This window comes from Siniperca chuatsi, linkage group LG18 (assembly GCF_020085105.1).
Source record: "Siniperca chuatsi isolate FFG_IHB_CAS linkage group LG18, ASM2008510v1, whole genome shotgun sequence".
NCBI lineage: Eukaryota > Metazoa > Chordata > Actinopteri > Centrarchiformes > Sinipercidae > Siniperca > Siniperca chuatsi.
In genome coordinates this window covers 12,063,802-12,207,980 of record NC_058059.1, presented here as the reverse complement: position 1 = coordinate 12,207,980, position 144,179 = coordinate 12,063,802, and the positions used below count along the sequence as shown (strand labels likewise).

The window sequence follows — 144,179 nt, the reverse complement described above, 5'->3', positions numbered from 1 at the left end:
TGACTGTAGTGTGTGTGCAATCCCTTGTGCCCATCTTGGCCTCCCTCCAGTTCAACTCAGCTGAGTTCTCGTACAAGGAGGAGATAATTGCTCCAGTGATCACTGTATGAGATAGATTTAGTGTTGCTAAGAACCAACAAATGTCAAAACACCCCTGATTCTTACAACCCGTCAGTTGTTCCTCTTATGCTCTCAACTGAGAGCCTTGTGGTCAGCTCATTAAGGGATTTAACACATGTGATTAAACAGCATATGTGTGAGTGTTTTGGGACTGTGAAGGGGAATCTTTTCTATGTATGAGTATGATCGCGAAGAAGTACAATTACTCTCTCTGTTGCTCCCTTTCTCTGGCTCTCTTTCCCTCCTGTCTCTGTTCTCTGTCTCCTTCACCTCATCACCTCTCAGTGTCTCACCACTGTGAGGGAAGGAAGCCATGAAGAGCATCACAGCCTGATTTGTTTAACGTACCAACTTCTTCTATGAGTGTGTGTGTGTGTGTGTGTGTGTGTGTGTGTGTGTGTGTGTGTGTGTGTGTGTACATGTGGGAGACAATGAATCAGTCAAAGAGGAAAAGAGAAGAGAGATGAGACTAGATATGTTTAATAGCACAGCATATTTGACATGAGCTCTGGGTGAAGAGGCGGGAAGGCTGGATGAGGTCCATGGCAGATATATTGCACGCATACACAAACACGCATACACACACTTATCCCTGGAGTGTGCCCCTCCTTGTCAGCCAAGTGGTGCTACGCTTTGATCTTGACACTGTGGGTCAACCCAAGCCCCCATCTCTCTCATTTCTTTTTTCTCTGTCTCTCTTACACTTTCTCTTTCTCTCTCTCTTTCTCTCTCTCTCACTCTCTCTCTCTTTCGCTTTCTCTCTCTCTCTCTCTCTCTCTGGCTCTATCTCCCTCCCTCCAGCCGTCTGGATGGCTGGCCCAACAGCCTTGGGGTGTTTAGGCTCTGGAGGGATCCCAATTTCCTCTTCTAATCATGACATCATCCTGCCTCAATAGGTTAAAGATGTGGCCAGGATATTCTCTGCTTCCTTGTTCTGCAGCCTCCCATCAAATTACGCACATTACATGTTGCCAGCCGTGCTAAACAGACTCTATTAGACTCTATTTTCTAAAAAACAGCAGGAGCAAATGTGGAAGGAATGCATGCAAATGCTGTTTGGTTGAGGGTTAAAATCATGTGTAGCTGGCCTCCAAATGTGAACATATTTAGAGCATTTGTGCATTTTGTTAGTGATGCAGAGTACATAAGTTTCAGTGCAGCTCATATCCAGGTCACGAGGTAATCCAATAGTGCCATTCATCAGTAGTTTGGAGATTGTGTCCCAGCCTCGGACTTGATTAAAGGCTAAGGCTGATTAGAGGTGAAGAGTAGCCGTGGCCTGCCTGGCCTGTCAATAGCTGTTAACTTCACCTCCACCAGCTTGACTAATCACACCAAGAGTGGCTCATCTGGCCCACTCTCTGCTGAACTGTGGGCTGTAGCTCTTCTCTTCTCTTTTCTCCTCTCCTCTCGTCTCCTCTCCTCTGTTTTGTTTCACCTCTTTGCTACAACACTTTACTGCATTAAGTGAGTAATGAGAGAAGCCCAGATTAAAATCAAACTTTTCATTTTCTGCCAGGCAGACAGCTGTGCTCAGCCATCAAGCACATAATGAAACAATGTTACTGGAACAATTCATGCCAATATCAGTATTGCCATCACGAGGGTAGCTCTGGTCATAGCAATTGTTCAAACCGACTACAAACTTTTGAAAACCTTTTTATGTGTGTGTCTCTCTGTGAGAGAGAGAACTTTTTTTGTAATGTGATATAAAACATAGCACAGCAGAGAATAGTTCAGTTTAAACAGTAACGTTTTATAGCAGCTTTTACAATACTGAAGGAATCTGCTGTAACATATCATAAGTAACAGTATATAAGGAATTTATAAGTTACCTAAAATGTTCTTTTTATGCATTTGGGGCCTTTACCTGCCTACCATTAAAGAATCCTGCCAAATGCTTTTGATAGCTCTTATCTTACAAATGTATCTGTGCTGCAGCTTTGGACTCACCTATGAATAAATATTGATATTCATGTTTGTAACATATGGGATTTTCCATTCTGTATTGCATTCTTGGCATACACATGTGCTCTTAAATGCGCATATCTGTTTATAACAGGGAGGCAGCAAACAGACCCAGACTTTTGACCAGAGGGTCAGTGGTATGAATAATTTTATTACTGAATAGGAAATGCTTTTGGGGAAAGTGAAGTGAATGCTATTCCTTATCTAAACAAATCCCAGGGCACTTAAAGGGTAAATCTGAATTATACTGGGCAAAAAATTGCTGCTTCACTGTTCTTTTGTATTTTCCATCTGTTTCCAACCAATGTTGCTTGTCATGGCTGAATCGAAATAGAAAAGGTTCTGTAGTGTCTTTGCCAACGCTTACAAGCTGTAAAAAGATGAAAAAAGTTTCATGCTGCTGCTGTTTGATTATCAGCTCATTGAGATTCAACATCATACCTACTGCCTCATACGCCACCTGCACTCCATTTAACCTGGTTTCTATGGCACACTGGACCTACCAAATGGAGTGCAGCCATGAAAAACACCTGCAGTGGCAACACTGATTTGGGTGCAGCCAAAGGTGTAACACACTTAAATATTTAAAGTCATTGACAGAATCACATGTGTGAATATGTGCAAGAGACATTGCGGGCATATTTATTTATTATTTAATTGTTTAAGTGGGCTCAGGGGGCAACAGAGGCAACCACTTCTCAAGAAATGATAACTGCCAATACTACAAAGAATAGCTGTAATATTTTCTTTCTGACAGTCCTGCTGTCATAAGTTTTGTAACTAGGAGTTAGTTGAAATTGTTGAGTATGGTCGAGACCTGCTCTATAGGAAAAGATTTTTAATGAAATGTAGGGGACGAAAGTTTGGGAGCTAGATGCACTTCTAGAGCCTGCTGACACAGCAGTCTCCCTCTGGTTGCTTTTGCTTTTCAATATGAATCCAAAGATTCCTGGGATTTGGGATCACTTTTCAATTTTATATCAAATTAAAGAGGATAAACAGCAGCCTGTCCTCTCACTGCAGCTGCAAACACGCAGGCTTTATAGCAGTAAGACCTCCTGTACCCTCTAACTAACTGTCCAATGGAATGGCTCCATCATTGCGAGCATTCCCATCCACCTGTTACTGCACCAGCTAATGATAAGGTCTCATGGTCTCAACTTAGGGAAAGGTTCATTCCGCACTCCTTGCCCAGAAACCCGAGCCCTGAATTTTAAGTCCTCAGAGGGAGGCTTTCAACCCAAAGCAGGCCAAAAAGGATCTACAGCTCTTAAACAGATTTCAAGCTCTGAGGAGGCCCCGACATCATTGCCAACCCTCAACACTTCCACTTCCCACTGGCCTCTCTTGCAGTCAACATGCCCAACTGTTCAATATATAAGGCAGTTGGTAAATTATGGATAATTCAAATTGCAACAACATGCATGCTGGCCACTAACAGGAAGAGAGTATTTATCACACCTGTCCTTTCCACTGGAACTGATATCAACGTTCTCAAATTTTATGTAATCATCAGTAGTTTACATGAGGTTTTAGTTTACATAATCACTGATTTTATTTGGTCATTTTTCTTTTTGCACATTGTGTTTGTCTCTATTCACCTGACATAATTCAATTTTGACAATGTTTTAAAGAACATAACTGTGACAATGTGACACTCTTTTATTTACATAGTGGCAATAAATACTTTACGGCTCTTAATTACAGGCAATTTGCAAACCATCTTGGAATTATTTTCGGACCATTATCCATAATTTAAATCTAATTAGTTTAGCTTCAGTGGTGACCACTGTGTGAGTGCTGTACTTGATGTGTGATTTAATTCTTTATTCTTTTACTGTCAATATTGTTTTAAATGAACAACTCTTAGGTTTACAACAGGGAAGGTTCAGAGGAAACTCCTGACAGTTTTGAAGATGCCTTGAGAATCCATGGAAAGTTAGCACTTTAACATTTACTGTAGTAGGCTGGCTAGCACACAGTCAGAGTGTGTTTTACATTAGGGAATAAGTGCGTGATACTGTGCTTGAACCTGGCAAGTAGTAACCTTTATGGTGGTATGAGAGTCGTTGAAGTCAAACTCACACAGCCGTTTTTCATTCTTTAAACTTTTTCATCTTTCAGTCAAGCTTGCTCTCTGGAGATTATGCTTTTCTCACCATTGTGATGAAGGAACACCGCTGGGATCCATCGGAAAAATACAGCAACGCTGATCAAGCAAATAAGGTCACCTGACATTTGTAAAAGAGACATTATACTGTCAGTTCTCTGAAAGCATTCCAGTCCAGCAAACAGCATACCTTGAGTTTGATGACCAGTTAGCATGTGTACTCACGCACTTACGAGCATATCTCCTCTTTTATTTGCAAAATGAGAAAGGTGGGAGAGGTGGGGAATTGGATTCCTCCAACCCTGCTGTTCCTAGTCAGTGCGGCTGTAGACAGCTGGGCGCCCACTACAGTTAAGATCAGAGGCCTTGATAACCTGGGCCCTGATTTATGGAGAGCAAGCAGCCTCTGCAATCACCTAATGAGGTAGAGAACGCAGAGTGTTTACATGTTTATTAGATAGCCAAAACCAGCTGGGGACACTATTTTCCTCCACCTCTCTTTCTCCCTCTCTCTCTGTCTCAGCATTCAAAATGTTCTGTCTCCACTGCATTAATCTCCACTGCAAGGGACTATTATGAAATGAATGAATTATCTATCTATCTATCTATCTATCTATCTATCTATCTATCTATCTATCTATCTATCTATCTATCTATCTATCTATCTATCTATCTATCTATCTATCTATCTATCTATCTATCTATCTATCTATCTATCTATCTATCTATCTATCTATCTATCTATGTGTCTGTATGTCTGTCTGTCTATGTGTCTATCTATCAATCTACTGTATCATACTACAGTAAGTTCTGAACAACAACTTAGTTTTGATAAGTTGGATGCTTTGTGCCATTTCATTTTTTTTTAAATCTTCATTCACAGACTGTTGTTGGAGAGCATCTGTGCCCCATTTCTGATACTCGCTCAGATTTTTATATATAACACTGATCTGAAAACGAAGAAAGGTCAGTTTATGCCGAAATTAAGGGAAAACAAACACCCCTTTTTATACCGTTGCCGGTAAATAGTGGCCAGTTAATAGAGATACACCCATGAGCATATAACAATGAATATTTGCTTTCTTCCTAATCAGTCAAGCACAAGTATTTTATGATCCCCAGCAGACTCTATTGTCTGCTTGCACAACCAAACTGCACCACATGCTTTGCCGTTCTCATTACAGGAGGTCATGGAAAGTGTCCTCAGTAGGGGCTCATCTACCTCAGGGCCTTTTCTCAGCTGGAGGAGACTCCATGGCACTGCAGTTTCTTGGCTTCATACACTGCAACTTAACAGTTTTATCTAAACCTATCTTTGTGCTGGTAATTCAGTTGGTGTGTTTGCGTATGCTTGCAACATTTGCGTGCGTCCTTATATAGACAATTTCAGTACCCAGTGCTCACTGGAAATTAGATCTTATAATCTCTGCTGCTGGCTAGTCTCTTAAAACTAAAAGGAGGAACAAGTGGTGGTGAAGGCGGGTACTTGTGTGGCTTGTGTATGCACACGCAGATGTCTCTCTTTCAACAGTGTTCTCTAGGTTACAGTGATAAATGATCAAATAACACATATGTACACACACACGCAAACACAAGCACAAAATAACACACTTTCCCATCAGCTTCTCTGGAATCCCTCCGCACCTGGGAAAAACTCTCTGCTGTCCAAAAAAGTTAATGCACAACAGACCGCTTTCTCTCTCTCTCACCCTCTCTTTCTACTTTTGGGCTTGTAAAACCTTCGCAAATCAAATTCGCTTTTCATCAGAGTTTTGTAATTGTTGTTTTTGTTAGAGGAACAGTGGTTCTGAGGGCTTTCAGAGCTTGTCTTTCAACTAGACCTGATCTCTGCTGCTGCTTGGTTCTTGTTATCCACTGCTGTGTACTAGTGCTGAGCAGATTGTGTCAGAATCTATGCCAGATCTAAAGGAGGTTTACAGGTCTCTTGACTGTTATTTAAGAATAGGGTGACCTGTAAGATTACAGTGACAGTTCACTGCTTAGGCTTTTGTCATACTCAAACCTGTTGTCGGCTTCCTCTCATCATTCATCCAGTTGCCTTGATGTTCCGACATTTTCCTAGAAAACAGGTATATACAGGGCCCAATCAAACATTCTGTGACTAGAGAATTAACTTCAGCTCCCCTACCTCTGGACATGTACTGTATACCTACATGAAAAAGACCTGCACAAAGATGCATTTAATGAATATAAAACACACTAATGTCCTTGCACAAACACAGGCACACACTTTGTTGCTGACGGCTTGAAATGTGAACCTTCAACTGACACCTAAGCAGAACAGCTGAATTCCTTTAGGGATTCACAAACACACTTTAAGCAGCAACAGATTTACACACCTACTGGTTTGACACAGCTATAGTAACATGCATGCAATGCTAGAGGAACTCGATCATCAAAGTCTGTCGTCTCAACTTCTATCTTCCCTCGCTTCCTTTGCCCTTAAATGCCGACCGGCCGGCGCTCCTAACCAGCCCCGACCTCAACAAATCACTCATTTTTATACAATTACCTCCCGCTCCCTTCCTGCGCATGGCTGGGCGCAAGTGTCGCCCGTCTGCCTGCCATTGTGTGCTAATTTTAGGCCCATTATTCGCTGTAACAAATGTGCAATGGGCAGAGTCACTTTCACATTAATAGTTTGCACCCAGAGGGGAAGTCTTCCCCCTCATCATGGATCAAAGGTCTCTTCTATTGTATCTAACTTCCTGTTTCCCTTTTTAGCCACTGTGTGTTGTTTTTTCTCACTCTCTCAACCTGGACCAAACTACACGGGCAGTTCAGGGCTTCAAATTGGACACTGCTGTGAGTGACAAGCATGAGGAGATGCCCTTTGACCCTCTCGGTGATGGTGGGAGAGCCGACAGGGGATTTGTGGAACTAGGAATAGATGAGCCGAGATGCGTAAAGTGAAAGCTCACGCTCTTGATATCATGTGTCCACAGAGAAATCTGGATTCCATTGTTGTACTGTCAGCAGAGGTGCCCGAATTTGATACCTTCACCTTACTCCGGTTCAACTCCCACAGATGGTAAATGACAGAGCAGCATCGTGACCCCAAAATAAGCCTTTTCAGAGTAGAATGGGCAACTGTGTGCTGTCGACAGTGCTCTGATAATCTTACGCCATCACAACACAAATGACGTAAACGTAAAGGCAATGCAGTTGGCATTACCTTTACGTTTACGTTTACGTAATTTTTCACTCAAAAGGTTTCTGCCTTATATATCACCTCCAAGGAGTTACTACTTTGAATGACTGATTTAACTATGTGTCACAGGAAGCTGTACAGTGTAGCAGACTGGGAAGACCCTCATGTCACAAAGCTAAACAAATCTCATCTCACCATTGTACTGTGAACAACTGACCCAACACATGACTCCTATGAATCACATGGACACATCTGTAGGGAAGATAAAGGGCAATAAATAATCAGGCAGGTAAAAGTCACTATTAGGGCCAGAGTCAAGAAACACACTTAGATGTAAAGGATAATTCCAGTTTATTCATCTTTGATCATATTTATATAGTTTTAGCCATCATTCCTATTCATAATAATAACAGGACAGGGTACACAAGCAGTCAGATGATCAAGTCATGGGTCATTTGCTTCAGCATTGTCACCATCCATCTGCACTAAACAATGCTTACATTTTATCCTGTCTCAAACCTGAGACATACATTTGTGCCAGAAATGAATGAATTTATGTCTTAATTAACAACTTCTTAGTAATCTGTTTACAGCATGCTCTTTCAAGTGATTCTCTTGTCCTACCTTTTATTTTGGTCTGATGAGTATATACAAAAAAGGATACTGTAAGCTTGGCTAATAGATGTTATCAAGAGGGCCTCACTCATCAGTACCAGTTTACACTAGTTTCGCTAGGCTTTATCCTCTAAAAGATGCCAATTATTGGAAACTGTGAATGCACACACTTTCTGCAAACATGTTTCACACTCACAGCCATTTGTATCCATATGAGTTTGCAGATGTGCTCTGCACAACACACAGCTAAGCAATCATGCTTTCTGATTTTGTGATAAACAAATATCAGAATAGGAGAAGGAGTAAGAAGTTCCAACATGGCTGAGTGAGGAGGCATTTCTCCGAGCCCAGTGATCCTGTAATTAGGGCCACACAGAAGGTGAAAGGGATTGCTGATTGCTGAGGGGGTGACCTCTTGGGTGATGGGGGATGGAGGGACATAGAAGCTTTGGCCAGTACTGCAGCTATGGGAGTGCGTCATCCTCCGCCATGTGACGTGTCCATGTTAATGCAGAATGTCCCCTGTGGGACAACAAAGGCACTGAGCCCTGCAGACTTAAAGAATGAGTGGTTTGCTCATGATACTTTAGGTCAAACATTCTCCTCCCGGCTGATGATTTCACAGAAACTGTGTAGAGAGCCACAGCTAACTCTCGGCTAGTGGGAATTTAAGGTATATTACAGACGAAAAAAATATTGAATTATATTATTAGTGTTGTATACATATGAAACTTAAAACAGAATATAAAACAGTTTGCATTTCTCCTTCCTTGCTACAGTAGCATCTGAAGAGAAAAAACAGAACTAAACTAAAAGGACTAAAAGTAGCAAACTGTTTAGTTGACTGTAATGCAGAGATTAATTGTTGTTTCGAATTCTTATTTTATTTCACATTAAAAGTTCCCAAACATCATAATTTTCATTACTATTTTGTCATCATTTTACATTTGAAATATTAGTTGCTACTTGAGTGCAATTTGTTGCTTGCTATTTTCTAACTGCCAGATAATGGAGAGAGAAAATAAAAGGCCAAGAACAGAAACAGAGAGAGCAGGAGCCTGGTCTGACAACAGACTGCAGCTGCATTGCCCACATTTCCTATATTTTTAAATGATTTTAGCCATTCCTGTGCCTGCACCTATGAAGGTAGCAAAGGTGTACGAGTAACTAGCTAAGGTATATGTTGGAATGGAGTATGATTATCAAGGAATGTTCAAATATGTTAGTTGTATTCCAGCCATTAAAACAACAGAATTTTATAATGGTAGCCTGATAAAGATTATGCCAATCATGACAGCTTGTTTGTGTTTCCATGATTTTGATAGGCACCTCACACTACAATCTGGTGTTCTACAGGTGTAATGTGACTACTGCAACACAGCTCTTCACCGGACACTATAAGCATCTTCTGACTGATTTTATTTTATAAATTATAAAGAGTGCTTTGTGTGGATACGTGCATGTGTGGATGGACAGGGGATCCCCAGGAATTCATCATTCATAGTATAGGCAATTTGTCAGTTACCACTACACCGCTTAAAATGAAGATTTTGACAAATAATTCACTCCTTAAATTAGCTACTAAGCTATATAGCTAAATAAGCTATATTGAATCCACCTAGATTAAACCCATTCATGCGTTGTAGTTGTCTTCATGCTGGACATTGCCTGCTTCTTCAGCCTTGGTGCCAAGGCCAGCATGTCTTTCTCTGTTACTCCCAAATGATAAGTTCTTATAGCCACACTTGGCTTTGCCTGGAACGAGCACAGACAAATTGACTTTATCCTCTTTTGTAAAGTTCAGGGGTCTGACAGACGGACAGACACACACAGATGGGGAAGAACAGAATAGAATCTCTGAGCATCTGTATGTCACAGAGTCATGAGGCATCTCATGGCATGTTTAGAGAGTACAGAGCGGGGTTGAGGGGCCGTGGGGGTTAGTGCTGTGTGGAATGGAGCAAGGGGGGCAGGTCATTGTGCCTTCAGGCAGGTGGGGGTGGGCTCAGGAGTTAATTGGTAGTTGTGGTTTGATGCTGAACGGTGGTGACAAGTCTGTGTGGCCAGACCCAGTGAGCCCCTGCTGCATATTCAATGTGTCGCAGGGCATATCAGCAACTGTCACAGTTCACCAAGCCAGAGAGATAGAAATAGAGAAAGGGGCAGTAAAGGGAGCAGAGAGAAAGATGGGTAGGAGGAAGAAGTGAAGACAAATGAAGAGAAAGTAAAGATAGATTCGCTTTTCTTTATTCCTTTACCAGTTCATATTCTTACCATTTGATGTTGAAAGTGTCCAACTAGCTGTCTAACACTGTATGCTAGCATTTGGTTTATCATAAGTCTGAATTGTTAACTTGCCTGGTGAGTTAAGCTGGATAGTAAGTGGGAGAGGGGGAGAGTTGGGGCCAGAATGAGGTTCCATGGAAGCATGACGCTGGAGTGACTCAGTGAAGCCCTGGTCCTAATTGTGGCCCAGGGAAACTATTGTAGCCAGGGTGCAGGTCACCCCGGGCCCCAGGAAGGTTACACTGGCCCTCTTAAACCTGTTGTTGCCTGGCGCTCACATAAAAATTACACCTCGTAAATATGTACAGCTAGGGAGTGTGTGAGGCAGGATGGGGTCAGTTACTTTTCGGAACTCTGCCCTTTAAACTTGCAGTCACCTTGTCCTGCTGCCGACTGCCTGTTAGGTTGTTCTCTCACAGCCTGCGTGGCAGTATGGGAGACAAGCAGCTGTGTATTTACTGGCTTGTCTTTTTGCTAGGTCGTTTTTTTTGGCACCAAATTACATCTCTTGTGTGCATATCTGCTCCTTGTACGTGCTTTAATGTGTTTCTGTATTAGTAAAAACCTTCTTTTGACTCTCAGCTATTATTTTTGTACATATAATTTCTCTCTCATAGACACTTATTAAGTAAAAATACTGTTGATGGCTCTGATACTGTTAATATTGTCTGCCTCTAATGTTGGTGAATTTATTCCGGTGGCTATATTATTCTTCTCCTGCAATTCTGTATCACCTGAGGCAATATATATATATATATATATATATACAAGGAGACTGTCCTCCCAAGAAAAACGACATTTGTTTACCTTCAACTGACAAAGACCTCTAGTGACCATAGTCATTTTTTTAATTTACACTTTTACATTTATACTTTATAGACATACAAAAAGGAAACAAATAATCAAACACACAAACAACAATAACAATAACAACAAAAAGTACAGAATGGTACAATAACACATTATACAACAACACATAACATGGGAAGGGGGTATACAGTACAGTGCCTCACAATTAATTAATCATTTCATTATCAGAGTGTGTACTTGGCCTCTGAAGGGGAACCAAGGTTTCTCACATAGGGCTGCTCAGTACACAATGCTGAAACTCATTTCCAAACTTGATCCCAATTAATTCAGTACTGTATTTAGTGTTGCTGATCATATCAGCTATTCGTAAGTAACCATGTTTCTAGTGAGAAACATTTTAGATTATCTTCCAATTTAACAAAATCTCTTTTTTTTTACCTTAGCTGTGCTGCCCTGTACCCTAGCAAGCAAACAACAGGACAAGGAGAAAGATTTATATTCCTTATTTCTGAAATCGAATTAACACTTCTGTCCAAAAAGACCACAATCAAAGTTCCCACTTGTCCACAACCATGCCAGCAGAGCTTGGGTCTATTTTTTTAAGTCTGGAGAGAGTGATATATGCTCTATGAAGGATTTTTGATTGCATAACTCTGAATCTGACTGGATTGGAAATTACTCCACATTCTTTCCCACTCTGCAGAAGTAATTGAAACCCCTAATTCTTGTTCCCATTGGGACTGAGTGTGAATGTTGAGATTCGAGAAGGAGACAATACCTCTGTCTGATGCTAAAGACCTGAATTGTTTTTCTGTCTCATAATTATAGTCAAAGTATTCTTTGGGAAGTTTTGAGAAAATTGGGTTAAGTATTTGTGTTCAAGTTATATCTGCTTCTAAGCTCCTCAAAGGATAAAATCTCCCCATTTGTGAAATTTCTGTAATATTATGTTGCTGCCATACATGGTTTGATAGTTGATTCCCTGCAGCTTTAAAGGTTGTATTGTGCCATATTGGACAGGATGCTAAAGCAGTTCTTGTGATTCCATTGTGATTGAATTTTACCTGACCTTTCTAAGGTCTTCCTTTATAGAATGCAATAAAGATTGAAAGAACAAGTGTTCTAATCATTACATCCAAATATTTCATCACCTCTGATTTCCAAATGAAAGAAGCTGGCCCAAGATCAGTAATGTATGTACAGTAATTTAAAAGTATGGCTTCACTTTTGGTCCAATTTATTTTAATGATTTGATAATTTCTAAGACTTTTGGTATCGAGTGTGATGGATTGGACAAGGTCCACAAAATATCATCTGCATACATATTTAGTTTGAAACCATGATCACCGATTAAAACACCTGTAATATCTTTGTCCATTCTGATTGCACATGCTAATGGTTCTAAAGCTATAAGATATGGAGTACAAGTAATGGAGACAAGGGACAGCCTTGTCTGGTGGAGCGGTAAAGCTGAAAAGTTGCTTTGCTCTTAACTGATGAAACGGGTTCATGATACAGTGCTCTAATCCACTGTAAGCACCTTGGGCCAAAACCGTATCTGTAAAGAGTATGAAACAGGTATGGCCACTCTATTCAGTCAAATGCTTTTTCCGCATCCAGTGATACTGCTACCACTGGATGTTGGAGAGAGCTGGCCATATGCATAATTTGAAGAAGCCGCTTCATATTATTGGATAAAAGCCGCCTTGGGATAAAGCCTACTTGATCCAGGTGAATTAGAGTGGATAGAACGTTTTCTAAATGTTTTGCTAATATTTTTGCAAAAACTTTGTAATCATTATTAAGCAAACTTAAAGGCCTCTTTCAAATGGTCTTTCCCATGTTTGGGCAACAATGATATGGTAGCTGTCTGCATTGTTGGTGGCATAGATTGCTTCTATATAACATCATTGTATAAACAAAGTAACAGTGGGGTGATTTATTTTCAAAACATAAAATTCCATTGTGTAACCATCTCCTCCTGGTGACTTACCATTTGATAAGCATTTAATAGTGTTGTGAATCTCTACCTCTGAGATGGGGGCCTCAAGTGTTTCATTTTCTCATTCATTTAACGTTGACAAGGGTAGATTCATAAAGAAATGATCTAACTCTTGCTGTTCTGTGTGATAACATCATGAAGATTTTTATTGTTTTTCAAACCTTAACTCAGTACTTTTTAACCCAAATCATGCTTTTTCCCTAATCCTAACCAAGTCGTATTTGTGCCTAAACCTAAGTAAACCATGGCGTTGTCGGATGATAAAAGATTTATTTTTCCTGCAGTATGCTGTATTTGGTTTTGGAGGGCACTGACAAATGATGTCATCCTGCTGATAGGGGCATCATGTTCAGAAAAGGTCTAAATGTGTTCTCAAGGGCAATATTTTGTCAATTAGTTTGGACTTGTTGTATATTGTATGATTTTTTTTAATAACTGAGCAAATCAAATTTAGTTTTTTGAGAAAACTTACCATGGCCATGGGTACATTAAAAGAGTACTCCACCAATTTAGTATTGCACCCCTATAACATTGTTGGACTCGAGATGGAAAATTTTTTAAAAAAGTAAAAAATCAATGCAGCAAAACTAGAGGCTAGAGATAGAGATAGAGTCAAAACCTGGCAACTACATTACCCAGAATGCAACTCGACCACCAACAGTTCTGTCGGAGATTCGGGTGTGTTATGGTAGTAGTAGCTAAAGTAGCCTCGAGCTGCTAGCCCCAAACAGAGATAAGGATTTATACAACTTTGCTCACATGTGCAGTAGCACTCCCCAAGACCTGTAAAGAGACTTTGATGTCTAAATTGCTCGGGTTCCCCTTTAAGTACTTAAGTTATCTTATTGTGCATTTCATAAAAGAAAGTTTCTTGTGAGGGATAAAATTAATACAAATAAACAATTTATTTTAAAAACCCAGAAAAAAAGCTATACAGTCAATTATATTACATCATGGCATTTCTCCACATGTATGGAACAGACCAATGTAAAATAAAATAGCCAGACAACATCCTCTTCTAATTTCTTTTCCAGTGTAAAAAAAAAGACTGTAAGGTTCATTGTGTGTTCTGGTCAGAATTCAGTCACATTTGCAGAGCACAGGGCAACTTCACATAAATATTCTCTGGTCTGGTCTGTAGGGCAGGTCTAGCTAGGGTACTTACTGTGTGCATGAGGTGTACTACTGTATGTGCATATGTGTAGAACATGCCTGTTCTAATAAGGCCTCTTTTGTCATTAAGGTGAGTAATGGGGATACAGGCAATAGAGAGCCCAGAGGAAGGCATCAAAACCTTTGTCAGTCTGATATTGTTTTACAACGTATTTATTCAGCTTCAGCCTCATTACTCTCTCTCTCTCGCTCTCTCTCTCTCTCTCTCTCTCTCTCTCTCTCTCTCTCTCTCTATTCTCTCCGTTCTTTGCCAATTTTTTCCTTCTTTGGTTCCCAGGGACCTATGTGGGAACAATAGATGTACAATTAACGTAGGCCAGGCACGGGAGAGCGAGTGTTTGATGTTCCTGTTGAGTGGCCTCCTTGCTAAGGGTAGGAAAGCAATGTTTGGCTGTGCTCATGCTTTACTGTGTGTTTTCCTTTTTTCTGAAGCATATTAGCTCCCAGATTATTAAAATTCAGGCCATAAATAAGCTGATGGCAGCTGCAATATGCCAGAAATAATGTTTACAAAGCCAAGGCCCTCATTATCTCCCTAAGGCCTAAAGTGGGAAGACAAGGAGTGGGAGAAAAAAAGAAAAATGCATTTAGCCTCCTTTATGCACACTTTTCTTCTTCACTCTCATTTCCTCAAATGCTACTTCCTCTCTCAATTAGTATGAGGAGCAAGACAGAGCAAGATATAGTCATGCTAATACCCAACTAATGGTAACAGTAGCAATGGAAATTAACTCCACTAGCTCCACTTTTAGTGATGAAAACAAAAAGTAAATATATACTAGTTTTTTTGATAGTGCAGTGGAAACTTGTACTGAGTGTATCTCAGCACGCTTTGGGAAAAAGCCAGGGAAACATGCTGGACAGGTTGCAAGGCCATCACAGGGCCAACACATACAGTGATTTTCATCCTGCACATACGGCCAATATAGTATCCAAGTATCCCTAAGAATTACATAGATATTGGATGATTCTGCACCTCACAACTTATATCCAATGCCAACATTCAGTGCCAATGCAGGAAGTAGTGTGCCCTTTATGTAGCAAGACAGAAAATAAGTGTGGATTTTTCCCTATATGTAACTAAGTTAGTTAGTTGTCCAACTCTAACTATACATTAACTATAGTTTATTTCCCATATTACCACAGTCTTTCCCTACCTTGACCATGCTGTACTTATTACATTTTTTTGAACAACAAAACAATCTACCTGTCTGCTACCTGTCCTCAATTTCCCTTGTCACACTTGTCTTTGCTGGGCTCAGATGTTTGGAGGTTCTCCAGAGACATCATCGCGAAAGAGCAAAACATCCATTGGAGTAGTGCAGCCAAATAAAACCCATAGACATGAGGAGTACAGCCAATTCATCTTTAAATGTGGTCACGATGAAAAAGGACATTCAGTTGCATGCATGCTTTGTGAATGCACATTGGCCATTCATGGGGGAAAAAAATATTGGGGAGCCATGAATTGGTTTAGGTTGGCTGCCCTGGCAACCAGAGAAGTGAGCAGTAACATTTACATGGCAATAGAGGACAAGTTCATATGAACTCTGCCATGAACAGTGTCACAGGTTCAAGGCTTCAATGCTTCCAGCTTCAATGCTTCCAGTAATTTCAGGTGAAAAATAATGGCGATAAGCACTGCCAAATTATTGTCTGATTCGTGGCTCTGTTTCACACACTGCTACATTAACTTAGCTTCAGAAATACAAAGTGATATTTTTTATTTTATTTAGTGATTAATTTAAAACTGTTGAAATCTAGCAGCTCTTCCTTGATGGTGTGTGCCATAGCTTGAGCTGCTGCAACAATGAGAAGATGCAATTTGGGCAGAAAACACGATGCCTGTGTGTATGTGTGTACTATTTGTTGTGTGTGTACTATTTGTGTGTGTGTGTGTGTGTGTGTGTTAGTAATAAGAACAAACACTCATGCACACAAACTGATAGCAAACACACTCTTATACACTTACACACACACAAATCAAGAAACAAACATAATATATGCACTTTTGGCACAGTGGTGGCAGGTGCTTGTTCTAAATTTTGTCATAATGTCAATGTCTCTGATCAGTGGAGCTGCTGATGGAGGCCCATGAAGGTCAGAGTTTGTTTTCATAAAAGATGGGGGGAGCAGACAGACAGCGTGTCACATAAAAGCTTGTTGCTTTGTTGGGAAAGCAGCCAGGAGTGAATAGTGAAGTGTGAAGTACTAAGGAGGGTGTTGAGTCTTCTCAGAGTCTTCAAAGCATAAACAAATGTGAAACCGCACAGATGCTCACACTCTCTTTTAAAAGCACACAGGCACCAACAGTAGGTGCATTAAATAGGAACATTTTGGTGATGCACTGAATAAGCAACCTTATCTATATATAAAATATGTTGATTCAACACTAATTTACTTTGCCAAATACGTACAGGACTTTGACACTGGAGACCGAGGTTTGTATCAGGGCAAAATTTTGACATTTTGGGAAATAGACAGAGTTATGAGAAGATTGACACCACCCTCTAAACTATTTGTAAAATATGTGGCTATAGCCAGCAGCTAGTTAGCTTAGCTTAGCACTAAGACTGGAAATGGAGGGAAACAGCTAGCCTGGCTCTGTTCAAAGGTAACAAAATCCACATAACAGCACCACTAAAGCTCACTAATTAACACTTTATATCTGGTTTGCTTAATCCATATAAAACAAATCCAACTAGCTGAAACCCCAGGAAGTTACTGTGCCTGGCCAAGAAATAGTTCCGTAAAATGGCGCATTGACGTTTTTACACTTTGGCTTTTGTACGGATTAAATGAACAAGATATAATGTGTTAATTAGTGAGCTTTAGAGGTGCTGTTAGATGGATCTTGTTACCATTGGACAGAGCTAGGCTAGCTGTTTTGGCATGTTAATTGTGTGCTAAGATAAGTTAAGCTAAACTAACCAGCTCCTGGCTGAGGCTTCATATATTTAACATACATATAGAGAGTGGTATAAATCTTCTCATCTTACTCTCTACCAGAAAGCAAATAAGCTTATTTCCCAAAATGTTGAACTATTCCTTCAAGGTTAGGGAAAGATCGTGATTTGGGTCATATTTTGGAAACACACAGAACTTTTTTAATATTCAACCAAGACCACAATCTTTTCCCAACCTTAAACAAATGCTACGAGTTGACAAAATGTACAGCACTGTAGCCAGGCTGACAGAGAATCACAGCTCTATTGAACCATGTATTCCTATAGCCCTCAGTAGTAATGACTTCATGAGCTTCTTTAATGATAATATTTTAACTATTAGGGAAAAAATTCATCAAGTCCTGCCTTTAACCGGTGCCGACTTGTCTTCAAACACAGTAACCTTGGAAACAGCTGTAAAGCCTGATGTGTGTTTTGGCTGCTTTGCTCCTGTCAACCTTCTTCAGCTGACTTCAACGATTAATTCATCTAAGCCATCAACCTGTCTCTTAGACCCCATTCCAACTAGACTGCTTAAATACGTTTTACCCTTAATTAGCACTTCTTTACTGGATATGATCAATCTGTCTTTACTAACAGGCTATGTCCCACAATCCTTTAAAGTAGCTGTAATTAAACCGCTTCTTAAAAAGCCCACTCTTAATCCTGGGGTTTTAGCCAACTATAGACCTATATCTAACCTTCCCTTTCTTTCTAAGATCCTTGAGAAAGCAGTCGCCATTCAGATGTGTGACTTTCTAAATAATAATAGTTTATTTGAGGATTTTCAGTCAGGGTTTAGAGTGCATCATAGCACAGAGACAGCACTGGTGAAAGTTACAAATTACCTTTTAATTGCATCAGACAAAGGACTTGTCTCTGCACTTGTCTTGTTAGATCTTAGTGCAGCTTTCGACACCATTGACCATCACATCCTATTACAGAGACTAGAACATGTAATTGGCATTAAAGGAACCACACTAAGCTGGTTTAAATCCTATCTATCAGATCGATCTCAGTTTGTACATGTTAACGGTGAGTCCTCCATGCATGCCAAAGTTAGTCACGGAGTTCCACAAGGTTCTGTGCTTGGACCAATTCTATTCACCTTATATATGCTTCCTCTAGGCAGTATTATTAGGAAGCATTCCATAAACTTTCATTGCTACGCAGATGATACCAAATTATATCTATCGATCAAGCCAGGTGACTCTAAACCAGTTAACTAAACTTCAGGCATGCCTTAAGGACATAAAGGCCTGGATGACCTGCAACTTTCTGATGTTAAACTCTGACAAAACTGAAGTTATTGTACTTGGTCCCAAACACCTCCAAGACAAATTATCTAAAGATATAGTTACTCTAGATCTCATTGCCCTGGCCTCCAGCAGCACCGTAAGGAACCTCGGAGTTATCTTTGATCAGGATTTATCCTTTAACTCCCACATGAAACAAACTTCAAGGACTGCCTTTTTTCACCTACGTAATATTGCAAAAATCAGGCACATCCTGTCTCAAAATTATGCCGAAAAATTAGTGCATGCATTTGTTACTTGACTACTGCAATTCCTTATTATCCAGCTGCCCGAATAAGTGCCTTAAGACTCTCCAGTTGATCCAGAATGCTGCGGCACGTGTACTGACAAAAACTAGGAAAAGAGATCGTATCTCTGCAATACTAGCTTCTCTGCACTGGCTCCCTGTAAAATTTAGAATAGATTATAAAATCCTTCTCCTCACCTACAAAGCTCTTAATGGTCTGGCACCATCGTATCTTAAAGATCTCATAATACCATATTATCTGACTAGAACACTGCGCTCCCAGGTTGCAGGGTTACTTGTGGCTCCTAGAGTCTCCAAAAGTAGAATGGGAGCCAGAGCCTTCAGTTATCAAGCTCCTCTTCTGTGGAATCAGGTCCCAGTTTGGGTTCGGGAGGCAGACACCATCTCCACATTTAAGAGTAGGCTAAAGACTTTCTTCTTTGATAAAGCTTATAGGGCTGGCTTGGGTGAGTCCTGAACCATCCCTTAGTTATGCTGCTATGGGCCTAGACTGCTGGGAGACTTCACATGATGTGCCTCTTTCCTCTCTCCTTCTCTCCCTCTCTATCTGTATGCACTTTTATCCCATTACTGCATGTTACTAACTCAACATCTTCTCTCTCCCGTAGTTTTGTGCTTTCTCATTTCTCTCCTCTCTCCTTCAGTCTCTTTCAGCTGGTATTTCTGCCTCCAGAGCTGCAGAGTCTGGATCTGTGGTTGTGGGCTACCTGCTGCCCCCGTGTTCCTGCTCGACAACTGCTACTACAGTTGTTGTTGTTGGCTCTCTTACTAATACTGACATTATTTTTCCTATAGCTGTTATTCCTATTATTATTAATTTATTAATATTAACACTACAATTACTATTCTACTATATTAAAAAAACAAAAAAAATTCTACGTGGTCTTTGCATTGTGCCTCCCTAACCCTATCCCCTTCCCCCAAACCCCTCCTCTCTCTCTCTCTCTCTCTCTCTCTCTCTCTCTCTCTCTCTCTCAAAACCTAACACGGCAGCGGCGGATGGCCGCCCACCATTGAGTCTGGTTCTGTCCAAGGTTTCTGCCTGTTAAAAGGAAGTTTTTTCTTGCCACTGTCGCCAAATGCTTGCTCATGGTGGGATTTGTTGGGTCTCTGTAATTAATATCATAAAGAGTACGGTCTAGACCTGCTCTATAGGAAAAGCGCAATGAGATAACTTATGAATTGATGCTATATAAATAAAATTCAATTGAATTGAACTGAACCATAAAACATGAATCATGCTTTAGTTTCTAGGAGCAGATATTGTAGGAGAACAAAGGCAATACAGTGATATACTTAACAATGCTAACCAGTGATGACAAAGATGAGAGGGACTACTTTTAAAGAAATTATTTTAAAAAACTCACCAAAGCCCATAAAGAGTGGAAGTTCATGGATTGAGGTGGAAGGAGTAACATTTTTTTTCTACTATAGTGTTTTTCTTCCTTATTCTTCTGCTGTGGTCCATGTCTTTAAGTGTGTCTAAGATTTTCCATTTGGCTGTCACTTTAGATCTGCTTCTTATTTTCTAAGAACTCATCTACTCTTCTTGGCAGCTAATGGAAGTGGCGTGGAGGTGGGGCATTAAGATGGCATATAGGCAGTGTGGCCAAAGCATCAGCATGGAGGAAAACCTTCCTGTGATGGCTTTCAGTATCACAGGTAAAGGTGGGGAGGTTGGCACGGTGAAAGATAAAATAATATCTCTAAATTTGGGTCACTGTAGCCATTTAGGTCACAATGTAGCAAAGTTATTGAAGTCTTTGAGTACACAAACAATAACATTTGAGCATCAAATGAAAGCCAGCTACAGAATGGTTTAACTGAAGTTTTTCTGTGACAAGGTTTTCTCATTCATGTCAGTGTTTTGTAGTAAGGAAGCAGAGGTATCAGAGATAAAGCTGTTTGCTCCTGTAAAACAAACAAACTCGATAAAAATGTTTCTGATAGAAGGAAAACAGGACTGAGGAGTGGTGAAATTTATCGGTGGCGCCTTAACAAATTGGCGAGATGGAAAAACTTCAATATACTCTGCATAGGATTTAATGAAACGGATACTACTCATGCAATTGCTGCCAGCTGCAGAGCTCCATTTGCAGCTGAGAGGGAGAGAGGATAAATCAGAAGTCAAATGCCAATACGCCATCGGCCAAATCTCTCAACCTGATGAAACGCAAGAATAATCAGATTTGGAGACGCTTTTTGGGAGTGGAAGTTCTTGGGGAGTGGGAGTGTTGGGTGACGATATGAGCAGAACGGACAGAACAAGGAGCGCTTTTTCCTGACTGACTGACAGTCCCAAATAAGGCTCTTGGTCTCGTCCCCAGACATGATCCCGGCAGCTTAGAGAAAAAACACAGAGGAGGAGAAATGTTCTTTGTGGAGGACTGAGGATGTGTTGGTTGATTTGTGGGTCAGATGAGGGTAGCGAAATTGTGAGGTTGACGGCAATTTTTGTTATATAATGTTTTCATGTGCTTCTGTGTTTGTGTTTTGTACACAAGGTCAACTGAATGTGTGTTTGTCTACGCACATTTATGTTCTTCTTCTGTAGCACTTTTACTTACATGCATAATTATAGTAATTGCATAGTAGTGCATTTGTTATTGTACGTGTGTGTGCCTGCAAACACATATGTGCAGTATTTCTCTGTATATGGTTGTCCATGGTGACAAAAGTGTGTATCTGTGTTACGTGTCGCAGGTATTTCATCTCCTTGCTAACCAGTTAACACGTAGACAGAAAAGCCTGAAAACAACAGCAACATAGCTGCTTCTCTGTCAAGCTGAACATGAGACACCTCGGCTGTCGTTGCATTTGCACGCTCTGCATTCGCACTCTTATCACACACTTGCCATCACTTGGTCAGCTGCTGACTGTTTGCATACATTTTACAATGACATGCATTTATCTGTAAAGACTTAATGAAACGTGAGATTCCTCCTGAATGGGGTATGTAATAGTTCAGGACATGATTCATCCATCATAGGCTAGGCATGTTTAGACAGGAGAGTTTGTTACACCAGTCATAATATTCTCTGAATTCAATACAGTCAGAAATAAGATCAGAATCAGAATCAGAAATACTTTATTGATTCTGATTCTGATTCTTTCTGAAGATGTTAACTCATGCAAATTATTATGCAATATCTGCCATGATTGACTAGCAAATATTTTCCAGTAATAACAAAAAGCAGTAAAAAAAAGAAAAAGAAAAGCTCACACAGAAACTTTTTAGCTATATACAGAAGGTTGTGTCCATCACAATATGTTCTATTGTTATATGTAACTGTGTGTAAAATATCTTCCCTTCTACCAAACTTGTTAGTATTTGCTGGAATAAACTGATTTACATCTGCTCATTTTTATCGGCAAGAACAAGACCAGTTTTACCTACAGTGAAAATGAACAGACAAAACTCCCCCCAAAAAGAACTAACAACTAACATATACATTAACATAATTAATTAATATTAGTTTTGTTAAAGAAAGCATATTAGACTCATAAACTGCATTAAGCAGATTTACATGAAGGTCTGGAAAGCATGTCTTTGAGTAGGTTAAATAAAACAGTTTATGATAAACGGCCACTATAGTTTTTCCACTTTTCATTAAAATAATAATTTCCAACTAAACAAATTTAAACCTGAACTATAGGGGAGACCACAGGTGTTAAACTCTGGGCAATTCTATTCCACATCCAATATATATTTTCTGGGTTAGTAATGAATGATATTCTTGACCAGTTTTGGTTGCACCGACCATTGACTGTCACATAATGGCTCCAACTTTGGACTATTGTTGTGAAATATGAAAACCACAGCAAACCACTTTAAATTAAGCAAATGCTTAATTCATTTTTTTTTGTCTTGTATGTTTCCCTGGAGTTAATTTTTCTGCTGAAGTTGATTGAAGGCTGCTAATCCTCATGTAATCTTCTGATAGCTTTGTAGTGATTGCTCTGCTATTTCCAGCGGGCAGGCACTGGAAACGAGCTCGCCATTTAAAACTGTGGTAATGCACACTGTCCACACAGTGCCAATGTCAAACTGAGGAGCGGCTTTCAGATTATGTCAACAGGCCAGCTGTTTGTGTGACTCTTACTGATCCATACTATTCAGCTTTCTGAATGAGAGAGCAGCAGTAGCTGTAAAGAGAGCGAGAGGGCGGGGGACAGCAGGCTACTGTAATGTGGAAAACACCGGTGTATTTGCAATAAGGGAGTTCAATTTGCTGGAATGATTTTCTTGTCTTTCAGCCTCAAGTCTCAGTAGCACTTTGATGTTGAATATTTTGTTCTGGTGTTTGGAGCTGCAAAGTGTAGCGTGTGTCTGTTTGTGTGTGTGTGTGTGTGTGTGTGTCTGTCTGTGTGTGGGAGCGTGTCAGCCATACAGTATCATGCTGCAGCAGCGCCAGGTAGGCAGCAAGCACACACAGCACTGTGTTTCCGTGGAGCAGAGACAGAGAGACTGCAGGCCTGAATCCGATAGAGTAAGATCATTTAAACTTACCCCCTTTACCACCTAAAGTTTTCTGCAAAATTTTCTTTTTATGTTTTGAAAGACTTTCCAAAATAACCTGTATAGCTTAGAATAATCAGAAGTGATTTGTTGCATGCAGACGAATGCAAATAGGCCCTTTTTGCATCGGCATTCCCTAATTATTACATTTTAAACGCATTTCTGAAATGCAGTAAATTGATTTTAATATTTTGCCTAATTTTGAACCACATGTGTGGCTTGTAGTGTAGGAGTAAAAACATGTTTTTTGACATTGCAAATTAACGTCGTAGTAGCCTATGTTTCCAAGGAAACAATCCAAGACAAGTAAATGTACAGAAAATGACCTATCTTTTCTAATCATTTTTATTTGACTGGCAAAAATGTTGCACGTAAAGGAAGCTCAGAGCTGAATATAAAGAATATCAGTATCCTTTCAAATTAAGCTAAAAGTATAGAATAGAAGAGAATACAATAAAAGCGATTTTCTTAACTATACAAGTGTCGACATTTATATTTTTAACTGTGAAATATTATTATTATTGTTATTTTTATTCTTATTATTGGTGTTGCTATTATATACAGTATCCTGTCCAAATGTGAGTGAAAGTGCCATATATCCTGCAGTTCCCTAGCGCCATACAGTGGCGGGAAAACATTTTCAATGCGGATCCATTTTGGTCTCTACACCGCCCAGGAGTGATTTATGCTCCCCATGTGTGTCACTTTTTTTTTTTTTTTTTTTTACAAGCCGAGGTATTATTCCTTTTTTACCACTTAAAGCCCATTGATAACTCTAAAAATATGAACCCTTCCAATTATATTTCATACAGAACGTTATTTTAGTTTTCTGATTGTTGATTTGAATTGTTAGACAATTCTAAAATATTGCCTGCTGTCTTACAATTGAATAAGTTGTTATCCTCCGACTTTAAAGGAGATATAGCCTATCTTGTCAAAACCAAAATAAACTTTTGTTAGAGTCAACTTTGATGTTAAGAATCAAAAGCGTTTTAGCACAAAATCCGTTTCAGGAGGAAAAGCCTAATAGCCTAATTGGGTCTATCAAGTAAAATTGATACAATAACATCCCCTCGCTCGGTTCAAAGAATGCCCAAAGAAAACTGTGACACTTTTTTTTGGTCTAATGACCCCTGCAATTTTCTTCCACCCGGACTCATTTACCGACAAGGGGAGGAAATATTACATGGGAGCATTTTAGGATGGTTTTGCTTTGAAACAGTTTCTCCAAGTCGCTCCTGAAGGGAGTTTGAAAACATGTCGGCTCTAATTAGCGCTTCAGACATCACACACGAGTCCAGGAGTTTGTCCTGTTTTCGATTTTGACAACAGAATAGACTTTAAAAAATTAAAAAATATATATAATTTTGCAAAATAAATCCGTTTATAAAGAGTGAATCATTTCTGTACACGATTTCAAACGTTACATCACAAGACAGGATATATTTTAATATTGCTTTTTCTTTATATCACATTATATTTATTTATGGTGGTTTGAAAATAAATATAAATTGTTGTTGAATAAATACATATTGGTTTCTAGTTTATTAAAATAATCAAATGTCCTCTCTATATTTCTACTCCTAAACATTATCTGAATTTATTTTAAATCATCTAAAAATATAATATATTTGATGCAGTTTAACATGAACGCAACACGGGGTAAAAAGCAATAGCCTATATAGCCTTGCGTTAAGGGTACAAAATGACGGAGTGTCACCATGAAATATTTCCCCGCTGATCATTGGAAATAAGAGAGAGAGACCAAATCAGCATCGTTCTTTATTTCTGGCTTGTCTTTAAGCTATTTCCCAGTTTTCTTTCTTTCTTTCTTGTAAACAATTTCACACACCATGCTCAGCCCACAGTCAAATATCATCAACATTCTAAATATTATTATTCATCCAAATTATTTTAAATTAAAACTCTTTAAAAAGCAGGAGTGATAGCGCTATAGTTATTTATATTAAAAAACAGTTTTCTGATTAATATGGAGGCAGATTTAACATCATTTAATTCTCAGCAAAACAGAATATTTCCATATGTCAATACCAGTTCTGGCTTTGCTTGAAACAAATAAAATCATGATTTCTGCTCTATTTTGCACTTGTTGTTCACCCTCACGCATAACAATATAAGAAGAAGAAATATGATTATGCGTCATGGCCATTTCAATCACATTACATCAGTGATGATACTAGTATCATAGCAATCATTTACCCCAGTTGCCTATTAATCACCTTCCATTAGCGTCTTTTACCGAGCTTTCAGAAAGGGGTTCCAGGATCCAAGTCCATGTTTGAGGATAAATGAGTCATCAAGCCAACCGCAAAAATACAATAACTAACTGCCTTTTGTTCCCGTGTGTCACTCCAGCATACTTTTTCATTTGGGTTCAGAACACGAAACACAGGCATCGATTAAAATGTGTTTTCCCACCATCAGGATTGGAGACGGGACAGTGTCCCATGGGATCCCAAAGGTTGGTGTGGGTAGGGGGAAGGAAAGGAGAGAAGGGAGACTCATGTGCAACACTTTAAAAGAGGAGGGTTCTCCATCTTGCTTTGTCAGGGGGCCTGCTGACATGGGGAAACATCTGCTGTATAGAAATAGAGACTGATGACTCAAATTATATGCAGTCAGAGGGTCTGCCAGCTTAGATGGGGAATGTAATGGCAGAGAATATGGATAGACAGCATCCGTTCGACCCCATGCCCCAAAAGGTGTGGACTCAAAGCTTATAAACTGTAACCTTTTACTCATTCATATGCTGGTAAAACCGGTCCGGCACATCAGGCTGTTTGTGTGTGTGAAGATGAAAGTTCAAAAGATAAGCTAGTATATGTTCACCCCAAGTTGATCCACACATGTCAAAGTGTACCTCACCTTGCGTGCTTACTGGGACGACCACAACAAAACACACATCAGCAGGGTTGTTTGTTGTCTGTCTCTAATAATCAGCCTCTCTGCCATTTGATCTGGCAGCTGAGAACTCTGTCTCTGTCTGCTGCATGTTCCTTGTTGTGTTGGTCCACTTGAGTGAAAATGGAATTTTTAGGGGCACGTTTCACCTCTTTCTTTACTCTGCAGCAGCAGCTCGCTGATGCTTTTATGATTAGGACGACTAAATTAGAACCAGAGGAAGCAAAGCAGGAGAAAGACAGAGAAAAACAGCTTGAGTGGCCAAGCGATGATCACATCTGCCTGCTACCTTTTCTAGTATTGATACACAGAGCCAGTAAACCCTTGTTTCAATACGATGAATGTTGTCATTGTTATTGTAATGATAATCGCCATAAACAGGGCTCATTGCACGAGGAAGAACACTGTTCCTTGATAGCACGTCAATTGTTGTGATCATCAAGGCAGACAGGCACAACATTGGGTCTAAGAATGTTTCATGAAATTTCTCCACCATAACAGTGTTGATTTACATGCAATTGTGAATCCTCCATGTGGATAACAAAAGGAAGCTGAAAAGCAGGGAAAGGGGAACGTGTGCTTATGTTCTCGGTTTCAGTCATGCCAGTAAGCTGATTTTTCTTACCATAAGAGGCAGATCTTGAGAATATGCAAGGATAGAAAGCTAATGGATCATTATTATGTGTTCCTCACTCCCCTATCTATCTAATGACCGCAGGGCTTTGCGATTCTGGCTTTGATTTGGAGCCCATTCTCCAATGTGACTTGAGTGGACTAGCTGAGCTAAGACACAATTTTCAGGAGATTGCAGAGCAAGTGCCTCTGGCAAGACCTTTTTATTTACATGGCACTTGGCTTTCTCTATCTGTCTCTCCTGCTTGGGAGAAAGAGAGCAAGAGGTTTTTCTAATTGTTATTGAATGGGTTTTAAAGGATGAAAATCACTATGAGATGCAGGTCAAAACAAATATTAATATTAAAATGAGTCTGTATACATTTTTTAATGGTCCTTGAAAAGAAGAGAGTTTATATTTTGTGTGGTGTTTACAGTCTGGTGACTTCTGAATATGTTCAGTTTCTTCCCCAAAATGCCCTCGCATATCAGTAAAAACAGAATGATCCAGTGCTGTTTTTAATGATGCTCAATTGGTTGAAATATGATTATATGTATAGCAGAAGGACATGGGAGGAAATCAATTCTTACTGTGCATGGAGACATATTTACTCCAATTTTCCCAGAAATTGTGCAAATAAAAGAAAAAAAATGTAAAGAGGAAAAAACAACAAAAAACACATGTCTAGAACAGTCTTCTATCTGAATAGCTTACAGAGATTTGGTGGATTTTGTTTCAGTGTCACTATGTTTACATGAGGACACTGACCTGGTTAAATGGCACTGCTATTTGTTTGTGTGTGTTTGTCCCCAAAAGACTCTAAGTTCAGGTTTTAGTCTGTGGACATTTCCAACAACAACTTCTCCATTATACATTTTATAAAAATTGCTCTCATAGCCATTGACCCCCTACAGCTATTTATTTGTTTGTCCATATGTGTCTTTGTGCATGCTTGTTTATGTCAGTGAGTGTCCTAAACGACAGAGTGCATTCAAAGTTCATTGATTCATTTGATTGGTCACAAGTTCATAAAAAAAAAAGGGAAAGTAGTAACATGAATGTTATATTGAACCTACAGTCATAAGTGTTGCATATGTTTAAACTATTCTAATATGCAAATGCACAGTTCATCTGTTGACTAACAACTCTCCCTTGTGGGCATGGAGGACATTGCATGAGTAAGAAAAAGAAAAGTTAGAAAATAACCTTCTCCTTTTGTCGCTGCTTCAAAGCATGCTGGCTCTCTCTTCTACACAAGTTCCATCACAGATTTTCCCTTTAAACCTCACAGTTTCCATAGATTTCGATGTTTTCACAGTTTTCACTGCCTCACTAAACTGCTGTTTCAGTTTCAGATGTGGTCCCTTCCGAATCTTCCAGAGTATGTGTGGTGCAACTCAGATAGGCACATACAGTATGGCCGATCTCAGAAGTATCTTTTTACAAAGTAAAATAAACTGTATCAAAACATTACTAAATATATTTAATGTGCCATTTTCAAATATGAAAAAAAAAAAAGACATTCCTTATTTCGAAATATATAGTTACAGCAGAGTTGAAAAATAGCTGTGTGAAGATCTGTAAAACACGGCTAGAAGTGCAGCGAAAATGACATCATTGAACTTTTGTTTGTTATGTTTAAGTACAATCATAAGCTATGATCACAAGCAATACAAAACAATAGGCTGTTGCTTAACAAAACACAGCAGTTGCTTGGCGACACAAACAGGAGTGTATAATTACCAGTGTGAGTGGCAGTTTCCCATCGTGCGTACATTGAAATTCACTGTGATTCAGTCACAGGTGTGCTGTTGTTGGGTGTTTTACAGCTGCCTCAAACATGTCTCAGCCAATCACAGCTGCAGACTGGAAGCTCCTCTTAATAATTAGATCAAATAATTAATGAAATTATGAAACAATGAGCCTGGAAAGGCAGTGTTTTACATCTCAGAGGCGTTGATAGGCCTCATCACGATGCCAAGCGGGGGTTGAAGTGTCCGATGGCTTATTGGTTTTAAGAATCAGTAGAAACACTCTATGAGCTTTAGTATTGAAAAAGATATGGCCAAATGTTTAATAAACGTTTTATTCTGAATCAATAATTATATTTTATTCTGAAAACAATAAGCAATAACAATAGCAATATGTTGTATTTCACAAATAGCAAGCCTGTATGTAGTGATTTTGTTTTAGCATATTAATATTTATGTCTTATAAGTAACAACAGAGTTTGATACGTCAGTGATGTGATGATCAATGATAAAGCTTACTTATGTGGAAAATGTGACTAAGCCAAATCATATGCTAAAGCCACACACACACCAGTTTGCTAATTGTTTGCCTACCATCTAAGAACAGGCTTAGGCTGACAGAAATGCTTGTATGCATTGTTTTCCCTTGAAAAGCAGAATTGTTTCAAATACTTTACAGTGCAGACTAGCGTGGTTTCTGTGCCTTATTAACTAAGATTAATTAGTAATGTAATCACCACAAAATCTTTAAAAGTACTGAGTATAAGCATCGCCTCTTCAGCAGACAGAGGTACCAAATCATCTTGTAGTATATGCAGTGGAAAGCATAGCTGAATTTCATGTGTCCTTTATCATTTACTATTCATCAATTCCACTGCTTGTCACCTTTACTGACTAAACATCTGATTTCTTCAGTTAATCAGCTTAATGAAATCATGTGTATGATTAAAAAAAATCCATAATACCTTGTTTATACCAATAATCAATCAATTGTTGTTTCAGGACTACTTTCAAGTCCCATTTGATCTTTCAACTTTAATCATTACATTTCTAATTGGAGCTTTAATTGGTGGAGCTAAACATTTCTAAACACTATAATGAGGCAGTGAAGAATTTAAGAGATTCTTTGTTTGCAAACAGTAGCAGATGATCTTTCAAAAGAAAGAAACTTGAAGCGGAAGCTGAGTAAACAAAACTAATTAAATTAATTAGGCATTCAAATGTGTCTATGTGTGTAACTATTATGAGTTATTATTATCCAGTGCACTTCAGACCAGTAGACTCCTTATTGCATATCTGTGTCACTGATTACAATTCAATAAATCCAGTTCATACATAATGAGTACATAAAGCACATGTTCATCTACATTGAGAAACATGTACCTGATTCACAAAATTAGTGCTAAATTCCAGCCCTTGGTTTTCTTCTAGGTCTACATTCCCCACTCAGTCCCCCGGATTGCTTGTGGCATACAGTCATCAAGGGGATTAATGTCCTTCAAACTTTATATCCGACATAAATGACAGATTGTTTTCTCTCTTGTGTTTTGATGTGTGCAAGAGAGGGGGCGCACAGGGCCTGCTTTGAAGTCAGTAGAGCTTTTATCTTCCTCTATTTACATTAGCTAAAGTGTTAAGTGGAGTTCTCGTTTGGCTTGAAGGATGTAATACCCTGCAATGAGAGATTTACAGGAAGGGGAATTGCAAACTCTGTGTGCTCCTTTCGGGGGCCCCTTCTAACAAAAACTATTTATGCAAATGCAGAGGCTGTAGATGGAAAGTACTCCCAGACAAAATCAGATGTTTTCCAACAGGCTGCCGTGCTGAGTTGGCAGATGTTCTGTCACTTCAGCAGGGACCCTTTAAACAAAAGCTGTTGATGGCTCTCTATGTTGAGTGTAAGCTGTGCCAAGAGCTGCATTTCCTTGGAGCCATCTGGAATATGGCTGAGGATTTTCTTGGCTGGAGCTGGCCTAGCACAGGAGCACTGGGAAAGTGAGGGCACTAATTGAAACGAATACTAATGACCTAATAATAGCAACTGACCTTTTCTATTGACGTGAGGGGAAGAGCTGTCGATATTTGCACATTTTTCTCCCATCATTAAAATATAGATGCACTAGGACAAAATGAATTCCACCTTTATTATATTGGGCTGTTGGCAAAATTCTATATGCGAAAAAACTTCACCAAATAAAATCACCTTGTGTAGATTTAAAGGTGTAAGTTGGAAAATATGTTTTTTGTGATATATGTGAATTGACCCCTTAAAGAGCAATAATAATATGGTATAATCAAATAACAATATGTGGATGAAATCATTGAACAGTTGTCAAAATGTAAATGCATGAGAGTCAATTTATAATGTCCCTAAGGATGTTGACTTAAGGATGGAGGCTGATTCATGTTGTGTGCAGCTGAAATAAATAAATAAATTGGGATCATTCAGCCTCTGCTAACCACCACACTTCTATTATACACGTTTGCTATAACATTTTCTGCAGACAGAAACTTAGTATACAGTATATCAAATTAACATAAATCATAAATCCTTTAAAAAAATGTGTGTACAGATGCAGACACTTAAGGTGTACAAAAAAACTATAGTGCAACTGTAGTGGCACATGAAATAATATAGGCTCTGATGAAAAGTGATGCAAACGTAATGGATGTATCTAAATGATGATGTCAAGTTGAGCAATCAAACTTGTGACTCAAGTCCACACCTCCCAAACTAGTTTCCACATGGTTCTAAGAAACTCCAGCTGAAAGTATCTATCTACTTTACAGTATGTATCTGCCCCAATGACTCAATTAGCATGCCAAACCTGGTGAGAAAGCCATTTGTAAACTAGTCACATTAGGGATCACATCAAATTAAAGCCTATAACCTCCCAAACTCATGGTTCTCACATTCGGATGGTGATGACCTGTAACCTCTACCACCCACAGCTCTCGCAGAGCCCTGAACCCTTGCTGACCTGGCTGGCATATCAGGGGTCAAGCAGATATAGGACCTACCACGTTGTACCCCCCCATATGACCACTGGCTACAGGCTGCCATGACAGACACCAGACAGACAGCAAGGTATCCAAGAAGTGTGTGTGTGTGTGTGTGTGTGTGTGTGTTGTATGTCCCTCTCTCTTTCCAAAAGTTCAGAAAAATCAGCAGTGTTTACCGCCATCTACAAAGCAGTGTGAAGCTACAGCCCCCAGCTGCCTCCACTTCAGAGGGAGAGGGCATGTCAAAACAGCACAAGGTTCTGCCCTGCCAAAGTCACGCCTGCAAGTGGAGCACTCTCACAGGTCATCTGGAGTGACAGAATGGTTACGGCCCTGATCCTTCACGCACTTCTGCTCTCTTTGGGCTGTTGTTCTGAGGCCCAGGAGATGGTCAATTCTGTAAAGATCTGCATTCACAGCAACATTTGAATTACATCAAATGTCAATCAAATGTTACTGTGTTTTGTGAAGTAAATGAAGTATACCTAATGAACAGCCATTTTGGTGAGCTTTGAAGTGTCCCTCTCTTCAAATGAAATCATTTTGCATTATTTCCAACTAGTGTAACTGTGAGTCAGGCAGCACTTTGGCCTTATGTTGTTTTGAATTGGTTGTGTCTTTTTGGGTATAAAATGTCATTGACTTCTAATTGTGTTTGCGCTAATGCTATGTCAAGCCAGACCCTGGCCTCCAGTCTGTTGGCCATTTGGCTGCAGCAATGCACTTGGAAAGCAAGATAACAGGTGAATGGCCATGGTCTAATAGGCCATCTGTGGAAAACACATTGCAGTCAATTAAGAGTCCACTGCCTCCAGTTGTGATGGCCATTAGACAGCCCCACAACCACAAGTGACTCTTCAGTGGCTTTTTCTCTTCAGCTATCCGCTCCTTTTCATTCATGGTGTCCTCGAGCTGCCCAGTCCCTCAAACACTGACTTTTTGTCTAGTTTTGTTGTCCACTAGGCTTTTCTAGGTCTATTAAAATGCAGTTTTCCACTCAAGGATTTTATGTGACCTTAATGGTCAAATAGAACCTCCTCACTTCCTCTCTCATCCTTACATATTCTAACTCCCTCACTACATCACTACATCACAAAAAAGGAGCAAAGCTCTTACCTCCCCTCAAGAGGACATCCTTTAGAATCATTACATACACACAATAAGCTAACTTAAAAGTTCATTTGTTTGACAAAGCACCTACTATTTTTCATATCTAATCCTTCACATGCCAAACCCGCTAACACACACACACACACACACACACACACACACACACACACACACACACACACACACACACACGCACCTTAACAGGCAGTTGACTCTATAATTGGTACTGCCCCTCATTTTGGACTAATTTCAAAATCATGCAATAGCTGAGACAGACAGCACGCCTAAGAGTTTATGAAATCAAACATGCTGCTGTGACCTGGAGCTTCCAGCAGGCTTCAGTCCTGATGTTGGCTTCATTGTGAGTACAGTACTAGAATGATGTGGCACTCCTTCTTTTGTGGCTCAGCGTCATTTCCTTAGCCAGTTTTTTTTATATACTGACCTACAGTGGTGTGAAAAAGTGTTTGCCCCTTCCCGATTTCTTATTTTTTTGCATGTTTGTCACACTTAAATGTTTCAGATCATCAAACAAATTTAAATATTAGTCAAAGATAACACAAGTAAACACACGAGTAAACACTCCACGCTGTGGAGGAATTTTGGCCCACTCATCTTTGCAGAATTGTTGGAATTCAGCCACACTGGAGGGTTTTCGAGCATGAACTGCCTTTTTAATCTCATGCCACAGCATCTCAATAGGATTCAGGTCAGGACTTTGACTAGGTCCCTCCAAAGTCTTTCATTCATTTTGTTCTTCGCCATTCAGAGGTGGACTTGCTGGTGTGTTTTGGATGGAGGTCACGAACAGATGGCTGGACATTCTCCTTCAGGAGTTTTTGGTAGACAGCAGAATTCATGGTTCCATTTATTAATTACAACAATTCTGCAAAGATGAGTGGGCCAAAATTCCTCCACAGCGCTGTAAAAGACTCATTGCAAGTTATCACAAACGCTTGATTGCAGTTGTTGCTGCTAAGGGTGGCCCAACCAGTTATTAAGGTTTAGGGGGCAATCACTTTTTCACACAGGGCCATGGAGGTTTGGATTTTGTTTTCCCTTAATAATAACAACCTTCATTTAAAAACTGCATTTTGTGTTTACTAGTGTTATCTTTGACTAATATTTAAATTTGTTTGATGATCTGAAACATTTAAGTGTGGCAAACATGCAAAAAAACAAGAAATCAGGAAGGGGGCAAACACTTTTTCACACCACTGTATGTCAGCTTATACAGGTAAGTTCAGGGAAGGCACTTTTTTAATGTGATAAAAGTTGATTTACTTTATTCCCCTTTGTCACTGTGCTTTCTAAAGGTATTTAATTAACTCTTGCTGTATGTTTCCATGAGTGAGCTGAACACAGGTTATAAAACTAGACTATCTTGTTGAACAGGAAGGACAACAGTTGGGTGTCCACAGTATCAATCATTATTTTAATTTGCTTCAATGAACTAGTCAGTAAACATTGCTCTTCTTCAAAGGTCAGGATACCATCTCATCTCCACATCCAGCCTTATTCACAATAGCAGAAGTAATGCTTATTGTTATGCAAAGTCTTAGATGTAATCTCTTTGGATGTTGTAATATGGAAGGCAGATGTTGGAAAACAATGATTCACACCTCTTGACAGCACAGTGTAATAAAGGGCTTATCTTCTCCTCTTCACACAGCTTGTTATATGGCACTGTTAAATTATGATTGTTCCTACTGCACGCTGTATATTTGCCCCTGAAACTTAGCTAAAAATTGAGATATTAATCAGAGGCAAGTACCTCAAAATTGTCCTAAAGTGCATTACTTGAGTAAATACATTTTGTTATATTCCACTGATTATCAGTGACCAAAATGAAATAAGAATATAACACAGTATGTGATTCACAGTCTTTTGAAAGTGAAAGAGAACACTGAACACAACATCATTTTCAAGAGTTTTAATAATTTACTAAAAAAAGAGTGTAAAAGTAACAGATCTCTCCCACTAAAGTGGATCTGTTTGATATTCAAAGTGATGACAGATGTAACAAATTTTTGCAAACTTGCCCTTGTCTGTACATTTGTGTACACTTACTTGGCAATTTAACCTCTTGGCGGTAATTAAATGAGTTTTGAACTGTATACTGTATATCAAAAAAGCTCAAGGCAAAAAAATACTTTTGATATGAATTACTTGAAAGTAAACCAACCAGCATGAAACGTACAGCTTTAAGAAATTCCAAAAAACACAGCTGAAAAGTGTATATACAAACATGCTAGGAATCTAACAAAGAGCAGACTGAGTGAAACTGAAGAGACAGGCCTTTCTAATGGTTTGCTTGACATCATTTTGGAGAGCCAATGAAATAAAGCATCATTCTTAAATATTTAATAACCTTGCAATGTTCAAATACCATGGTCTTCTATTGCCTATTTCAAGTTTTTTAGCAGAAGAGGAACACTTTATAAATATAGAGTATACTGTATCTCCTGCATCAATTAGTTTAATTTAAACTCATTAAATAAAAAGGTAAAATGTTCAATATCTGTAGAAAAAAAAAAAACTAAAATGCATTTTCTTTGATAAATGTTCATACTGTGTCCACTTCTAAAGAGATGGTTGTGTCCATCACCCTTATCATTAAGTGCCTGCTTGGAAGAGGTAATATATATTTATGTATATACATATATATATATCAAATTCTATGACATGATATAATTTGTATAAATATGGCATCTTTACAATTGCATTAAAATGACAATTTCTATTTCAGATCCCAAGACAATTAACAGTCAATTGGGAAAAAGGCCTTGTTTAAGTTTCTCATTTTCTTGTTTTAAATATTAAAAATAAGTCTCAATTCTTTGCAAATGTACGTTTTACATTATAAACAACACTTCTGTCTTAACTGGTCAAATATTTTCCATCGTGCTCATATCTACAACACTTTGGAAGGTGAGGAAAAAGTGCCATTATCAAATGCTCCCCCTTTGGAGTAAATGAGGATGTTTGCCCCTTTCAGAGTAAAGGTAAGAGTTTCATCAACCGACTGCAAGTCCCAAGAAGCTCAACAGTGCAGTTCTATACAAAATGTAAAAGCATCATTGATGTAACAAAGCCATGTGTTTGTGTTGTCATGCCATTTTGCTGGTTGTACAATATGGAGTTATGTGCCCCTGCACAGATGTCCCTTTCCACAGGTAAGTAAAGACAGAGCTTCCACAGATGCTTCAAATGCCACTTAGAGGTGTAGCCCAAGTGAGACATAATTCTGTTTTGACCAGGAGAAAGTTAACATTGTGATATGTCAGTAAAATGGGCATAGTTTGATTGATCCATCTGGTTTTTCCCCTTAGAAAGCACCGTAACTGGCACAGAACCAGTTTTGAAGGTACAAACTTTACTGGGTTTGCAGGGTGTCGCAGTTAACAAGTAAAAGTTATTGTTCAGAGCATTTTACTCTTCTTAATTATTACATTCCAGGCATGGGAGAGTCTGACTTGCACCGTCCTTTACTTGGCCATTAAATCCATGTCCACCCGAAATAACAGAAGAGCTCTGGTGCTCTCTGGTGCCCAGAAGGAGGAAGCGTAGGCACAGAGGAAATGAAGGTAACCGTCAGTCCCCTAGAGTTGTCCTTGAAGTCTCACATAGCTAAAGCATGTTCAGGATGGCATTGTACATTTGGATCAGTACAGCCAAGTGGACAGGCAGGCAGGACTGGCGGTCTTGGGTGGCAGGGGTACATGTCAGCCAGGAGAGGGCGTTGTACTGTTCCAATACAAACCTGTGTTTGAAAAATATACAATTTTAGCAATAACAATTTGTAAGAAATTATGACTTTAAAAATTTTTTTTAATGGTTTATACAATTAATCCACCTTGATTAACTACTAACACTAAAATCTTTTTATCATTTTTAATATTGGTATATAATATTTTGGTTTTGATTGAAGTATTGGTTAACAACTGATCAAAATTTGTAGCATATAATGGCACTACTTAATTTTGATAATATCTTAATCATTAATCAATTATTAATGAGATATTTACCTTTAAATCAAGACAATGATAAAAATAAAGTTTTTGTAATGTTATCTGAAACCACTATTATCATCTCTTATCAGTTATGATGCATATGCAAATGATAAGCTGTTCATTTTGACAAACAAATAACTAACACATAAACCTGTCCTTAGCACATATTGCAAAGACAAGCAAAATGCTAAGTATTTGTTCTTAACAATGAGATAATCAATGTCATATTTAATTACATTATATTATAACATAAAGAACTATTTTAATTACATAGATCTATATCAACTACTTGGATAAGACCATTGGCCACAGACTGTAGGCTTTTAGTTTTTTTTTTTTGTACTCACCCTCCAGTATCTGCTTTCACTGGCAGTTCTATACAGCAGATGATAAAGAAATCAAAAGGGACAACATGTGTTTAATATTTACCTGAGCACATCAGAGGTGGTCTTTGAGTCTAAGGGGTGAGGGGTTCTCTTAGTCTTGTCTGACACCAGCTCATCTGACTGGGCTATGGAGATGTGGTGGTGGAGGGAGGCCTGAAGTAAAGACACAAAGGGCACAATGTCAAATGCCGCATTTGAGCACACTTGGCTGTTAGTTAGCAGCTGTGTGCCTCTTCAATGTTAAATCACATAATTAAAAGCATTTCTGCACAAATTCTTGATCTAATCAGTATATCAGTATCACTTTTCATCACTTTTCACCCCAGTGTTTTGAGTACCTTGAGGAAGAGTGGACACTGGCTCTCAGCCTGTGGGCAGGAGGCCCAGAACCAGTGAGGAAGTCCATTTGCTTGTGCAGTGGAGACGTAGTAGCCCAGAGCCAGCGGCTGCTGCTTCAACTCTTCTGGTGGACTGTCCCTGGACAGCAAGCGCTCTCCCTGGTTCTACAAACACAGGAGAAGACCAGCAATTAATTACAAACCTTTACTGTGATCATAACAAATCCTGGGTCATGGTCTATACCAGTTATTCATCCATCTACATCTTACAATTCTGAGCCCTCCACTGGCCTGAGGGTTGGCATCCCAGATGCATGCGACCCTTGTAGATCTATAGATATATGGTAAACTGTAATATAGTACCATTAGTTACTGTACTATACTAGTTACTGTAAGTTATACATACAGCTCCAGTAACCCCATTTGAAGAGGAAAAATAATTCCTCTGTCTTTTATTAGGTGATAAGCTGTTTGTTCCCCATTGAGTCAAACTTTTCCTGCTCCAAAGTTTTTGCAAAAGAACAACATACATATTTGCATTCTTTCCTTGCAGGTTAATGTGGTAATGACGTATACAGCACATGGAGTTAACATAAGTATGTGTAACAGTGACTTTAACTTATACCTTGCTTGAACAGCTACACTTTGCCTGGGCTGTTCCCACAGATTGTCAGTACTGAATGACACGTGCTTTAATATAGGTTGCCAGCACATCTCCTCTCCTTTGCCTCCAAGACAAATTCCTCTGCATGTATTGTACTTGGCAAAACTCTAATTCTGGTTCTTGATTGATAATATGAAACGCTGAGTGTCAGCAAAGACTGCAGAAAAGGAGCTCCCATGGGTCATGATCACACCCTGTACTTCTCTTCCTGTCTTCTTTTGCAGAGTCAGAGCAGTAGACAGCCTTCTTTCCTTCTTCAAAAACAATGATTAAGTAGTAATGTGTAAATACAGCAGCATGCTGTTTTCACACATAGGGCATGTCATTGTTTTCCTTTGTAAGAGGGTATCATTTGCTACAGCTCAAGCCACTGTAAGATGATTTCTTTCCACTGGTCCCTGACTCACCTTGGTGTGCTGGAAATGTGATCCCATTCCCATCCCGGACGGAGAGCCAGGCGAGGGCACAGGAGAAGTGTTAGGGGAAGGGTGGAGGTTCCCTGTGATCAGCATCATGTCATGGCCAATGTCATTCTCCAGTTCATCAGGAAAGGGCAGATCGAACATGTCATCTGAGGGAAGAAACAAAGAGGAAACGATGTCAGCACAGCCCCAATGAATTTAAACTTTGGTAATTACCAATGACACCTCTCCAGTTTGGGATCATTTCCCCCCAAGACAATTAATATTCCCACAAAGGGACATGTCTTTAGTACAAGGCACAAGCCATTTGTGACTGCGATATGGGGACAGATGGGTTAGCACAAAGATGCCACCTGTTGGTACAAAAAAATATATCTAAACCATTTTTAAACAAGGGTTTAGTTTTCTATGTCTCAAGACATAACAAGTAATCTTGAAACTATAGTATGACTGTTATCCTGCTGGTCGTTACCATTATTGTCCTCAGTGGGGTAGGAGCTGGGTGCCAGCTGGGTGGTGGCAGAAGTTGGGAAGACTAGAATGTGTGTACAGGAAGCATCCTGAGGTGTGTTCAGCTGCGAGGTCTGCAAGTTCAGAGCAGTGCTGCGGCCAAACACTGAGCCCATGGTCACTGCATCTGGACACACACGTAGAGAAACACAGCAAAGGTGACGTGTCTGTTTATACGAGGTCTTGCAAAAATATGTGTTTAAATTAGCTGTAAAATAGAAATAGTCCACATATAACACATGTATTATCTGCACAATTATGTAGCACGTTTTTGCACCTTATCTATGTTTTTATTAATATATTTTGTCACTGTTGCTGTCATTTTTGTCAATGTAAAACTAAACTAAATATAATTCCAGTGTACAGCAATATCCGATATTATTATCACCATAAACGTCACCACTGTCATAACCATCATTATATCACTGCCATCCTCTAACAGTTTCACAAAGTGGACAGGCTACTAACCAGGCATGACCACAAAGGAGCCCTGTGGCTCCATGGCTACCAGGCAGGCGCTGAGGATAGTGGGGGAGTCAGCAGCTGAGATCCCACAAATACGACAAGCCTCCTTCAGCTGGCGCCCTATTGAATGAAGGGAATGCTCCCCAAGGAGTGAGCTCCAGTCTAGTTGAGAGAGAGGGTGGGAGGAGCATGTGTGAGAGAGAAAACAAGATATAAGCACAGATATTTAGAGGGAGAGGGAGAGACTTTTAGAGAAGTCTTTTAATGAATATTTTCTCTCGTTTTATCTCATTCTCATCTCTCAGTTCTTCAGGGAAAATAAATAAGACCCAAACAAATAAAATGAGAGTTAAAAAAAGAGGACAGAACATAAGTGATAGAATTTAAAAGAAGTTTGGCTACAAGTATGTGTATGCACCTGTGTATGCCCAGAAGTGTATGTACTATGAGTGGATATTAGGGAACTGGTCAATGACAGAGCAGTTAAAGAAGAGAAGAGATAATCTAAGTCACAGTTTATGCTGAATGAATGGCCCTACTCGCTGCTTTGTCTTTGCTTAAAGTCAGAAATAGTGTAAATAAGGAGAGCGCTAAGACTCCAGTCGAATTACAGTCCCAGCATAAGTATAAATATATGTATAAGGACAAGAAGCACATATAGTACTACGTACAGGTGTTTCCAAATAAACACTCACTAATTTATATTTTTCAGTATATGTACTTAGGGAAACAAAGTAATTGTAGTGATTATAAAGTAATGTTCTATCCACATTAGAAAAAAAGAAACAAAAGTGTTTTGCGACAAACAGCTCCTCTATATATATTTTATTCACTCACCTTTTAACTCCCCATGCCCCAGTCGGCCTAATCGACCAATCACAATCCTCCATGGCAGTGAGGTCATCTGGATGATGCCAATACACCATTCCCACAGCTTCTGTAGACCCATCCTCCTGGCTGAAACCTTGGGACGCCGCGCTCTGAAGTGAAAAAACAATGAAATATGTGGAGAGATCAGAGCATTACCTCACGCTAAACACATTCTTTCCACATGTGAAAACAACAAATGTAGAACAATTAAAAAGGTTCACAACTTTTCCACACCTGTTGGGTACATCAATGTTGATAATGCAAGTCTCCAGGAGCTCCCCCTGCTGGTCAGTGCAGGACACCAGTATCCAGCGCTGGTCATGCGATAGGCAGTATCCAACAAAGAGCACATTGTATTTGGGCGGGAGCTCGGCCCATATCTCCCCTGGCTCTGGCTGCTTGGGACGGGTCGGACCAAGGATGAAGGGGGGACAGTATAGCTGCAGTGGGCTGGGATGCTGGAGGAGGAAATTTCAATTTCAAAAAATAAAAGTGAATTAATGTTGGCATGAGCAAGTATATTACATTCATTTTCAATGTATAATATGACAAGTAAATCAGTCCATTTTCATGCCTACCTCTGGACTCTTAAGTACAGAATTGACAGTGGACACTGGTCCAAAGCCAGTCAGGGACTTGATGTGTATTTGCTGGGGCAGCAGACGTCTGCATTGGGAGTAACAGGAGAAGGCCAGGGAGCGCAGATGTTGCAGGTACAAATGGTTCTCCCCACTGGCTGGCTGAAGAAGGTACTGGCATGGCACCACCTAAGTAAGATACATCAAGATGGAAAGAAAAGATGATGATCACAAGAGTGAGAGTGAATTATGTTTAAGTCTGTTCAGTGTAAATCTGAGTATCTTCCTACCTGTAGCACCAGTGCAGGTCTTATCGTCTCAGGCAAAGTCTGTAGCATCTCTGTGTAGCAGCGAAGAAGTCCTAATAGCCAAATGCTACCTGCCTCCACGTCGCCACCCTCTTCTTCCTCTCCCCCTTCATTTCTTGCTCCACTTGAGCTAAGAAAAGCATCCACTATGTAAATAACAATAGCTGGTGGGTTGGCGTGGCTCTCCATTGAGTCGGCCACAGTGGGGATGCCGATTCTAGACTGCTCAGGAGTGCTGAAAGAGAGCAAGAGAGTAAAGAAGTTGTACTCTAATTGTACTAGTTCCCCTAATGTAATGAAATTTGAGATGAGGTAATTTCCCCAATAATTTGGGTCTTACAGTTCAGGGTTTTCTGCTGGTGTGTTGGCTGGTGGTGTGGCACTGGAAGGCCCTTTAGAATCGCTGGTTGCTCCTTGGGTTGTCTCCCCCATCTGGTTTGAGGTTGCTCCACTCGGGGTCGGAGCGTTTCCTGTACTGGCAGCCCCTGGAGCTTGTTCACCATCAGGGCCCCAAGCTTGAGGCTGCCCAGAAGAGGCAGGCTGGGCTGAGGATGTGGGGTTTAAGGGAGGCTGGACTTTGGGAGGCAACAGAAGACTGCTGTCCAAAGGCAGGGCTGACAGCTGGGGGCCTGCATTTAAAAGGATTTAAATATAGAATAGAGTGCAACAGAAGTGGCTGGATGATATTAAATTTATTAGATTAGTTTAGATTACATTAGTCTGTTTATATGTTCTCACCAAGATGTTGCTTGCAGGCATAAGCGTAGAGTTTAAGTTTGCTGAGGTTGTCGGCGTGCTGCTGTCCAGCCCAGGGTCCAGTCAACCACTGGTCCACAGCCAGCTCCTCCAGCTTTTCTGGCTCCACTTCTTCCCCCACACGCACAAGGCCATCCCTGGACACCTTGGCCAGAGGACGGTGCTTCCCAAGGCGGCACGTCTGGAAATGGAGTCAGGGCTAGTGTTCATTCTCTCATTAGGAACTCTTATCACATTACATTACAACACGTGTTGAAATTCTACCATGCTTCGGAATCCAATCTCCTACCTCGTAAACAGTGCTGAGCTCCTGGAAGAAGGCTCGGGCTGCTGCCAGCAGAGAGGGGCTGTTGGGACACAGCACCACATACGCCACATCCCGCTGCCCCCCATAAGGCTCCAGCAGCAGCTTCTCCCAGAAAGGTAATGCCAAAGGGGACAATGCCAAGAAGTCCCTGTCCCGGTCATAGCCCAGTAACACTGTAGGGATGGGCAAGGGCTCTGGCGACTCCTCTGAACCTTAGACAAATAGAAATAATAACATTTTTAGTTGGCTACAGTCTAATGATGACTTACCTGTGCATTCCACGCTATCACTTCATTTGTAGTATTATAAGTAACATACAGTAAAAAACTAAGACGGGGGATTCATTTGCTGCATAAAAACAAAGAATGTACTGACTCACCGTAGGAGCCTCTCCCAGCCATTTTATGGAACTGCTGCCAGGTGAGTGGACCCTGAACATGCTGGATGTTTTCCCAGGTCCGTCCTGTTCTCTTCTTCTGGATGGCATCCTGCAGGAAAGGCTGCAGAGACAGCAGCATACGAACCATATCCTGGGACGACAGCATGCTCATGTCCACCACTGTGGAGATTGACAGACACACACACAAGTACACACACACAAAAAGGATACATGAATAGATGCACACATGTTAACATGATTCTATACACAAAAGAAACAAATAAACACATAAAACACATCAATATATAGTTTAAATAACACAAAGGCAGCTAGGGACACATAAAAATAATATTCTCACCAAAAATCTCTCCAAACTGTAAAGTAGGCCTTTATTTAACGGAGTTTATCACACAGTTATCCTAAGGATGCACTGAATTATTTTTATGGCATCTATTTTTCAAATCCCTTCTTTAGCAGCCAAATCATGCTTCTTACCATTCGTGTGAGGCCAGGAGTGAAGAGCGGAACTTCTGACAATAGCTGGATCTACTTTCCCTCCTGTGGGGTTATCCACATACTGCAGCCCCTGTTCCAAGGCATTGTAACACTCCACACAGGCATCACTCCCATCTGCCCACTGCTTTTCAGACATCCAGCTTTGGAGCAGTGCCCCCTTGCGGCCATGGCAGGAACAGCTGAGGGGGAGATGCAGTGATGCCAGGGAAGAAATGGGCTGGGAGCACTGTTCCTGCAGAAGGACCATGACTAACGGAGAGGCAGGGGCTACGTCCTGCGGCCTCTTGGCCCTGGGGTCTCCCATAGTTGGGTCCCTCCGGCAAAGAGCCAGCCTCCTCTCTGCGGCCCGGCCTACCTCAGAAGTCCGACCGTAAATATCCAGCTCATCCTCCAGGAAGAGGCCTGTGCCATGGGCCAGCAGCCTGTTCACAATGGCACTGAAGCCACACATACAGCGGTACTGATCTTCACAAGTGGAATCAGGGATATACACCCCCACATCTGCTCCTTTGACATTCATATTGCAGGCACAGATACAGCAGCTGTCAAAGTTGCGATCCTTGAAGACATTGAGGACGGAGTCTGAGAGCAGGAGGACAGCATACAGGCTGTGGGCCTCAGGCAGGGAGGGTCCTGGCCGAGCTAGGGGCTCTACAGAGCTAAGAGGCAGGCTGGTGGAGGGCGTGGAGACCGGTGAGCTGAGCTCAGTACCATCCTGCTTCACCGAACCCTGCCCAGAGCTTGCAGCGTTAATACCCCGTGGTGTACGAGGGGTTCGTGGAGTGGGCACAGAGAAGCGGGGAGTGGCAGGAGAAGGGAGGATGCCAACAGTGGTGCTCACGGAGGCAGTGGTGGCGCTCATCTGGCCGTACTCCTGGTCCGTGAGGGTGTTGACACTGGGGATGTTTCTGGAAAACACATATATTGAAGGAAACAAAACCTAATAGTCAGATAGATAAACAAGTTTACTCTAACTGTCTGGGCAGAGTAAAATCCTTTGAACCAGCTGACATTACCATCCTTAGTACACTGCACTCTTTCTAGTGAGGCTAAACAGTCAAGTCTTTAAAAGCTTTCAAAATAATGGCATGATAAAATGTTATGGACATCAAAGATCTTTCAGTCATAAAAGCTTGTCATAGCTGACTACTCACGTGTATCCGTCTCTAATGAAAGTGTTATTCTGGGGATGCATGACCGTAGGGAAATGCTCCATTTTGGGCATGAGGGCCCAGGATGGACGATAGTAGCATTGCTCGGGTATCTTGAGAGGTGGTAGACTCTGGCTGGGTAGGCAGGATAGTGGAGCAAACATGGAGGAGCCTATTTGTGGCTGGATAGAGAAGAAATGATAGAAAAAAACAAATTTACCATTTAGTAATATAGACATTTCCTTAAAAAAGTTGGGCACTGTAGTTTTTAGTAAATATTTCTCAAGGTAAACAGTGCACTTGTTGGGGAGTATTTTCAGCCGCTGATTAATACACATTTAGTGCACTAGTGAGGATCAACAAGAAATAAATGAACGATAGAGGATGTAGTACAACAATGAAAATCGATTACATCTGGAGCTAACAGTCAGTTGTCATTAATTTGCTTAGATCCAATCAATTCTAATGCTAAAATCGAACCTCTAAATCGAATTTGAATGTTTTACATATTGAATTGTACTAACAATACTTGTTGTTTGGAGGAGCTTGTTGTTTTTATTAATGAGCAGATGCACCTAATAGTGGCCACTAAGTGCATTCTACTACAATTAGTATTTCCCAGCTCACAGAGCCTGCAGTCAGTACAGATGTCTGACTCACAACAACACAGAGATAGCTAATTAGCAAGCAACAGGTATTAGTGAAACATTTCCAACATATGTGAGCCCGACCAGCTGCTTACGAGCTGACTGCAAGTCAGTCAACAAGTCCTTGTATTGACTTCCCCTTGATGAGAGTTTTAAATGGATTGAAGTAATTTATGAAAGTAATTAACCAGTCCAAATCCCTATTCCCATACTTTAATGTCATTTTTTCCAATTCACGCTTTAACACATGATAGACAAAGCTAAATGGGCTGCTATATGTGCTCTTAATTGGGTCGATCCAGAATGTCTATTGATCATGTTAACTGCCACCTCTCCTCACCTTGATATCCTCCTGCCTGAGACTGGCCACATCCTCCTCAAACTCCATCCTGTATTCAGTAAACTGGGTGGAGGCTAAAGGCGGCAGATGGTCAGCCGCTCCGCTGGGCGCAGGGGGCTCTTGACTCGGAGTGTCACGATATGTCATGATGGGAGAGAAGGCTGGGTGCTGCTCTAAAGAAGGTGGGGTGGGAAACATCCGCTGCAGGTCTGCTACTGCTGAAAGGAGACAGAAATGGAGAAAGAGATGGAGAGAGGATAAGGAGAGGGAAAAAACTTTGTTAACACTGGTGTAATGGGATAAAGAAAATCATTGCAACGCCTAATAAATGACTGCCACACATACAGTATGAATGTAGCAACTATACATAAAAACTGTATATAGATAGAAATGTATTTCATCAAGATTATAGAACTAAATACTCACTTGATGGATAAGGTACTGCAACTCTCCCTTCTTTCCCCAGAGGGCGATCTTCTGTTGATACTGGTAGCTTGGTTGAGTGCTGGTTGGGGTAAACAGTCTACAAATTATTACACATGAGATTAGAGGATCAATTTTATTTAATACAATATTTTCTGCTTCAGAATATTGAAGCATAAAACATAATGGATAATGAGAGAATTATACTAATAATGCCTGTGTTTCCGCTAAATCTTTGAACAAAAAAAAAAGACTACTTTTCGCTTGTGCTAACGACAATATGTTTGCTAGAAATGCAACTCTAGAAGAGTCAGAGAGTATATCTTACATTGTTACACTGTTTGTTCAAAAACTAAACAAATTTATGTAAGAATATAGTACATAAACCATGATCCCTCACCCCCAACTCTTCCTCGTCTTCATCAAATATGTTGTCTAGATCAGAGATGTTGACCACTAGATCTTTTTCTCTGGTCAGAGAAGGATTGGCTTTGGCAGCTGCGTCATCCTGACTTGATTCATCTAAAACAACACACAAACAACTTTAAGACAATGGCTCCAAATTACCCGTGAATAGTTGCACCCTGAACTATGGATTGCATTCAGTACATTGTAGAATATGCATATGATGTTGATGGTGGTGGCTACCCACCTGATTTTGGAGCCGAGTTAAAAATGGACATAGCATCTTTCCCATCAGGCAGTGCTCCATTGCTGGTGATTTCTTCTCCCTGTTGGATGAATTAGAAGAAAACAAGAATATTCTCAACCCCCCTTTTAAACAAAGATTATATGAATACGATGTGTACCATACAAAATGTTGATTATAGTTTTGTATAGTTCTGAATCTTAACTATTACTGCATAGTGTTTTTAAACTGTTTGTGTTGTCCTACCTTGACCTTTTTGCTGGGTTCTCGCCCTTGACTCTTTAACCTCTTGGAAGTGGAGAAAGTGTACTCAATGTCTCCTTCCTTAAAGTCGTATGGATCATCACCGGGCTCCCGCAGTGCCTCTACACCTGGCTGCTGGAACAGGCCCAAAGTGTGGATGTGGTCCCTAACCCTCTCCTCTGAGATTTTAAATCTCTTAGGAGTCTGTGTGTATAGTCTGGAGGAGACAAAGAGACACATGCAATCAAATAATGTGTATTAGAAGTTCTTCATTCTTTTTGCCTTGCTTGCTTTCTTTTGTGTCTTCATATCTAATCTCCACAATAACTCAGTTGATTTCGTTGGATGTGTCACACACAGTAGCTCCAGTACTACCCCAGTTTTTATTGTTGATGTTTTATGTCTAGTATGATATTGGCTCAGGTAGCACTGTCCAATATTTCCAGAAGCCTAGAATCTCTTTATCTGTATTCTTAGCTACTCCTTGTCCTTTCTCTCCCAACTGCACGTAACATTTTGCAGAACACTGCTGTTGTGTGTCTCTCCTACCTCTTTAGCGGAGCTCCCTCAGTGACTGTCTCTGTCCTCACGTCCTCTAATTTACCAGTGGGGAGTTCTGGGGGTCTGAAGTCAGTCTTATCAGTCCTGGGAGTCCTGAAGCCTCTCCACCAGCCGGCCCCATTCTCCCTCTGCCTCAGCAGAGCTGCATACACAGCTGTCTCACTGGTAATCATCCCCAGCCCTGAAGCCCCATCCGGACAGACGGGCATATCCACAGGCCCATCCAGGACCTCCGGGTCTCTTGGGTGTGGGCTGAGCGTGGGTGGAAGTGGAGACATCGGCGAATGGAGAAGGGACTCAGGGGCTTTTCTACCATTGGAGAGGGGTTTGGGATACTTGCAGCTTGGCAGAGCGGCCAGAGGCTCCAAGGGTGGCTCCAGGGCCACAAGACCCCCGAGCTGGGGCCCTCCTGGTGAGTCCTGTTCCAGATGGGTCTCCTGTGTGACAGATAGACGGTGGTGGAAGGGGATTGTGGCTGGCCTCTTGGACTGTTTGTCAGCCTTTTCTGTCTTGTCACTGGTCTTGTGTTTGGGCAGGGAGGGAGGGTATAATGACGGGCCAGAGGACTGAGTGGGGTTGGCACTAGTCTGGGGGTTGGCAGTGGATGTGGTGGTCAGATTCAGCTTCTGCTGCTTCAACCTGCAACAAAGACAACAATGTAGGTTAAAAAATAAAACAAAAATCAATGAAAACCCTCTTAAGAACCCGTTTTAAGGTAATCATTACAAAGTTGCTTTAATGTCACAATAATCAATAATCTTTGAGTTGAGCCAAATCTCTCCACTTATTGTATTTCCCTTCTTTTTGAGAGTTTCAAAAACCACCAGGTCCCGTTCATTGTTCTTATAACAAGTCAGGCAGTAAAGCCCTTTCTGACAGCTGTAATGTCTTGTTTTTTAGATGAAAAATTTTGGTTAGCTACACAGCAGTGTCTCTTTTCTGCTGAGCAGAATTAGTCTATGGTTTTATTTAATTTTAGACTGTGCTCTGACACTTGAGCAGCATTCTCATATAGGTTATGGGACATTCAAATTGCATTAATTACAGTATCTTACTTAGTTTTTTTTGTTTGTTTGTTTTTAGACTGTAGTATGTTGACATTGTTGTAAGTTAAAAAAATCCCTGAACAAAGTCTTAATTGGAGCATCTGGCTTGAAAAAGGCTTTTAATATAAATATGTCTTTTGTATTAAACATGAACACAAAGCTCAGATACTGTACATAGAAGTATAATGATAATGAACAGCTTGGGTGCAGCTCTGTGGTACCTGGAGCAGCTGCAGGACGCTCTCGCTCCCAGATCATTGAAGTCCCACGTGGTTACTCCATTTGGCACTTCCTTCTTAGACGTCACGTCAGTTGGCTGATTCGGTCTGCAGGGAACAAACAGATCCATGAGGGCACCAGCTCAACTGCATCAGTGCACTTCAGTAATAATCACACCACACAGAGGAAACAAACTCAGCAATGGTTTAACTTACACGTTCTGAGGCTGGGTGAGATAGCATTCCCTCCAGGCCTGATGGACTACCTGACAGGTTAGCTTCTTCCCAGAATGCTTTGGGCTGATGCTGGTGACCCCCATGCTGCTGTCTGGTGTGGGGACACTGGAGACGGAGGTCACAAAGCCACTGTCTGCTGAAAAGATGAAGGGTGGAACAGATTCGGAGAATTTTAAAGAACGATTAGATTTGGCTTAGTTTAGCCTCCATCTACCATCTCCTCAAAAAACCAAGCACCGTCTTTATTTTTTTAATCTTTATTTGTTAATGGGTATGTAAATTATGGGTTCATACTTGAAATTTTACAGAGCCAGAGAAAAAGATTTCAACTGATGTAATGCTTAAGGCTTATGTAATTAAATGTTGGTAAAATGCTGAAATTCATTAACTGCCTGCAGCTACATCATTTATATTTGATTTATTCTTGATATTAATGTACCTAATTTACGGTATTTTGTTTTTTTTTATTTGCTTTCTGTTTATATCAGATTAAATTAGTGTCTGCTGGCATATTTAGAGAGTGAACTAAGAATGAATACTGAAGAACATTTTTACTGAGGAATAAACCTGACTTTTCAATGTATTTCTTGTCAGATTTTGTGTGTTCAGTGGTCTGTTGAGTGGTTTAAATGAATGGAGTTCAGTTTCTGTGATGTTTCAACATGTAAACATGTATGCATAATGTTGTGTGTAATGTGCTGCAGGTTAGTGCGTCTGTGTGTGTATTTGTTACCTGAGCAGGGCTGCTGCGGTGACGTTGGCGGTGTGAGCGGCACGCTGCAGTGGTTTGGCTCCCTGTTGAGGCCTTGAGCTGCAGGAACAGGTGGAGGCTGCTCCACTGGTAGGTCCCCCTGGGCAATCAGCACTAAAGCAGCTGGGTAGGTCATCCTTACTCCACCTAAGGAGACAAAAACAAGGGCATTATTCACTTTTATGAAGCAACAGGAGGGGCTGCTGCTCATTTTTAACTGCAAGGTTTACTGAAACTGTCAAAAATGAGCACCATTTGTAGGAATCAGAAAGAAAATGATATATGTACAAGACATTTATAACTGGCCACAAGTACAGTAGCTATATAGTATGCTCCTTGCTCCTGCTCCTTATCCATTAATGTAATCGCACAATTTCTCACTCACTGCTCATATAAAAACATAATCTTAAATCCCTTCACACTCACTTCTTCACTATCATTTCAGGCAACAAAGACAAGACAGACTCTTCCTTTTAAGAGTTTTGATTATAATCAGGTCAAACCAACGCTGTGGGTTTAGACTGATTAGACAAAGCTATTAGAATAACTCCCTGGGGCTTTTACCTCAACTTCCTTGTCTTTCCAGTGCTCTCCCTTTCCACTCTGAGATGTGCTAAAAGACTGTGAGGATCATTTCAGCCAAAGAACACTTCAATAGCACCCCATCCACTAATACCTCAGCTCAAACTGCCTGGGAGCCTACAAGGAGACCGAGGCAAATCAATGTGATTTTACTCCCCTCGCTGTTTGCTTTAGGAAAATATTAAAGGGTTTAAAATTATACACATTAATATTAGGAGCCTTGTACCATAAATGGATTTACTTGGCATGGGTTGCCTTGCACAAACTAAATATCATCACACTTTCTGAAACATGGCTGAGTAGCAAACTACCAAATTATATCCAAAATGCTTTGCGCGTCTATTTGTAATTGTGCATGAGAATAAATATGTAACTGGATACTTCTCTGACATCCAAATAGAATTTTAAAAGCTGGTGTTTTTGAGAAATATCAGCAAGACTGCAGTCAGAAAGGCTAAATCTAATGACTATAAAGAATGCAATAATTTTAAAAACCATAAACAATTCTGTTTTTTTCCATAAAGCAGTAAATTCTGCGACTGTAGACGCATTTTTCCTGTTCCACACTCTCTTAAATTTAACAAACATGTAGACTTTTTCCATACCCACGATAACCTCCACTGCCACGTGACAGTTGTGATCATAGGCCTGGCTTGCTTCTTCTTTTTCCTTTTCTCCACTTCCCTCTTTCTGCTGAAGTACCATGGGATAGAAGTAGCTCCACTCCTCCATCAGCTTCCGAGCCGCTGGGTCACTCATCTTGTAGGCCTGACCTGTCAGAGTGCCGCTCAGACCGTATGGACTCAGGATCACTGCAGACGAATAAAACAGATATCATTTCATTATATTGCACAACAAAAATACGCACTGAGGAGGTGAATGGTAAACACAAACAAAAAAGAAGTTTTCAGAAGGTTCCCTTAACTTTTCCCATAAATAACCTAATTTTATGTTATGATATGATTGCCAGTATTTCTGTTTTAGCCAATAACAAGTACGAGACAAGAAGCTTATGTATTCTTCATAAAATAAGGAACATAACTACTGATTTGCAGTGGTGAAATGTAACTATGTATATTTACTCAAGTAATTAACTTAAGTATAATTTTTGAGGTACTCATACTTTACTTAAATATTTCCTTTTATGCTATTTTATACTTCTACTCCACTACAAGAAATATTGTACGAAAAGTATATAATATAGTTCAAATTCGTTCCACCTTGACTAACTACCACAGTAAAGTTCTACTTACACATTATTTCATCAGTAATAATAATCCAATAATATAATATGTAATAGCATAACACTCACAGGGGCCATTTTTCTCCATTGAGTACTTTTACTTTTGATACTTTAAGTACATTTTGTTAATAATACTTACATATTTTAACTTTCAATGCAAGACTTTTGCTTGTAATGGAATATTTATATAATGTGGTAATGTTACTTTTACTTAAGTAAAGGATCTGAATACGTCCCAGCACGTCCATGGCGCGTTGTATTGTACGTGTTCATCAGTAATGTAACACATTTCTGGCTGTACTTCATCGCAGTGCATGCTCACTGAACATCATTTTTGTTTTGTTCTGTGTACATAAGCCATAGAAGAAAACAACGGGTTTGTGGTATTACCTTGTACTGGTGTGATGGAGGCCTGTGCGAGGTGGATGTGGTGTTCTGTGATGTGGTATGCAGGCTGGTGCTGGGCGATCTCCACACTCGTGCACACGTTGCTCTCCCCGTGAAGGAAGAAGGAGAAGGAGCATGATAGGTGTTCACTGTGGACAGAAGACAGTAAAGGTTTAGAGGATGAGACCAGGACAGGAATGTGGTGTTTATATCGCCTGTGTGTGTGTACAGTGAGCTGATCATAAAACGATGTGAACAAAATCAGCTACAGAAACAGCTCTCTTTGTCCAATTGAATTTACCTTCACAACCGTGAACATAATTAAATTTAGATTTAAACTGAATCTAAATTTGAGATTAAATAAACTCATAAATCACATCTGTTGAAAAACAAATGTACAACATGACAGATGATGAGTGCTTTTCTCGAAACAGCAATTTAGAGAACATGCTCAGAATGTCTCTTTGTAAAAGCCTAGCTAAGCTCTACCTACATTGATCATCTTCAACATTTCCCACATGGGCTCCTTATTGCAGGTATAAATCCTCATTTGCTATGACTGATTGTGGTGACTACATGTTTACATATGCAGTGCTCTCTTTATTACACAGCCCAGGCATAGTTCATCATACATTTCTTTTTTTTTTTTTAATCACAGAGGAGTAACTGTTGGGGCCTTATTGCAATCTATATACCAGTGGGCGGGCTGGACACCATTAACTACCAAGACGGCTTCACTGATGTATATTTTTAATCTATAAAGCTCCTTACCACCTTGGTTTATATATTTCAGCCTGACAATAAAGTCAGCAGGTACTGTAATCTCCTTGTGATTACCCTGCTGCCTATGCAATATCTCCTTTGCCCTGAGGGAGCTGGACCTCCATTTGAGCTGTAATGGATCATCAAATTCAATAAAATGGCCAGTTCCACAGTCACTCATGGGCAGAACTAAACACGGTCTTGAGGGAGAACAAATATCTTGTGCCGGTGACTGTGACGGCCTCCAGATGGCGCTGAGTGCACCCAAAGAGAGAAGAGGCCAAATATCTCTGCTTCATAAACATTCCTGATGCTCCTGGAGAAAAAAACACACCCTCATAACAGGTGGTTTGGACACAGGTCTGCACAATCACAGGAGGGAGAGCAGAGCTAAAGCCCAAACATATGCATGCACAAGCCTGCGACAAACAGGCACACAACCACACTTTCTCTCTCTCTCTCTCTCTTTCTCTCTCTCTCTCTCTCTCTCTTTCTCACACACACACAGCCCTGGTCTATCATCCCCACAGTTCACATATCTACAACACGAGTCAAAATGCTTTCAATGTTACTCCCCTCCAACGTTGTCCTCAGTGCATCATTACACCATATGAAGAGCTATATATAGCTGCATGGGGAAGCTAAGGAGAACAGCTGCAAGTCAAGAGTGCCAGTGCAGCTAACTGCCATGCACATATGCAGTCACAATGCCACATGCTCCAATTATCTACTGTGTTTGCACTGATTCTTCATAAATTAATTTACCTATACGGCTAGACACAACTACGTTAGTAAGTCTTTTTATATTTTTTTCATAGGCTGACTAATTGGTTGATTGATTGATAAATTGTTTGTATTTCACTATGTTACACTTTCTATTCACAGCCCCACACAGATTAAATAAGGCTGTAAAATGAAGCATCCATTAGAATTTATTTCCCTCGTGTTGATAATTCTGTTTATATTGTTATTGTATATTTTTTATGAGATGTGAGTGCACTGATAGGGACTGATGTGTGTACAAAAACACGACTCCCTTAAGACCCCTCGTAAAACCACAGCTCTGGCCAAATAGCAGGGAATCACTGTTGGAAATCATCTCTTCTGTTTGTATCGTCGTCTCTCTTTCGCTGTCTTCAAATCAGACAGCGATCCAAAAGAATTAGTGGCTGGACACCTTTTATATTTCAGCTGGAATTAACTGTGTGCTAATAAAGAATTGTTCACTTTGGTGCTCTCAATTAATTCTTCTATACATAAACGTTATTACAAAGCGAAGCCCAAAAAGTCATTTAATATTGCGTATTAGAGGGAAAGTTCAGTTGGGTAAACATTTACAATTGATAAACTTTACAAGCAATCAATCTAACCAATAACTAATGTGCAACAATTATGACATATGATGCATTTAATTTCACAATAAATTGAAATTAAATGCGAGTCAGGGAAAAGCAGAATTACAAAAAGAGCATCAAACTGTAGGCTGACGCAGCTGGGAGATTGATGCTCCCTGTCCTTTTACAAAGGGCATTTTTCTGCACAGTAAGCGGGTGTGAGTGTGTAGACACAGTGGGCTCCTTGCATCCTCGGGGACATTTGTGCAGTCGGCAAGTGTGTGTGTGTGTGAGAACAGACAGAGACAGAGGCAGCTGTGTGTGCTGGGCTGTATGAGTACAGGTATTAATAAATGAAGAGGAGTGATGGCTGAGACTCGCCTCAGGGCTGACAGTACTGGAGAGAGATAGAGAGAGGAGTTGGAGAGAAGGGGGGGAGTGAGAAAAAGAAGAAGAAGAGTGAGAGGAGGAAGAGCAGAGAAGAAAGAAAGACAGCAATAGAAGAAGATGGAAACAGAGTAAGCACTAGAGGTAGACAAATCAAGGAAACGCATGAATAAGACTGAGACGAAAAGGGAAAATAGAAGGATAGAGAGGAAATTAGGGGGACAAGGAAAGAAAGATACAGTATAAAATGAGGAGTGAGAGAAAAACGAGTGCGAGAGAAAAAGGAGGAGGTGAATAATTCAGTGCCACGCACTGCAATTGCTGCACACATATCGATGAGATCAGAGTTTTAATGGGTGGCTACTGAGCACAATTTTATGGTGAAATCAATCAGGGAATGCAGAGCCGGAGAACACACAGACACATCACGTGTGTGTGTGTCTATTTCATTTAGCTTCATATGTAAGGTATGTGCCTTATATGACAGCGTTAACAGCAAGAATTCAGGTAAATTTAGGCTATCAGATGTGTGCAAATATGTATATATATGCATGTGAGTGTGTACATGTAGAGGGAGACACCAACGCACGCACATCAACCTGCAGTCATCATAACATATGTATATCACATACATGTTTGCCACTGAAAAAAAGGTAAAGCGACTGTGTTGGGTTCATGTGACAACATGTGTCTTTTCACCCCATCACAACACTACCATCCAGCTAGTCAACAGGGGAGCCAGTTAATGTCCGACATGCATCATGGACTTGACACACATGCATCTGTGCAATCGCATGCACACAAAATAACAATGGTTATCTTGGTTGTCGGGATACTCTGTCTCATGTCTAACCCAGTTGGGAAAAAAAAAAAAAACAAGATTAGATTGAGGGAGATAGAAAGCAATAAGCGGTAAAACAACCATGTTCACACAAAGCTTCTATCTCCATTGTTAGAGGCATCTAAAGCCCATGATGTGATAACTGTGTTTAGATATCATTAACTACAGTCAAATTCACTAAGCAGGCATGATAGCATTTCCTTAGATTCTCTCAAATGTGGGGGATTAATCTCCTTAATCTGTACCTTAAATTATCTGCCACCACAGCAGCACTATTATGAGTTATCTTCATCCTTCTCGCTGCCTAACCCTTCCTACATAATCTGAACACATCTCTTGGAAACACAAGAGTGTAGACACGGCTCTGGTGTATGAGGACCGATGTAGAGGATGTTTACCCTCTTGTAAGTTCTTGTGAGCAGCATGTAAACACATACTGTAAAAGTCCTTCCACTGCACTGGCACAGTACGTTTATTCCATACAAACAAATCCTACCAAACATGCATAATACTCTCAGACTTATGCAGGTGTGTGCATATGTTCCTGCATGTTCACCAGTATTAAAGGTACAATATGTAAGAATTGGCCACCTGTCGAATTCATACTCCAAACAAATAGGGGCAGCATGTCACCAGAGTAACCGCTGCTAACTGTAGCTGCCATTAGCTTGTTAGCTCAGTTAGCCGTGAAGCTAGCGGTCCTATTGCTCTCTGACTCTGCATGGACTGGGAGTTCGGAGTAACGGGGAGTGTTGGCATTTACACTGCTAGCAGAGGAGCTTTGGACCGCCAGCAGGAAGAGGTTTTCAGGTCTGGGGCAGGGAAGACCCAGCAGGGAATGCTGGCGAGGATCGGCGCCAGAATGAGCACCAAAAGCGGAGCCGGGTGAGCGGGCAACGGAACCGGGCTTAGCAGTCTCCCAGTTAGCACGTCCGGACCGGGACCGAACACAGCATCCGAGACCAAAGGATGCCAGTTTGACAACAGGAAATATAGTACCGAGGTGATTCACAGCGGCTCTGACCAAGACTCTAGACTCTGGGGACAACGAAGACAGGACAGGAGAGGCGTGAAGTGAGAGAAAGGTTGGGCATCAGTCAGCACCCACCTCCGGAGTCCTGAGCGGGGGTTACGGCAGGGTCAGGGGATGCCAGGAGCCAAACCCAGCATGAAAACCACCTTGGCGTTGTTGGACTGAGACGCTACAGTGACTCACTATCGCTTCTTGAGGTACAAAGAAGACAGGACAGATCGAGGCTAGCTGGTTAGCAGGCTATCTTCAGTACATAGCTCTGCAACACAACACACAGACATCTTTGACATAATGTCATAACTGTGATTTCTTCACATTCTGTTGACAGTTTTAGTTCATTTTTGTGTATTTTATGTTTTAAACCTATATTGTTACATATAGCTCCTTTAATGCAAGCATAAGGGGGATGTAGTCAGCTATTCAGTGGCCCCAAGTGGGTGGTTTTAGCCAGTGTTGCTATCACAATGTTTGTGCACAAACACTGCTCCGACTATTTATATGGATTCACAATGAAAAAGGTGCCATGCTCAGGGACACACTCATTGCCCTTTTTATGAGCACAAGAAGGGCAGAAACAATTTCATACTATTGCAATTGAGATTAGATTTCTTGTTAGTCCTGAAAGACAGCAGAGAATGACTGTGAATACTTTGTCAGTGGGTTATTCCCACACAATTGCTGCCATGTGGAAAAGATTAAGTTGCTAACCTCAGTAAGAACATCAGTGCGAGCTACCACAGGCTTCTACCTTCATAGCTGTGGTCCTAATTAAAAAAGAGGAAAAGGATCTGTTGGTAGGCTAATGCTGTGATGTATCACCATCCTCTCCATTGATCTATGTGTTTTTTTCTCTTCCTTCTCACTCTCTGTGGTTTTACCTGGTAATATTAGAAATCTGGGGGATAGTGTTCGTTGCTTTTTTTCTTGAGGGAGGCCCAAGACACATAGAACAGCATGTTTCAAAGGAGTATATGCAAATTTTTCAGTAATCCAAATATTTAACAAGGGTACTTATGAATGAAAGGGTGGTACTCCTGAACTTTTATCTTAATAGTGGGGGGGGGATGACTTTATTAACATGACACAGCATCAGATACTGTTTCATTCCCCTGTAGTACATTAATATTTTTATGGCTCACAGGGCACGCAGTCAATCAATGAGCCACTGCATAGACCAAAGCTGCTGCATTTAAATACAGTGGATTTTCCAGTGGCTTCTTTCTCTTCTTTTTACTGCTGATGGACTGAAGCACAATTATAGTAATAGTCAAATTCACCAATGACTGCTAAAGTGGTGTTACGGTTTTTATTGTTTTTTTTCCTACACACACACATGCATTTCAGTAATATAATATAGTAGGGTCTTTGATCTGGATTCTTTGCAAAAATGCCAAGACAGGAGTTTCTTCTGACGTGAACCACCACCTGAACACAACGCACCTTCCTATTGCTCTGCAGAAACCATACATTTAATTTTTCAAACATTTGTGGAACACCTGAAACTATGGAACATTTTATTGTAAGGAGCCAGCACGTTTCAGCAAATTAAGTAGTATGGTCATGGTGATCTGAAGAACTATAAAGAGTTCTGAACAAAGTAGGTTTGAATGTTCCTACCATTGTCTTCCATTTTAAATTTCTATGAATGAGCTCAACATCTTGGTGTTTGAATGGGGTTTCTAGTTTCAAGTTTGTCAGAAGTAGTTGACTGCAAAACTAAAGTATGGATGGCGGTGTAATCAAGAGGAACAATGAATGGGATGTCTTAATGGCTCTACTAACAAGTATTTACTGACTGAAATATTGAAAGACACAGTGAAAACACTACATAAATGAATTAAGAATTTCCCATTCAACTCGCTGGAAAAAAAACCTCTTTCTAAATCCTAAAGCTCTAAATCCAAAACCCTTTAACTTTTATTAGAGCATTTTTTCACAGCTGGTCTTTATAAGCTAGTCACAGAGTATTTCAGTCCACCAGTCCACCATTCATTCAGTCAGTAACTCATTAAGCCTTATCCATCTGTCTGCCAGTCAGTCCACAAGTTTCCATCTATCATTCCGCCACTCATGTCAGTCATCTTTGTAACCAGTAAAATAATCAGCTGGCCCCAGTGAACCACAAAATCTTCAGACCATATACCACTTCTGGGATCTTACACCTTTCACCCATCAACTATTTTACACATCATGGTCATCACGGTCAATAATCTTTTTTTGATGATAAAAGTTACAAAAAACTAATTTTTAACTAACATCAGATAACTGAAAAGTATTTAAGCCTTAAAGGTCTTTAATTTTATTTTATTTCTATCTTTCTATCTTTTTTATCTGCCAAACTATTAATACATTAGCATCATGTTGCATAAAACATATCACATTGTTTTGAATGAAGATGAAGAACAAAGGCTAAATGAGGTAGAAGCATGTGACTTTCTTTCTCTCACGTATTGCAACTGAGAGTTCACGTTTTTTTAAGCCTCTGATAGCACTGGGGAAAGATTTAACCAAACCAGTTGGCATTTTTTAAATAATTAATAATTATAAATGTTTATGATTATGATTGAATGGAAGATTCTTCATATTAGGGAGGACTTTGTACAATAACATCTCCCCCACCCACCCACACACACACACACTTCCTTCCTCCCTTGCACATATCAATTTACCATGCTATTTTAATTATGCAAAGAAAAATAAACAAACAATCTTGCCATCAGTAAATTTATTGCACATGTCTAATCAGAGATGCATGCACAGTAGTTGGTAAAATGTGGAGCATAGAGGAACAGGGGTGAGAAAAGAGGAAATGTTTTTCATATTTTGGGGGGGTTATTTCTGGAGATTCTATGACCTTGTGATGTGGCCTAACACCAAATGTTTGTTGCCTAGGAGATGGCTAATATCTCAATGTCATTGGTCCCTGAGGAGAGGAAAGGAGAGGAGAGGAGACAACTTGTATTATAATTTTAAAAAAGCTGTTCTCTCAGGTCAGGTAAGGATTTCTTTATTTTTTAAGTAGTTTACACAGGCAATGCAACTTGTTTCTGTTTCATGGTCAAGTTCCAGAGGACAGCTCTGTTACACTAAAATATCAACATTATTTATGCATTAGTATATGTCCATTACAGCGAATAAAAGCACCTAGATTAACACATATACTGGGTACTGTACTTGGCATGCATAGAATTGACTGAACTAATGAGAGAGACAGCCTCTAATACATCCATTCAGCCGCCTATAGTAATGATTAATTTATGACCCCCCACCTTCTCGGATCCCCACCTCCCCACCACACACACTGAGCCTCCTCCCTGCTCTTCCTCTCTCTCGTGTCTCTTCTCTCACACTCTCTCTGTATCCCTGTAACTCTCTCTCTCTCTCGCTCCCCTCAGCGTCTGATGCAATCCGTTACCAACCCAGAGTGCTTTCCTCCCATTCAGACACAAAGAGAGCGCGAGTGTTGTGCTGAGAGAGGAGTGGGGGAGGAGGGTGGTTTGGATGTGTCCTGGATGTGCCAATCCTCACCGTGCCCCGGGGACACATACGAGATAAACACCAGATAAGCCTGACAAAGGCAGCAGCGCCAAGGCACAGGAGTTGGCACGGGTAAGGGGGCATGGCATGAATATTAGCACTGAAGCGCCCCCTGTTGGGGATAAAACGGCACAGTGTGGGAGTAAAGAAGAGACAAAGGAGCTGGTTACAGCTGAGGTAGTAGGTCAGTGTATGCCTAACTGAGCAATGTTCCCTCATGGCATGAAAACACTGATGGCAAGAGATCTGCAGGGGTTCTTAAGGCTCACACTGTCAAGTGTGAGGCAACACTGCTATTCTGGGAACAAGGGATGGTGTGTGTGGGCATTTAGGACATTATGTTTGTTTGCATGTGTGCTGGAAGGAAGCAGTGGAGACATGTAGAAAGAAAAAACATCATGGCTCACTGACACAACGTGACACATGCGACAGCCGCAGAGTGTAGGCATGAAAAAGTATGACTAGTGCATAATGTTGTGCAAATTATATACATCTACATCTACATAAGATTTGTATTTGTTTGTGTCTACATGTTCAAGAATGTTTCTCTCTCTCTCTGTCTCTCCTTCCAGGACGTTCAATAATTCACAGACAGAACAAGTCAGGGTCGGCTCAGCAGGGGGCGTACCAGCTGACAACATATTCTGTCAAAATGAAGAGGAATTACATGATGTGCAAAAGAGACACACACACACACAGAAATCTCTGCACTCATTCGAACACTGAGCTTAATTTCAGAACGTCTAAAATCAACGTATGTTTGTGCATACACTATGCATGCACACACACACACACACACACACACACACACACACGCTCAGGACCCAGTGTCTTCACACCTTCCTACTTCCCACACAAATGTTATTTACTGATCTATCAGTGATGTCTCTCTGCTTCACTCCCGTTTGGTAACTTTTAATGTTGGTTGTATTTGGTCGTAATATTTTTTTGTTGTTCATTTTCTCTTATCTTTTCTCTTCAAAGTCCACTTGTCAAACAGGATAATGCATCCAAAAAATGCACACAGAGAATCTGTAAAAGATGTCACAACCAAATGTCACCATGGTAATTAGAGTTGGGGGTCACCTTGTGTGGCCAGCGAGGGTGTGAGATACAATGTGAGGAGTTTGGTGGACATGCGGAGTATATAGTGTAGTCTCATCGTAGAAAAGGTTTCAATCATAGTCATCTGGACACTGTTTTCAGAATCAAGACGTTTCGGCTCCCATCCGGAAGTCATTCTCAATTGTGAAAAATGGTCTGAGAACTAGTGTAGTGTTTATAGGGCACAAACTTCATAACCATGTATACGCTCACATTTACATAAGCTAACGTACAAGCTAGTATAGTTTATACTGTATGTGTAGATGGTTGGGCCACCACGAGCCACCAGAACAGCTTCAATGCTTCTTGTTAAAGATTCTACAAGTCACTTGAAATCTATTAGAGGGATTGAAGACCTTTATTTCAAAAGATATTCCCTCATTTGTTGTTTTGATGATGGCAGTGGAGAGCACTGTCTGACAATTCATTTCAAAATCTCCCATATTATTCATTTGGGTTGAGATCTGATCTGACTGTGAAGGCATAACACATGATTCACATCCTTTCCACTCTCATCAAACCATTCAGTGACCCCTCGTGCCCTGTATGGAAGCATCCGCATTCATTATGCTTCTCTACTTATTTATTTAGGTCTTTTTTCCTTTAATTTATTGCCTGTATGTGCAGCATATTTTACCATGAGAGTGCTTTTAGGTAAAAAAAAAATCATCAGGTTTCTTATCAGGTTACCTCACACTATTATTCAAAACACTATATATACGCAACACAAGTGACACACACTCTCTTGAGGTGTCACGCAGTGTGCCTCACTGAGGGACTTCCACCTGCTCTGAACAGCTAAACCTGAGTTTGCTACAGCACATCGCAGCAGACTGCACTTGTGTCAGCAACTTTGTACAGCAAGTTTCCTGTGCGTCTCTTAATTTGCACCACATTTGAATGACAATTAAATTTGCAGCTCTCCAGTTCAAAAACTACAGTAAATATAACTTGAGGATGATTTTTGTGTTTGCTGCATATAAGCAAACAACATATTTCTAGAATGAGCCATTTGACAGCCAAGTGGTTTCCGAGGAGCTTTTTACTTGAATATATATAATACCAGAAGGAAAAGCTGAAGTGGGCAGACCGATGTGTGAGAGGGAACTATAATAGTTGAGCTCCTGTCATCACACCCACCCCTCTTTTTACTCTGTTCCAGTCCATCTCCCTACACAGTTACACAGCATGACACTGACACACACACACACACACACACACAACCACCCTCCCCTCACCCAGAGAGAGAGCACTGCGAGAGCTCGACTCAGCTCGGCTCTCACCTCTCACCAGCATTCACTGTCCTGGTTTTTAATAGTCTCACACCACGAGCCAGCTGCTGGAACATCAAGGAGAGGAGACTCGACAAGTACTGAATCACATGAAAGCCATTCACACTGCCTAGCTGTGTCACACTTTGACATGCTCACACACACACGGTCACACACATGTATTTCTCACAGCCTAACATACATGAAACCGCATGGGCACAGTATAATATCTCAATGAGCCGTGTGTGTGTGTGCATGTGTTGGAACTTCTACTTACCTGTTGCCCAAAGACTTTTCTTCCAGTTCATGTGGCTTGAAGAACCACTTCCCAATCCTCACAAACCCCTTATCCATCAAACATCTGTGGCAGTAAAGAGAAGAAAAAAGAGAAGCCAACATTTAAAGAAATATATGAACAATACGTTTAATACATTTCCAGTATTCTTGTGAGGCTTAGAGAGCTTTTGATTCAATTCAATGATGTACAGGATTTCATTACATTGCAGACTGTTTCTCAATGACAGCTTCAATAATTTACATTTCTGGCCTTGATGTGAATTTCATAGCTTATATGAGTAAAGCTGTTTAATGTGTTTTTATATTTAGTAGACCTTGCACAAGTTAAATCACTTTTGATCTGGAGCAAAAATAAGCCACAAGACCTGCGAAACAGAATACTGACTTTAACTTGGACGCTTTGCCTGTTTGAATTGTTCTATGATTTTCCTAATTATTCATAAACTGCAGCAGGGACTGTCCCGACATCTGAGCAAAGGCTGACATATGGAGTTCATGACAAGTGCACAGGAAAAGGAAAGTTAATCTTCTTGCTAATCTGCTTACCCTGAAGTGGTGTGCACTTTTACACATAGCTTTCAAAAACCTTTTCTTTTATCAGATGAAAATTTGATCACATCAAACAGTTCAGTTGTCATGCCCCCTATTTGGCTATCCCACCATCTGTGCACTTCATAACCTTATTTCAGCCTCCTTTCACAGACAAAACTCAGCGCTCTCACAACTTTGACTTGTCTCTGTGAGCAGGTGCCAGTGAATTCCCTGCTGGAGCCTCTGACCCAGGTCAAGGAATTACAAAATGATTTTATGGACTCCTCTCAACTCAGCCAGGTTGCGCTATCCAAAGCTTTCAACCTCCAGCTCTACCATCTTTGGTGCATTCTCATCAACACGTTTTCGAATCTGACCATAGCTACTCATTGCACATAAGACCTCTCTCTCTATTGGAAACAATTAATTTTACATTAACAAAGAATCTGTATTTAATGTGGATTGATCACATCATGCCTGATACCCAAACCTCTTAATGAGGTCAGTATTGTCCCCGATACCAATCCGGCATATCAGATCAGTGCATCCCTAAGCATGGTCACTTCATTGGAGCCCTTACAAAGAATATACCATAAGGGAGTTAACAGTGCATTATATCGATGGAGCAACTACTGTGTGTAAATGCTGAAGCTAATGCTGAAAAGCCTCCAGGTGTAGTACCCTCAATAGCTACTAAATGCTGGCTCAAAAAACTCTTGATATTGAAGCCAATAGGCTACAACCAACTCTTCATTAGAAACCCAATATTTTTTCAACAACATGTTAGGCTCTCAAACACCAATTTTGCTTCTTCTACTGCATGTCAAGTTAGAAAATATACTCCTCTACCAAGCGAATATTATTAAGCATTCTTTTTTTTTTGTGCCACATGGGGAAATCACAGCAGGCTGTAAACACAGCCTATCACCATCACATTTACTATCACCGTATAAAGTTGATATGGCAATCATGTTAGCAACATTTGCATCCATTTCTGCATGCGTCTGGAAATGAAGGTGATGAGGGGGGTGACACTGAACCAAAACCGTGAAGCTGTGGGCCATAAAACCAGCACAAGGAGATGAACGACACTGGTGTACTCCATAGAGCACAGGGGGAACTGTACAGGTGGATGGTAATTCTCTGAGTTTGCCACTATGAGCAACTCCTTTCACTTTACACATCATCTGACCTATTGTTAATATAATATATAGTATTGATTACAGCAGCTTTGAAGAGAAATAGGTTTGGGACGGCATGTGTGCTTTATTGACAGGTGTCTCAAGCTATCACACTTAGTTGAGATGTTTGTGTCTAGCTCATCCCAACTCAGCTCCATCTTGGCACCACTATGTTACCCAGATGTCTTTTTTCTGGCCACAGTAACTGTCAAAAATTGCATAGAGCGGTAAACCCAAACACCAGCCATCACCACACACTTTTAGAAACCTACTGGCAAAGTAATGCCCCTGTTTTTCTCACAGCTAATTATATCCTACAGCATGGCACTGTAAAATGTATTGCCAATGTATATAGTTTAGGGTAATTTGACTAATGTTACATTTTGCTAAATGTTGTATATATCTTTTGTTTCTGTCCCACTCCAAACTCCACACTGGAAAACAAGCATGAAATTATGATTTCAAATTTTAACCTCTGAGCTGACTAAGGCGTTGAGGATAATTTATGTCTATCAATAACAATGATAAAATCAAATCACTCCATATGAAAGCCTGCTGCAGGGGGCTTCTATAAATCTAGCCTTAGCCCCAGTGGCAGATGTCCCACTTCCTTAACTCAACAAATGTAATGACAAAGTCTCTGGAACTTCGACTGACAAATTCAGTAACATCCAACAAAATCCTCACAGTTTGTACATAAAGTTTTACTCATTGTACTTATTGTACTTTGTAATGTAGTTCTTAACGTTTGTCTTTTGTAAGTGTTATTTTTTCTATGCTTGTTTTATTGAAATATTCATAATTGCTTTATCTGTAATTGTTTGATTAAGACTCGGTTAATTCAGATTAAATTCTAAATAATGACAATTATAACAGTCAGTGACAGAGGTCAATTTCACCTGTACTATATGAAAGAGAAAGTGTAAGTGATCCCTCCTGGGTTGAAATAGTGAGCTATAAAAGGAGTTAGCTTCAAGGTAATAGGAAGGTTAATTCAGCCTGCCCCTATGATGATCAGTGATGCTTAACTTAATAGATAGCAAATATGTGCTGCTTCATTTAACAGATGGCTCTGACTCAGAAAGGAGAGCTTTGGGTACTTGAGCAAGTGATTCAGCACTCATATTGTAATTTCATTAAGGTGAAACTGCTGGAAGAAAACTAAAATATCAATACGACATGAAGTTCTTTTGTTTGGTGATTTTTGCATATAATTCAAATGATATATAGTGGTAATTTCAATTACTGATGATGTTAAATGTTAAAGATGTATGTTTATTATGCTATATATATTAAGTATAAAAAACAAATAAATAATCATTTTGATTTATTATTCTTAATATTAGTGAATGTGGGGGCATTTTAACTGGGGTCTGTCTTGTCCAGTAAACTAAGAGATCAACTTTAGTCATCTGTCAGGAAAACTCACATCCTACACACACACGCTCTCTAAATCAAACATGCACCAAAAACTACATCCTACTTTCAGTTATAGTAATATTATTAAATTAACAAAAACATATTTATATGAATTTTTATAAAATACCTTACTTTAACTCCCCTATTTAGTATTTATAAGCACTATATAAACACTGCAGCAGTATATAAACATTTAATAAATGGTTTATAACAGCCATTATGCAGTTGTACGCAACTATAAGGACATTTTTAAGTGTTTAATGCACAGTATTTGTCAACGATTATAACTATAACTAACTAAGACATGCTTTATATTATTACAATTGAGTTTTACATCATTGTAGGTCCTTATCTGTTTATACACCAGCCTCCACTTACGGGTGCCCACAAGAGGAGTTACACTTACAAATATATTATAGTGTGTTACAAATCATTTATTATATTTAGTATTATATGCTGCTTATATATGCTGTGAAGTTTTCTATTTTATGTATATCATTCAGCAGCCCTCACTGTGCAGCTAATGAAGTGCTTCTGGGTAATGACGATGGTTTTACCTTTCCAGCAGGTTGTGTATGGCCTTGAACAGGAGGGTCCGGCACTCGTAGGACAGTCCGCACTCCCAAAGCCCCTCCTCAGCCACTGAAAGAAAAGGAGAAAATGAAGATCAAATTATACATCTCAATATTTTATTATCTCAATAATAAAAAAGTTATTATATTTTCTGTGACAGCGAAACATCTGCACACACCAGCTTGTGGATACTAAACAACACATGATTCAGCGTTTAACTACATGTGTTTATAGCTCACTCTGTCAAAACATGCTGCATGTGCTGATAAGAAAACCTGCACCATATCAGAAATTACACTGAAGATGAAATTGTGTGTACACGTGTGTGTGTGTGTGCAGAAGGTGCTTGGCTGTACAGCTGTCAGGTTGGCTGCAGCAACAGCCCAGTCAAACCCCATGCAGTTGTCAACCCCAGTTAGCTGGAGAGTGAGAGTGTGCCTGTATCTGTGCAGGCTGACACACATGCTTGCGTGCTCAGGTTTGTACATGCATACAGAGTTTTAACTCAAACCTTTTTGCCAGTGAAATTTAAGCAGCCGAAGACAAACGTGGTCAAATCAGCTGCACTTTGCCCGAGTCTCTGACATGTCAGCAGCCAGTCCACATGTCTCAAATGTGATTTGTTTAACCCCCCTCGACCCTACCCCTGGCACCAACCCCCACTGCCGTCCTCCCAAAAAGAACACACACACACACACACACACGAACGTACACACAAACAGGAGCCAGAAACAGTGTTTCTCTTTGTTCTTTGCCATATACCTGCAGGGCTCCTGGCTTGTGGGTGGGTGTTGTGTTTGCTTATAGGGTGGTGGCAAACAAACCAAGCATCACAGAAATACATAAGAAAAAAGGAATGAGACAGAGGCAGATCGCCTGGGGGATGGGTGGCATAAACCCCAATAGAGGTTTTATCTTTCCTTCTCTTTCTCCTCTTCTTTCTCTTCCCTTATTTTTTTGCCTTTCTCCTTCTCTATTGCTTTGTTGATATTTCCCTACTGATTTTTTCTTCTTCTTCTTCATACCAGAGTGAATGAAAATTCCTTACTCGCCAGAATTACCCCGTAACCATGGAAACGCTGGCGATGAGAACATGGCGCCCTGGCATTCAATTTCAACACTGGTCCCTCCCGCCCCTCACCCTCCTCCTTCTCCTCCTTCCTCTGTTCTATTGCTTCCAACCCCCTCATTTACTCCTGCTTCAGGGCTCAGACAGGAAGCTTGCTCTAGCCAGCTCCTCTACAGAGGAGAGAGATAGAACGAGCACCACGAGCAGAATGCCAAGTCTCTAGCAAATCCAGCTCATTAGCTCTCACTGTCTCTATATCTCCCTCTCTCTCTATCCCCCAACTTTTTTTTCCTCCCCCATTCTGCCAATCTTCTGCAACCCATCTTCATTTACTCTCGTCATGACCAGCTCCACCGCATCCTCTTGACCCCTATTACTCCAAAACTGTGTCACTGACTCCTCTACCTCGCATCCTCCCAACACTCCCACCCAAAAGTTGACAAAACTGAACCGCACACCACAGAGAAATGGACTTTTCCAACATTTCCACATTTGCTGCCCTAATTCCTGCATGTGATTTTGTAGCTCTTAAAAGAGCAGGTACAATGCATTTTGCAAATCCCAACAGTGGTAGCAGCACATACTTAGATGCTTAGAAAACATGCAATCCACATTAGATGCTCCTGTTTACATTGCAGCTGTCAAAAAGCCACCTCACTGCACCATATCAACACAAGGTGTGACAAATCACTCTTGCAAGCAAACAAGGGCAGGCATCCACACAAGCATGCATACACAACCCTACACAAACATTGTAAATATAGAAAAAGGAGTGTGAAATAAAACAATGATTTCACCAACAGTCAATCAGTAACCACCATGTTTTGAGTTTTTACTGCCTGTTAATCAGAGGAGGAACACAGATGGCCCAAGGGAGAAGTGCGCTGTAGACACTAAATGCACAGCTAAGTGCAATAGGGCTTTAAAGCAGCATGATCCATCATTCACCACAGCCTGAGCTTCAGAGAACTGCATCATGCCTGAAAGATCTTAAAGGAACTGGATGTAATCAACCTCAATTACATTAAACTGAAAGCTCATCAATTTAGTTTATTTAAAGAAGCAGACCCATTTTTAAAAAAAAATGATATTCACCCAGATTTAGAAGTCCCCTATAGAGCCAAAAGTGATGTTTGTTTCCAATAATAGAAAGCGAAGAAAAAATTGGGAACGCCAATTGACTGACTGACTATGCACCTGGCTCCTGTTAAGGAAAAAAAAAAATTTTTTATAAACAATAATAACATTTAAGCAACAGTCTGTGCTGCAAATACAAATCCAATTTTCACACCCATTTTTGTATTGATTTTTTTTAAATCCAATTTTCACCAGAATAAACACTAATACATGTACTGAATTTTTAAAATGATGAGCCCTAATTAAACTGTTAAATTTCTAATATGCACCAATGTGATGTTTATATTGTGTGGAGTGATCCTAAAATCAAATGCCTGGGGGCTTATGTGGCAAAAAACATATTTGTTGTAGTTTATTCCAAACGGTCCAAAAACAGTGTGCGCACAGATATGCATGGTCGCAGAGTGTTTGTGTATGAGGAGTGTGCATGAATGTTGGCATCAGCACTATGAACATATCAGCGTGAAAGGAACATCAGGCAAAATTGACCGAACCATTATGAACGTATGCTTGTGTGTGTTCATCTTCATGCATGCAGTGTGTGTGAGAACTGGTTCCCAAAGTGCCTCAGTGCCACATGCAAACCTGACTTTGCATGCGTATGTGTGTACAGTGAGGTAACATCCTCACAAATGCATGTTTATTTCACACAACCGTCCTTCCCCCATCCCCGTGCCTCGATGCTCTTAACTGTGGCGCCACCCCAAACACAAACAAGCAGTGATGGAACTGGGTCGCCACTACCACTCTCTATATTTCCACCTCTCTTTCTCTCTATCTCATCCTCTGTATCTAGCCCTGTCTTTCCATCCCTCTCTGTTCGCCCCTCTCTCTTTTCCCAGTGTGTTCAGCCCTCTCTCTCTCATTTTTTACATCCGTCTTTCAACTCTTCTCCCTCTCTCTTTCACGTCCCCAGACTGTGTTGGTCTCACACCACCAGAGGGACTGACCATTCACCATTACAATACTGCGCTAACAAACACAAAGATGGTATTGATCTGAGAGGGAGAGAAGGCGGGAGTTGAGGTGTGACAACACTCTGTCTCGCACACGATGACGCCTCTCCATGTTTCCTTCCTTCCTCCTTTCTCGCTCTCTCCCTCTCTCTCTCTCATTCACTCATTTGTCTTGGATCAATAGCACCAGTAGTATTGGTGTCCAGTGGTGTCTTTGCAGTGAGCAGGCTATGTGCTCTCATTGGGAAATGTGTGTGTGTGTGTGTGTGTGTGTGTGTGTGTGTGTGATCTCACACAAAGCCCACTGCCACTTTACTAATTAGCTGCCCTGCTGCATGTCTGAGCAGACGATGGTCTCTGTTTGCTGTGTGTGTGTGTGTGTGTGTGTGTGGTAATGCCTGTGGTGCTTGTGCATAGCAACATGCCTTATGTGTTTTTTACTAATAAGAAAGAGAGAGAGAGAGAGAGAGATATTACTAGGCTGCACAGATGGACAGAAAGGGAAACAGAGAGACAGTGGGACACACAGGAAAAAAGGGATAAGGATGAGAATAATAATGATGATGATGACGATGATATGTTTCCCAAGTGAATGTATTCACAAATTAGTCATCTAAACTTTGATAAGAGATTACAGGAGACAAATGGAACACATGGATGTATGTGTTTGTGGAAGCGGGAGATATGAGCAAAATGAATATTGCGATGATTATCAGAACATTATCCCAATATTAAAATGTTCCAATATTAACTAAAAGTTTTTAAATCACCAGGTAAAAAACACTTGAGCATGCTGGTGTGTGAACAAAGACAAACAAACACACCCAGGTTTATTATGTGATGTAAGTTGCTGTGACAGAACTGGATACACGATGTAAATGTATTAGTGTCCTGTAAAGCTCACATTACATTTTTAAGACAATGCCTGACAGTGAAACTGACATGGGTGTAAGTGGTTTATCGACACCCTGAGGTGCTGGATAAAGTCTCAAGATGTCACTAAGGGAAATTAAAAGGCCATAAAAGCTGTTTCAAAAACAGCAAACTCTGTTCACTCCTTCCACTCTGTCCACTGATGATTCAGATTTTGAGCATCTCTTGACTCAGTTGCATTCTCCACATAAAGGGGAAATTTGTGAGATATGAGCAAAAACAGCAAACTTCTAACAGTGCCAATTTCCCCTTTAACACTCACATGGACATCAGAAGAACAACAAGAATAGTGTGCAGGGAGACACAAGAAGCCCAGAGGGGAACACTTATAGCCTTTACCTATATAGTGATAGCAGTTCACTGTCCTTGTGCTGGCTGTTAATATTGCAATAATATGCTGTATTACCCTGGCACTGAGCCAGAGTTGATGCAGCTAGGCCAGCTGAGCTACTGAGCCCTCAATACAAAACAGAAAATGGACATATCCTAAATTCATTCATGTAAAAAAGGGAACAAAAATACATTGACAGTATGGCCCGTTTTCACAGGATGTTAGGAGAACCTTTCTGAGGAACTTATTTTTCAGGAACTTCATTTCCACTTGACAAATCTGCTTCCAATTTGGGTTATTTGGCCGTAGTTCTAGCATGCTGCAAACATTAGCATGTTGAATCTTTGTAGTGCCTGTAGATCACAAACTTTTAAGTTCATCAGTTCCTGAATCGTTTTGGTCAAAAGGGCCTCATTTTTGCCCAGATAAAGCTTTGATGAAAGTTCAGTGAGGAAGATCATCCTAAAACTGAGATCTATTCCTAAAATCAAATTGGATTTACATCAAGTATTAATGAGGCTTAAGACACATATTTCCAGTGTTAAGACAGCCAATCCTGGTTTGAGGGCAAAACAGGGAGAACGCCCTGACCTATGATCAGTTACATCATAACATTGTTAAATAATAAATTGATTCGTCTCAACTTCCATTGTTGATTCAATCCAAACTGTAATAACTGTTTATTCCCTTCTGGGATGAAGCAAGGCCCCATTACTCAGTTCAGTAATTGCTGCCATAACTGAATATGAATACTTCAACATCTGTGTTGAAAAATAACATTGTTTGTCATCAGACATACATTCCCATGGAACTTAGTACTTAGTTCTCCATCCATTAGCCACACTTTTCTTGAACGATTATAAGATCAAAGTATATGTTAGTTACATATAGCTATCCCATTTGTTTAACTTCGACAATTCCTCTTTAGCATCAATTTGAAACAGTATGACTGTCTTAGGTAACAGTAGTGAGTTTTGAGCAGTAACAATCTCTTTGCTTGAGCCCGCACTTTCTGGTTATAGCTGTGTAAATCAGTGAATTCAGCAGCTGTGGAGTTTAGGTAGAAAGTTAACCTGCGAACCAGTTTGTTTTTATGTTAAATGGTTGACAACCACAGCACTACAGGCCTAGATGGTGTGTTATTACTCCTGGGGTTTTTTGTTTTCAGTCACATGATTATCAAGCTGGCTGATGGGAAAGATTCCTTTACACACATGACCATGGATCAGGCGAGGTCGATTAAACATCAAGTAGCATCTGACAGCGGTAGCAAAAGGACATGGCATTTGACTATGCCTTTTATCCAACCCTGTACCATTGGCCATACTGTTTAACTTGTACATACTGATGTGTATGCTTGTAATACTCAGTTCAACCATGTCTGTGAGTCTCCACTGCCTCACTGTATGCTTTACACTTAAAGGGGTAAATATGTTCTTAATAAAGACTGTATGTAATATGCTTGTTGAAACATAATGCATGAAATGTAATAAGCTCTGAGATGGAAGCTTACAATTATGGGTTCACCCCCATTTCTATCTGCTCTTCAGATCATTAAACAGCAAACACCCTGCATCCTCCACCCCTGTCCATGTGACAGTCACCCACACATTCTTACGCTCTATTGATACCATTTCCTAAACTTTTCAGTGACACCTGTCAACTGAACACAACAGAGTCTCTGCCATGCCTCTAAGCACACCACCACCAACCGGAAACTCTGTGGGCTTTTGAATTAAACAGATTTCAAATATTTACAACCTTTAAACTGTGACTCAATCAAACTTTATTTCTATAGCACCTTCCAACAACCGAAGCTGAACCAAAGTGCTGTACAACATTAAAAACTGTGAACTTTAACTGGCTCCCTTATCAAGTCATCTCAACTAATGATGGCGATCATATTTCAATAAAGATGGAATTTCATGCGGGAAACCCATGGACAATCATATTGTCACACATAAAAATATATATCACTCAACAACGTCATCAAACATGTTTACATATACACATTCATGAGTATATCCTACATGCAATAGCAAACAAGTTGAATGCACACATGACAGGCACTGAGACCCAGAAATCCCAGTTAGATGGACAGAACGAGGGGCAGCAGTGACAGCGAGGAGTAGGAGGAGGCTCAGAGAGAGCAAAGGGATGAGGGGAAAGTCTGGAATCAATTAGGTGACTGAGCTGGAGTTGCTTGCATAGTTGTGGGAGTGAGTCAGGCAGAGAGGCAAGAGAAGGGACCAGGGTGTGAGTGTTGTGCCATGAGTGTTTGTATTCATAGAAACACAAGCACACAAAAGCAACTACAGTATATACCTGCTCATTAAGTATTTGGTGACATATCTAATTGTCCATGGGAGTATTCTGTAAATGTTTTTGGTCGTCTCTTTGCACCAATAGCACCACTAGCACCAAAGGAGTCAAGTTGCAGCCAGAAAAGCCCCACCTCTCCTGAGCTGAGGTCAAAGCGGAGGGTAAGAACGGGTGGCTGGCACCAACCCAGGCCATGTCAACATAGAAGCTCTCAATATTCCCTTACACAACTTCCCCTCGTTACTTCTTTGCACACCAAATTCACAGCACTTTGTTTTCTATCGCTGGCTCTGGCGATGTCGGTATTTGACTGAAATTTAAAAAAGAATAAAGCACAAACAGGAACTTTGTGAGCACATGTTGTAGAAAAACTGGCTTCAATCTCACTGCGCGTGCAGCTGAGGTTGGCAGAACAATTCTGAATTTGTAGACATAACAATCTGCACAGAATATATCATGTCACAGCTTTAAGTAACACAGATTGTGGTTTATTCACATGCTATTATTGCTACACAGCATGTCACACTGCTGCCAGCGATGACCTTGTGTGAATACTAGGAGCCTAAAGCACCTCTGCTGCTGTCATGCATAAGGCAAAGTGATGAGAAGAGGGAGAGGACAGAGAGAAGTAAGAGGCGTGAGTGTTACTATATGTGTGACTGCTTGTGTAAAATAGCCAGATTAACAGGAGATTGAAAATAAAGTATACACAAAGAAGCAGAAAGACAGAGGTATACAGTGACAAGGCGTAATTCTCTGAGGACTCAGCTTCTCCACGTGCAAACAGCGATCTATTTCACAGACAAAGCTGCACTTTTTACACACTCAAAAGGGGGACAAACATTTTGGGCATGTAGGAAATAAAGAGGAAAATAAATTATTAAAAACAACAAAGAAGAAGCACTAAATGCACAATGCTGCACCACCATGTTAACACTAGAAAACAGCTGCTGCTTACAGCTCAAATTTTCTCATCAAGCCAACAAGACAGGCAGCACATATCACTATAGGCAAATGTTCAAATTCAATTTGTGGTGTTACACTTTTTAGAGATTAAAAACTTTCTTCTGTATATTTCTATATTTGTCAGCTTCCTGTGAATTTTTCATTTATTTTTAATTTGGTAAACAGAAATGACATATTAAGCCCCTTCATTTATTTAGCATCTCACCAGTCAGCCCAGTGCTGATTTGGAGCGATACTGTGTATAATTCCATCGCATGTCATTACTGTAGAAGCATGTTGACAGGGTAATTTATAATTTACAGGATATTTACTATATTAATGCAGAGTCAATGGTGTAATTAGACTGACTGGAGAGGATCTAGCTGGGGCTATTATACCAACATCACAAACAAAATGAGATTACTCTCTAATATAACCTGCTATAAAACGGCATGTGTGTGTGTGAATGTGTGTTTAGGGGTTTTGGGTGACTGGTGGTGTAAAGGAATGACATAGAGTGAGGGATACAAGGGGATAGTTGGTGTGAGGGAGAGACAAAAATAGAGGAGAAAAGAGATAAAGAAGTAATAAAATAGGTCTGCATGAAACAGAAAGATTGCTGAAAAGTCATGCCGAAAAAGGTATGGGAATGAAAATTGGCTCTGTGTGATGCTGAGAGAAAAAGGAGTGTGTTTGCGTGTGTGTTGCGCGTTGGCCTCTCGCCAACCCTGACAATCAAAAAAGAAACAACTGTGCAACAGACTTATCCCACACCCTTACATAATTTGACTGTCACTTAGCTCATTCAACACAGCACACACACACACACACACACACACACACACAAGCACAAAGCAACACCACACACAAATCTTTTGATGTTTGGGATGCTGTGGATGGAGGGATGCTAAGTGCTAAGTGCCAAGTGTTTTCCCATAAGCCACTGGGAAATGATTAAATGAATGGGACGTGGTATTTAAACTGTTTTGCACACATTGTCATGAAAACACATTTTGTCTCTGTGGTCTCACATAATCACAACTGGCCGCTTGGATTTCAGCACAGAATTAAAAGTAAAAATGAATAATATAAAAGGGAGTAGGAAAGCAACTAAACTCTGTAAGCATCAATTGCTCAGCTGAAGAAGATTCAGTTAATATTGATCAAGACAGCAAAAAAAAAGCTTATTTCACAAAATGTTGGATTATTCCTTTAAATTCTAAAATTGGCTTTGTCACCTTGCATTCACAATTTATAGACTCTGAGTGGGTAACATTAAAATGGGCACTACTATAATATGTTTGTTTCAGCATTTTTAGATTATGTCCTTAGCTTCTATTTAGATATCCTCTGCACAAAGAGCAACTTAGTGACTTTTTCAAAGAACTGTGTGTTCAGATGTGCAACCAAGTGCCTAAACCTCAATATTATGAGTTTATTTGCTCATCATGTGACCTTTAACCAATAATATAATTATTAGTCAACTGTATCATTACAATGATGTGTATTCCCTTCACATTTTGAGTTTTATGGCTCTCAAACTGCAACATGAAACTATTATCTTCTCCTGAATTTTCTTCAACTACTGAAGAATCTTTCCTCTCAGAATTAATCCTGTTTGTCTGAAAACACAGGAAGTAACAGCAACTGTTTATTTCTGTTTACATAGCTGCTTGTGGTGAGGATGACTTGTATTTACAGTTTTCTATTAATGTAAGCAGATGTTTCAGAGCAACTGACGTGGTGGTCTGTGTGACGGTATTACACATGTGTCTTGGGTACATTTACACCTGGATTTTATGCTTTTGTGCTGCATCTGGATAAAATCATACTACCCTAGATGATTGTTATTGTCAGATACACTGTAAATGGGCCATAAAGGGATTGGGGCTGATTGAAGGAGAGGAGAGGATCACTGGGAACTGCAATAAGTGCATTTCCATCCACCTGTTTTAATGAGCATTTTCAATTTGTGCATAAAAAAAAGTTGGGAAAATGTGGAAAAATTCTAAATATTGCAAAAAAAAAAATTACGCTCGCCTGAGGTAGAAAAGTTGGTGTATCAATAAAAACAAAATGAGACTTAATGTAATGGAAACAGACTTAGCCAAACATGCATTAATTTGCATTTTCTATTGCTGATTTTCTGGAAATTCGTTTAAAACTTGCGGTAAATTTGGATGGAAACCTGTCTTATGAGAGAACAACAACCAAACAAGCAATTAATCACATGATTGAGTCACATAGTAGCACTCAAAAATGCACAACATCCTTCTTCCTTCAGATGTTGACTGAAGACAAACTAAGTGATAGACATAGGCTGCGTTCAGAATCGCAAACTAACGTACTATTCATATTAAGCATGAAACCAAATTGAGTATGTAGTGCGTTCCGACTGCATAGTTTGTGGATTTTGTGTACGCGAGAAATGCCTGGAAGTATATTAGATTAGCAAGAATTACGAGTATGCGCCATGAGCTTACTAGACATACTCAACCACCCCAAAATGCATACTGCTCTTGTGTTGCAGAGAAGACGTACTGCTTGAGAATACTTCAGTGTAGTGTAATAGTTTGCTGGTTATGGCATACTTAATCGTTCATTTAGTAGGCAGTATGCAGTACATACTGATTGAGTATGTAGTAGGTAGTATGTTAGTATGCAATTTCGAACACAGCCATAGAGTCAAAAATAGGAATGAATACACATGCTGTACTCAGGCTGTACAGCAGAAAGCCAGTGACACTAATTCAAAAAACTAAGCTGCTAGGAAATATTAAATGCCATCAAAAGGAAACCTTCACCTCTCCAAAAACTGACACCACCTCCTCTTCTCACTTTCACCTTTTTTAAGTTGTTTCTTCTCATTCTAACCAACCATGACATCAACTAGACACTGAACTCCGCCCGTGCCTGTTCATACTAGGAAGCAATCCATGTAATTAAAGGAAGCTGGACTCACATTAAGTTCACCGGCAGTGTAACCACACAGCCTGTACTCGGATCACACCACAGCACCACATCAGGGGAGGTCATTGACAAACGATCAGAAACAATGTGATTGACTCATCGTTCCAGAGGAAGTGTTTGTGAAGTGGGAGACTGGAGAGTGACTGCGACTAAAGTGGCCTTTGTTTGTAGTCTGCAACGCCATCTCAAGTGCATGGGGTCTGTTCAGGACCATGATATTTTGAGTGTTGTTCTGGTAGAGTGGAGTGATGCTTCCTTTGATGCCCATTCATTCAGATAGTACCTGCAGCTGTCAAAATAATGTGTCAAGGAGCTAGTAGTGCTGGGACATGCACAAGGAAAGTATCTAGCAAATGACAGCGCTACGGTAAAAGGAAATCTATTTTGATTTTAAAGTGCCGCCTGAGGATTTAATGTAAGTAAATATTCTGAATAATGTAAGTATAACATCATGTAAGAAAGTCTACAGAAAAAGACAATTAATATTAATGAGGAAATTTTCATTTGCACATTCTGTCCTCTTTGTTTTAAACACTGTACAGATCATTTCATATATTTTCATATTTATTCGTATTTTTTAATGTAAATGTCTGTTTGATATTTATGATTCTTGACTTTTGCTCTTACTATGTTTATTGTCACTCTTGTGCACCAAAATACAAAGGCAAATTCCTTGTATGTGAAAAGCTGCTTGGCAATAAACCTGTTTCTGATTCTGATTCTGGGTCTGGTGCACAAAAAAATAAAGCTTGACAAGCATTTTACTGTTGCACATTAAAATTAACACACTAACAGATTAAAATATAAGAGCATGATATCATTAATCATATTAGCATTTGCCAGTGTAGTGGAGCTAGCGGTGTAAAAGGGCCCATTTCTGTGGTGTTGACCCTCATGTTAAGCCATAGACACTTGAGCACCTCATTAGAAGTGAATGGGCCTCGAGGTGGGAGGCCGGGCAGCTATTGAGAGGCTTAGCGGGACTCCACAGGGCTTCCTAACTGCCACTAGAGGGGAGAGGAGAGAGAGTGAGAGTGAGAGAGAGACAGAGAGATTGACAGCAAAGCTCTCTCTCTCAAGGATGAGCAAGAGATGGAGAGCTCTCTTCTCTCTCCAGGCAGGTCGAGCTGCAGTTCATTCATGGCAGTGCCTGAGATGTCTGTGTTGGTTCCTTGTCTGGTCCTTATCATAGCATGAGGATAAATTCCTCTGTGAAGTCTTGCATAGCACTGCAGAGATCAATAGTTAGAAACAATTAAAAAAACAGCCAATCCTTAAAGATGTCTCTGACATCACCTATCAGTACAATATATCATGTTGAATTTAAAGACAATAATTTAACAACAGAACTATACAAAGTAGTGATGCTGCATTTTCTGGAAAATATTCAAACCAGCCAAATTTGACCAGAGTAGTCAATTGTATTCAGCTGTAGGAACAAATTGTTCAAATGGCAACACATAATCTAATGAGCACATCAGATAAGTTTTCAGATTCAGTTTCATCCATATTTTCTTTCTTACTTAACCACACTTGAGTTTGTGTATATATATATATATATATATATATATATATAAATATATATATATATATTTCATCCATATTTTCTTTCTTACTTAACCACACTTGAGTTTGTGTTATATATATATATATATATATATATATATATATATATATATATATATATATATATATATATATATATATATATATATATATATATATATATATATATATATATATATATATATATATACATATATATATATATATATATATATATATATATATACATATATACATATATATACATATATACATATATATATATATATATATATATATATACATATATATATATATATATATATATATATATATATATATACATATATATATATACATATATATATATATACATATATATATATATATATATATAATTCTGTTCATAATATGATGATGTTTGTATAATTTATATTTCGCTAACATTGTAGCTGAAAATGTGTCTCATCCAAAAGGGGAAAAAACAAACAAACCAAAAGTACAGTTACCACAGGGCGGTGTGGCAATCTTGCTTCAAACTAAAAAATGATCACTTCTGCTTTTGGCTTCACAAGGTCTCATTATCCGAGTTTTTATGACAAAATTCTTCAGGGCTCTGTCATTTGAGCGAGAAATGTGGTTATAGAAGATTAAGGATAAACGGATACCGATGATGAAAGAACGGCCCATCGTAAAAAAAAAAGAAGAAAAAAAGGATGTGGGAATTCTTTTCAGTGGCATCACCAAGCAGTGATTTTAATCCAAACTGGTTACAGCAGTGGGCAGCTAGAAATGCAAAACAACAAACAGTAACTACAAATTTATAAAAGTAAAACTTCACTAAATACACCAAACAATTACAAGTTTTTTTACGATTCTGGCCTGTGTTTAAGTAGTCTATTAAGTACGGTATATACTGAAGAGGGTGACTGAACACGTGCAGGCTTTCAGTGTGAAAAAGAATAATTTTCATGATTGCTAATTGTTTAAACAAACAGCTGAAGTCCCTATAGGAGAATAGCTGTCTTTTGTGGAGACAATGATTGTGTGGGTACTGCAACAAAATCAGCATTTCTATGCTGGTGATAAAAACGCCAGGGGAAAAAATCTATTTGGCCGTTGTAGTCACTTGATGCAGGCTGAGAGGCCTCGCAAAAACTGCAATATCAAAGATATCAAAGGCAGCTGGCTTGTCTTCAAAAAGGAGGATGGAAGGAAACAGCAACAGTATTCATTCCATCTAATCCTCAATTATATATTTAAAAATATATGCATATATAGATTAATTTTTGAGTCATTTTTTGTTGTTAAACAATTTCGGCTTTAGTCTGCACATCATAATACTTATGCCCTGAAGCAAAATAAACCCAATCTTAAAGTCAGACTGAAAAAAGATGTGTAGGAGTGCTATTCTTATTTATTTATATTAACAAAAACATGTTTTTGTTTGCTCTTGTTTTTTTAGCTCAAAGTACTCTTTTGTTTGATGTTTCTTGCAATGCACTAACTGCTGAAAGCTATATTCAAAAACTACTGCGACCTTAACAATCACATAACTATAACTATATCACGTAATGACATATTGTCAAGTCAAGTTTATTTATGTAGCCCAGAATAAAACATTAAAAATTTGCCTCAAAGTGCTTTACAATGTGTTCAACACACAGTATGACACCTGCTGGAAAAACACCACACAAAAACACCCCTTAAAATGGTGATATAGCAGACAGACAAATAAAATAAATATTTGCCCATATATACAGTGTAAGTTCTACAGCTTTTCTTACATTATCTTACTGTTATCACAGAAGACTGTCAGGGTGCTTCAGTCTGACCCACTCTGAACTCCTTATTGCCCATAGATTATTGTGGGCAAGAGTGTCAGATAAGTAAGTAAAATGTACATGCACTTTGCGTGGAAATGTGAAATGGAAGTGTATAACCTGAGACAACATTAATATCAGCCCACGATCTATACAGTATACCACTACAGAAGAAAACTAAAATTACCGCCCTGCGGTTGTGTGCCTCCACCAATCAGTCAAGTTGTAGTTTACATCCATGTCGGTCCAGACTCATATAATATATGTAGTGAATACTTGGAAGGAATTGAATAAAAGTTATAAAGTGTATTTTTTGGCTAAATGGAAATATATTGATGATACATGATTCCAGTGAATATAGATTTTTTTTTTGATTAATGAAGGATTATCATTAATGAAGGATTATCATATATGTATTGGCTAAACAGGTGCACATGTACTTGATTACTATGTAAAGGTGGATTCTTATAGATTATACCTACACAAAATGTGGTGCTTTTGGTTTTTCCTGGCATTTTTAGATGCAAGGCCTCTCTGTGAGCTGTAGGTGAAACTCACAAGATCATGATTAGCTAGATGTGCTCCAATACGTTGTTTGTAGTCACGTGATTCTGATGATGCTCAAAAATTCAGAATTAGACAGGAAGAGAAAGGCAGAATGGACGAGATGGAGGAAAGTCGGTACTGTGCTAGTTATTGTTTACTCATTGTGTCGTCCCAGTCAACATGTGTGTGAATTCTTAAATTATGGCTAAAAACCTTTTAAGGTCACAATGACCTTTGACCTTTGAGTCAAAAGTGTCACCTATTCAGTGTCTGACCAACTGTGAAATATGGTCACAATCTCCCCTTCTGTTCCTGAGTTATGGTTTTGAATAATGGCCAAAAAAGTGTTTTTCTAGGACATTATGATGTCACAGTAAAAATTACCTTTGGGTAAAAAAATGTCATCACTTCATCGTTGTATCGCATTAAACATCTGTGTGAAATTTTGTCTTAATTACAGCACCAGTTCTTGAGTTATGATCAGAAACGTGTTTGTCATGGTCATTTTGAGGTCACAGTGACCTTGACCTTTGAGTCAAAAGTGTCACCAATTAATTTTCCAACCAACTGTGAAATATGGTTAGCAATTCTTGAGCTATGGCCAAAAACATGTTTTGTGAGGTCACAGTGACCTTGATCTTTGACCACCAAATTCTAATCAGTTCATCCATTCATCATTTGAAGAAATTCCCTCAAGGTGTTCCTGAGATATTGCGTTCACGAGAATGGGACGGATGGACGGACAGATGGACAACCCGAAAGCATGATGCCTCTGTCCACGGCTATCGCTGGTGAGGAGGCATAAATACATAAACAGAGTCTATTTTTTGGGGGGGATTCCTATAAACCTATATTCTATATTAGCACTAGATTGTTGCAAAATAGAAATGTCAAACTCTCTGTCTCATATCCCCTCCCTCCCTCATATTTCCCTCCACCCTCCATCTCACAGTTTGCCCCACCCCTCAACTCTGTTTCCTACTTTTTCACTGGTGCACCCTTCCCTTAACACTTACACCGATTCCCTTAACTCTCTAATTCCCTCACGGCCTCTCTTCTTTCTATGTCTACTTCTTCTATACTCCTTCACCCTCTCTCTCTCTCTCTCTCTCTCTCTCTCTCTGTCCCTCTTTTAGTCTCTCCTTCTCTTTCTGTCTCACTCTTTCTCTCAAAGACACACACAAACACACACAAAGCTCTCATTCTTTCAGTTTGTGGCTTTTCTTTCAAAACTGAAAGCTTGCGAAGGAAAAAACGTACACCCCCACCCCTTCTCCGTGCAGCTGGGAAACTTCACCCCTTCTCTCTCTCTCTCTCTCTCTCTCTCTCTCTCTCTCTCTCTCTCTCTCTCTCTCTCTCACACACACACACACACACACACACACACACACACACACACGCACAAAACATGGTACAGGGTCAGGAGGTCACAGACCACGCCCTGACAACCCACAAGGGGTGGAGAGAAGAAGAGGAGGCGGGAAGGAAATCAGAGATTCTCCGTCCTTCCCCACAAATTTACAGACAAGTAAACATGACTGAGGCAATTTTTTCCTCAGTTCTCAGTCTGCTTCCTTCATTCCTTGTTTCCTAGCTCACTTTCCCTCATCTCTCCATGTATATCTGCAACAGTCCGTCAAGGAAAAGTCAGAGGAAAAAGTTTTTAACCCGACAAGTACACTTTCCTTCTTTGCATTAAGAATTTGCAAGTAAATCTGTGACAGCGTCCTGTACATCTGTCCATCCTGTCAGAAACAGTCACAGCTGAAAGAACAGACTGATCCTTTCTCACAGATTTGAGATGAGAAAGATGTGAACAGGAGGTGTGAAGTGACCAATTTTCAAAATAAGTGTATGTTGTTTTTGCTGGCAGGATGGCAAATAAGGAGCCAAAACAAAAAAAGAAAGAAAGAAACATGTGCAGAACAACAAACCAACGGCATAACTAACTGCCCAAAGAGAAATCGCAGATGTTCTTCTCTCTCTCCAAACAAACCACTTCTTTTCTTCTTTTTGAAGCATGAATTCCCGTCATACACACACACACCCCTCCTTTTCTCCCTCCCTCTCACTACATGTATCTCTCCCTTGTCCTACCCCTCCCTCTTCTTCTTCCCACTCTTCCCGCCCCTCCTCCCCTCATTTTCTTGCTCATGTTTTCTTTCTTTTTTTTGCTATCATGGAATCGCCGCTTTCCACATGTGACTCACTTTTTCACCAGCCAAAGCCAGACAGGAAAAAAAGTCAAATGCTTGTGTCTTCTCCCTGCCTCTCTGACTCTGTGTCCCCTCTCAGTAGGTGAAGCAGCATTCCTTCAAGGGGCTCTTACAATCTCCATAGGTCTCCCTCTTTCACCGCGGTTGTTCCCTACTGAGACATTTGTCAGCCGGCGACCTAGTTCCCGATTCAAGCAAAAATTGGGAGGCTAATTATTCATTCCCTCTGTTTGAGTTTTGCTTCTGAGAACTGTTCCTAAGACAAACCCTGGAGGAATAAAGAGAAGGAGTAGGCCTTGATTGGCAACCGTACACCCCCACCTTTTATTGGCCTAGGAACCGAGTGTGCTCGCAGACATGCGCCACCCTAACATCACAGAGAGCAACCTCAAAAACAAGGGAGGAGAGAAAAAATAAAGCACAACAAAGCCTGAAAAGAGGAGGAGTAGCAGGAGGAGGGGGAGGATGGAGAGAGGGCTGGAAGAGGCAAGCGTCAGAGGAAAGAATGAATGCCAAGTAAAACTTGTTGACACAGAAAAGGGGCTTGGGAGACTTTTTAGATCAGGGCTGGATTTCTTTTAATTAAAATTAGATTATGAGAAGAAACCTCCAACATTTCTCTATTAAAAAGTATCATCAAGGCTCAGCTGATTCAATGAAGGTTAAAACCTGAGTTGTGCTTCTTTGTTTTTTCGCTTTTTATTTCACTTTCACCAGTAAAGGGATACATTTTAGTGCAACGCACGGTACAATTGTATTATTGCATCTATGGAAAAGGCCAGTTGTGATGAATATATGTGTTTTTCACGCTGTAAAAAATGTAATTAGCAGGTTGCTGTTCTTAACGATGAATATTTATCTTTAAGACGACCCCATGAAAAATATCTTTTACATTCACAGAGGTGTCTCTTACTTTCATTGACTCTCTTTTACTCACTTCCTGCCTGCTTTATTTTACCCTGATTGACCCGTGTGGCCTTCGTCTTGTTAATCTTTAACACCTTTCATCCAATTCCTATTCACCGATTAATGACTACAAGTCATAACCGTAAAAGGCTTCCTAACGAAACCTGTGTGGTTCACCCACATTATCAGGTCAGAAAATACACTTTCCTTTCTGCTCACTGGCACCTGTTCTCTCTGACAGTATTCAACATGCATCCTGGGAGGATTGGTTCAACGTGTTTGCATACTCCTCATCATTTCTGCGGTGCATGCAGGGATCACATTGACACAGTGCTGAGCAGGGAGAGCAATGCTGTAAAGCTCTTGTAGCATCGCCTGTGAAAATCTCACTTTATTCTCTTCTTCACTTGTTAATTTGCCATTGTGTGGTATCATTATGATGATATCATTAACAATAGCTGGGTAGGTGGGGTAGAGACAGAAGAAGAATGAGGGGGAAAAATAACAAAGAGAAGTAAAGGGGAGAGACGAGGAGAAGAAGGGATTATAAAACACACCATCACACCCGGCTACTTCCCAGATCTTAAAATGTTATATATTATGATGGACCTGAGAATGTGTCAGCCTCAGTATATACTTAAAGGTTAGATTTCACAGTATATCCAGCTGCTCACTGTCATCATCAGATTGATCAGTTGGTAACAGCTCACAGTAGACGAGTACATAAAGAGCACTTTGGGGTCACCAGTTTGAATCCTGGCTCCCTGCAGTAATCAGGGAGGTGAAATGGACACTGGCCTCCATTCACTTAACAACTGCTGTTGAGATGCACTTCAGCAAAATACTTAATCCATCACTGATTCAAGGAGGGCCATAAGCAGAAGACTGTGGCTGTACTGCACAGGCTTTGATAGTGCTATTAGGTGGATAGGCGTAAATATCTGTCATTGTGCGAGGAGGTTGCTATAAATTGCACACCTGCTCTGAAAATCTGCACTAGAACTATACAAATAAAAAAAACATTGGCACATTAAAGGAATAGTTTGACATTTTGGAATTTATGCTTATTCACTGTCTTGATGAGAGTTAGATGACAAAATCGATACCACTCTCATATCTGTGTGATAAATATGAAGCTACAACCAGCAGACAGTTAGCTTAGCTTAGCATAAAGACTGGGAACAGGGTGAAACAGCTAGCTTGGCTCTGTCCAAAGGTAACAAAATCTGCCCACTACCACCTCTAAAACTCCTTTAGTCTGATATTTGGGAGTTTAAAAAATCTGACCGATAATTCCTTTGCAAAGATACATACTAAGCAGAACATTTTACAGTTGAAAAATTTACTTGTCAGAGCTCTCTGGTAGCAAAACTATGTAATGGACACAAATTACCCCAAAGCTAATTTGGCATTTCTGTGCTGCAATTTCTTGCTACTTATCGCCCAACATATACAGTGATACTGATATATCTGCAATAAGCTAATATCGGCCAATATATATCGGGTCTGGTCGATTTATCGGTCTAGCTCTAATTATAGCTCGATCATTTAATCTGCACAAAAACCTATGTGAAAAAAACATTTTACAGGGGGTTGTGCCAAACAATGGCAAACAACTCTTGGCAGGGTGCAGTGACTTCCTGGAGTTTTGTCATCAGCCATGAGGTTGCCAGGAAACCAGCGGCGACAAGAACTAGTTCAGCACTGTTCAACCCCCTGTAAAACCACAACTTGTCGTGCTTACCCTTCAGCAAGTGTATTTCCCAAAATGTCAAACTATTCCTTTAATGAGTCCTTTTAAATGCTTTCATTAAAAATTATGTAACTGTTTAAATACCTGCCCTGAATGAAATAATCTTATCTGCTGTAGTTCCAACTGAAGGTAAACTGGATCACACTCAGAGAATAGTGTTTTGAAGTTTTTTCTGTATCTTTATTCTTTTGTAATGCAGAAGAATAACAAGCACAAACATTTTGGCTGATGCCTTGTGTCTGTCACAGTCCAACCTCTTTAAAACAGAGCAGTGTCAGGTGCACATAATTAGAACAAATCAAACACGCTTATCTGGTGTAGACATAACACATAACACTTTCTCAATAAGATACACAAAAGGCTCCTCATGTCAGGAATTCATTCTGCGCCTCTATTTCCTCAATGAAACTTTAGGCTACATGCACCAAGTGTAAAATGCAAATGTTAAATAACATTGGTTTTGATCCGGTTTTAAATAATAAGGAGTCAGGTAAATCCCTAAAATAGGCCTAAACAGGAAATTATGTACGGCACATTACTAACCAAGCATCCTCGCCAGCGGATCCATAACAGTAATAACCTCAATCTAACCTGTATTTCTGAAGCAGGTGGCAAGTGGTGAAGAGGGTTTGTCTCCACAGGCCAGATTATGAGTTCACAGCCAGACGTGGACAGATGGAGGCAGAGGTTAGCCCTCCCTCCTGCGCTCTGCTACACACACACACACATTTGGCAACCAGTTTTTCACAGGACAATTACCTTGCGACCTCTGCCAGCCCTCACACACACATACACACACACACACACACTTGGTCAATTACGGACACACACAAGGAATGATAACAGTCACAGTCAAGCCACACACACACACACAGAAACCTGTCATGGTGTGTACATACACACTCCACAACCCCTCCAGCTCCAAAAAGTATGGCAACCAGCTCTGTTTATGAAGGGCACAGCACCCAGCTGCAGTGTTCGAACACAAACGACAGACAGACTGAGACTCTCTCCTACATATTTGGCAGGGATTTGTTTTTGTTTAAACCCAGTGCCTGAAGTCATGTCCAGTTCACACCCTCTCTCTGTTCTGTTAATTCCATTATCTCTGATTATTTTCTCATAAGCATTGCTGCTCTAATCCACTTGTTGGTCACATATCTTTGTTGCACCAGCCAACCATTGAGCTGATAGTGGAAATGCCCGCCCCGGGTTTTTAAATCAGTTCTGTCTCACTTGCTCTCATTTTGACTGGTAACTGTGATGGCAGCAGACATACACTGAATGATCCTGAAAGTCATTTTAAGGTAAAATAATGACAAAAAGGGCTTTACAGGTGAATGATTTGTTAGTCTGCAAATGTAAAATGCTACATTCAAAGACATGGTGTTTAATTCTTTTTCTACTACCTTGTTTTTAAGATCATTTTTAAATAAGTATGCACATAATTTCTCTGAGACAGTGTGGTTAAGACTCGCATCTCTGGAACAACATTCACCCCCAGCTAGGATTGATTCCAGTCAGAATCTTTTTCTGCTGGATTTCCCCTACTTTGTATTCCTCTCAGCTTCACTACAGTTTCAAGAAAGAAAAGGAAAACTCAGGGTGGTGGAAGACTGACTCTTGGTATAAAAAAAACATATAGATATTTTGCCTATGTGTGAGGGCAACACATATATCTTATCACATATACCTTGAAAACTCATTTAAAGTGACATGGATCTGATTGGGATGATAAATATTTCAGTAACCTCAGATGAAATTATTCTGATCATATAGCATAGCTAAATATGCCAACACCTGCTGCGCCCTCTAACTTCCTCCTGCTCCTGCATTCACCTTGACCACATGCTGTTTTGGTGACACACAGGAGCACCGCCTATGGTGTTATCAAAGTCATCAGCCCTTAGTTTTCTGCTGTAGAAACTCCTAACTAGATAACGCTACACCCACACACTCCTCAGCACATCCATAATCAATCCTATTATAGTGTTCTTGTCACATTGTGAATTGAGCATATTTGTGGGCTGACAAACCAAACTGACATTTCCATTTTTGTGATCTAGCTGATGCTTTTATTCTGAGTAGTTTGTGATGACTGCAACAGCAGAATAATTTAAAATTCATAAGTCACCAACCCACAATAAAGGTAGTAGGGTTCAGAGCCTGAACATCACATATAACATTTATTACTGAGCCCTTATTTATGACAAGGGCATCTGCAAATTTAATGAAAGCTTTGTTTGAGGTTTTTTAACACACTTCTGTACTATTGGAATGGAAAACAATAAAAAGTGCATATTAAATAAGCATTAAACTGAAACAAATATACTTATATGACAAAATATATCACTAAAAAAACTCTACTGAGCATCTAACCATTACAGCATATTCCACTTCCTTTAAAATTGAATAGGCCTTCAATTTTGATAATATATGAATCTCCAGAAATCCTGAAAGAAGGACTGGATAAAGTAAATAGGTTAGAGCTGTATTAAAACAGGAGCATTTTGTAAGCAAGTAGATAAATAGAGACCGAGCTATGACTCAGATATAGGTTTTAAAGTTGCGATAGAGAAGAGGTAATGACTCATGCTGATCTAACTCAGGTGGGAAAGTCATTTCTCCACACGGGAGAAAGGAGACAACAAGGCCACTGCAGGGAGAGGGATAAATAATTGGACAATTGTACCAGAACAGAGAGCATGGACAGGAGTCTAGGTCATGACCTGAAAGTATGAGTTTTGTTTTCAGTATGTACAGCCATGTGCACAGTGTAGGAGCAATGTGACAGGAGAAATTAAGGGACACTGAGGACAATTCAGGCTGCAGCTTTGTGGATGACATAAAAGGACTGAAGACAGTTTCAGTAATCCAGACTTGAGATGAGTTTGAACAAGAAAGTGGGCAGTAATGTGGTCGTGGATAGTCAGATTTGGGAGATGTGGCAGGTTCAGATCATGGCTGTGATGTAGGGCTCACGCAGCAGTTTGTTATCTAAGTCACTGCAGTGTTGTCAGTATTGGTAAGGAGGGTCTTGCTCAGGATTTTCCAAAGAAAAACAGCAGCACAGTCTTGTCAAGGTTGAGCTTAAAGTGGTGGACAAGCATCTGACTGGAGATGTCAGTGAGGCAAGAACAGGTGAACTCCACTCGGCTGAGATGAAACTTTATCAGTCCACATGTGTCATATTCCCAGCTGTCAGAGGATAGAAAGTAAAAGGTAGAGTGTTGCTGGTCTCAGAGCAGCAGGAAAAGCTATGTGACGTGAAGGGAGAGCCAGAGACTAGAGTCTAGAAGGGGGCGGCCCGGAAGTGAACCCTGGGGAACCCCAATGGAGGTGATGAGCACTAAAAACAGAGCTCCTCTCTGCAGTCTATCAAGTTCTCATCATGATTTGGAAATAGTCAGATGAAGCATAACAGAAAAAAATAGGAGGTAATGAAGAAAATGTATTTTTCCTACAGCTTTATCCAACCTGGATTGTTCATTCATGTTAAATTCTGGATTTACATTGATTGTTTAAAGTAATCGCTTTGACATATGCTGCTTTTTTTTTTTTTTTTTTTTCTTTTTACAAAACTGGCAATGGAGTTCAATTACATGGTGAGCCCAGTGCACCTCCTACTGTATTCAACAGATTACACTTACATGTCAAATAGAGATAAAAGACTAATATTCACTGGATACCACAAAGTAAGTCATGAGAAAATCAAGGCAGTTATAAAAAATGAAATCCTGGAATTCCATGTAATATTATCTTAAAAGATGTGCAAGTTATTCTGGGTGTAAAGATAGATTTCACCAATGGACACTCCATTTATAAGGCCAGCTGATGTATTAATGCCTAAGGCTAATCCTTTTCACTGAAAAATGATACTATAGTAGATAAATTTAAACTGATTTTTATCCAGATTTTTTTTTTTATATCATAAAGTTTCATCTACTTTGTGATGTAGCAAGACACGGACTCTGACGACTCCCTCAAGTAACAATCAGTAAAACACAGTGTACACTGAAAAACTAACACGTTTTACTCAGGGACCTAATTGCAATATTTATGTATTTATCAAATGTCCATCTGTTTTTTTGTTTGTTTTTTTGTTAAAAAAAAGAAGTGAAAACCCCAGTTTTAACTCCCAGAATTCCCAAATGACGGATGCACACCCTACTAGGCTTTTTTGGTACTTTCCGAGTATTATCAGATAACAATGAGGCTATAGGATTTGTTTCTCCATTCCCTGTTTCAGACTGCACTGTACATTGTGCTATGTGATCAGGTGGTACAAATTATACCACTGTGTCATCAAATTCCCATTTGGTACAACAGATTAACTACAAATTATGGACAAACCTAAATGTTGAACATATGTGAACACCCCACTATTTTGTTTCAAAGGTGATAAATTATATCCACACTTTGAAGGCTAAGTGGGCTATCATTTGGTCTTATTGTGCCTGTCTTTGGTTGGTGTGTTGTGGCTGCTGACTGTGTCTGTAGGCAGCCAGGTGTGACTAAAGCTTGTTTATACCGGACACAACTCAGACACATTTTTTTGTCATTTGTCTCTCGGATCAGAAACACCTTAATTTCAACCAACGCTGTAACTAATACATTTAATGATGGCTGCATTCCATTTATGTGTATCAGTGCCAGAGCTCTGGTATAAGATATGCTGGCTCACTGCCATGGCTTACTGGGCCATTTCCATAGAACAGAGCCATCGTTAATGACATTGGTTACACCTGTGCTTTTCCTGCTATGACAATTCAAAATATCTGCCTTGAAAAAGGCCTACACAAATACTTCGACAAGCCAATAAATAATGAACATGATAGTTGTCATAGAAATGTGATAAATATAATATTATATATATAATAGTAATAATTGTCATGTCAATAATTACATAAATGCATGACTCTACTGAACAAGGCAGCTGTCATGTTATTAGATCCAACCCCACAGAGCATCACCAGTGACGCTGTGTGCTCCTGTTTACAGTAAAGGACCCACATGCACAGGACTATCCATACTTACAAAATGCTACACATAAGATTATTATTATTATTAATATTGTTATTAACAGTAACAATAACTTTACTTGACAATACTGCAGTTTTGATGCTTTTCATAATAAGTTTTTAGAATTAGGATGTTACAATATATGGCATCCATAGTTGTTATTCAAATACTCAAATAAATAATCCTATTGTTCAACTTACGCAACAATTCCACTTTTACAGATGTGATGACTTATTCATTCTCAAGATGAATTATCTTATCATCATCCAGTCCCCCAAACACAGAAAGTATGTGTGTGTGTGTGTACATGCTGTGATGACACTGCACTACACACCCTTTGTGTGTCTGTATGTGTATGCAAAATCTGCGAGACAGTATGTGACGCTTCTGTTGGATAATCACAAAGTCCAGATCGTATGTTCAGTCACACATGAATCATTGTGTGTGTGTGAGTGTGTGTACGTGCTGTATGTGCATGAGTGTGTCTGTACATGACAGCCTGCATACATGCTTGTGTGTGTGTGCGCATTTATATTTATGACTCATGTCCAAAATATGCCACTTTCTCTCTGGCTGTGCTGGCAACATGCTGACGACTCAGTCGATTCAACACATTAATCCTGTTTCCTCACATACTGTACTCCACACACACACAAACACACACAGGCCAATGCCATTTGATTTTAAGAAAGCCAGCCACTGTGTGCTGAAGGTGATGTTTAAACATTGTCATTGAAACAAAGACAATATCAGAGAGTGCTGGAGTACAGAGAGAGGAGCAGAGAGGTAACACTAGATCATAGCTGCTCATACTGCTGGCACTCTCAAACGCATGATTTATTTAGACTTAAGCACTAGTGAAAAGATTAATCACCTTCATACAATATCAAGTCATTTACCGTTCGAATCCTACAGTCACACTGTAGCATTCGTGACCTCTTAATCATGATAACCACCATAATCATAAGATTTTTGTATTAGATTTGGTTTTGTTTATTTCCTCTACTTGCAGCAGCATTTGTGATCCTTACAAACAACAACAACAACAACAACAAATGCACTCAGGAGGAGTCAGCCAAATCTGCTCTGTCACCTTAGATCAGATGGGTAGTTAGCAGGAAAGCGAGGGCAAGAGAGATCTTTGCCTCTATAAGGATGAGCTTGTAGTAGTGGCCAGCAGCTGCCAAGCTATAGCAAATATAAATAGGTAAGACACTCATCTTCCTTTTCTGTATAACTGTGCAAACACTGTTTCCATGAATAATAACTAAACAAATATATAATTTCATCTCATGCTTTTATTTTCTAGCAGCACTGATAGCTGGTGTAGTGTCTACCAAGCTGCCAAACTGTATAGCCTTAATGCGTAACCTAATAGCAGTTCATTTAAATAATATCTCAAAATTTGAATGACACAGCACTCTGATGGGAAAGTTGTTAAAGCTGGCTGCCACTGGCTCAAAAAGTGCCTAATAAGGTTACAGTATCTGTTCTGAATAGCATTTGTGTAATCCTGAGAAAAACATCCGCCAGCGCACTTCATCATCATTCTTGAAAAAATAGAGCAATGGCAACTAAAGAGTTCTCAATTACAGAGCAAGATAAACTCATGACTACTTTTTAAAGCTTTCAGTATGATGTAAATTATTATTACTTATGTTACAATTCCAAATGTATAATGTATAAATAACAACCCGATACATATTTTCAGGCCATTGATATCAGCTTTTTGGACACTCCTGCTGTGTTCCTGTTAGCTGCCAATCAGTGTCAGCAGGTCCATTTGTCCCCTCAACTTCTACCTCTGGCTCCCTGCACATCTCTTTGCACCCTCCTGGGCCAGCTGAACTGAATTTATTCCTAATCTCACCTGTTGTGGTGCAGGCTCTGTGTGTAAATGTGGGACTCCTCTCAGTTTCACAGATTTATATTGTTTATATATTTCGAATAGCTGCTGGCAGGCATACTGAAAAATAATGAATGTAGTGTAAATATAATGAGGTTGTATTTTTCTACATTAATTTACTTAAAAAACAATTTAATGAGGTGACTTTTCTGAGTTGGTGTATTTGTTCAGTCCAACTCCCCATCCTGGTTGCAGTCTAACCTCACTGTGTATTTTGCACATATTGCAATTAAAGAGCTTCTTTTTCTTGTAAAATTGTATGGTCAGTCTTTTTCTTATTGTTGTGTAAGGGATGTTGGGCAACATCCTCTTCTTAACCATTAGGCTACATGACAAACATACCTTCTGAAAATTCACCCATTTACTGCTCCGCTGGCAGACAGAACTCTGAGCAGTCTAGCGAGCTAATTTAAAATATGCCAATCCACACTGCTTTAATATTTGCTATATGACTCCAAACATAATTAACCTGCTGATTATACACGCTAAATGTGCCTGACAAGCTGACAGCTTTAGCTGTTCAGTTAAATGTGTAGCCTTTCTGAATGGATGAGTGTCTCCGATAAGAATAAAAACATACCTATTTCTTATATGGATCAGGCATGTATTAGCAAAAACAGTAGTTCATTAGTTACATATCAAACCTTCTGATTCGATCAACAGACAACAATGAAAATGTGGTAGTTTAAGGTTTTTCATTTCCTGTTTTATTTTGTAGTGTGTTCCTTCCCTTGTGTGTCTTGTGATTTTACTTCCAGTCTTTGTTTTCCCTCCAGTTTTGATTGTTGGCCCTTCCTTGATTGTTTGCACCTGTGTCTCGTTGTTTCACCTCCCCTAGGGTATTTAGTCCGTGTCGCTGTCTTTGTTCAGTGTTGGGTCATTGTTGTTCCTGTCTAGTGAGTGTTGCTGTTTGGTGTACCTGGTTCCAGTTCCCTGGCAGTTTTACAGTGAGTTCTGTTTTTGGATTCTTTGTCTCCCTTGGACCTTGGCTGGATCCTGGATTTTGTAACTTTCCTGCTCCCTATTTCAACTGTTTTGCCACCTTGGACTCACTCCCCTGTTTCCACCACTACCAGCTGGTAACCTATCTGCCTTTTGCCTGTTTGTTGCACTGTCTGCCTACTGGTCTGTCTGCCTGTAAACCATCAACCCCAATAAACAATATAGCCATCTGGCTACTTCACCTCATACCGTTTCCTGGCCATCTGCATTTGGGTCCATATAACGACAGAAAAGCAACTGATGCAGATTGTTAAATTCTATATATTGCAGAAGATTGGGGCAGACTATGAGTACTTTTTGTTTCAAAGGGAAGGAGGTCAGAGGGAAACTTGATACTCTATATTGTGGTGAGTCTACTGCTGTATTTAACCAACTTTTTGAATCAAACTTCCCAATGTGATCCATTTTTAGCCATAACCAAAGAACAACAAATGTGTTTCTCTCCACTGCATCACCCACTGAAAATATCAGGACTGAGCAAGAGCCATATTCCCATGGGAATATTATACCACTTGAATTGAACAATTTGTCCCAATAGTAGAAAAATATAAAGATTTTGGGATGTATAAATTTTCCACATTATGCAAACGCTGCTTTCAAACTGAAGGTTTTAGCTCTGGTATTGCATGTCTGCTTTTATATACAGTATCCAAGAGTAGCTCTTGCTGTGTCGTGACACTTTCAGAAAACAATTCAGCACATCATGCATCACTTCAGGTGTTTTGTTTTTGTTTTTTTTGGTGGCTACCAGGTCAGCCAGAGAACAAGAGCAAGGGACAGACAGAGGGAGGAACTGTGTGAGAAATCACACGAGGAACAGACTGACACAGGCGAGAGGGGATGAAGTCAAGGTGACATGAGAATGATCACAGAAATGACAGAAATCTGACACATAAAACATTCCCACAGTGACTAGAAATTCAGGTGTGGAGATCTTTTTAAGACTTGGTAAAACACTGAGTTTCCCTGTGACAACCGATTCTAATTTGGAGGAGATCCAGTTTCACTTTAATTATCAACTTTGCTCACACCCCAAGTGCTATTTTCAGTGCTTAATAGGAATTATACAGGGAGACCTGTAAGATTTTACAGGAGGAGTAAAGAAGTCTTATTATCATAATTGTATGCAGTAAGTGTATATCTGTTGTGCTGTAGAAGAATCCTCCTGAAGAGTTCCTCCACACAAACAAACTCTCCATAACAGCTCAGTATGATAAATTAGTGGTAACAATGCCGAAAGACAAACAAGTGACAGCTATTGAAATCAAAGACTGGGCTGTACTTTAGTTGTATTTTGAGAATTGATTTATTTTAACTTTTCAAAGGGAAATATCAGTCACTAGCTAGCTTCTCAATGAGAATCTGCTGCTTTTCATTGTCATAACATTATAGTAAATTGAATATTTTTTGGTTTTGTACTGTTGGTCTGATAAAACAAGACATTTGACATCAGACTGATTTGCATTTTTCACTGTTTTCTGAAACTTCATAAACAGATTCGTTGTCTCTTTACAATGAAGCATCACCAAGGTCTTAAGTCCATTTCAGACATTTGAAGTGGATGTACTCAACCTGTTGGCTGGAGTAAATCAATATGGAAAACATGCCATTTCCTGTTTCCAGTAGGTGGCACTGTGACAAACACTTAATATTGTCACATAGATGTGTTCAGGACGGGACCCTTATCATACATATGACGTTTAATTGACATTGGACCATGTACAGTTGTGTTACAACTTCCTGTTTCATGGCTAACCATCAAAATTCGCCACCCCATAAAGGCCCCACCATTCAACAAAAACTCAAGCTTTGGACAACTTTTCATTGTAAAGGACTTTAGATTGCACTGCGGAAATTTTAAGTTGATCTGATTAATTCTCTAGGAGGAGTTTGTCTCGTACGGAGCCTGTAAATGGCGAAAAATTGCCTAAAAGTGCACATTCAATTAAAAATGGCTGACTTCTTGTTGGGTTTAGGGAATGGCTCAAGAGGTTTTTTTTGTATGTTTTGGGATGATACATCTGCCTCCCAAATTTTGTACATCTAAGTGAAACGTAGTGCATGGGCTGCTTCGTTGAAAGCTAACTTCCTCTTGACAGTGGGTGGCGCCATGACTAATATTCAATATTGGTCTGCAGTTTCTTTCAGGCCGGGACTCTCAAATATCTGAAGTTTGGAGCAGATTTGACCACGTACACAAGTTACAACTTCCTGTGTCATGACAAAACATCGACAATCAACGGCACGCCACAGACACGTCATTCGACGAAAAACTCACAAGCTTCAAAATATAGCATCAACAATGTCAAAGTCACAGTTAGCACAACTTTTTATCGTGAAGGTCTTTAGATTGCTGGATCAGATTAATCCTCTAGGAGGCGTTCGTTACAGTACGGAGCCTGTAAATGGCAAAAAAATGACAAAGTGCACATTCAATTCAAAATGGCTGACTTCCTGTTGGGTTTAGGATATGGCTCCAAGAGGTTTTTCTTGCATGTTTGTCTGCTCAAAATCTTATATTTGCTATTAGATGATCAGAGACATAATTTGGATGTTTTTGGGGACGCAATGAAATAAGTTATGTTAGCGCCTGTTAGTGATGCAAATAAAACTCAATTAAAATGTACAGTGTAGCTTTCTCTATTACACATGCTTGTGCAGCCTGAGTAAAGGGCTCTCCCCAAAAACAGAACATCTGTCAGATATCTACTACAGTGCCTGAAAGGCCTTTTCACATCAAGTCAGCTTTAATAGGTAACTACTGAAATTCTCACTATCGCTTCAACCTCTCCATCCAATATTCCTGTTTTTTTTCCCCACTGACTGTTGTTCTGCTAAACCAAACCCAATATACTCCCTCTCCTGTTTCCTCCTCTCCCTGTCTTCCCGAGGTTTAGTCGATATGTTAGACTTCTACACACGTGCGCAGTGAGATAATGAAAATGTTTCTATAAATAGGGACAATAGTGCTGACAGTAGCACTCTCAAGTGAGATATCTCTGTGTAATTTTCACTAACACTCACTACCACACACATTCACACAAACTGTAAATACTGGCAAGAAAAATCTACTCTATTGCTGTGTGCTTCATCATAGTGATACTCCTGAAGCAGCATATAAACACACGAGTTGCAAAGCAAACGCATTTCAAATATGCGTTATGAGGCTCAAATATAGGACTACTCCACACAGAACAAATTGTGCCCTACACATCTTAAATAAACAGCACACAGATTGAATCTCCATAATACTGAACCCTGCTCTATGTAAGACAATATAGCTCATGTGTAACATACAGGTATTATGCTACACCATAAAACACATTTATTTGCCACTTATACAACTGAAATTCATATTGTACATCTAGTTGTAACACATACCACACCTTCACTACTTAAATAAAATTTGCTAAAACCACAAGATGACTATATTCCATGTAATCATTCTTCAGGCTATAGTCCAATGCAACATAATAAAAAGCAACATAAAATTATACAGTCTGCACAAGCCTCTAACCTAAACTTTCATCGACAGAAGCTGAAGTGAAGACCGATGGGATGGAAAAATAATTGAGATGGATCGAACAGAGAAGCCTCATCCTTTATCTATTTCATTCTCTTTCTCACCTTCCAGCTCATGATGAATGACATCAGAGAGGTTGGGCTCTTCACCCCACCAGAAGATCCACAGCTCCTTGGCGTCGGGCTTGATCTTGCGTCGCCATACGCACAGCAGGTTGGCCTGCACGCAGCGCATGAAGCTGCGCAGGACCGGGTCATCCTGGGCCGGGGCAGAGATCACTGGCCCGTACTCCCCGCCACTGCGGAAGCCGTAGCAACGCCATTTAATGCCCGTCAACTCCGCCTGGAAGAGGAGGAGAGAGAATAATGATTAAAGCAACAGTCTATTAAGCAACCCTAAACTTAGTAATACAGCACTGTTATTATGTGCAATGATTAATGAAGTACTTTCACTTTGTAAAGTAATGTAAATGCTGAAACAATTAGCTGATTCATTGATAAGTCAATCGACAGAAAATTAATCCGCAATCAAATTTGATTACGTTTTTTCATTTTCTTGTTCCAGCTTTTCCAATGTGAGCATTTGCTGCTTTTCTGTTTTATATCATTGTAAATTAAATATATTTGGGTTTTGTACTGTTGGTCTGACATTTGAAGTCGTCATCTTGGGCTCTCTGGCATAGTGGGTATTTTTCTCTATTTTGTGACATTTTACAATGAACTGATTAATCAAGAAAATAATCAGCAGATTAATCAATATTGAAATTTAATCGTTAGTTGCAGTTGTATATTAATTAATTGTTATTCAAGAAGCATGTTAAGCTTTTGAAACTGTGGAGTTCCTGTTGTAGCATATCCTATCCTTGGCATGAATTTTTTTTAACATTTATCTCACATGCAGTAGATGAAATAAAACAACCATTATGCATAATTATATGCGATAGAAGCCTTATTAGTGTTGGGCTAACCGTGAAGTACTGTACTTCAGTGTACACAGATTTCTTTCACATGAAAGAGAGCATCAGACAATGATGATTCGACCAATAACTGCACAGACGCTGTCCAATTATGTTATATTTTCCTGTTTCGACAGCTATGACCCTTGTTTAGATATTTAAGTACATTTAACGTCACCGTTGGTGGAGAGTGACAGCGAGACATAAAGGATGGCCTTGAGTGAAATACATGGAATGAACTACTACAGGAGAGACAGCATTGAAATATAGAAGGAGCTACAAAGAGTGAGAGAGACATGAGAAGAGGAAATAGTGTCGGGGTCAATGGTTGGAGCCTGGCCCAGCAACTGACATCTTCTCCATTTAATCTAATGGGATGAAAGGTGTTTATGTTGCGTTTTGCAGACTCAGGAACGGAGGCTCTCTGCCATGATACGTTTAGTGATGAGCCAGTAAAAGAGGTAAACTTCTACTTCCACCAGAGCCAGAGAGACAGTAAACATGCAGGTTATTTAAATGTGAATGAACATAGATAAAAGCAAACATCTGTGACCCTGTGACGCTCATGTGTGCTTTGGAAACTTTTTTCATGTTTGTTTGTGTCCATGTGTTTGTATTTGTGCATGAATGAGTCGAGCGCACAAAAGGCATTGTTGAACAGGACAGGGATTTGGCAGGCAGGGGGGGAAATCTCTCAGTCCGTCGCGCTGCCCTCTTCTCCTGTGTTCACCCAGCTGTGAGGATCATGTTTGGCACACTGGCTCAGGCACCAAGACATCCAAGACCAGCTGAGAGAAGAAAAAAAAATACTGACCCATTTTAACACAGAGACAGGTAGAAAGGAGCAGCTCAAAGAAAATTAAAGCCTGCAGTGTCTTTGAGTGGATGAAGAAAAGGCGGCTCCACAGCTTTGATGACTAGTGAGAGGCACAGAGGAAGCGTGTGTTTTCAGTGTGTGCACACAAGCATAGCACATGATGTGTCCAAATCAAAACTAAAATCTAGCCATGCTTTTGAGGAAGTCTTTGTATGTAGTAAAAGCGTGTCTTATGACAAACATATACACATTATTTTCCACACAACATACACTAAGGCTGAACAATTAATCAAAATATTAGCGAAATCGCAATATGGCAAAGTGCAATATCCAAATTGCAGGAGCTGCAATTTTTTGATAAAAGGTCAAATGTATCACAACATACCATTATAAATGAAGCATTGTGGTGCTACAGAGATGCCCCAGCCTACAAATAATATTCTCCAGACATAAGGGAACATGCTTGTTTGGTACAGACCCGAGCAAAAATCACATCATCATCATTTTATTTTATTTTTTTGTGAAAATGAAATGCAAAAATTACCATTCCAACTAAAATTGTGACTCATATCACAATCGCAGTATCTGTCAAAATAATCGCAATATGATTTTTTTTTTTTTTTTTGCGTATCATTCAGCCCTAACATAGACTGCAGCATCTTATAAGTAAGTGTAGACTGAGGTATGCACATGACCCCCAGGAACATCCTGACTGCAGAATGCACCCATAATTACAAACATGTCCCTCCTGTAATGACAGTGTGTGTAATGGGAGATATAAACATTGGCGCTGTGATAAGCCAAGCCCTAAAATTAGCCATGACAAGGTCAAGGATGCTGTTTCTCCCAAAGCAAAGAGGAAGGCATCTGCTTGCACTGCCTCGTCACTCCCAGTCAATGTCAAAAGTTCCTCCACTGTTTGACACAGCTGTCTGCTGCTACTGAATCAGGAGCGGAGAGGAGAATAAGTAAAATGTCAGAATATATATTCACAATACCAGTTGTTTGTTTTATAAGGCAACACATGCTCTCTGGTGAATTGATTGTTAAAGATTCCCTCCAGACATGTTTTTTAAGACATATAAAAATACTCTGCTTGGAATAATAATATGGTTTTTGCACAAAAAAAGCTAACAAGTCTACAGCCATACTAGCGGCTCTGTGAGGCTGTACTCAGGCACAGGGATGCTTTGAGTTAAATGCTAGCATGCTCACAATGACAATGTAATGCAGCTATAATGTTTACCATGCATTTTTTTTTTGTTTCAAAATGTTTAACTACTGGACTATAATGTCTTCTACTTCAATGAAAAGTCCATTCTCAGTGTGTGTGTGTGTGTGTGTGTGTGTGTGTGTGTGTGTGTGTGTGTGTGTGTGTGTGTGTGTGTGTATGCACACTGGAGGCTTCAAGTTTCAGCAGCATCCCACGTCTGTTGCATACCATGATCGGCTTCCAAACTAGTTGTGAGATTTAAGGTGAGCATAGAGAAACTTTCCCCTTCAGCAGATGACTGTTAAATGTGCCTCCTAGTGTCAAACTGCACACGAAAGGTCAAACATTCAAGTGCAGTAATAATAACCGAAACATATTTTTGAGTGGAGAAGGACTTTAAGGCAAAATCTGTTCACTTTTTAGTGCAGAAATATGGCTTAGGTTATAAAATTTCTCCAATAACAAGCTGTACTTTCAGGTGAAATATTGCACCAAATGGCCAGAGGCTGCACTATGTCTTCCCCGAGCCCAAAACACAGGTGCTGTGTATTTGTTGGCCATGTGTAAAGCACTAACCCAACACCCTGCTGAACTCCTCTGGAGGATTAGCTGTGGCACAGTTGCAGGAAGACGAACATGGCTCCAGTCACATGCTCCCGGGCAGATCCAAACACATGCCTACACACAAATACTAACACACACACACATATCACACACCGCAGCTGTGATGATGTGCAGACCAGAAGTGCTCAAAAACACTGACATGCATCAGGAGACATATTTTCCGGCTGATGTCCAGTGATTTTTCGGTGATGACAGCTAAGATCTGCCTGTGTGTATTTCAAAGAGTGTTTCTGTCTTGTATGTGCACATGCACCCACATGTATTTGTATGTGTGTGTGTGTGTGTGTGTGTGTGCCCACACTTCACTTCCTCAGCACACTTCACCTTCACTAAATTAGCCCTCTGAAGTCACAGTAATACCAGTGCTAACAAACTGCCAATTCTTATATTTGTATGAATACATTATCACTTGTAATACATAAGAGAAAGCAGAGAAAAACCTGTCAAGCTTGTCGAGCTATTATCTCTGCAACTTCTGTGACAAATCCTGTCACGTAAGTAAAATCCACTTCAGCTATAGTTCTATCATTGTTTGTCATTAAAGAATTGGGGGTGAAAGTTGCTGAAGTGCAGACTTTTAGAGTTAGATTATATAGATAGAATAGATTTAGTGTGCAAGTGTTCACCAGTCAGAGGATAAATTACACCATGCATTGGCTGTATAAGTAGTATTTTAGGTGGTAAATGAAGCAAAATTGTAAAAACATGTTATAATTGAGAGGGTTAGACAATTTGGATTTTACTCGCATTAATCTGAGAAGAATCTGAATCCTTTTGTGCCGATGGTGATGGCGATGTGTTTGGTGGGACAGTGAATCTATGTGTATGTTCGCCAAGATAGCAGGCAAAGAGCAGAGCGAATATGTATCCAAAGCAGCAAATTCTTCACCATCCTTCAGAGAACGAAAGAGCAAATCAACGATTATTCTAGGCAGCAGTCTCCGTCTCTACAGGGGTAAAAAGGTCAAGAGGTCAAGGAAAAAGACGGTGGATTCACTGTCAATAAAGCCAGCACTCCTCCAAGCGCCTTGTTCTATAGGTTAGTTGGTTCAGTTTCTGATTGAGTGCAGGACCAAAAACAAGAGCTTTTTCCTTCTGTTGCTAAGATGGACCAAAGCGTTGACCTTACCCTCACCTCTATTATCTTTCTTGTCTCTGCTCTCCCTCACATCTCTCAGCACTCTCTTACTGTCACGGATGCCTATTGAATACACCCAGGAGTATCTCACGCTTTCACCCTTATCTTTTTGTTATTCCTCCCTTTATGTCTTTTTGTCTAATAAACAGAGAAAAGATAACAGCTAACCGTATGTTTCCAGAAAATTTCTGTGTTAGCACAGAGGAGGTGGAAGATCGTGCTCCATCTGTAGTAGTCTATTAAAATCCATCCTTGCGGTGAGATGGATTTCTTATCATTTATTATTTGAAAATGTATTTCAAATAGGAACCTAAACTTAAAACCAGAGAGTTAAAAATAATTTCCTGAATATAAAGGTGAACTGAGCCCAGGCTTGGAAAAAACATCATCTGAAGCCCAACCAGAGCTCAACCTCAGTGCACCAGACATGTGCTTGTAATCAAAAGAAAATATGGAAGTCAGAACTTTCATCTTTAGCATACATTGCTTAAACAGAAAGTACTGGATAATGTCTAAATCATTTGACTTAAACAGAAAAGAGGATCCAATTTCCAGAGATTCAAAAGGTTTGACTTACTGCAGGTGTAAAAGACTGATACATACATACAGTATATACTGCATATTGTTTAAAGGCCAGGAGCTTTACAATGCAGAGGAAACCTCCGTTAGATAGCAGAGCTGAGAGGAAAACACACTTGACATGCACTTTGCAGGAATTCTTCTGCAGACTGAAAATATTTTGCTCCTCCTGTTCTTTCTCAAAAAACATGTTAGACCTTTAGAATGGACCTCTTGAACTTCCCAACATGCAGCTGAATGTATGTTTATGTTGTACTTCAAAGTAAGAAAGCACACACAGACATACACTTTTTCCACACAGACGAGGCTTTGCAGCAGCCTGGAATGTAATGGGATGTAATATGTATTTCAACGTGACTCTGTACTTGTAGGGCACTTCCTTTCACTTTAATGACAAATGACTTTTAATAATAATTCAATGTATACATGAAGCAAACTACAAGAGCAATCATTAAAAATGCATGTTTACAGAAGAAGTTAAGAAAAAAACAATATTTAGTATGCAGATGCTTGAGCTTTATTAAGGACACTTCTCTATCAGAATTGCAGCTGATGTCAACATTTGCGTCTAAGTGGAGAGGTGCCTAGTGCTCTATCAAGGCAGACAGAAAGAGTACAAGAACGTCGTCTAAGAGAGATGCCACTTTTTTAGGAATCTCACAAGAGTGTAAGAGACTCACAGTCTGATAGTCTGACAAAGGAGGCACTTTAGGCAATTGAGAGACAGCTTGTATCAGCAGTTTTACCTACTCTGGCACATGTGAAACACTTATTCTGCCAGAGTGGCATAGCTTTCTCATCAACGTCAAATCTGTTCAGACACTTGACAAGCTGCCAATATTTGGTGTGTGTTCAGATCGCTTGTGATGCCTGAGTCTTTAGATAAGACTCGATGTCTTTATCAGACACATGCAACACTATCCATCTCTCTTTTATTCAATGTCAAAGAACAGGGGAAATGTAATTATCTCTAACAGACACAGAGAATAGACCCAATACAACTTATTTGAAGTTTCAACAGAAACACTTTTTTAAGTTATAATCTATGTTTTTGATTCTATTCATGGTCTGCACGGGAGTTTGTTTGGCTGCACTGTAAACAGATACACCCGTTGCTCTTCTGTTGTATTCCTGACAAAGCAGCTGAGTGTTTGCTGTAGTATTAAACCACACTTGCTGTTACCACCAGTAACCACGGTGTCACCAAATTAACCAGGACTTAAGGATTACAACTTTAATGACACAATTTCTCTTGAACGCATTGGAGCTGGCACATTGAAGCAGTTTAATGAAGAATCAGATACGAAAAACAAATACGGACAAAGACAATGAAGGTTGGGTACAATGAAGGCAACAACTCCCCCTTCATCAATTAACCCGCTGAAATCAAATTAACCCACAAGGAGTAGAGCTCCCCTCTGGCATTTTACACCACAAATGAAGAGCGATGCACATTGCTGCACTTGTGAGGGAGCGAGAGCGACACAAAAGCACCAAACAGGTGTAGAAAGAGGGCCTCTGGGACTGCAGACACTAAACAGATGCTTTGCCTCTGCCTTCTGCCGCCACCTTTACAAGTCCCTACAAAACAAGGGACCGTCATTTGATCTGTGTTCTGCTGTAGCATCCAGCCCTGGGAGGTGAGCAAGCCAAGCGACCTAATTAGAGCAGGGAGAGTCCCCAGGGCTGAGTGACGGATAGACCTGCCAATCATGTGGCAGAAAGCCTCCATCAAGCCATGACTTCTCACCTGCCACAAAGAGAGGAGGGAGGCAGGAGGCAGGAGGCGACAGCAGTGGAAGACCAATAAAGACAGCAAGACATTGTGTACAGTGGCGCTGCTGCATCTAAAAAGGCTGACAAGATCCCCAGCCATTTGGCAAATAAAACAAGACAAAGCTGCAGCGTCAGGCTGCTTTTAAAGCGTTAAGGGACAGGCTAAAGCAGTGGCCCTGCTTAGCCTAAATTATTAACGTGCAAATAAATAAACCAGTCTCTGCTTTACTTGTGTCTCTGGTGTAACTTAATTAACCGTGACAAGCCACTGGGAGGGAGAAATGAGCGAAAGACACAGACAAAGACAGAAAAACTGAGAATCACAAGGAAGGAAAAACAGAAGACAGAGAGAAAAGTAAAAACAGTTGCTAGGCAACATACAACATCTATAGGAATTCAGCAAGGTATTCGATTTTTGAGATTTCTGTCTCCAGGGTTACAGTGGAAATATAAAATTTTAAGCACTTCTGTGGTCCCTTACTTTAATCTAAAAATCACAAAGGAGCGTACTGGACGTCTCTGTATTTTGTCTCTCCTGAGCAGAACTATATCTCCATTTGCTCCCTTACAGCTGGTATTCATAAACTCAAATTTGGCTGAAGATATTATAAAGCACGTCATACATGCATCAGGAAAGTCCTGGGATTACCAGAACCAAGACCTTAACACTGCAGTATAGGATTACTCACTGAGTTTTTTTAGTGAGAGAATTAGAGAATTCAGCGCAATAATTGTACAATTAGCACTGCATGGAGGCTTCTGAAATGCCTACAAGTAGTTAATAGTCTGATTGTTCCGGGGAAAATGGATCATAAGCGGTATGAAAAGTATCCCATTTGAATTGTAATTTCCTGCATTGATTTTTTCCACAGGGATGCTATTTCAGATAAAATGACAGCCCTGCATAAGTCAGCATGATTTTTCCTTGTTTCATTACACACCAGATAAACATAATATAAAGGAGAAAAACTGGAAAGCAGCCTCTGTCTGTGTGTGTGTGTGTTTCTGCATGCGTGTGTGTTTGCAGGACGTAGGCAGGGCCAGGCTATTAACTTCACTGCAGGTCACACCTGAACAGGTTTCAACCCGCAACTCACCTGGCTGCTGTCTGTAATCTGTTGTTTGCTTACTAAGTGGGAGTGGCAGCCAATCAGAGCTTTAACACTAGAAGTACTCTGCAATTCTGCTAACACGTTCGACACACAGTCTTATGTAATCCCGCTCTCAAGTCCTCCTCCTCTCCTGTCCATTCATTCTTTGCAACAGATACAATGGTACAATGGCATGTTCATATCTTTGCTAACACCACCTGCCTAAACACTTAGCCGTATAGCTCCATGCTCACTCAGTCATGGCCGATAAATACTATCAAACCTTTCGTGTCTCACTTTTATACTGGAAAGTCTGTTTCTTTTATGAAGCAAGCCAGGACTGAAATTAAGCTGTACAAATTTTCATTAGCATCTGAAAAATCATGGGTGACTGCCTAATTCAAGATGAGAGAGAGCGCCGTTTGGCAGCGCAGGGAGAATCAATGCACCACAAACGGCTGTGAATCAACAGTCTGCACATAATGTGTTTGTTCTCATCAAGTACCCGTCTGATTGGTTGCAGATAATCTCTCAATGGAACATGAACACATGATAATTAGAATTTGCAACAGCACAGCAGACAACATTAATGTTTTCTCTCTCCCCTTGTTTTGCGCACCCTTTAACCTAAGTGTGCTCTAACTGCAATTGAATCCCAGCCAACCATGTTATTGGCAAAGCTGTCTGGCTTGCAGAAAATATTTGCCCAGTTACAAGCAGGGCAGTATCTCTCTTTAAAGAAATTCTCTTTGTCAAGCAGCCTGCAGCCAGGTGAAGAGAATGCAAACAGATTTCCCGGAGACAAAAAGGCCACTCTTGCGCGATGGCACAGAGATCAGCAGCATCATCGAACACAAGTTTGATCTACCAATCAGGCCTCAGAATTTGGGTTCAGACCAGAGGCATGGTGTAGCAACACACATCCCAAATGTAGTAGAATGGAGGAAAGTGGTGTTAATCCGTAGGGGAAAACACCAGTATTTGGGGGGAAATGTGTCTGAGCCAGGTGAAGTGTCTCTGCTGAAGATAAGCATATCGCTACAAGAAACAGAACAACTCAATTCAGCAGTGGTGGAAAATACTAGTACCTGGACTTAGTCTGAGTATGTCCATGTTATGCTGCTTAATGCTTCAACTCAACTACATTTATTTAACAGCTGTAGTTACTAGTTACTTTTCAGATTAAGTCTTTATATGCTGCACACACTGTAAAAGTCTCAAACCTTACCAAGTGAGTTTGTCTATCATTGAGTTCTAAAAGTCTTATTTTCTTAAAACAAGTGAAAAAATGAATTCATCAATTTTCTAGAGTCAAGTGTAATTTGTCTTGATTACAGAGCAGTGATCATTCTTATTTTGATTTCTAGAAAATTCAGGAAAACAGGTTGAAATGACTAAAGACTCAATAACTAATAAATATATCCTTTTAAGATGGATTTTCTTTGTAGCACAAAACATCTAAATGATCATCACCCAACAGGATTATGTAAAGTATACAATTATCTTTACCTCGACAAGCTTCAACATTAAAATGCTGCTTACAGGTTAATGCACATGCATCATATGTAACATTGAAACACACAGAAAGGGACCATTCTGCATAATGAGTACTTTCACTTTTGATACCAAAGTTCATTTTGGTGATAATACGTATTTCATTTTACTTGAGCAAGATTTTGAATGTAGGACTTTTACTTTTACTTCAAGATCTGAATACTTCTTCCACCACAGATATTCAGCATAAAAAAACACAGGCAACAGCAAAACTGTGACAAAAATGTGGTTAATATCTATCTGGCACTCCAGTAGTTCATGTGCCAGCTAACTAGCTAACTTTCCAGCTATCACAAGCACTTAATGGCACCAGCTACTGCCCATTCCTACCAATCCTCCTTTCCCACTCAGCCTTCTGTCGCCTTGCACACATGCAGGAACACCAGTGGGCGCCGAGAATAGAACACAGCTGGCACTGCAGGGCCTGGATATTTCACACTCAAGCCATCATGCTCCAAAATACTCCTGCCCATCTCGTCCCATTTCCAACTCCGGGACCAGCGGTAGTTGCCTCCCTCCTCCCTCCCCATCCGTCTTTGAACCATTCTTCACCTCTGTGGCAGGGCCCTGACAAGCCTACTGCTCAGATAAGATCCATGACTACACACGGGAGAATTTAACAGAAAAGAGATGTGTAGTAAAAACAGAGGCACAAGTGAGTCTTCCTGTTCCTGACCCATACCCTGCACTTTTTCTGTGAGTGGCTAACCCATAACAACACTTGTTTAGAAAACCATTTTGAACCAAACTATTTGTGGAACCTGAATGTCTGTATCTGACATAGAGAATGCCATGTTCACACAGGTGGGCAACTGCCGGGTTGAGTCCTATTGAGATGACAAGGGATTCCTACAGCAGTGACAGGGGCAGATTAGTGGGAGGCGCCACACACAGACTCAAGGTGAAGCCAGTTCTAGCTGTCAAAATTGCAAGCGAGCAGAGCCAAAAGCACAGGTTGGGCATAGGGGGGTGGACTGTTCAGTGAGAAGCAACCAGATGGAGCTGCTCCATAGGGCACGCAGCAGAAGACTGGGGGTGATGCCTTGGAAACCTGGACTGATCCTCTCCTTGTGTAGGAGGACACTGCCATGGTTTCAATGTCATCCTTAGACATCTTAATATAAACAACACCTTTATAGTTTTTACAGTTTTCAACACTAAGTGTAAAAAACTGTCACGTGCAAGCAGCTGGCATCAAATGCCTGGTCAGATTCATAGTGTTGTTTACATATCAGATCGTTTCATCAGATAGTTCCTGCTTTAAAAGTTAAAAGTTTGGTGATAATCTATATTCTACTTATTGTCAACAAGTCCCATGAAAAGATCAAAAGCAACAATAAATTGATCCTACTAACAACCACTGTATGTGTAGGTTATTCCCCTGTGCTTTGGACCTCCATTGTTGTCCAAACACCATTAAAAACACATCATTGAGCCACACCTTTGACCTGGGTTACATGTTCCTTCATTATAATGGGCATAAAGGGCACTGTCATTTATTTTGAGTCAATCCTACATACAATACATATATAAATCTGCAGCTGAAAATACGTTTTACTCCTATTTGTGTAAGGTTTGCTAAAAAATACAGTGCCCAGCTATTCTTGGAAATCATATAGCCTTTTTTTTTTAAATGAAAGTTTTCATTTGGGACCCTTTTTGGGACCCCAAAAATATAGAATATCGCCAGCCTTATTCTTTCAATCAAAATTTTGCTAATTGTAGACTATTTTATTTTGCGATGTCTTGTTACTTAGCAACATATGCACCAATACCAACATATCTGCAATATATCAGCCAGAATTAGCTTAACATAGATTTATTGGTTAGGCTCTAGTTTAACTGTTTAAGATTTGAGAACTTTCTTCTGTTAAATGAAAAAAAAGGTTTGTAAAGGAAAGATGTTTCTCAAAGTAAGAGTTTGTATCAGTGCCTAGTGTTCAAAAAATTCAAACGATACTTGACCGATTTTTTTGCTCAACAGATAATGACACACACGTCATCCAGCCGCTGCCTCTTTCTCATCCCTAAGCATCTTTGCAGTGTCCATCACCATTAATAACGAGAAAATACAAACAGTCTATATTAAAAAGGCACCCTCCCTGGTTACCTTCTTCTTCTTACAAGCCACGGCCATTCACCTGTCATAAATCAAGACACTGCTGTTAATGGTATTCCCTAAGCCTAATCTCTTAGCACTTTATTTCCATGCCAGACAGTAGCATCATTATTATACATGCGAGATCTCTATTGGAATACAGTTTGGCTAATGAGCACCTCTTAGTTGATCACATTAGACCTGCACTTGAGGACACTTAATTACCAGTGTTGCACTCCATGCGCCTCTGTCAAGGGGACAGAGGAAGTCCTTTAATTAAGGCCTCTGCATTCTACCTATGTTTGTACAAGCCTGCATCCTTGGCATATAGCATGCAGTCACAGCCCAAATAAAGGCGATAAAACATGTGGTGTGTATGTGCATGTGAGTGTGGGTGGAAAATTTAGTGTGTGTATGTGTGTTGCATTTGTGATACATACGTTTTGTGTGAGCATGTGGGTGTTTATTTTTTTTCCTCTCTCTTGTGTTGGTGCTCGTGTTTGTGAATGCATGTGTGTGTGTGTGTGTGTGTGTGTGTGTGTGTGTGTGTGTGTGTGTGTGTAATATGATGGGTGTTTGAAGTTTGTCTCCCGAGTCTGAGATGGTTTACAGTGTTTACAATACACACACACACACACACACACACACACACGCCCGCGCGCACACTCACAAACACACACCCGCACACACTGAGGCTTCCTGTGTCGTGAGGCTCTTAACTGTCTCCTCCTTGCGTTTCATATTCAGGCTCTGGGACTCTGGCTCGAGTCAGTGTCAGAAGAAACCTGCCCAGTCCACAGAAAGATGACTGTTTTCCCTCTCTCTCTCTCTCTCTCTCATTACGTTCCTCCCTCTTTAATTTTCTCCCTTGCTCTGTCTGGCTCTTTCACTCTCAGTTTCTCTGTCTCAAATAGGCTGAGGCTAGCAGTCAGGAAATGCACATCAGTCATAATACTTTCCTAAAATGAAAACAGATTCCACTGCAGTCCTTCAGTCATACTCTCTCCCTCTGTCTAACTCACTCCTTTGGCTGAAAACATTCCTGTGTTTCTCCTCTCGTCCTCTACCCTTCCCTCCTCCGTCGCCACTTCAACTTAGCTCACCAGCTCAGATCTTTTCTCCCGCTTACAATGGTCTCGTTTGCTTTCTGTCACAGATGGATGATCACCAGCACACAAGACAGTTGTTTTGTGGTTTGTGTGATCACAGCGATCTTGAGTATGTGACATCGGCCTCACAGAGCGCATGACAGTAATATGCTGCTCCCCCATAAACTCCCACAGTATGGGCACTTATGCTTTCTTAGGCACTTTTTATTGATGTGGGTTGCAATAACAGCCAGTAAATCAGTGTGAGGGACGAGGTTAGAGCATGTTGGAATACTGTTTAACAGGCTGTCAGACCAGAGCGCTCACCGGTTAGCCATAAGACCTATATGTAAGCCAGTATGACCTGGACGAAAAGGCTAAGAAATATCCCACCTTAGAGGTTGTATCCTTGTCATGTTTGGACCTCTAAATGACCATGTTAGGCTTGCAACTAATGAATATTATCATTAGCGTATTTCTTTGATCGATTGATCCATTTTTTTGTCTATAAAACAGCAGAAAATAAAGCAAAAAAATACATTTCAAATTGCTGGAACAAGCTGGAACCAGTGAATGTTTGGCATTTCTCCCTTGACAAAAATCTCCAATTATTAATAGATTGTCAAAATTGTTGGTTAATTTTCTGTCTAGCCACTAATCAATTAATCAACTAATTGTTTCAGCACTAAACCAAGTAATAAGTGGTAAAATGCATGCAGGAAATCATAGCTGAGCAAGTGTAAAATGTAAAATACAGATTTGAGTCTTCTTTTGCTGGATCAATACTCTCACCTGATGGGATTCACTCACTTCCAGTGGTAATAACAGTGCTTCAGTCGCCACTTCTTAAGCTTATCGTGCACGCATGTCTCATTCTCAACATCAGGATGCAATCTGCATCTGTCTGCCTCTTTGTGTCAGTCGTACCCTCTAACCAGGACACTCGGTGTGTCATTAGTGTTTTGCTCTGTCTTGGACTTCCCTGTAGGAGCCCTGCCAGTGAGCAACCGCTGTGGCACTAGCCAGTCATAAATTGTCTCAACAAGCCAGCTGATGGATGGTCTCTTTCTCCCTCTGTTTGAAAGGGATGTTCACAGGGCCTGCACGATGGCCAACAACGCCACGGCGAGTGAATGAAAGCTTTTTCCACGGTGGAATGACCTCAGCTGAGTAGTTGACAGAGACGTAATCACTGTTTTCGACTCTTACGTGTCAGACTGAGTGAATTAAAGATGTCTGATACTGGAGCGCTGGTGCGTTTATTTCAGCGTCAGTGCACAGAAATTCAAACGAGATGCTTTTGAAGAGCTTAAGATACTATTTTGAATCTCTTTCTCCCTGCTTGCTCCCTTTACAGTCACAAAAACGACTGAAATACATGAGAGGGAAGAACTGCCAGTGCTTTGTTTGCTACAAAGTTTGTTTGTCAAAATCCATACCATGTGACATGTGTGTCTTTAGGTTTGGTGTGACATGTGTAATGTAACAGGGGCCGGCTGCTGTTTCTGGTGGACAACCTGCATGATCACCTAAAAAGCCCTCAGGACCCCTATGTTGTTGTGGCTCTCAGCAGCCTATGCCTGAGCTCAGTCTACCGCATGCCTTTTCACTTGGCTGCCTGTTGTAGTAGGACAGTTAACTAGCTTATTGCAGAATGAAAAGTGTGAAAACACACTGCTCAGTCTCCTCCACCATCAAAACAAGTGAGTTCTGCAAAAAATGATACTGCCTGTAGAGTCCAAAACCTTTTTTTTTCAGAATGTGAAAGTGTTGTTTCCGCTGTGTGCTTGATACATGCTGCTGTCTGTCAAAATCTTAATAACCTTCCTCACATTCACACAAAAATGTTCCCTAATCTTCCAATTTATAACATGGGGAGCAGTTTTGGTGGATCAACACATTAAATTATTATTCTCTGGCTTTAGAAATACTCGACAGAGGCAGCAGTACGCCTTCTCTCCAAGTTAGTTGCTTGGCAATGCAACAGAGTTCCTGCTAGATTTCCAGTGAAGTGCTTATTTAAAAAGGGGAGGAGAATGGCCACAGCGCACTGTGCTCTTGATGGGAAAAAAATAGTGTTTATGTATTGTTTATCTGCTAAACCCACGCCAAAAACGGAAAATACATGCCAAAGTAAGTGGCCAGTTTGTTTTAGTAGCATTTGAAATTTGTATTTGAAGCGCTATGAGATCAATCAATGGGCTGCAATCATATAATAAAGTGGAGTTGATGTTGATTTTAGATGAGATGTCTTGTTATAACAGGCTTGGTGGTAAAATATGGTGCTTTTTTCCCCGCAACACTAACCTGTGGTAATGATTACCTAATAACATCAGCAATTGGTTCACCTTTGTACAGCAGACACACATATAAGCGTGCCTCCCATAAGTCTTACGATTTGTCGATCACAATTGGCACGCGTGTCTGTGACGAGGACGATTTATTGATACTGTACCAGAGAGAAGATGTTGGAGTGGCAGTCCTCAAGGCTTGCCCCGTTAGCCACCCAATTCGCTGTTGTAGTCATAATCGTCCGCCGTTGGGGTCGTCAGCGCTGGGCATGTCGAAATCCTACATCGGTATCAAACACCGAGCAGGGCTGACAAATCGGTTCCCTTACGAGTCTGCCAAAACAAGCAGGCTTATAACCTCACAAGAGGTCCAGATAATAGACTCGTGGTCGGGCAGAGGAATGGGCGTATTCAAAAAGAAGTGCAGAATGCATCCATGAAGCCCCAGCGGATATATAATGTTGTAATGTAAATCCAAGCGTGTGCGGGGATCAAAACATTGTTACAATCCAGGTCAGGCGAATCCAGATCTGATCATTGTCGAAGGCGGAGAGCATACAAACGTATCCATTTCAATCCACGCACAGAGGAAGATCAGCCCGTTTCCACATCAGTCTTTCCGCTGATAGTTTCATCATTAAATGAGCATAATCCATGAGGGAACGACTCCTTTCTTCAGCGCCGCCGTACAGCCTCAAAAATGCGAAATTAAGAATCTAAACTTCTTTTAAAAATATGACACGTTCGCCGCTCTGCAAAACAATTAACTTAGAGCCGAGACATTACACGCAGGATATCTGATTCCGTCTGCTCCACAAGCTGATGCACCACTTGTGATAGTTTTCGAGAATTGCATGAGCTATTTATAGCCTTCTTTCTTACCACAACCGTTGCTCTCACAGTGTAACCCAGTCTGCCTCACACAAGCAGGCGCTGCGAGCAGGAATGTTTAATTCCTCTGTTGCTGTTGAATTAAAAACGGACCGCAGACGAGGGATCGCTGAAAAAGAAAAGCCCCCCAGTGCTCCTCCGTGGCAGGGCGGACAAAGTCGAGTGGGTTCGAAGTAACCCTGAATCATGAGTCAAACCGTTCAGAGAGGAAAAAAAACTATTCTTACACTCCACCGCCAGGAAAACGACAAGCAGGCTTCTGTAGAAGAAGGTTTGAAAAAATCCTTCCTTCCTTTCAGTTTTATATCATTACGAAACGTCCTCTCGCGGCCACAACAGCCTCAGTCTTGCACAAAAATATCTGATGGGGTTTTTTGTTTTTTTAAATGTACACTTCAAGCTGAAGTGACAGTCCTTGTCTGGCGCTGATCGTTGACATAAAGAATATGTTGCATGCTGCAGGATTTGTCTTTCTAAACCACCACGACATTTAAAAGCGTATCCTCCTCCTTCTCGAGAAATGATGATTTGATTAATGAATTAAATCCTCAAACATGTGCACGGTGTCCTCGGCAGCGACCCTTTCCTCATTGTTTATCTCTCAGAGATTATATTGGTAAATACGTGTGCGCGTAGCCTGAATGTGTCATTCTCACCCTCTGTGTCTGTTGGCTTTACGCTAAGCGCCACTGTAGCTTTTTTCCCCCCCGTTCGCGCACGATCGTCCAGCCCACCGCGTATTGTAATGTAATGGCGGTCGGAAGCGTACTACCGAGACTCGCTCGCCTTCCCATTTGGCCAAGTTTGCGCTCACGTGATCAAAGTCTGGGATTACAGTAAAATTTAGTACCTTTGATATGAGACTGGATGCGACGCTGGAGACAGTCAGCAGTCAGAGGGATTCCTTTATCTTTACACTCTTTGTTGTTAAATGTATCTTTGCTGTTTCTGGTCATCTGTCTATTAAAAGTGCTTGAGCAGATTATTTGATGTGATGTTTGTTTTCATGGCTGCGTGGTGTCTTTCTGTGATGCATGTGTTACATAATGTAACTGTGTTCTCACAAAAGAGGTTGTGACAGAATAGAGGTCAGAATGACTTACTGAGCTCATACAGTGTTTCATAAGAGGCATCTATTGTATGTAGGTTAGTCTTACACTCACCAAATTCATCACATTCAACATTGGCTGGTCTTTATTATTTGAAAGAAAATTCAGAGATGACGAACCAATAGGAATCATATTCAAATAATGCATTTGTTTGCAGTTATCCAAATTGGTTATATCCAGGGCCGTAGCTAAGATTTTAGAGATACTGAGGTCATGATGAGGCGAAGTCCCCCCCACCCCAACAACACCAAAAAGAAGGTCTCTAATTTTTTTATTATTTGGGGTTTTTTTCATGTCTTATTTAATGGCTTAGCTGTTCAATTATATTTTCTGCACGTTTTATTTAAAGCTGCACTAATCAATATTTTTATATTAAAATGTTCAGCTCATTGTTTTTGTTTTACAGCCTGCAGCTTCACTGTTCTCGTTTACTCTCATTTCTTGCATCAACCTCATTTTCAGCCACAGAAGGCAGCTGTTTTCAGCGATAAAGCTCTAAAATGTACCTAATATACACTACCTGCCCAGCACCAAACAGTATACAAACAAAGTTAGCAACTAGCTGGTGAACATAGTGGAGTATTTGGCAGCTAAAGGCCAGATATTTTTCTCAGGAGTTGGTGGAGACCAAAAACAGAGCTACAAAGAGAGTGAATATTGGACTTACATTCATCAGGTGGTCAGAAATACGACTCCAAATGCTAATGTTACTCTGTATCTGCTGAGTGTGTAAATAGGCAACTTTTTAATAACACATTCACCATATCAACTTTATAAGGTGAAAATATTTGAGTGATGTGTTTACAGCTTTTTGTGCTGCCCCAAGTGGCCAAAAAACTATGTATTGCAGGATTAAATGGAGCAGTTTCAAAGAAATTCCTCATGAAATCAACAATGGCTAATAAACTCAGTAAAGTCTCTCTCACCTGCCCTAAAACTTTGTTCCTATTTTGCCTGTAACTATATCACCAGATTACAGAGTTCTTTCCAGGAAATTATTAGGAAATTACAGGCTATAATAAACCATTAAACATATTTCCCAATCCAAAATTCTGGTGGAAAAATACATATTTTTTATTTATTTATTTTGTTGGTCTAAAAGTAATGACATTTAAATGTACTGAGTCTAAAATTGCTTTTAAAAAAGCACTATGTGTGAGGTTTTAACTGTAGAATTTAAATTGCATCCCAAGGTTGCTAAACTCCCTGAAATTCTCAGAAAAAATACTGGAGTCTTGACAATAGTGTCCTTAAAAGTAGCTATGCTGCTGGTTATAATCCTAACTTTATACTGATTTGAATTACAGCTGAAAAATACAGTACAAACATATTTTATCCCTAGCCAGTCAAGTGTGATGCATTGTTATATTTACGTAGATATATTGTTGGAGGATTTGTTTACACCATCTATAAAAGCTATGCTTCGGTTATTCTTTCTGTTCTCTGAGATAGCAGGTGGTGCTCTTTGAGGCAGAAGAACAAAAGATTATTAATATACCCACAGTTTCCTGAGGTAGACAGAAGAGGCCATCCAAGAGTAAGTGCATCAAATATTTGTGTCATTATTAATAATGTATTGGACATTATATGCTATATATATGCACTTCATAGCCTTGGATTTTCTTTATGTTCGGATTACAAAGGGAACTGGATTTGCTGGTAACTGAAATAGCTTCAAACTTACTGTACTTTTCCTTACATTTGCTAACTTGATTCTCTTTGGACCAATAAGGGACTCTTTTCCTGGACTCGTCTTCTTAACTAAACTACAGTGACTATGATACTAGAGTGCATACTGCTTTATCTCAAATATAATTTTAGTCATGAATAAACAGGAAAATGACCAGTCAATAGCTGCAGACCTTTGCACATGGATCCCCCTTGAGGTCTTTATAACGATTCAGTAGTTGGTTTATTGAGTCAATAAGCTTTTTATCCCTCAATCACATTGTCCCTCACAGAAAAATTAAATGTATCACATTGAATTGAATGGGCTTTTTCATTTGCAGTCATAAATGTGCAATGATTTTTAAATGCCCACACTCTGTAAAAATTACCTATCCCATTTATCCTATTATTAGGCTCTCGTTCCAGGGATTTATTTTGCATGTCAGTGTGACTGCATGAAGCTTCAGCCGAGACTATGTTTAAGACTGATTAACTGACTGAACTAATTACAGAGTGACAAGAGAAGTTTCTTCTCCCTCCCAATGGTAGCACTGAGCTCAATCAGAGTCTGTGCAAATAATAACAGTGCTCTCTTGAAGTGAGATGTGGTCTTTAGAGCAGCAGCATCAGCAGTGGAGGAACAAAGTGTCATCAGTGTGTCGGAGCTGCTGTATGAGTTAAGGATACAGCCTAAAGGTTAGTCAGGAGAGGAAACGCAGTTAATATGCAAATAGTTGTTGAGCTAATTACTGACAGCAAAGACAATGAGCTATTTGAGTGTGTCATTGTTTACCTGACTGATGTCTTTTCAAAATAATCCAAAGGCATTTGAGTGAAAAACTATTGTTTAAGTACAAGAGCCATCGCAGTAAATACATGACACATTTTTGTTGCAGCATTGGACGCTTTACATTTTCTTAGAGAGACATTTGAACATCAATCCACCCTCATGTGAAGTGTACAAAGGGATGCACAGTGACAGTAGTTTGATTTCTGTTTTATAATTTACAAGTTCCAGGCTGAATTTCTACATGTAAGAGATAAGGTACAAGTGTAAGATCAGAGCTATTTATAGACAACTGTATATTTATTTTGCTGCCATACATCTCTAGAAAAGATCATCCTATAGTGACATATCCAATCCATTATGATATAAGTACAGTTCCGACATGAATCACTTACAGCATTATGTATTTGAGGAAACAGCTTGCAGCTGGTATATATTGCCACAGAGAGGGAGCCTTTAGTCCAGTGATTCCTCTTCTATCTGAAAAGCAGAGAGGAGAAAAGATATGAATCAGATGGATGAGCGAGGGCTTAGTCTGGCGGTTATTGATCCTTTTGCTCCAGGAATGATCCAGAACTCGTTTGGAGACTTTTCCCCCCTTTTGTTCAATACACCCTTAAAGGCTTTCAAAAGACTCTCGCACACAGTTTGGCACACTTGGTGTGGCGCTGATGGGATGAGATGCTATCAGTTTGAATAAATCTATTTCAATATGCCACGTATTTCCCCTCATCAGGCCCCCACTGACTTGATCTGTGTGTGAGGAGAAAAGATGCATTACTGGTCTGATTAAAGATAATGTGTTTGTCTAGACAGTGTGTTTAGACTTGTCCTGGATGGAGTGGATAGGCATTTGTGTGTGTGTTTAATGTGTGGCTCTGGATCTTTCATTTATTCTCCTGTCGAATAAACTTACTAGGTGCAGTAAACTATGAACATACTGTATACTCACATGAATATGTGCAATCGTATATTCACGTGGCACAAGTCTTTTTGCAACACATAAAATGTTATTTACGTTTTAATAGTTCTCCTGTAAATATTTCACTTAGTTAAAATTTGGTTCTTCTTTTTGTCCTTTAAAACACATTTGTCAATTATGCAATATACCTATGAGTCAGAATTGAAATTGGGACATAATTAAAAGGGCAAAAAACTGAACTGTCAAAAGAAAAAAGTGTTTTTCCTCATTTTTGCTGGTTTATTAAAACCCTTGAAAACTTGGTTACAAATCTTAAATATTTCTCTATAATATTAAATATTCACGATTAAAGCAACAATAAAAGCTAACATTTGTAGGGAAAAACATATATGGTATTATTTATTAAGAGTTTAACTCTAAAAAACTTAAGCTAAGCTAACTAAAGCTAATTTGCTTAATCAGCTGAGGCAGGCCGAATGAAGCCTGGTCAATGAAACCACCTAGTGGCAAGCCACCGGAGTGGGCACCCGCCTGTCACTCAAAGTGGCCACGTCATTAATAATGCATAAATTTAAGCCTTAATATAATTTAAACGGGTTAGTTATATAAAGATTTTAACATGGGGCTCCATGGGGATTGACTCGCTTTTGGAGCCAGCCTCAAGTGGCCATTTGAGGAACTGCACTGCACTGCAGTTTTTGGCACTTTTGCTTTGGCTTCATTTTTCAGCCCCGGAAGTTGCCGCTTGAAATTTACACAAAGTAACTGGCAGGTGTACTGTTATGTAGGCAACTGACAAAGCTAACGTTAGCTCGCTAATATATTACCCGTTTAGAGTCAAGAGTAAAAGACACATCAGACTGACAGACTGAGTGAAATGCTTTTTAATACAGATGTTTTAAATTACATTTCACAAAAACAACACAATATACCTCAAATTACAAAACATGACACCAATAACATTAGATTTAATGACCAAATAGCATCGGTTAGCAATATGTTAGTTACATATTTGAATGCTACGAACTCTGACACACACATTTATCCATGTATGCAATGCACTTGTGGGGTTCCATCGCAATAGGTCATGATGACAAACACTGCTTCTACATATCTTTCTAAATGTTTTGCATACAGCTATCTGTTGTAGTGCTCATTATTAATTTAGGATGAGCATATTACAAGGGATTCTGCTTGCATGGACAATGAAGGGGGTTTATTATTCATACCCAGAGAGGATTGTGTTTCTTTTAAGAACAAGCAGTAGCCTCGCAGTATCTTCATTAGTGATCGATGGATCACCGTGCACTAAGTTAACACACACCTAGCAGCAAATTCTCTCCATAATATCAGATCTACTCTCTAAGCAGCTCCACTACCTCTCTGGCATTTCCTGGAGCGCGGAGAGTCTGGCTGAAAAGAATAAATGGTGTGCATTATAATGAACATGGGCTGACACCGCCTCATCCATCATTCCACCCAGGAAAATTATAGCAGCGCCAGAGAGAAAGGGAGAGAGAGACTTTGAATCACAGAATGTCCAAAGGTCTAACTCTTCTTGGACTGTCATCAGCTCATCGTGTTTTTTAACTGCCCAGTCCACTTCTGTTTTAGCTCCTTAGAAGGAGACTGTCTAACTGTCAGTTTACTGTATACCCACTGTAACCCTCCTAATGTGTGTTACCTTGAATATGCTGTCTATTTTGACTTATATGCTTGTCTTGTGTCTATCTACTTATGAGTCGAACTGCATTCTTTTCTTTTGCTGTTACTGGGGCAATTATTTTCCTTATCGATTAGTCTGTCAATTATTTTTACAATTAATCAGTTAGTCTAGAAAAGGGCAGGAAATAGTGAAAAATAGCCTTTGCAAGTTCCCAGAGCCCAAGGTGACATATTTTGTCATACCAACAGTCCAAACCCCAAAGGTATTCGATTTACAACAATACAAAACAACAAAACAGCAAATCCTGACATTTAAGAAGCTGGAACCAGTGTATGTTTGTCATTTTTATCCATGCTAGTGGCATGGCTCTATGGATGGATTGGCACAAGATTTTGTACACACATTCATGGTCTCCAGAGGATAAATCCTACTGACTTTGGTGATCCCCTCACTTTGTAGCACCATCATGAGGTTAGCGTTTTTGTTTTTTACTGTATTTAAATATACTGACAACTATTGGATGGATTGTAGTCAAATTTGTCATGGTCTCCGGAGGAGGTGTTGATCCCCTGACCTTTCATGTAGCGCCATCATCAGGTTAACATTTCATTTTGTCTAATATTTTGGTTTATGACCAAATACCTGCAAAGCAAATGACATTCCCATCAGCCTCAGCTGTACTTTATGTTTAGTGCTAATTAGCAAATGTTAGCATGCTAACATGCTAAACTAAGACGGTGAACATGGTAAACATTATACCTGCTTAGCATCAACATGTTAGCATTATAATTGTGAGCATGTTAGCATGCTGGTGTTAGTATTTAGCTCAAAGCAACGCTGTGCCTGCAGCTTTACAGAGACGCTATCATGTTTGTAGACTCTTAGTCTTTTCTTATCAAGTTACTTAAACAGATAGATAAATATAATATAAAAATTATATATTTTTATTCATTTTTTTAAATTATAATATTAAAATAATAATTCTGTTGATTGACTAATCAAATTGTTTCAACACTAAATTCAGGTTTGCTCACTTACTCTACAACCTAGTATCAGATATTTTAATATGTTTGTTTTCTTTTGCCTGTTCTGCCTTGCTAGATGGTCCCTCCCTCTTTACTTTGCTACTAATGACAGTAGTGTACTGTCTGTCTGTTGGCAAAGCATGCACTCCACTGACCATGATCCTCTCTCCCTCTCTCTGTGAGCCCACTACACCCAGTATAATTCATCCTGATACTGGTTCTGCTCTTGTGTGATTTTATGCACATTTCTCAACATGCCAAAGATTTGTTTCTGGGCACTGATACACAATTAAATTACACTGAGCACTCTTGTGTTTTTTGGGCTTTTTAATTAGTCTTGTTGTATCAAAGGACACACTGGAGGTGACTGTGTCTTTGTTTACCTGCTCCTGTAAATGTGTGTGTCTTGAGTGATTCGAGTGATTCATTCAAGCACTGTGAAGACTGTTGTAATGGTGTTTCCGCAGAATATTGATTTCACGATGAGCAGACAATGTCTTGATGTTATCTCATAACAACAGAAGATGAGGAATCATATGGTATGTTATCTGATTTTGAAATTATGTCAAGCTGTCAAACTCACTGATACACAGATGACATGTGTGCTACAAGCCTCCTCTTACATTGCAGACAGGGATGATTATCACAGATATGCTGTAACTAGTAAATCAATTGCAAGATGGGAAACAAAAGATAGATTTTAATTTAAATTGCAAATAGCAGTTTCAAGTTATGCAGCATAGTAGCCTGAAGGTTAGAGTAAGGCCTTTAATCCCCTGTTGCCCCAGTAATCCTCCTTTGTGGCCACTATATAAACCTGGTTGTATTGCATATTTCAACCTGCAAGTAGAAGACTATAGCCCAAGCCACGTGCTGCGCTTTCATGTAGAAATATTACCACAGATAGTGTGCTTTAAGTGACCAGCCAGCATTTCCACTTGGCTGCACACTCTGATGCCACCTGAACAGAATTCAGTAGGAGCCTTCAAGCTCCTCATACATAATGTATTGCTGAAGGTCTGCTCAGTTTTCATGTTCTCCTAATTCATTTCACAAAGAGAGAGAGAGCTCTGTCAGCATACAGAACACACAGCCTGTATCACACTGTACACTGTCTAATCAGGAATCACCACTGACAGTTTCTTTGTTGAAAAAAGTGCTGTCATGTTGCTTTTTGTTTGGCTTGAATCCTTATTAAGTCAATACATGTTGATCCACATGAAGCAGAATTATTCCTGGTATCATTCTGTCAATATAAAGGTCCTGATTTTTTCCCCGATGTATACTGTATTTTGCGGTTGCCAAAATGATCTTAAAGACACAGAGTACTGGTTGTTTTCTATCATACCAGGTAGTTATATTAGTTATAATATCATTCATTTTGTTTAAGTTATTTGTATGTGTCTTTTGGGCTGACTATTATATTGTTTGACCTTTTTTAGCTTTTTATTGAATTCTTTATTTTTATCTTTTGTCATGTCATGTTTTAGTTGATTGTATGAGTATGATGCTTGCCTTTATTTTCTAAAGGTACTATTTGAAAATAAATCACTAACTACAATACCAATAATGTGCTAATTTTACCCCCTTCAAGAGTAAAGAACTTGATCAAATCAGCATAACAGCATAATCTGGCAGAATTCTCCATGCTCTTTGTTCTTCACATTTCAGAGACAGAAACTGATATTTATTAGTTTAATGCTCAGTGACATGGCTCTGGCCTTGCCCTTTATTTTTTATGTTGCCTTCCCTTATTTCTTTCGTGGCGTGATTTGATGTGTCGTGATTGTCTTTTGTTTCTCTTTTGCTCACAGCATAAAATCATTCATGAAAATCAATCCAAACATTGCCCACTCTTCTGTTTCTCAAAACGTAGCCTTCTGCTGACCTCAATAAATCGACCAGTGAGCGTCAAACATTTCAGTTAGTGCCCTTAAAGTGGCCTTTCCACAAACATAGTCCTTCACTAAAGGGGGGCATTGAAAACTGAGTGTGTGTGTGTGTGTGTGTGTGTGTGAGAAAGAGAGAGAGAGAGAGAGGAGCAAGAGCATTGTAGTAACCACCATTGTAGCATAATAGAATTATGGCCCATTGCCCATTATTAATGATTGCGTCTGATCATTTTAGTTTATGTTATTTTAGGGGGAGGGATCCTGTTCAGTCTGCCCTTTATCTGGGTGTCAAATGAAAGAACAAAGTCAAGAAGTCAAATGAAATGATATCTGGTTGCTGATGCTTTTACGTTTGTGAATTCTGAGTAATGATTTTTAGCCATGCTAGCAGCATAGCTCTAGGGATGGCAATGTCAGTCTGTCGATCGGACCACATTGGTCCAGACTGAAAGATCGCAACAACTATTGGATAGATTGCCATAAAATCTCATACAGATCTCCATGGTACCCAGAAGATGATAACTTTGGTGATCTTCTGACTTTTGGTAAAAGTTTTCATTTATCCTGTGAAATAGCTCAACATCCACACGATGGATTGGCACCAAATTTTGTACAGACATTCATGGTTCCCAGAGGATGAGTCACCTACTGACTTAAGTGATCCATTGCTTTTCCTCTAGCGCCCCCATGTGGTTTTGAGTGAGATATCTTTACAACTATTGGATGGATTGCCATGAAATTTGGTACACACATTCATGCCCCCCTCAGGATGAATTCTAATAATGCTGGCGCTCTCTTATTTTATATTATTATCATCTCAAAATTTCAATTTGTCCAGTGCTTTGGTTTATGAGCAGATACCTGCAAAACAAATTACATTCCCATAAGCCTCAGCTGTACTTTGTGTTTAGTGCTAATTAGCAAATACTAGCATGCTAACATGCTAAACTAAGTTGGTGAACATGGCAAACATTATACCTTTCAAATATCAACATGTTAGCATTGTCACTGTGAGCATGTTAACGTGCTAGTGTTAGCATTTAGCTCAAAGCATCCCTTTGCTTAAGTACAACCTCACAGAGCAGCTAGCATGGCTGTACACTCTTGTCTTGTTTACTTTCTGGTAAAGTACTCTGGTGATCTCCAAGAACCACTCTCAACAGGGATAATACATCGTCTTCTTTCCAACCATGCATGCATTTTTTTACACCTGGTTATCCTGTCTGGTTCAGGGTTGGTTCGATTCAGCCCCCTGCGACCATGATGGGATAGGTCCTCGGGGCTGGAACCTCTCCATTCCCAGTATCCCCCACCCCACACACACACACACACACACACACACACATTGTTATAAAGTGCAGCAGCATTCATTGGCAATACTGAATTACATTTTGTTTGTTAGTATGAAATGTTGAGCAGCATAGAAGGCTTTACATGTTAATCCACCACTCTGAACACACAGGGTTAAATGAATCATAATATGAGTTAGGATCAAAACATTAATTTTTAACCCAAACAAGGCAACTCAAATGAGAGCTCCATTTAAAAGCCAAGCTCCTCCACTTTGTACTCATATGGACCTTACAGTTAAAGCAAGAAAAGAGGCTTACAACCGACAGTATGAAAAGAAATTAAGATATGTGTTCAAGACATATTTTAATGGAACAGAATAATGCATATAAGCTCATACAACAAATCCCAAGGAAAATAATTGCAACATAACCTTGTGGCAAAACCAAATATGCATATGCACAACAAAATGTCTTTTTTAGCAGCTTCTTCTTTTTTGGACTCTTCATGTTCAGTTTATTTTTAATAATAGACATAATCCAGTTTTGTGTTACCTTATGGAAAGAAAATGTAATTACATTTTATTGTATTGTGGCAAATACATGACTCATTTTTAATTTTTAAAATGACATCACACTCCGTAATGTAATTACACACCTTTTGCAAATTATGACTTGGTCCAGTGCGTGCACAGTAGTTTAGGGATTTTGTATCTGAAATGCACACATTGCAAATGACAATGTAACCCTACTCACTGTATATAAAATAAGGAAAGAGTGACAGATATTTAAGTTTGCTTGTCCTGAGTGAAGGCTTGTTTTTCTGCATCTGGCTCTATGGATATCAGGGTGGTTGTGGGGGTGGAGGCAATTGAAAGCCTGGGAATTCCTGAAAAAAAGCAGCGAGACGAGTGAGAAGGAGAGAGGGAGGTCCTTTGGCCACTTGTGGCCTTCACAACACAGGCACAAATCATAGAGGGACATGGCAATCTGAGTGACAGATGAACAATGCTCCTATTTTCCAACCCCCTGTGAACAGGCCCATCCATCACAGGGAGATTAATTCAATTCATCAGCTTTTTGTCTCCTTGGGCCCCCTAATGCCACCTGATATTGCTCAAGGAGGACTTATAAATGTTTGTGGATTTGATCTGAGCCTGCTTGCTTGACAATGAATTAAAACATTACTCTTAGCAGTACACTAGTTTTGCAAACAGCCTGCCTGCAAATTCTGCCATAACTCTAAGCAAGATGAATTCATATGGAGAGGAAAGTGTTTGCCAAAGGCAGCAAAAAATAATATAAACTGGAGTTTGCAAAGTGAGAAGAGCTTTGGTGATACAGGGGCTGGTGGTTACAGAGGAAAATACAGGTCCGGTAAATATTTTATAGAAAAAGCTTTTATAGAAAAAGCTGAATCATCTCTGTAGGGATTCAACTTTTACTTAAATTATATCAAGGCACAGAAGACACATACGCCTTTAAGCCTATTAGACGCTGTCAAAGGCTATTCACACAATGAGCGATCTATGTAACTCTCTGTTGGCCAGCAAAAGCATATGCTCTTTCTAAATATCTACACAAACATAGCAGACATAATAATGTGGTAATTGGCCAGAGACCCACTGATTATTTTAAATAATGAATTCAAAGTTATATGTATCATTCAATAGCATTCAAGTTGCTTTCAAAGACATAAATACATGAAGGACCTAAAGCCTAACTGAGGTTTGAGTCATGAAACGTATGCTGGTAATCCCAGATCAGTGAGCCAACACAGGGGCCAATCTGCTGGGGTCATATATTAATAAAAGTATGAACTTATTCTATTTACAAGTGTACATATAGCTGCAGTCCTGTCAAGTGAATAGGTGGAGCATGGTACAAACACAATGTTAGTGATGACCTCTAGTGGTCATTATAATAACTGAAGAAAGACTGAAATGAAGATTGTCTTAAAGAGAAGCTGCTTACAGAAAGTCAAACTAAAGCAATATCCAACCTGTTGATGTCTAATTCAAAACCTGAAACAAGCCAGTTGTGTTACAATGTTTACAGGATTTAGAGGTGCTTTGTTTGTGAATATAAGGCACCACTGCCTACATGTAAAAAGTGCATTTCTGACAGTTTCTGAGTATACTTAAAAATATGGTCTCTTATGCTTGTTCAGAGTACCTAAAGATGCAGGAAAAGTATAATTTCAATATATGTAAGCATGTGTTAAGTACAACTCTTTTCACACTATTTAAACATTTTTTCCCTTGGGCAATTATGCAGCTTTTGACCTTCAAAAGCTAGAAGCTTTAGCTGAAGAACCAAGAGCATCTTATCAGGAAATACAGTGCATCCAGAAAGTATTCACAGCACTTCACTTTTTCCACATTTTGTTATGTTACAACCTTATTCCAAAATGGATTAAATTCATTATTTTCCTCAAAAATTCTACAAACAATACCCCATAATGACAACATGAAAGAAGTTTGTTTTAAATCTACTTTGTTGATGCACCTTTGGCACCAATTACAGCCTCAACTCTTTTTGAGTATGATGCTACAAGCTTGGCACACCTATTTTTGGGCAGTTTCTCCTATATTTCTTTGCAGAACCACGTCAGTGCGCGGCCATTTTCAGATTTCTCCAGAGATGTTCAATCAGGTTCAAGTCTGGGTCACTCGAGGACATTCACAGAGTTGTCCTGTAGCCACTCCTTTTATTATCTTGGCTGTGTGCTTAGGGTCGTTGTCCTGTTGGAAGATGAACCTTCGCCCCAGAGCGCTCTGGAGCAGGTTTTCATCAAGGATGTCTCTGTACATTGCTGCATTCATCTTTCCCTCGATCCTGACTAGTCTCCCAGTTCCTGCCGCTGAAAAACATCCACACAGCATGATGCTGCCACCACCATGCTTCAGTGTAGGGATGGTATTGGCCAGGTGATGAGCGGTGCCTGGTGTCCTCCAGACATGACACTTGCTATTCAGGACAAAGAGTTCATTCCTGATTGGTGGAGTGCTGCAGAGATGGTTGTTTCTTCTGGAAAGTTCTTTCTCCACAGAAACGCTGGAGCTCTGTCAGAGTGACCATCAGATTCTTGGTCACCTCCCTGACTAAGGCCTTTCTCCCTTGAACGCTCAGTTTGGTTGGGCAGCCAGCTCTATAAAAGATTCTCGGTGGTTCCAAACTACTTCCATTTACGGATGATGGAGGCCAGTGTACTCATTGGGACCTTCAATGCTGCAGAATTTTTCCTGTGCCTCTATACAAATCCTGTCTCGGAGGTCTACAGACAATATCTTGGCCTCGTTTATGCTCTGACATGCACTGTTAACTGTGGGACCTTATATAGACAGGTGTGTGCGCGCCTTTCCCAGTCATGTCCAATCAAGTGAATTTACCAGGTGGACGCAAATCAAGTTGTAGAAACATCTCAAGTATGATCAGTCAAAACAGGATGCACCTGAGCTCAATTTTGAGTGTCATGGCAAAAGAATGTGAATATGTACATGTGATTTTTTTCATTTTTAATAGGTTTGCAAAGATTTCAAACACTTTCACATTGTCATTATGGGATATTGTTTGTAGAATTTTGAGGAAAATAACTACATTTTGGAATAAGGCTGTAACAAAATGTTGAAAAAGTGAAGCACTGTGAATACTTTGAATATACTGCAAATGTATTCAACTGGCACTCCCATTGATACCCAGACCAACAAATACTACCTGTTCTGCCCAGGTAGCAGAAGTCCAAACCTATCAGTAACCGATAAACCAACTGGGAGAAGGGAGGGGGGAAAAAATAAAATGAGACTTAAAAATTGTTTCTACACATAGTTCACTTTATTTTAAGCATAACCCTCCTTCTGAGGTTGATAGTGAATCCTGCCTCCTCTCCAGACACATAGGTAATAGGCCATGCTCACAGATCCCACTATAGACACCAGCAGGATGGCTGCTACCAGGACGATCTTCCACACTGCTGATTGTTCTTCACCTGAAGGTAACAGGAAACAAAAATAAAGCTCTCAGTGAATGTAGTCTGTATTGGGCAATTTTAACAAAAGGAGACTATGATGAATGCTGTTGACAATCATGTTGCAGGGATGATGCTCTGGATTATAAAGGCATTATCAGCCCACCTTGTTCCTTCAGAACATACAGTTCTGGAGTAGTCAGGGAGTTCTGGTCCTCCGCTGTCACCAGTCCAACGACTTCTGGTGGGCTCTCGGGCCATATCCTCTCCTCTACTGCTAGTCCATCATTGTCTTCATACTGTGGAATCTCATCAGCGATAATCCATTGGCCCTGGATGTGTCGAGGAATGCCTGTAAATGCTGATAGGTCAAGAGTGTGGAACAGAGGGATGTCAGGGGAACAGATAAAAATTTTACCACACTGTGCAAACCTTCAGCCAACATAAGATGAATATTACATTTTACTTCTTACCTGACTGACCAGTTGCTGTGGCCAAAAGAGCCAAGAACACAAGATTAAGAACAAACATGACTGTGCCTACTGGTGCTTGGGCTCCCTTAGCCTTTTTATGTGCCCACTTCATCTACAGAATTGGCATCAGCTGTGGCCTCCTGACTCAATCAAGATAAATGACTGCAACTGGGCTCTCAAATCACCTGGTCTGATATGCTTTTGAATGCTTCCATTTCATTGGCTAAACCAGCCCTTGAGTTGCATCTTTTTCATGTGTAGGTGATGGTAGGTTACTCAGGAAGTGGAAACTGTGCCTGCACAAATAACAAGTTGTTATGCTGCCACTTGAAATCACACTGCAGAAAGTTGTTATTAAAGGAAGGCTTTGATGCAGACTGTGTTTAGATAATACTTCAACATTCTTCGCAAAACTGAGCTGTCAATCATTGTTTCCCAAAGCTACAAAGTGGTTCTGCCTTACTTGTTAATATTTGTCTTGTAAAAAGATAACTGCTGGGATGATGAAAAAACAGACTTTACAAGAACTTGACATGTAACTGTATAACCATTCATTAATGATACTGTGATTAGTGATGTTTGAAAGCAAAAATCACACATACTTGTCATTACATAAATTTATTTAAATTCAGTGTATAAGTGTCCATTGTAATGAATGGAGCTTCATCTTTCAACAGTTGCTTTCGCATTTGAAAAATAATCTCCACCTTGTGAGCCAGAGTACACAGAACAAAGTTTGCGGTTTGACTTTTTTTTTCAGTTAAGGCTTAAAATGTGACCCACTTCTGAACTTTTACTTCTGAAAGTAAACCAGTCCTTTTCATTTTCATGTGTACAATCTGAAATGTTAAAATTTTATATGAATATATAGCTTTTCACAAGGGATGCACCAATTAGCTCTTTCCAGTGCCGACATTTTAACATGTCACAGCAGGAAAAGCACAGGTGAAATTAATAACATTAATTATGGGTGCATTGCATTAAGTGTCCCATTTCCAGGGCCATGTTACTATGCACCATTAATCACTGGCATGGCTTACTGGGACACTTCAAGAAACTATGTGTAGACTTTTGACTTTGGCACCTTTGTTACACATCTGCTTTTCCTGCTCAAAGTCAAATTGTCTGACGTGAAAAAGGTCTGTACCCTTACACACACGCAAGGTAAAAGGAATACCTGTGCTTAAGTGAATGAAAACATCTGACACTGAACACACTGGAGCCTTGAGCATGTGTTTCAATCATTTAAAAACAAGTACTGTATAAGTGGCATTGTGACCTTATCTTGTTATTAAATACTACAGAACAGGTTGCGTCAGTACTCAGTATCAGCAAGTAAAACCATGATAATTGGTGCACCCCAAGTTTTCACAACATTTTCAGCATCTATTTCCATGACAAAGTGAACCACATCCTTCACTGCAAAGAGAATATGGTGTGACACAAACACGTTAAATAAAAGTTATTGCTAAAATGGTACACGGGTGCATACTGACACAACAACTGGCAATGATAACCAGTCCCAGTACAGTATGTTCCTCTTGGTCTTAGTGACAGCGCATCCACATTTCAAGCTACATCAGATTTCCTTCTTATTTCACAACATTTTAACATTATGTAACCATTATGTAATAATGGGAGAACAATTCATGTAGTTTGTGAAGCTCTCATATGTACACAACGACTTGTTTCTCTTGCATAGTTTGGCAGAAGATAATAGACATATAGTATCTGTATATTTCTAATATAATCCCCTAAATCCTGTTCTGTATAGGTACGACATTGACCGGCACAAGTATTTGAGACGTTTGCCACAAAATTTTACATACTAGATGGAAATCTCTACTCTTATGCATCTAGGAGGAAAACCTGTTAAAAATCATACACCCAATGCTTAAAGCTTGTTTGGAGGAGAATGATATTTCAGTCTGATGGGTTAATCTATTTTTCAGCACTAATTTACCCCAATTGTATACTTCATACCATACTGTCTCAGATTCATTTGCGTCAAGCAGAGTCAAAACAGCTTGACTCCTGATGCTGCAAAGACCGTTTTAAATTAGTTATAGATGTCTGAAACTGGCATGTCTAACATTTTCAGACTGTAGTCATACAAATGTACAATACTGTAACTTCTTCAAACTTAGTACTTGTGAGATTCACTGCACAAGTACTACTTGATGTTACTACAAGTATTCTTAGTTTAAGAGAACCACATATCCATCCATCCATCCATCCATTTTCTACCGCTTGGTCCCGTTAGGGGTCGCGGGTGACTGGAGCCTATCCCAGTGACTTTGGGCCTTAGGCAGGGTACACCCTGGACAGTGGCCAACTCGTCGCAGGGCTAACACAGACACAGACAAGGACAGACAACCATTCACTCTCACATTCATTCAATACGGGCAATTTAGAGTTATCAATTAACCTACACATGCATGTCTTTTGGACGGTGGGAGGAAGCCGGAGAACCCGGAGAGAACCCACGGTAACACGGGGAGGACATGCAGACTCCACCCAGAGAGATTGTGTGATGTTGGTCTGGTCCGGGAATCGATCCCACGAACCCACGATCTCCTTATTGGAGAACCACATATCATACAGAATAATATAGATTGTAACCATGATGTAAAAAATGCTCCCAGTGCAAATTTTTGCTCCTATGACCAACAATAAGGTAGAATAAAATAATGGAAAAGTGCATCGGAAGAAAATCTTGAAACATCTATTCCAAGTCACTCCCTGTATGATTGTTTTATTCCCTTAGTTCCTTCCTTCTTTAATTTTTCTTTTGTGCTTTATACTTCTTTGTTTTAGATCTTAATTTACATTATGGCATTCTGGCCTGTCATTACAGTACAACTGAATATGGCTAATAAACACAGAAAATGTGGATTTGTATTTAATCTCCTTGACATCTGGACATCAGGTGAGCCACAGCTCACAACTATAAACCATGAGGGAAACCTTGGAGGCTTTTTCTGTGAGGAGGATCACAGGAATATAACAGCACACTGTATCCCTGCTGAAGACTACTTTAAGAAGCAGGATTTCACTGTCAAGTGGAATATGTATATATTTTTCATACTGTTAGATTTCTGTTTAAACATTTTTTGGTGTCGCTACCCAGATTCCCCTGAGAGGTTAACATTTTTTTTATTCTGAAATAAAATCAATTGTATTTATATGTATCTTTGACTAACTGTAAAGTCTTGCTCCATGAAATTCTTCTTCACACTTCTTTAGTGCTTCACAGTGGTGGAGAACCAGCACAGGTCTATGTAGACTGGACTGGTCTCTACCCAGGAGGGGACAATTTGTCCTGCATGATCCCTCCTTATTTATGCTTCTCTCCCTCATTGTAGACCTTCCGAAGGCTCGAGTCCAGCAGAAAATCCACTGACCTACAGAGTACAGAAAGTGGAAACATTGTGATGATGTTGGACACAATACAGCATTTCTGAATCCATTTCATAAAAGCAGAAATGATCTATGAAAACTTCCACTTTAGCGGGAAGCTGTTTGTGCATCTCTCCATTGGTCCGCAACAGTGGCTGATTTTTTTTGTAGTTTTATAAGAGCAGCTTTAGCAATAAAGGCGAGAGGAGCTAAAATGTTCATGTGTAACTACTATGCTGTTGTCCTTGTTTGTGGCACCATAACTTAGTCATGTGTCTGTCACTGCCATTGGTGGTAAGACCAGCATACTGTTTTACTGGGAAAAAGTGAGTGTGAGATAATAAACTTTAGTTTAGTTTATGTTTCATCAAATATTTGAGAATGTAAAAATAAAAACCCTGTATAATTATTTGTAATACCAGCTCTCAAATCAAAACATGTAAAGTAGTTTCATTATTTAAAAACACATATTGTGATGTGAAATTCAGACCCCATCGCCCACCTCTAAATGGAGGAATGTCTCTGGTTAAGTATTTTAATGCAATGATATCTTTAAGTTTATTATGAAGGGGCATGTGTAAAAAAACAAAAACAAAAACAAACTGCAAACTTATATATTCCACATGCATACAAAGAAAAAAATACACTTGTTCCAACCTGTCTATAGGAGTAATGATGAAGGGGATTGTAGAGAGGCCTATAGCTGTGGTGGTCCACTTGCGGACCGGTAGAGGCCACTTGGTGGTTCTGCCCAGCAGGTATAGTGACGCAGCACACACACGATTAATGGTGAAGCCCGGGATGATCACAGAGGCGAGGGCCTGCCACACAAACGTGTCCACCACTGCCACCGCTACCCGTGTTGTCTTCCCTGGGTTGTCCCCATGAGCCTAGAGGAACAGATGGAGGATCAGAAACTGAGGGTGGTCACAGCAGGTTTTTAAACATAGTGGATACACAAAATAATATAACAATTTTTTCATAGTTTGGAACTGAATTTCTAGTTTTTCTGTTCAAGCTACTTTTTTCAGGGACTCAGATTCTATTTGAGCATCTAAGACAAAACAAAACAATGTCTAGTTGCTACTAATTAACACCAGTTGCAACAAATTTAACCAATGAGTGATTTTTCTAACTTAATTTGAAAAATTCCTGAAGCTGAGTCCTGAAGCAATGAAAGTATCCAATAAGTCACAAGAAAAAAGTAAAGATTAGAGTAAAGTCTGAAAAAAATAAGCATAACTTAATGCAGAAGAAATATTTTTTCTGCTTTCTGTTAATGCATCTTGTGACCCCTCATATTTATCTTGTAATCCCTTGTAGGGGCCCGGATCCCAATGTTGGGAACCAGTGATCCAAGATGATACTGACCTAATATTTATTTTTACCTCTTTTTCATAACATAATAATGGAAATTTGGCCAATATGATTATTAATGAAGATAACACATACAAATGGTAATCTTACCACAGCTGCTTTCTTCCCTTTGTCCACAGCATCAGCAGTCACGTACACAGTGGCCACAGCATAGCTGCCCCATACAAAACTCACTGGCACCAGAGCACGAAAAGCCTCCCCAACCTCATTGGCATAGCCTGTGGGCAAACGTACATACATGAAGATAAGACTTTAACCTTCTGGAGTCTCCTCTAAATGCATCATAACCTTAGTTAGCCACCTCGCTAAGAGGTGCTAAGCCTCGGGTCTATAAAAAAATCATTAGTCTGTGGCTAGGCATTGCATTAAATATTAAAAAGCTTTTTCCAGTGATGTCACATCTCGGAGTAGTCCCAGGATGAGATGAAGATGATGTGAAATTGTAGTGTCTCCTAATTCCAGTACATATATCCTGAAACATACAAGTCTAATAAACCTCAGCTTTATCTCTGACATTGTGAAAATGGAGAGCAACATTTGGAAAATAATACAATACCCATTTCACAAGGGTTGAATGACTCAAACACCCTTGATCTCTTATTAAGAAGTCACCTGTGCCGTATGCCACAAAACAGGTAAATCAATGGTAAAAGAACTTGCCAAGCAGGAAGTATTACCTTTGGTTCAATGACGACAGAACTATCAAAGCTTGGTGAAGTCAAATTCTGCTGTTTGTCTCTGGTACTGCTGGCAAAAGTGAGGCTGCTGTGCAAAGACTACACTTTACTGTGCTGAAGAAAGCACTTACTTTACAGACACCCATGTCACAGCCAATGAAACACTGCTTGGTGACAGCCAAAGACAATAATGGTCTTTGGCTAAATAAATAAGGAACAACCATTGGAAGTCACTGCAGTACACACTTCTGAGTTTTGAGTTGGACTTAAGCTTCTTAGTCTTTTTTCTCCATTTAAGACAATCAAATCAGGATTTAGTGAGGAAAGACTCAGATTCAGATCCAGATTATAGATTTATATTAAAATTCAATTAATCCTCATAACTACTTAGTGGATTATCAAAACAGAGATTTTTATCTCACACGTCAACTAAAATAATCACTGCATTCTTTAGTTTGGCAAAATCTGGATGATCTCAAATCTCTTGCAACACCATCATTAGGTGCTTGAAACAAACAAATGGTGCTATCATAGTTTGAGTGCACATAATATATTTCACATTGAAAAAGGAGTCATATAATGGTCATATAATAGTTATTTCTGCTCTTGCTGTCAGCCTGTGCAGGGTGGCCTACGCTGGAGTAAGAATCTTGATCTGAATCCCAATGAGTCCCAATCCAGCTCTGCTTTCCAATAAATCTTGTACTAAGGGAGGGGTGCACTGATCCAATACAGAGGTATCGGTATTGGGAGAGAAAAAGCTGGATCGCTGCATCCCTATATGATGCTTATCCAGTATGTTCACAATGATTCAAATACTGTCCAAAAGAGTTTAATGCAGTATTTGTAGGGTGCTGTGGACTCCCATTTTCACATTATTGTGGAGGAGTTTACAGGAAACAGGCATTTTCATACCAACATGGACTTTCCCCCCTGTCTCGACAAATTACAGTAATTACTCAACAGTTGTTCCTTGTTTGCTTGAAGAATTTCATTGGAGTTCAGCCTTTAGTAAGAGATGCAGGAGTGAATCATGCTTCCCCAGCATACTGAAGTAAGAGAGGAACTCACATGACAGCTTTGACTGTCTCTAAGCAGTAGCCAAAGACCACATCAAACCCTTTAAATTCAAAAACTAATCGTTGTCAGCCATGTTTAGGACTGAGCAATACCCCAACAATGATTATGAATTGCAAACTCAGCACTGCCTAGAACCACAAGCACATATTCAGGACACTTTATGTCTCGGGAAAAAGAGAGAAGCAAATTCTGCACATCAAAACAAAAATCACAGGTGCAATAAGTGCTTATAATTCCAAATTTGAGTTTGCGTAAGATTTAGTTGCTGTTTGGAGCTAACTCAACATCCTGATCAAGAAAATGTGTATCTCAGACGCAGGCACTATAAGTAATATGTTCTTGCTTCACAATTATTCAAAGAACAAGAGAACAAGGACTAGAAGTTGAGTTAAAGCTTACACTGTGACTTACAAAGTCTTAAAAACTGTGAAAGTGAAGTGGTACAGTAAAAATATGCATTTCGATATGATGCACTCTGTTTTTGAACCTAAAACATTGAAAACTAGAAAATTAAAACAGAAATTACAGAAAACAAATTAGAGCCCAATAGTCATTGCTCATATCCCTACATGTCGGTATAGGCCTTATACACAGAGGACATTTTGACATATCACAGTAAGAAAAGCTGAATTCCATTTTGCTGCTTGAGTTTCAGGATCCTGGTATTGTGCATGCTGGTTCACTGTCACGCTGCCATGACTTACATGGGACACTTGATAACACCTGTGCTTTTTCTACTACGACAAGTCAAAAGGTCTGGCAAGGAGATCAACTTTATGGAACTTGGTCTTAGCTATAGGCCGCTTGGTTTAATACTGTAGTAGTGAAAATGACAGCAAAGTTACTACTGGATCTGGAGCTCCAGAAGCACTTGTGAGCACAAGGTGATAAGAGCTGTACTGGCATAATAAAACATGATAAGAAGGAGAGTCCAGAATAGATAAGATTATCTTACAGCAAGGCACTTAATAAAATATGCCATGCCCTGGTATAATAGGCTAGGGTCCAATTCTGACCTGTGAGCAAAGGCTTCAGATTGTGATTCATTATTTGACTTGAGCCCAGCAGGGCATGATGAGGTGTGTTAGAGAGGCAGAGAGTGTGTGTTCACAAGATGTTAAAGGCAGGAGAAACAGAAACAGAAGAACAGTCCTCAGGACAGCAAGCTGATGGCTGCAATGACATCAAAACTTTACAAAAGGTTGTTTCTGTATTTCCTGCTCATTCAGCCACATTTCAGGTTAAATCCAGTTTAAAAATGACAAGTATAAAAAGAAATGCTAAATGAAATTTGAAACTCCTAAGTAAAAAGGAGAAATATCCACTTTTATCCATAAATTGCACTATTCTCAATTCTTTATGGAGTCCCACTAGCTTAAAACATGGCTCATATTCAGACCAAAATCACACAAATATTAGAAACTATGCAGGAACATTTTGAAATTTTTGTTCACATGCTTGTCAATGTAAAGATAGAGATACACGGGCAGGATTAAAGATGTGAGCAAATAGATTATGATTTTATGAAGGGGATAAACTGATTCACATGACATTACATGGTCACTGCTGGCCAAGAGCAGGAGATTAAGGCATGTTGACCGGGGGGACAGCCTGCACAGTGGGAACTGCTGCAGTGTGAATGCCCTTCAGCTTTTGTTCCTCTACATGCCCTTGTAACCAATGTTAGGAACGAACCAGATGTTTCATAAAGAGGACAGCAAGGAAACCAAGCACTGATACTGCGCGGTACCTACCACAGTGATAGTTTTAGTGATTTAGTTTGTTCATCCCTGCGGGCGTTTCTTTGTGGTTGTGTGAGTCAGTCAGGTCACAATATACCTTTAAGTTACTGAAACAGACCTGATCTACAGCGACAACTCTAACGCAACAGTTAAATACAAAGCACGGACAACGATATTGTTGTCCAGCCTTATGCTTCGTCCATTATAGCTACGTCCTGCGGTAACAAAATGTCCTTCAACAGCCAAGTCTGCTATGTATATAATTTTAACAGAGTAGTTAGCCAGCTATGCTAACCTTTAGCTAGCACACAGCTCCAGTGTAACGTTACCTCTCTGTGCTGTTTATCTGCTACAGTCTGTCCAGTTAACAGAGTAAACTGAGCCACCACAAATTAAAAACTTAATACATACCTAAGAAGCGGACCCATGTATCGCGATAAATGTCGACCGTTTTGCTTCGCTGCTCTTCAGTGGGATCCATGCCTTCCTTCCTTTACTCCAGCCCCCTCTGCTGTACTACTAACTCGGTGTGAGCAGTGCAGCGTATACGGAGCCCCCTACAGGTCACGGCGAGAATTTCTTTGAGGACTACTTTTGCGTTGCCTCGCAACATTTTTCTTCTTCCAGTCCTTCAGAGCCATATGTCTGTTTCCGCTCGGCTGCTCCCAGCGCAATCAACAGTGTATCAGCTCATTGAACTTTACTTTGAACTCGGCGTTAAGTATGCTAATATAGTACTACTGCTCAATAGGCATGCATGGTTATGTAATTAGTGAAAGTAAAATTAAACGAATTCTTAGATCAAGAGGTCTCTCCAGAAGAAAGCAGTACAGTAGTCTACAGGATGCTGCCGATTTCACTCGTGAGCAGTTACTATACTCTGCACTTTACCTCTGTCACAGAAAGAGCAGACAGCACTGAACCACTTGCAGAGATGCATCAGGAATGCAGACCAACGCAAGTTGGAAAGCTTTTTGCGTTTTAGCACAGGGTCCTCTGTTCTTTGCACAAAACTAATTAAAGTAACTTTCAATGCTGAAACAAGTTTTGGTTGAAGGCCTGTTGCTGTAAGTGTGGAGCCATAATTGATGTACCTTATACATACAGCTCCTACCCAGAAGTGTGATAATGCTCTTTGTCATACCTTCTTTGCAGTGGACATCAGATAAGGTGAGGCGTCCATAAACAATGCTAAATGCATTAACTTGAGACTCTCCACACACCTAGCCATAGGCTCTGTGAAGATGACCTGCAGGGTACCTCAGGGGTCTGTCCTCGGTCCACTCTTGTTCTCGCTCTATATGTTACCCCTGGGGCATGTCATCCACAGGCATAATGTCAGCTTCCATTCCTACACAAATGACACTCAATTGTACCTCTCTTTTAACCGCAATGATTTTATCAGATTAATACACTCAACAACTTCATCCTTGACCTCAAATGCTGGATGGCCCAGAACTTCCTGCAGCTAAATGTTAATCAGACCGAGGTAATTATTATTGTACCTGGTACAGCTAACACTCATGCTTCAAAACATCTGGGCTCTCTGTCCCAAAATATAGCCCGAAACTGCAAAAATCTTGGTGTCATCTTTGATAACAACCTCAGCTTGAACAAGCATGTTAATACAGTTGTCCAGTCTTGCTTTCTGCAGCTCAGGAGAATCTCCAAGATCAGTTAATTTCTATCCAGCAGAAATCTAGAGACCATCATACATGCTTTTATTAACTCTCGTTTGGACCATTGTAACTCTCTCTACACATGTCTGAGTCAACAGAGTTTACATAAATTACAGCTTGTCCAAAATGCAGCAGCCAGACTCCTCACCAAAACCAAAAAAGAGAGCACATTTCCTATTTTAACTTCCCTTCATTAGCTTCACTTCATTGATAACTTTTAAGGCCCGCTCTGGACTCACACTCCAATACATTTCAGATCTTCTGACACCATACGTGCCTGGTCGGAACCTGAGATCCTCAGCCAAGGCTCGGCTGAAGACCAAGGGTGACCGGGCCTTTTCTGTTAGGGCCCCCACTTTCTGGAACAACCTCCCTGAGGAGATCAGACTGGCGAGCTCCATATCCTTTTTTAAATTCCTCTTAAAAACACATTTTTAAGTGTGCTTTCATAGGGTGAGTCATAAGTGACTTACAAAGTGAAGTCAGACAACAAGGTCTGACTTCACTTTGTCTGTTAAGTCACTTCTACAAAGGCATTCTCTTAACGCTTATTTTATTGATTGATTATTTTAATTATTTGACACCATTCTATTTCACTTATTAGACTCTCTCATATGTAACCCCTTTTGCTCAATGCTGTGTAACTGCTATACTGTTTTTAAATTGTTTTATCATTGTCTACCAGTTTTATTTTATTTTTATTTTATAAAGCACTTTGTAAGTTTCTTTTGAAAAGTGCTATATAAATAAAGTTTATTTATTATTCAAAGAGTACACACACTCCACTAATCACTCTTCACAGGACTTTGTAGAGAAATGTCTCTACATTTCTCTACAAACTGTCCCGAGGCCAAAGACCCTGAGGGGCCCCAAAGACCTCATTTGTTGTGGTGAAAGTTAATGAAGCTGCAATCTGTAGTCTCCTTTTGTGTGCTTGTACTTGATGAGTGCTTAAACAATACAATACATGCACAATGCAAAGAGTGAGGGTCAATACAGCCCACAGTTCAATTTTGCTCAGGGGCCCTGCATATGGGCCATGGTGTAGTGGATGTAGTGCAAGCTTAGTAGCTGACAAAGCACTCAGCAGAATGACAGGTCACAGAAAGAGCCTTAATGAAAGCGGTTGGGAGAGGACTTTCTGTTGCTTAGAGGCACAGTATTTTGTGAGGTCAATTTCTCAGCCAATTGGTCAATTGGTCAAAAACTGGGCCTTCGGAACAACGCAGAGCATTGTTAGTTTTCTTTGTTGGAAACACACTATCTTGCACACTTAACAATATTATTTTTCTTTCATACCCTCAGCATCCACAGCTTTTGTCCCACATACACACACACACACACACACACACACACACACACACACACACACACACACACACATATACCAATCAGCTACCAGGAGCACACAGAGAAATTCATAACACGTCTGCTGGTAAAGTTGGTAAATACTGAAACATAGAGAAAAGGGTGGCACCTCAAGGGTACAAATTATGTAATATAAATATACAACTGACAATGTCGCAGGAAACTTACTGTTTAAAAACAGTTTGGCAGATGGATTATCAAGGGACGAAAGAAGGGGTGTAAAACAAAAAAAAGGCCAAAGGATATTTTTCCCGAAGTAATGGTTATTTATAAACTGCCTTTCATTCATAGAATGTGAAAGTACTTGAAAGTAAGTGCAGCATGGACCATGAATGTTTCAGAAATTTACGTAGATAATCTGCACCCACATATAAATCCTGCAGTATATGGTTCCCCAAAGAATACCTGGATTAATATTAGGATTAGGATCATTAAAATTTCATAATACAGCTCATTACATCTTTGCTGCAGTTGCACACTTCCGATTTAATAATTTAGTTCACACTGACGTTACCTAAAGCAATTGTAGAGTACATCCAATTAAAAGCGTCCATTCTGATTAACAATCAAACGGACCAATGGTGACGAGCCATGCAACACAGTGAACCAATGGGAAGGAAGATGACGATTTAGTGGGATGAGTTTTGACCTACGATGGCTGCCGTCAGCAGCAACCATCATTACAGGGAGTCCAAAACACCATTCAGACGGAAAATAATGCCTTTTAAATCATACTGGTCTTTCGCGTTTCTTATTCTTACTGCAAGTAAGTTTTGTTTTGCCGACGATGATCATGAAATGGAGGAGTTTTTGAAGCGGGAGTATTCCCTTTCCAAGCCTTACCAAGGTAACGCTATCTTCCCCGTTATACACCGCATTTAGGGTTACAGTAGCACTGATTCTCAGGGGCGAGCGACAGATGTTTCCAGAATAATTCATTTAGCGGTCAAATTACATCTATGCTTGAGCTCTTTTGGCTTGATTTGTTTTTCAATACTGTTTATATATTTATTTATATATATATATATATATATATATATATATATATATATATATATATATAAAATATAAATATTGTGCTTCATTTAAGACCTTTGCTTGTATGCTTGTCTTTGTACTTTTTCACAGTCAAACAGATGTTTTGTATAGTAACAACGCAGACCTGTATTGACGTCAGACTCAATAAGCGCTATTGTCAGTTTTTGTCTTGCTGAGGGTGCTATTTGTGTGCTCAGGTGTGGGATCCTTAGGCTCCTCCCACTGGGAGTTGATGGGGGATGCCATGGTAACCACCGACCAGGTGCGCCTCACACCCGACATGCAGAGCAGGCAGGGGGCAGTATGGAGCCGCATTGTGAGTGTATATACAAATACTGTACTGGTAAACTGTAGCATTGCTGTCTTGTGATATGCCAGTGTTGTATTTCAAAAACAGGTTAAAATAGCAAGGTTTTAGCCGATATGTCCACAGCAACAGCCAGACACATGATGGAGATGAGAGGGAGGGTTAGACCCATTAAGTAATACTAGATGAAGTTAAACAGACTTGGACACTCAGTTGCCAGTTTATTAGGTTCACCAAGCAAAAACTAATACAGTCTAATAAAACAGCCCTACAATGAAGGCTACAAAGTTCAGTTTTTGTTAAAAGTGTTTTAGAGAGGCGTCACTTCATGGTCACTTTGGAAGATGTCCTTTGTGATGCTGCTGAATTGTATTGCGTTGTACTGAGAGGTGTTTCTAATATTTAGTCTACCTTCAATGACCAAGCAAGTTATCAAAGGGTTAGAAATATCAGAAAGATTTGTACAGTAGCCTAATGGTAATGGTGACTATTAATGATTCTAGTAGGTATTTAGTGTGTTCTTTGGAAATGTACATTATAAAGTTACAGCTGGTTATATTTAGTCAGTAAAACAGAGGTATGAGTTTGGTGTGGTTAAGGTCAGTGGGAGGATGTTTTTGCTTTCAGACACCGCTTGGCTGCCATTTAGCAGTTCAGCTATCTGTCTGTCATCTTCTTTGCTGTAACCCCTGAAGGCCAAAGTGGATCAGCTGCTTACCATTAAGCTTTGATCTTATGATCTTATCTTATAAAATGTGTGGACCTGAGATCTGTAGTTGTGTTGAAGTCTGTTTCCCCTTGGATTTGTGGTTCCTCTTGCCTTGACCTCAACCTAACCTCAGCCCTAAGGTCCTCAGGTTTTTAATGGGGTCGGGCCTGCCCCCCTTTACTCCCCCAGATCCAACATTTGGAAATCTCTTATTGTCCTCTCATATGTTAATTGCCTAGTTGTTGGAGTAAACACGATGTACTTCAGTGGCTTTATTTAACTTGTGTGTGTGTGTTTCTAGCCTTGCCATCTGAAGGACTGGGAGATGCAGGTGCACTTTAAGATTCACGGGCAAGGGAAGAAGAACCTGAACGGTGATGGGTTGGCCATTTGGTACACTAAGGAACGTATGCAGAAAGGTAAATGCAATAGGACATATTATTTACCCAACCTTTCTTCTTATCTCATAAGAAACAAATTCATTTTTATATATTTTATTAACACTCTGTCTTCTCATTCTTTTACAGGTCCTGTATTTGGAAATATGGACAACTTCACTGGCTTGGGTGTGTTTGTGGACACGTATCCCAATGAGGAGAAACACCTAGAGGTATGCTGGAGTAGCACTACTTAGATCTCACATGTTGTGGGAAAGTTGGGTTAAAGGCAAGTGCAAGCCATGGACAAATGCTCTTGCAAATTTGTGTAAAAGGGCTGTCTTTGTGTTCTTTTGTGCAACCATTTGGAGACAGGCGCAGAAGAAAAGATATACTCCTCGCGCACAGGTAACCGTTTGATCCCAACCCTATGGGTAACCATTGGTCCTGCTTATCTGACTGCAAGCATACCCTTAACTCTGAAACAATACTGTTTTATTTTGTCCCTGCATGGTTGCTGTGTGCTACATTTTTAAATGGTTATAAAACAAAAAAAATAATAGAGCAAGTATTTAATGTAGACAGTCAATGCAAGTTTGTAAATACGAGTCTTTAAAATCGACATCACAAGACAAAAGCCACACAAGATTTTAGATAGAAATCTTCACGGTTTGAATGGCACTGTTGACTGTGAAAATAGATTCTTGTTAAAATTTTTCTGCATGAGTCCAGGCTTGGCTGCAAAGTGTGAAAAGCCCAGTAGAAATCTTTTTTGGGCAGTGAAAAGTGTCATCAACTCTCAGTGTTATAACAGCGTATGATGAGGGGCTAATTTAAATCGAGAGTATTTCCTCATCACTCTCTTTTCCTCCTGTGACTACAAGAGGATCTTCCCGGTCGTCCTGGCCATGGTTGGGAACGGCAGCATCAGCTACGACCACGAGCGGGACGGTCGGCCCACAGAGCTGGGCGGCTGCAACGCCATGGTGCGCAACCTCAAACATGACACCTTCCTCTTCATCCGATACATCCGCCGTAGGCTCACGGTGAGAGACACACACTTTGATCTCTGTCTTCAATTATCCACAATAATAACACTGCTTAGCACATGCAAACACTTTTCATGTCCTCGACCTCCAACCTGTTATTAGCATACGCTGGGTGGACTGACTTAATATTTATTTAACCTTATTTCTAACGTGTAGGTTGGCTGAGCATGCGTGCTCTTGCACAGCAACACCCTGTTTCCAGTTACACTAAAAAAATAAAATAATGTGACAAGTACAGACACAGACAGAACAGAATTTTAAACCGTTGAAACCTCCGCTAAAGCAGGTATAGGCAGGCACGGGGAAATGACTGAGAATAGAGATTGGTGCACAGTGAAAGCAGTCTTTCCAGAGGAGCAAAGATCTAATCAAGGATGGCTATTTTTCAACAAGGGCTTTGCAGACATAAATATTAAAAGTTGATACATTTCTTAGTCACTCAGGAAAAAACAGCTGACTTTGTGATATAAAATGCCGCGTTGACTTAAGTAATAATTTCTTGTAGTGAAACTAAGATCAGAAGACCAATTGTTTATTCTGAAGTCCATGTCCAGGATTTGAGGGGATTCTAGGTTTTACTCACAAAGTCATTCAGATAACTCAGCAAACCTGCTTTTAGGAACAGAATTGAGAGCCAGATGCCAAGAAATGTACATTCTGTGACCCTCTAAAAGTCACTGAAGCGCCCTGATTGCCTCTGTTCTTCAGGTGATGATCGACATCGACGGGCAACATGAGTGGAGGGACTGCCTGGACTTACCCGGGGTGCGACTTCCCCAAGGCTATTACTTTGGAGCTACAGCCATCACTGGAGACCTCTCAGGTAAACAGCTTTCACTGTCCCAACAGCTCCCCAAGTAATGGTGATTGACCACCAGTGCTTTTAGCTTTGCCACTGTAAACTTGTCACAGTTTGATGACATTAAAATTCAGTGAACTGATCCTTGAAGTAATCGGACTGTAGACTCAGTGATAAAGGCGGAATATACCCATTACTGCTTCATTCACAAACACAGAACCCCATTTAGAACATTTTCACTTTCAGCACATCAATTGCTGAACATATTTGGGCAGATGTGTGCAGCGATACAGAGGTCTGGAACTAGACTAAGAACAAAGTCAGTGTTCTCATAATTGAAAGATTATAGGCGACATCAAACTACTCTCCCAGCCTTTTTAGATCTCAAATGTTACCTTGAGTTACATTTTAGAACAACTGAATTTAACTGAAAACATGTGAGGTTTATTGCATTAGTGAGAAACAAAGTAGTGCTGTTATTAAAAAAGATTAAAAATGAAAAAAGTCTCAAACTCATGTTGGTCATAATGCTGTTTTTGCTTTTTTTTTATAGCGAGTAAAGATATTAAAACTCTGGACTACTTCAAGACTGTGAAACTTTATTTTTGCAATTTGGGATTTTGATATTTAAATCACCAGTGAATCATGAAAATAGAATAATTTAAATTTCACTGACAGTGCCACTTCAGTCAGAGACACTTGAGTCACAGTTAGATTTTGCTAAAAAGGCCCTTTAATCATATAAAATAATTTCTAATTGATATGTCATGTGTTTTTCATTTCAATTTCTAAATCTCAATTTATAGATAACCATGATA

The 144,179-nt window shown here is 39.9% G+C and overlaps 3 protein-coding genes across 11 annotated transcripts in view; 1 reads left to right on the top strand and 2 right to left on the bottom strand.

Annotated features, from left to right (window-relative positions):
- Window positions 1-34,600: 34,600 nt before the first annotated feature.
- On the bottom strand, window positions 34,601-113,870 carry LOC122865936 (mediator of RNA polymerase II transcription subunit 13-like). 5 transcript variants are annotated; one of them, XM_044174983.1, is made up of 31 exons: window positions 112,236-113,870; window positions 96,952-97,189; window positions 65,927-66,011; window positions 62,219-62,302; window positions 51,676-51,821; window positions 50,648-50,854; window positions 49,443-49,607; window positions 48,689-48,845; window positions 48,476-48,580; window positions 47,197-47,847; window positions 46,651-46,864; window positions 46,408-46,486; window positions 46,156-46,277; window positions 45,759-45,855; window positions 45,333-45,550; window positions 44,349-44,527; window positions 43,174-44,102; window positions 42,679-42,858; window positions 42,282-42,511; window positions 41,975-42,173; window positions 41,577-41,865; window positions 41,219-41,471; window positions 40,929-41,117; window positions 40,585-40,808; window positions 40,318-40,460; window positions 39,484-39,642; window positions 38,978-39,142; window positions 38,491-38,654; window positions 37,420-37,584; window positions 37,125-37,234; window positions 34,601-36,445 (listed from the first exon to the last, which is right to left on the bottom strand). In XM_044174983.1, the coding sequence occupies exons 1-31, from the start codon at window positions 112,305-112,307 to the stop codon at window positions 36,313-36,315; spliced, it is 6,351 nt and encodes a 2,116-aa protein (XP_044030918.1). In that variant the 5' UTR covers window positions 112,308-113,870; the 3' UTR covers window positions 34,601-36,312. The 5 variants fall into 5 exon arrangements, with proteins under 5 accessions (XP_044030918.1, XP_044030920.1, XP_044030921.1 ...); XM_044174985.1 differs by having other exon boundaries at window positions 45,333-45,547; XM_044174986.1 differs by having other exon boundaries at window positions 45,759-45,837.
- Window positions 113,871-127,132: 13,262 nt separating this feature from the next.
- On the bottom strand, window positions 127,133-136,598 carry mtfp1 (mitochondrial fission process 1). Of its 2 annotated transcripts, none has more exons than XM_044174981.1 (6): window positions 136,447-136,598; window positions 132,627-132,754; window positions 131,817-132,049; window positions 127,761-131,164; window positions 127,454-127,648; window positions 127,133-127,308 (listed from the first exon to the last, which is right to left on the bottom strand). In XM_044174981.1, exons 1-4 carry the CDS (start codon window positions 136,514-136,516, stop codon window positions 131,098-131,100), a joined length of 498 nt encoding a protein of 165 aa, XP_044030916.1. In that variant the 5' UTR covers window positions 136,517-136,598; the 3' UTR covers window positions 127,133-127,308; window positions 127,454-127,648; window positions 127,761-131,097. The 2 variants fall into 2 exon arrangements, with proteins under 2 accessions (XP_044030916.1, XP_044030917.1); XM_044174982.1 differs by having other exon boundaries at window positions 127,454-127,639.
- A 3,083-nt stretch (window positions 136,599-139,681) lies between these two features.
- Window positions 139,682-144,179, top strand: part of lman2la (lectin, mannose-binding 2-like a) — a 6,684-nt gene continuing 2,186 nt past the window's right edge. The window contains exons 1-8 of one of the 4 annotated variants that reach the window (XM_044174973.1): window positions 139,683-139,929; window positions 140,318-140,436; window positions 141,438-141,555; window positions 141,664-141,746; window positions 141,889-141,921; window positions 142,398-142,559; window positions 143,271-143,385; window positions 144,168-144,179. The exon at window positions 144,168-144,179 is cut by the window's right edge and continues 111 nt beyond it. In XM_044174973.1, the coding sequence (XP_044030908.1) occupies window positions 139,737-139,929; window positions 140,318-140,436; window positions 141,438-141,555; window positions 141,664-141,746; window positions 141,889-141,921; window positions 142,398-142,559; window positions 143,271-143,385; window positions 144,168-144,179 (835 nt within the window). In that variant the 5' untranslated portion in view covers window positions 139,683-139,736. Of the gene's footprint in view, window positions 139,930-140,317; window positions 140,437-141,437; window positions 141,556-141,663; window positions 141,747-141,888; window positions 141,922-142,397; window positions 142,560-143,270; window positions 143,386-144,167 lie in introns of all 4 variants that reach the window. The other 3 variants (XM_044174975.1, XM_044174974.1, XM_044174976.1) reach the window with 3 other exon arrangements.

Coding starts and splice junctions, on each gene's coding strand:
- LOC122865936 (XM_044174983.1), bottom strand. CDS start 112,307: ATGACTACAACAGCGAATTGGGTGGCTAACGGGGCAAGCCTTGAGGAC. Junction 41,866..41,974: donor TGCCTGCAAGCAACATCTTG/GTGAGAACATAT, acceptor TTTTAAATGCAG/GCCCCCAGCTGTCAGCCCTG. Junction 40,461..40,584: donor AACATTGATGTACCCAACAG/GTGTGGAAAAGT, acceptor TTTTCACTTCAG/AGCGCGGCGTCCCAAGGTTT.
- mtfp1 (XM_044174981.1), bottom strand. CDS start 136,516: ATGGATCCCACTGAAGAGCAGCGAAGCAAAACGGTCGACATTTATCGC. Junction 132,050..132,626: donor AAGGGAAGAAAGCAGCTGTG/GTAAGATTACCA, acceptor CTGTTCCTCTAG/GCTCATGGGGACAACCCAGG. Junction 131,165..131,816: donor ATCATTACTCCTATAGACAG/GTTGGAACAAGT, acceptor TGTACTCTGTAG/GTCAGTGGATTTTCTGCTGG.